Source organism: Struthio camelus, chromosome 11 (genome assembly GCF_040807025.1).
Source record: "Struthio camelus isolate bStrCam1 chromosome 11, bStrCam1.hap1, whole genome shotgun sequence".
In the NCBI taxonomy this organism is placed as follows: Eukaryota; Metazoa; Chordata; class Aves; order Struthioniformes; family Struthionidae; genus Struthio; species Struthio camelus.
Window position 1 is genome coordinate 21,852,938 of NC_090952.1, and position 115,647 is coordinate 21,968,584.

At 52.0% G+C, this 115,647-nt stretch overlaps 1 protein-coding gene across 1 annotated transcript; it reads right to left on the reverse strand.

Moving 5' to 3' along the window:
* Positions 1-15,776: 15,776 nt before the first annotated feature.
* On the reverse strand, positions 15,777-91,030 carry PCDH19 (protocadherin 19). The gene is made up of 5 exons (XM_068957149.1): positions 88,882-91,030; positions 85,331-85,658; positions 53,308-53,366; positions 49,345-49,514; positions 15,777-20,774 (listed from the first exon to the last, which is right to left on the reverse strand). Exons 1-5 carry the CDS (start codon positions 91,020-91,022, stop codon positions 20,185-20,187), a joined length of 3,288 nt encoding a protein of 1,095 aa, XP_068813250.1. The 5' UTR covers positions 91,023-91,030; the 3' UTR covers positions 15,777-20,184.
* Positions 91,031-115,647: the final 24,617 nt, after the last annotated feature.

Below are 115,647 nucleotides of genomic sequence, written 5' to 3' on the forward strand. Positions count from 1 at the left end.
GGCAGAGAGACCTTCTGGCTCAGGGTAGGCTCCCGGCAGACGCTCTGGTTTGTGCACCCAACCTGCACTCATGCTGCTGAGAGACAGGCAACTCCCTGTGGGACAAATGTGAGAACTTAGGGTGCTGACCACCTTCACCCTCGCCCCATGGCACCCCGCCCTGTCTCCAACTCCAGCACTGACGCTGGTCTGGCATCTGGGCCAAGCAGCTGCGCCAGCAGAAAAGCTGACCCTGCAGAATACCAAAGTGGTTCGTTGCCCCTGGCTTGACCCCCCCGAGCTGCCCCAGCACAGAGTTAAGCGAGTGCTGGCACGCAGGCAAGGAGGAAAAGCCATCCTTTCCCAGGAACTGGCTCCCCATCGCTGCCGAGGAAGCAGCCCTTCTGTAATTCGAAATAAGGCAAAGCATGTTCAGTCTTTAAGACTTTAACAAAGACCAAATCAGTAGCCTGGAAAAATACCACTTATCACTGTGGGAGTGCACACAGCAAAGGGGACACCCCAAGGGAGCGTGGGGGAGGATTTAACCCTTTCGGCTCCTGAAGCCTGAGTACTTGCCTCCGCAACCTGATCCTTCTTTTAATACTGTTCCTCTTGCTTGGTTTTGTGCACCTGAGCACACAGCTGTGTGCAGCAGTCAGAAGTAGTGGTGGGGGAGGAGGTAGCTGAAAGACCCCAGTGCTGGTGACAGCGTGTGCAGAGAGGTTATAGCTGGCTGGAGGCAGCCAGCCTGGTCCCTGCCCCAGCCAGCGCCGGGGGCTCAGGGCCACGCTGGGATCAGGGCTCTCTGGAGCCACTGCAGGATGGGGGACTGCAAGCCCCTGACCTCACCCCCAGCTCCAGTAAGCCATTTAATAGCGTATCTTCACATTAGGGACACAGCAGATATTGAACTGACAAAAGCAGTCACTAGAGCCAGCCAAAAGGCTGGGAAGTGATAGAGCAGACTGTTGTCCACACTGTTAATAGCATGAGGACCCCTTAAAAATCATCATCCACCCCTGCCAGGATTTAACTCCTAAAGGCAGATGCTTGCTTCTCTCCAGGATTGAGCCCAGGAGCAGAAGGACATGTCTGCTGTGTCGCGTGGTATGCAGGGGAGCCCAGGAGAAAAACAAGTGAGCTGAACTGGTGCTGTAGATGCTTCCCAAGCCAGGAAGTGCTGCCTGTGCAGCAAAAGCGGTGATGGTAAAGGGAAACGAGGGACAACCCTCTCATACCAGGGTGAGGAGGGAGTGACTGCCGGAGACCCTTCTGGATGAGGCCATCCCTCGAGAAAGGTTGGAGAAGAGCATCTGCAGATGTGACAAAGCACTGAATGCTGTCTTTGATGCACAGGGCGGAAGCTACCAAATGAGCTGATGTAAAGCTTTGCTTCGCTTGCCCTTTCTTAACACTTCCATTTCTGAGCACAGGACTTTTGCTGCTCATTAATTAACCCATTCTGAAGAAAAAGCTTTTGCTGTGATATATCATGAAAAATGAGATGTGTGCAGAGGGTGGGAAGGCATGGGAGACAACGGGAGCAACTACTCTCACAAGGTTTTCTCAGCAGAAGCGAGGGAACGTACGGAGCATTGGGGATTTCACGGGAAACATTAGCACTGTCAAAGGTCACCCATCTCTGCGAGAGCGCCACAATTCAAACAAACAGCCCTTGCAAGCCAATTAGCAGCAAATGTGACAGATCTGGATTTTATTTATGTAGCATCTAGCAAACAAACCCAGATTTCAGCACCATCTAACATGGACGCATAGGCTGGCAAGGCCACGCACCAGGTTCATCTTGTGGCTGCTCCGTGTTTTTAATCCCCATGGAGGTGTCAGGTCTTTTGCAGCACTGCGCACTGTAGCAGCAAAGGGGCTAAGAACACGCTGCAAATTACCGCCAGTGCCATGATCATAGTCTCAACTGATTCTTGGGCGTATGAAATTATCAGGCAGGAAATTTTAGCTGAAGAAAAGGAATCTCTTTTCTCACACAGAATGCAATTATATGGTACAGTTTATTATCACCAGATGTTGTGGTAGCCAAGAGCACAAGCTGCTTCAAAAGAGGCTAGAAATATGAATGGGGCAGCAGATCCATCTCTGGCTACTGAGCTCAGTGGCCTGGCTGCAATCTCTGGCTCGGGACGTCCCTGTGCCTCTCCCTGCTGGAAGCTGGGAACCTCTGCCATGGGAAAGTTCACGCTGCACATCTCTCATTTCTGAGACCTTTTCCTTAGCATCTGCTGCTGGCCAGTGTTGGAGACAGAGTGGAGAGCGTGAGTTGTGAGCTGCTCCGGCCCGGCACAGCCATGCTCAGGCTTTTCTTACTGGGGAGATGGGGGATGATAAAGAAGAAACCAAGAGTAAACTGCACTCCGGTGGGTGCATTGCAGTGAACTGGCTGTGTGCTGGCAGGCAGACATTGGAGTAAGCGAGGGTTTAGATCCAGGCATCAGTCAAGCTCTCCTGGCTGGGGGTAACTACCTTCAGAGGACTTGGAGTTTTTTTTGAAATCAGCATAATATGCAACAAGTTAGTCCATCCTCATGTCTCAGACCATGGGCTAGAAAGCGTGCATGCTTGTCTGAGGCTCTGTGGCAGACCTTAGGGATGAATTTCACGGCATTGGGCTCTGTGTGCCTCGGCTGGACTCGCATTGCTGAGGCCTGAAACCTGGCACTCCATCCCTCCCAGCAGAGCAGAGCAAGACCCCATCCCTGATGGCCTGGCTAGGGCCTTTCTCCTCTGCACTCCACACAGTAAAGCTTGACCTGGACTGCAAGATGAACCAATGCCCCACATTCAAACTCTTCCACACCTGAGGGCAAGGAAAATTGTTAAATCCTCTTTTTCACAAATTTAAATCTAACGTGCTGCTCCTTTGTCCACATTGCAAGTTGTTCAGAAGAAAAAGCACATGGTGCTGTTGGATTAATCACTGCCACTCACTGGTGCGGTTCACACACATATCAGCCCAGCAGGAAGTAGTACTGAGTTTTGTCAGTGTAGAAGTACTTTTCAAATATACATATAACAAACCTAACATCAAAGATCCTGAAAGAGAAACTTCTTTCAGATGATATCCCAGGCTCAGCCTCTATAGAGCACAAACAGAAGGGATGAATGATGCTGGAAACAACAAAGAGAAGCAAATTGTCTCCTCTGGATGAACTCAAGCTTAAAATCTAAAAAAGGAACTTGTCTTGCTTTTGTCTCTGCTGAAAATCCACCTCCTGCTTGGGCAATACGCTGTTGTTCAGGAGGCAAGAGGCAGCCAGAGAGCTGCACTGAAGCATGGTCAAGCTCTACTTACAACCCCCCCCCCCAAATCTCCAGAGAAACAATAGAAAGTGAACATTTGCTTTGATCAGCCTATCCAAAACTCCATCATATTAATGTAATATGCTAACTAATAGTAATAGTAATATTTTACATTTCTGAGGTGCTTTTTATCCAACAATCTCCAGACAACTCTACCAACACTCCTTCACAGATTCCTCCCTGAGACGCAAGGTAAGTAAGGGTCTCATCTCTTCCTTCTAGACGATTAAATGGAGGAAGAGGTGATATGAGCCCCGAACTGCACCAGAGATTGTACGGAGTCTGTCAGGAGCCTCACAGCGGAAAGAGAAAGGTGCAGACACCTTTGCAGGAAGGTTCTCAGACACCACAGTGCACACGGGAAGAGACAGGCGGTGGGCGAGCTGAGGGTCCTTGTGAAGGCGGGCAGCGGCGGAGGTGTGCCCCACGCAAACCCCAGCAGGTACTTGCCTCCCAGGGAGCCCTCCAGCAGTTCAAATAGAGAAATGTGTCAGGTAACCCTCTTGTCCTATCAGAGCTAGCCAAAGTAGCTCAGATTTCAAATACTCGCTGCAAACCAGTTATGTGCCATTTATGGTGTGGCTGATGTGGCACAGCCTCACTCTGATAGAGGCTCTCCAATAGGGACCACGTCTCCTTTTCTCTCAGAGCACCTGCACCTCCACCAGTACCGCAGGAGTACAGGCAACATCCCCCTTTACAAGGCAGCTGCGAGCCTGGGCCTTGAAACATGGAGCAACACCCAGCAACGATATGTCACTTAAGGAGAGGCATCCCCAGCCATTATATAAATTGCTGATTCTTCATTTAACAAGTTAGCATTAATATTTATTGCAGTATGTTCACAATTGTAAAGATCTTCATTTAAAATGTTTTGTGCCTCACACCCTGTCAGCAGGGAAAGCACTATGAGGCAGAAAACAGGCTTGCCGGCTCTAATGCAAAGTGATGGCTCTGACTTCAGTAGGGAAGCCTATTTCCAGCAGGAACATCTGCTCTCAGTGTGGTAACTGGGTACCTAATCGAGAAGGCTGGTAGCAGATGGAACGGGAAAGTTTCTCCTTCTCTTGCTGCAGAGCTGCAGAGACCAAGGTTCACCACCTTACCAGATTGCTTGCTGGGTGGTGCAGTCATCCCTGTTTGGATCTCTGTGCTTTCTTATCTTCTTATTCCAAAGCAAGCAGGGGGGGAAAGTGCTTTAATTGTTCTAACCAGCAAGAGCAACCCAAATTTAGATCTGGTGCCAGAAGACATGCTGCTGGTGGTGACGCAGTTTTCAATCTCTTGTATGCCTGTGGAATCACAGCTCGTCTGCTGTGAAGAGGTTTGCGTGGTCTGAATCACAGACATCAGATAGCAGAAAAGGTGATAACTGTCTACAAGTCGGGAGAAGGAAGGAGGAGAGGGGACTGGTTGAGAGGAACCAGGCAAGGGAAAGGTGAGAGTACAGTGAAGCAAAATAAAGATTAAGGTGGAAAAGTGAGAACAACTTAATGCTAAGATCTGTTAAACCTTCCTCTTGCAAAGCCTTATGCAGGTGCTTAACTTTGCAGACTGTGAGTAATCCAATTAAAGTTGCTAAATCCTGCAGAGACTTAAATTCGGGGGAATTAATGATAGCGCGCAAAGTTAAGCACACGCTTACTGGGTGAAATAGTGTAAAATAGTCTCCTTTGGAGAGGAAACTTCGTGACTCGGAACTTTTAGATGTGGAAAAAACACCATCAAATGTATCAAGAAATAATCTTACACTGGGTTGGAAGAAGTGTTTGATGTGACCTAAAAGTCTCTTCCATCTCTGACTTTTATTAGTCTGTGACAAGACTTAAAAGGTCATCTAGTCCACCCCTTTGCTAACGCAGGATTATTCCCAACAGCACAGAGCCTGTTACTTTGTCTAGTCCAGTTTTAAATGAAAAACCCTGCAAAATTTCCTCTTACCAAGGACCGTTATCCTTCCAATTCTAATGTGTTTCTTTTTGTCAATAGTTCTGTCAGTATAATGAAATCCTTACTGTGCTAAATTGCTAAAAAAGATCTAAAAGTTGAATCTCCTTCTAATATGACATGAAAGTGCTGGTATAAAAATAGGATTGTATTAGCGATTCTCCACTGTATTGTATTAACATCCTATTTCACTTAAGAGAGGCAGGACTGAATTATCTGCGGATTCTTCCAGCCACTACTTTTACAAAGCTGTGTATTTGGGGTTCAGGGCTGCATGACTTCCCATTAAAGCAATATCATAAAATCCTATGAGGCATGCAAAATGCTGAGGTAGGAGTTTAGGGCATGTGCCAAGCACCGAGCCTGACACCGCTCTTCCTTGCACCCAAGCAGACTCAGCGAGGCTGCCAGGGGAGCTCAGGCCAAGACGTGCGAGGGGCAACTGCATTTGGGAGGTCTATGCCCCTTGGTGATGGACAGACCTCAGTGATGGATAGCATGACACGGGGCAGAGTCTGTGCCCAGGGGATTTAAGAAGGAGAGAGGTTAAATCATTAGTCTGGGAGGTGGCAGGTCTTGCCTCTGCCACCGACTGTGTTTGCAATCCTGGCAGAGCTACTCCCCACTTTATCCCTCACGCTTTCCATCAGAAAAGAAGAGGATAATAGTCCTTTGTTCGTCACAGGGTTTGTCCTTCCTGTCTGTTAAAGCTGTAACTTCATTGCAGATGGACTGTCCCTTTGTAGCACCTATACACAAAGGCAAGCACAGCTGGCTCCTTTGCTGATGTCAGGGCCCCAAAGCGTTACTGTAACAGAAACAAGCAGAGTTGAAATCACGCCTTTCCCTTGTACCCTTTGTGCACTATCGGCAACAGCATTCCTCCTCTTGAATGCTACCCAGCACTGCTCCTGGCCCCTGGCAGCAGAGTGGCCAGGGAGAGGAGCCGGAAGGCAGACGGGCAAGATTAGAGGCCCCAAGGGTAGAGGAAAGTACAGCCAAACCTCTTCTTGATCAAGTGGTTCACCTCCTCATTTCTGGCCAGCCAGAGAAGGTAGACCACAAGGGAAAGATGAAAAGCATGTGCTAAGGAAAAGCAAGACTTAAATGTCCGGCGTGGAACTGAGGAATGGAGATGGGGCAGGGAAGGGGGTTCCTGGTCCTCCCTTTGCCAGAAGAGAGCCCTGGGCCGACACAAGGGCAGGACAGTGGCTGGAAAGAGCTGGCAGCAGAGACTGAACGACCAGAATAAAGTAGAAATGGCCATCTCTAGGCAATTTTGAGGGCGCTTCTACAAATTCAACTCCCAAGAGAAGGACTGAAGCTCAAAGCACACTTACAGGAACAAAGCTCCTGGGAACTTCAGATCAGCCAAGGGCACAAAGAAATGGTCAACGGGTTTGGGACTGGCACCCAAGAAAGTGCCTCAGCAGGGAGCTCAGTCCAGCTCAGTCCAGGACAAGTAGAGCCCGAGTAAGCAGAAAACAGGCCTTGTTCTGAGCTGTCCCGGCTGCCGTCAGTACCACAGCTCATGACAGTTACTGCAAAGCGTTTGCCTGCTGCTAGATGGCAAGTACAAGCCCTTCCTAATTGCAAACAAGTATTTAAATAAGAAACTTTACACAGCCCACCCCATCAGAATTTACCCGAGATTAATACATTTTTGACAATAAAATCCCACACTGAATTAACTCCAGTTCTGCTAAAAAATAAGTGTGGATTCTTTGAAGGTCCCTGAGCTTCAGCGAAGCTGTCCTTAGCATCACATTTACCAGGAAGCTGGAAAACCAGTTTCATCTTGTTTTAGCTCTGTTCTAGTCACCATTCCCAGCATGTTCTGCGGGCATGCCCTCCCCGGAATTTACAGGGGCTTATTGTTCCAGCACATGCTCCGCTCCCTCTTACTATTCTTTTTTTTTTTTTTTTTTACTATTTTACTGCATACATAGCAGAAAACTATTGAGTAGAAAGCCAGTGGGAAGCCATAGCTATTGTATCTCTGGTTTAGTTCCTTATCTGCCGAGGGGTCCTTTTGTGATTCTATTGAGGAAGGACATGCAGACAGTGCCTTTTATCACCAGCACGGCATCTACTGAATGAAAAGAGAGGCGGCAGGAATGCAGATGTGACGTTAAAGTATAAAAATCCACCATATGGTAAAGATTACTTCAGCTACAGTCTGGTCAAGATGTTGACACTTTGGTTATGAAAAGCAATATGTATCTCCCTCTTGGTGGTTTCTGTTCAAATTAAATGTTTTGTATCAGGCAGAGAACTAATAACGAGCCAGGTTTTCCCTTGACAGAAGAGTAGTAACAAATATGGAGTAATGTGAAAGCGGACTTGAAAATTACTATTCCCCAAGATGCAATAAATGTAGAGATAAGATTTGCTTAGAGGCCTTGAATGAAATAAATGCTGAAGGTGCTGCTGGTGGGAAGACAGTCCAAGGGGAACAGGCAAAAGCAAAAAAAGTAGCATTTAAAAAACACAGTCTGACCTGTCTACTTTTTTGTTAACATAGAACACCTCATGGATGCCACGTACTGCTTCAATCTTCAACACAACGGCACTCCCTCCGTCACCTAATTGTAAGGAAAGAAATAAAGAGGAGGGTGTCCAGGTGCAAATGCTTGTACTTTCAAGCCAAAATAGCAAGATATGCCTTTTTTAATAGCTTTGATAGGGATGAGACACCTCAGCACACGCAGATATACACCATACATGTGTACCCACACCCTCCAACACTGTCATTTCGTGGTCTCTGAAAGGTGAAACTCAGGAGCTGGGGGGAGCGGAGCAAGGGGCTTGAACAGAGATGCTAACGGCCACGGCTGTGGTGCATGTGAAAAACCCGAGCTTCGCTGTTGTGTTTCTGCCCCCACAAGGTTGCAGCCAGGCAGGTAAAGCCCCTGGTCTCCAGCCCAGGAGCAGCCAGCACAGAGCCCTCGTTTACCACCGGCAGGTAACGAGAGGGTCAGGCTAGCAACACCTCCCTCCCACTCCGGAGAAGGCTCGCAGGAAGGCTCCAGTAGACACCTCTTGCCCCCAGGCATGCCTTGCCCTCCCAGCAGGAAGGGTGGTAGCTCCACCAGCATGCAAACCCCCAGGGCTCCCCACTCTTGCAGCCGGGCAGAAATGGACATGCCAGTGGTTTGAGGTGACACAGGAACGCAATCGCAACACCACCAAGTGAAATGCGAGAGCGCTCATACCCGTGAACAGTGCAGGAGAGAGTGCCCCAGGGCAGCAGATGCTGCCAGGAAGGAGTAGCAGGTCCCACGCGCTGCCTGGCACAGCCTCACGCAGCGGCCCCGCTCCGCGAGCCCCTTCCTGCTGCCGGCCAGGCCCACGCTCGCTCCAGGCAGAGCAGAGAGCAGAGGCTAGCAGGAGCCACGCCACGCAGCGACCTGGCACTCTGAATGTGAGGTAATCGCTTGTTCCCTTGATCCACATTAAGACTCCTGAGTTATCTCTAAAATGCACATGTGACACATCACTGTTGTAAAACCCAAACTGCTTATTTCATTGGGCTGCCTAGCACGATGCCCGTTATATTTGAAAAGATGTTTGGGCCTGTGCTACCTTTATGTAAAACCAGTAAATGCAGATTGGCCTGAATCTTAAACTGCCTTTGGTGGCTTCCCCTGTCACCTTGATCTATTGTTATAATGTTGCTCAGTTAGCACAGCGATGGCTTTGCCTCACAAAAACAGCCTAGTTTGTTCTTCTAACCAATTATATTCTGGAGGCACAGCAATACCAGTCTGGCTCAGACTAAAATAAACTTTGCACATCAAATATTTAATACCCCAAAGTCTCTTCCTGAGGCTACACCCAGAAGCAGAATACCCTACTTGCCGTAACGCATCCCAGTGTAGATATATTCCCGTCCTGATGCGCAGAGATGTGCGCACCTCTCTCCCTGCATATCAAGGCGTCTTTCAGCGGTTAATGTAAGTTAACAGCAGTTGCAATGACTTATTTAAGACAAGATCAAGAAATATCTCAACTCTCTTTGGAGACTTCAAAAGCAACTGAATGTTACTGGTATCCTTCAATAAAGATACAGCTTATGATGTACCTGTTACCCCAGGGGAACTCCACCCAGCCACCTCCAGGCAGGAAGCAAGAGGCACAAGCCTATCAGAGCCTCATAAGGGTGCAGGAGGAAGCATCAACACCACTGCAAGCAACAAGAACTCATTCTACTGAAGAAGTAGTCCTCATACATAAATGCAGACTTACGGAAACTGGTGTGATCCACTTCCACTGCATGGAGCAATCCCTACAGCCCAGAGAGCTGCCCGTAGAGGCAGACAGCACAGCTACGTGAAGGCAGGCAACCCATTTACTCTGCAAAGTGTGAACAGAAGTCCATCCAACAGGTAAACACTATAAAACATCTCAATTACTAGCAAATGCATGGCATGCAAGAACAAGGGGAGCACAACAGGTCTTTGCTGCGTGGCAGCAGGTACGGACATGGGGGGCCAGGAAGCCTGACCCAGGCAACTCGAGTTCCGATGAGCTTGGAAAAGGGGTATCTGCTGCCTTGGGGTCAGGCGCCAGCACTGGCACGAGGGAGAGGATGTGCAACCCACAACGACTGATATATCCACAAGGACTGCCATAGAGCAGGGTGTCCCCAATGCAGTGCACGGCTTGGCTGGTAGTGCCATGTGCCTGGGGCCCCCAACCAGAGGGTGCTCCCCACGTGCTGCATCTCGAAGGGGCTCGGTGGAGGCAGGAGCAGGCACCCAGACACAAGCCAGGCTTCCCCATCTGGCACCTGCAAACCACTGCCTGGAGCTCTGGACACCCAGGTGGAGAAAGGCCTCCAGCCCGAGCCCCCGGCCGTCTGCTCTCGGCTGCCCACAGAGGAGGCTGGATGCGGTTGCTATGGCAATGGGAAACAAAAAAAAAAAAAAAAAGCAGATTTTCCCACTCCAGGGGAGCGCGGCTCTGGATCCTTCGTTGCAAGGGCTGAATTATCAACAAGTCCCACGTGACGCCGCGGAGCAGGAGAGGCTGTGGGGACTCATTCGCAAGCAGAGGTGCCCCAGAGGGAGTGTCAGTAACTGTATATTATTAATTGTTATTATTATTGCTGGGATAGCTGAAGGGAAAGGGAAATTCCCTCACTGCCACCGAATCTGAGCGCAGAGAAAAGGAGGCTACGTAGGAACTGGCAGAAATTCCGAATTAGAAACCCTCCAGCTGTGCCCACGCATTTCGAAGCGTTTATTTCCTCCCTGAGGAGAAAGCGTCAGCAAAACTGCCCAGTACTCTGGCCTTTCTTTTCCTTTCCCTTTTTATTTGCTTAGCAGGTGAGGCATACAGCGCAGAGGGTACAAGGGGATCCCGCTCGGCTGGCTGACAGGACAGAGGGGCACCGTGCGAGGCACCGGCCTTTGCAAAGAGCCAGAGCGGTGGCCGGGAGGATGGGGCAGAAGCCACAGTGGGGGCACGAAGGCCTCAGGAGCCATGCTGGAGGGCCTGGGGCACCGCGCGGGCTGCGTTCCCTGGCTGCCTTTCAGCCGCAGGATGCTCACGAGTAGCTGTTGCACGCTGCCATGAGTCTTTTTTATACGGCCCTACGGATGGACGGAGCGTTACCCAGCAGATGAAGTGCACTGAGCAGCCCGGAGCCTGTAGGCTGCGCTGTACAGGTTGTATTCCCCGTGGATTATTTTTGGGTTGCTGCGGCATTACTATCCCTGTCCTTGGGAGCATGGGCCAGTTTGTACTCATGATTTGCCCAGCAGATCCTCCTCCTGGAGAGCTCCCTCCAAGAAAGCATCAGGAGACTCCTCCAGGGGCAAACTTGCCTCCTGCCAGAGCAAGCCCTCTCTGTGCTCCGAGCTGCTGTTAGCCCGCTGCCACCTCAGCGGGAGGGCTTTGGCCACCTTCTCTTAAGTCACAGGACAGGGCAGGGTGTGTGAAGAGCATTTAGGACCTGACAGCCCTCACACAACGCTGCTGTGTCACAGATTCATCCTCGGGGCCATCCTGCCCTGCTAGCTGTCACACAAGTCCTCAGCTTCAGAGGAAAGGTGGGATGAGTAGATGCCCAAACCCCATCTTTGAGCCACAGCACGCATGCTATTGCTGTTTGTTCCTGTGGGCATGAAACCCTGGGTGAGCCCAACAGGATCACCATGCACAAGGGCATCTTGCGGCACACCCAGTGACGCCAGCACCGCTGCCCACCTGATGGAGTTTTGGTGCGTTAATCAGGTCCAGCCATGCCTCCATCTGCACCCCATCCCTGTCCCCGCACAAGGACAGACATAGTCTCTCAGCCTTCGCACATGCTTCCCTTGGGAAACGAACCCAGCGAGCTCAGTCACATCTCACCTCGTGGGAGGCTCAGGTGAGATGGGCTGGAGATGCAAGAGAAGTGGAGCAGTGCCAAGTTTTGAAGGTCAGGACCAAAGATGGAAGAGTGAAGCCACAGATGGCAGGGAGAGACTGCCAGAGCTCCTTCTTTGCTGGGGTACCTGGCACCAAGCAGAACTACTTCATAGCCCAGCCACGCTGCCCGCTGTACACCTGAGTGCTGCATCTTCGTGATTGTAAGCAGCGTCTTCACAACAGAGACAGCTCATGGTGGAGATTAGATTTGGGGAGGTAATTCACAGATGCACTGGAGGGTTTCAACTGAAATTTAGAGCAGGACACTTGAGATCGTGCATCATTTACTAACACATACAGGTGGGACTGGTGCAGGAGGACAGCAGATGCAAAGTGTTTTAACAAAGACCTTGGGAACTGCTTCTGTTCCAAGAATGAAAAAGTCTTCCATCAACAGATGACATTTCTTTGAGAACTGGGGGAACCAAATCTCCATGGTTAAAATCTCCACCCCCAGGCTGATGTTGATAGGAGATTTGATATTGATTCACTGGGGCCAGGATTTCATCCTGTGATTTAAGCTTAACTCCTCCAAAGAGAATAAGATCAATTTTACAGAGAATCAAATAGATAAAGAACAGCCTTTGAGTCTGTGCGCAGACGAGGCTGGGGCGGAGGGAAAAAGGTTCTTTCCTTATCTGGAAAGAAAAAAGGCCAGAAAGGAACCTGGAGAATGTTATTTGCTCGTTTTTCCCTCTTCCAGTCAAAACAGCTCCACCTCTGTCTGGCCTCTCTCCGGGCACCAAGGCAGCAGAACCACGGTGGGTTTCTGATAGCTGCTGCCCAGGAGCGGCCTGCGGAGCAGGGCTGGGAGAAGCTAGGAAGGGCTGGGCTCCTCGCTGCCACCGCTCGCGTCTCCGGAGCGGCGTGCCCCCAGCCCTCCGCCGGGTGGCCGTCCTGCCCCTGCGCAGCCCCGTTAGCGGCCGCGCCGGCTCCTCGGGGGCTGCCGGCATCAGCCCTGCGTCACACGTCGCATCTGCTGAACGGGGCTCATTCGGCGGCGGCTCACGCTCACAAAAACCGTCCCGAGCGAAAAAAAGATTGTGAGATACACTCGGCAGTACAGTGCCCGTCTGGATGGGCAGAAGAGCCCCTGGCAGGACAGGGCCGGAGAAGGGGAGCTAGGGTGAGCCGTGGAGCAGCCGTGGCTGTGGGAGGACAGCGATTTGGGGCAGGAGAGGGGAAACCAGCTCTGCTCAACCACAGCAGTGCAGACGAGGGCCCAACCCAAGATGGGGGAGCCGCGAGGAGGGAAGGGCTGGGCAAAGGCGGGGTGGGGGGGGGTCATCCGCACGGAGGGGCAGGGAGGAGACCTGGTGCCACCGCGGCGAGGAGGACGGCAGAGAGACACGGGCGGAGGAACGGCGCGGGAGCGAGGGCGGCGCGGGGGCTGGCCGTGCGTCGCAGGACGCGGCCCCGCAGGCGGCCGCCGTGGAGCCCTGGGCCCGGAGGCGGGGGCAGAGAGCCGCTCCCCGAGCTCGCGCCGCGTTTCGGCTTCGCGCGGGCGGACGGACGGACGGACGGACGGCGGCGGGGCCGCGGCGGCAGGGCTCCTACGGTGTGGTGTTGCCAGGCAACCCCCATCCCTCCTGCCCCGGCAGCTGCAAACCCTGGTGCTGCGCTTCTTTCTCAGGGGTGTTATTGCCACAGTTCCCGTTTATTTTGGTCCTGGAAGACAATTCGTCACCTTCAGGCAGCACCTTCAGCAGACCGGCCCCTGCCGAGGTTTTGATCCCGTTACTCCCGGCTTCCCCGAGAGTGCCGGACCACGTTTGAAATTCTTCTGCGGACGGCTGAAGCTTTGCGAGGAGCTGGTCCAGCGTCCGTCTTTGACCTTGTCCTACCCCAGCCCCAGCTCAGCCCGGAGCAGGGGGCAGGCAGGAGGGCCGGCGCCCTTGGCCCGGGGACGCCGGAGCCGGTCCTCTTGGCGGCCGGCGCTCTGCCTCGTGCGACGAGGCCCCGCCAGCCCTAGGAGAGCGGAGCTCACTCCGCGAGCGCTTAGCAGCAATCTTCAGACATTTTCCTAGGGGAAAGCTTTTAAGCTTGATCAGTGATGGGGGTTAATATTGTTTGCCACGTGTCTCAATTTTTTATCTGTATTAATGGAAAGTGCCATGGCAGGATTTTCAAGAATAGTGCCTCAATTCATTTTATTTTATTTTTTTTTTTAAACTGATAGGTTGGAATGACTGATCATCCTGCAGCAGCGTAGCTACCAAACGTGCTGCAGAAGCAGCCCCGGAGCCCACCAAACATCCCCATAGATACCCTGGATCGCGGCATTCGTCCCCCAAGAGCCACCCTTCCTCCTTCAGCCCGCTTCTGGTGGCTGCGGGCAGCGAGGGAGGGAGCCGCGCGCGGCCCGACGCGCGGCAGCCGAGGTGAGCTCTGTAATTGTGCACCTGCTTGTGTTTGCTTCCCCGATGGCTCTTTGGGGACTTCTGGTTACATCACTTTCAGAAGAAAGACAACAAAAACAAAACAAAAACCAGATGCGAGTTGAACAAGTGGAAGTCCCACCGGGGCTGCTGGTAAAGTTTGACTCTCGTTTCAGCCCAGGGCAAGCGACGGCACACGGAGCGACGCGACAGGCAGCCGGGCCGGTGCCTGTCCTCTGCCGCTGCCGCCGCACGGGAGCCGAGGCAGGATTCAGCCCCGGGAGCCTCTCCAGCCCGGACCGCGAGGGGTTGGACACTTAGCACGTCTGCACAGGGCGGGGGGTCCCGTGCTGCCCACCGCCCGCATCCCACGTGCCACCTGGGGTGCCACCGGCGCGGAGGGGCAGGCGGAGGGGACGCGTCGCCTGGGGACCCATCGCCCCGGGGCGGGCTCCCAGCACGTCGCTCTCCTGGCGGGCGGCCGGAGCGAGGAGATGTCCCTGTGCACCCGGACAGCTCGCCTGCCCCGCCACCTTGGCTCCGGCAGCGTGCTGGCCTGCAGCGCCACTGCAAAATAAAACCCAGAACAACTCCCCCACCCACCCAAAATAAAAACAAAAAGCTAGACACACTGCCCGGCGGGGCCCACGCCGGGCACCTTGCTGGCCCAGCACACCAGAAGACCTGCAGAAGAGCCAGCAGCCTCTTCCGTGGGGAGCACCGCGGACGCAGGACTGGGGCCTTTGTCCCCTCCTTTCCCTTCCGGGAATACGCTCTGCATTTGTAATGCCACATTTCAAACAGATCTACACATACATATGTGTGTATTATAATAATTTTTTTTTGCACTATGCTCTCAGGCCTTTGATCCCTCCTGTTTACTTGCTCTTGTCTTTGTGGACTTAATAGTCAAAGTATATGATAATTCATTGCTTGTTAATCCAATTTGGCTGTATTTAGCTATTCCAGTTTAACATCAAATATAATATAGAATAATGTCTAGAAGAAACAGAAATGAGATCTGTGTCTCTGCGCCAGCTCTGAACCTTGGCCGGGCGGCTGCTTCGTGTGTTAATGCGTTCCTCTCTCCGGCTTCACGGAGCCGGTGCTCGCGGCTGGAGCGGCGGCGAGGCTGGCGGGCAGCCCCTCGCCCAGGGTCACGTGCGGCACCAGGACACCCAGCCTGCAGCCCGACCACTGCCGCCGCTGCAGGGCCGTCAGTCTTCTACCCGCTGGTGACGCAGCGCCGCGGCCAGGCCCGGCAGGGCTGCTCCTCACCTTGCGCTGCTCGCCCCGGTCCCGCCAGCTCCGCCAAGCGAGCGGAGCCATCGGGGCAGGGCGCTGGCCCCCGCGTCCACGCAGCTCTGGAGGTACGAGCGGGCCGTTAACAGCCTGTCCATCCAACCGTCTCCCCAGAGCCGCCAAGCGCCTTCCGGGGAGGTCTCTCCTCTCCCGCCCCAGCACCAAGGAGGCTGCTGGTGGTGTGTCCTCCTGGGTTCATCCCTGTCCATCTCGTGAATGTTCTCCAGTGTTCTCCAGCCAACGTGACGGAGGGGCCAGGGGCCGGAGGACCAGCACCTTCCCGCGCCTCCGCAGGACGCAGTGGTTGGCACCCTCAGCAGTGCCAAGGCCCATCAGCCACAGGTCTCCATCTGCTCTGGTCTTAGCAGGACCAGCACCATGAGCCCATCAAAGCAGACCCACTTAGCCATATTTAACCAAACACTTACTTTCCATTTTATTCAATAATTGCCTTTAATACTAAAATGCATTAGATGCTCAAAGCAGAGAAAAGAAAATCACATTGAGGTGGAAAACAAAGTTCTCATTAGGTGAAAAAAAAACAACGTGGCAGGTACACCATTTTGAAACAGAATCGTAATAATTTAATAAAGCTGCTTTATCATCTTCATAAAATAGACAGAATGGTGATTCTTTTTTTTTTTCCATTTTGTTGTTTACAATGATTCAATCACTGTGAAAATGTACATAACATACATATCAGCATATACAACAATTTATTCTTCATATAATCAGCAACGGAGACACCATGATGAAACGTACCGCACTTAAGTCCCACTGAAACCCTGCCTTGTTTTGGCAGGTAGACTGTAATGGTGTCATCAGGCTAGTTTTCCTGCTACGGGAGCTCGTAGTTGTAAGGTGTGACGCCTTCTGCAACTAATACCTTTAGCATTGGAATAGTGCAAGGAGGTATTTGTTGCTGAAAACTGGTTTGCATTAGGTCAGCTCTTGGAGTTTAAAGATTACATCCCAGCTTAGATCAGCTGAACATCGGCTGGTGCCAATAACGAATCTCACCAGGGCTTGCAGTGGACTTGGCTGGGTTTTTCCCCGAAGGAACTGCAACGCACAAGTTGGATAAAAGATTACCTATAGCTGCAAAGGCAGCTGTAGCAACAAGGTCATCAATTTTCCCCAATGACGGACAAACGTGTTTCCATTCATAATCAGAAATTTTTTTTCCCCAAGAATAATTTCAACACAGTAGTCAGACAGTGTGTTCTTCACAAAACACACAACTTGTTTCCTATTTAAAAAAAAAAAAGGAAAGTAACTCACTTCTGCACAATGTGTGATCCACAGGCCACCTCCAGCTTCACAGTAAAACAGGGAACTGCAACCACCTCATCAGGACAACGCGCCAAGCACTCGGGGATTATTTTTTCCAACTGCCAGTCTCCCCTCCCTCACCCCTCCTGCACCCCCGCTGCGTTAGATCAGTGCAAAATCGAAACCCCGGCCGTCACGGACTTGGGCAGGCAGAAAAGGGAGACCCCAGGAGCAAAAGGACTCTCTCCGCTTGTTCCTCGGAGCAGGGAAGCGCGTCACCCACTCGCTCCCGGCCCCGCGGGGCTCCGGCGCCGGGGCGCAGGGCAGCGCTGGCGGCCGCAGCAGCCAGGACGTCTCAAAATCGGGTCCTCGTCATACTCGGTACAGACATACTACGCAGTTGCTGCTCCTCTGGATAAATAGGGGAGCAGAGCAAGCTTGCCCGAAGGAAACCAACGGACACAACTGATTTTCCTAAACCAAATCTGAGGACAGGTTTGAATTATTAATGATCCCGCTAATTATATCTTAAACCATTAAAAGTGCCTACACCCTGCAGCCTTTACATTTTTGCATGGCCAGTTTTGATGCAACTATTAGAAAAAAAAAAAAAGAAAAAGGAAAGAGAGACTGCGATTCGCCCAGGAGCGCTGAACTCCTCTCGGATGACAGAGAGGGACAGTGACAGAAAGAGCAAAACATTCGGAAGAGGGAAGGGAGTCGAGGGCCCTTTCCCGGCTCTGCTCTCGGCCCTTCGCTCTGCAACGCGCAGCAGCGACGTGTCAGGGACGCGCCGCCCAGTCGTTCAGCATCCCTGGCTGCGGCGCAGGTCAGGCCAGGCAAAACTGTTGTTTAAACGATTTTCTTGGAGGCATAAGGGTTTACTGACCTCTTTAATGCCCCCTTTTAATACGGAATTATTTCACATTCTTTCTCGGCTGTGTTTTTATTCAGAGTGGCAAGGAACGTTTCCTCTGGGTAAATTAGAGAAATGTTTCTTTCTTTTTTTTTTTCCTCCCTTCCTTTTCAGTTAGCATCTATTTTTCATCCCAAACACCAGGCTGGTGGCGGCAGCGCCATAGGCAGAGGACAACGCTGGGGCGGAACTAAGGGCTGGCGCTCTCCAGGTGCCGGAGACGACGGGGGAGCCCGCGGCGGCGGCGGAGGGGACCCGTGCCCATCGCCCATCCCGTGAAGCCCCGCGCCGGCGCGCCGCGGCCAAGGGACGGCTGCTCAAAACTGAGGGACAGCGGGGGGAGCCTGGACCACTGCGGGTGCCCGGCCGCTTCTGCAAACTGCTGCCCGCCCCCGGGGCTGAGCTGCCGAGGGTGTCCAGCAAGCGCCTTTCGCCCAGCAAACGCATGTGTTAAGCTCTCCTGAATAAAGCCAACTCAAGTGGACAAAAACGGGCAGCATCAGAATAAACCCAGCCTACCAGTTGCAGAAAATGCAGTTACTTTAAGAACGCCGAGCCCGCCTCTTCCTTCTGTTGCTCGTGGTATAATAATACATCTGTCCGAAAAAAAGAATTAAAAAAAAGAAGAAGAAGAATCGCAGCCGTACAGCACCCAGGCAGGAAACCCTGCTAGAACAGAGAGAACATGAAAACGGACTCCGAACTTCAGCGTGAAGGAGACTCCCTGGGTTACTTTTAGGAGGGATAGCTTGATGTCACATTATTTTACGGGATTCAGCCTGAATGAGGTAGTAATCAACAGCGGAGAGGGAAGCAGCACTAATTGCATTAGAAGAGCTTTCCTTGCAGGTTCTTTTCAAACTCACGGTGCTATCAAGCGACACCGACAATACACTGACTGAGGACCTGTCTCGGAACAGCTACCCATTCAGACGCTATCAATTTGCCCTAAGGAAACAAATTATTTGAGCTTATTTGATTTTGAGGATAATAATGACTGGAGCTAGTTTTCTTGTTGACATTTTTAATTTAAATAAATCAAAGTAAAAAATATTTTATCATGATATATAGACCTAGAAAGACTATTTCTCTAGAAACTGCTAATTTCAACTTGCTGGTACAGCAAACATTGGCAAGAGCTATATATTTTCCCTTCTGTAGTCAATTTTAAATTCTATGAAACATTATTTCGGGTAGGAAAATCTGTCAAGTGAAGGGTTAATCATAATAATACACTAACCGAAATCCTCCTACCTTACTCTTACCTCACTGAGGAATTATCGCTGCAAGAGAACAGAGAGCTCTGAGACCTCTTCTCCCTCCCCCTTCTACAAATGGCTATTAAAGTAGCTCAATTTTTAAAATCAATTTTATATGAGTAAATTTGTACCCACACAAAAAAGTCCTTAATTATGAGGAAAAAATAATGAATTGCTTTAATTTTTTCTCCATTAAGAAGGCACATTAATTGAATTAGTAGTGTTGTTACACATCACCTGTCTGCCCCTAAATTAACATCGCTATTGCTCGTTCCGTATTTATTCATGATGCAGGGATAAAAAGAAATCAGATCACTAAAATCCATGCCATGATAACATACATACACGCACATACTTAGCATAATCATGACTGAGAAATGCTGACTTGGAAGTGTGTGTCTAATTGAGAAGGTAATTTAGATCTCTTAAATAATTCCATCACTTTGACTTTGAAATGACTAGAGATAGGGAATATCTAAATCCGGATGCTAAAAAAAAAACTTCTGGAATAACTTTCCATGCATTGCCTTGAAAGCAGGCAATAGAAATGGGTTTTGGAAGAGTTCAGCACAGTGCATCTGACAATTCAGGCAGAATTTCCCCCAAAATGACTTCCCGTAATGCCCTGTCACTACCCTGCAAGAACAGGTGAAGGCTGCAGGGGATGGTGGGGACTGGAAAAAGCACTTGCTCCACTGGGTCTGAAAACTGCAGGTTCCCCAAGGTTTTAAATAAGATGATTGTGATTTTTTAAAAAACTTGAAAGCCTTTTGCCATCACTAGACATACAGTAATTTGCAATATCAAATACAATAATAGTACAGATAAGCATGTGACAGCAAAAGGATTCATAAATGCAGGGGTGTCCATAGCAAAGTAGCAACATTGTAAAATACAAACAACCTTGTGTTGGGCAAATATTAAAACTCACTGAACTGTAATTTTAAACAGTCATACACAAGAAATGGCCCTTATTTTGTCTAGACTACAAAAAGGCCAGGGTGATTAGCAAAGATGTCCGAATAAGGAATTTGCAATTCGATTCATTACAAGAATGGAAATTTATATTAATTTTGAGATATAAAAATATATAAATTCAAAATACATAATACGTAGCACTTCTGACAACTGAACAGGTCTCACCTCTGCCCCCTGCCATCTACCACCTCATGATGAACAAAAAACCAAGCTAATTTGCTCCAGCTGAACACCCCTGCTGCCTGTTGAAACAAGTGGGATTGTCACATTAACAATAGCTTCATTTATAAACAATACATTTAGGGAAAGCTTTTAAATACAGCAATCTGTGAACCATTGGTAAGCAATAAAAACAATATGCGCTCGGAGTAGCGTGGTTTCTCCTTGCTTTACAGGGTGCTGTTTAGAGGACTATGTCTTTTAGTCTCTTCACTCCTGGCGAGTCTTTTTCTCTACATTCTTGCAGAAGTGGGTTAATCTCATGCATGATATTTTCGCTGTCCGCCCCCCTGGGCTCTGCCTCCGTGGGCCGGGAAGGGCCAGTGTTCACAAACGGCTCCAGGTCACGACTTCCCGGGCAGTGCATGATGTTGTATGATGCTGAGGGTTTGCTAGACAAGGGGCTCTTCAGATGCAAGGGCGAAGTGACGGGGCTCACGGCTTCGCAGCCGTTCCCGGCCTCGCGGACCGCGCCGTTCACCTTGGGGCTGCAGACGGGCAGATCCACTGTTCTTTTGCCTTTCGGGTTGCCGGCCCGCTCGTCGGCGAGGGGCTCGCTCCCTTCTTTGCCAAACGTTGCAAAAGTCCTTTTTGTGCTACAGTCTTCGTAAGGCTCTGTGTCCACAGTGGTCGCCTCTATGGAGAGGGCGATGACGTTCCTCCCGTGCTCGGGGGACTTGGCACGGCTGGGGACGGAGTTTCGGGGCATCCAGCACCTGTCCGAGTGACCCAGGATGCGGCACTCTTCCCTGCAATGAAATCCTTCGCTCTGATCTGCGTGAAGAAAACACAAGGGCTCGTGAAACGGGTGACCCTGTCTTTCCGGAAGCCGTCCCTGCAGAAAGCGGCCCCGAAGCCGCGGTGCCGGGCTGGGCGCCAAGGACGGGCGCGCCGGCCGTCCTCGCGCCGCGGTGCACGCGCGCGGCCTCCCCAGGAGGAGAAACGGTTTGTAGAGCCAGGCTTTACCCGTTATTCCTACCTAAACATTAGTGATTTTACAGCAAACAGCAATCATTTTTAAAGCGACACTTGGAAGAGGGATTTTTACTGCCATTTTTCTGCTATTCCAGAGACTGGAGTTCAATTTCCAACAGGTTGTGTGTCATCTGCTTTTTGCTGCTGCTGACAGACCGAAAACCTAGGGGAAAACAAGTTACGATTGGAAATAAATTAAAACAAGGTTTGTCCCACGTGTCAAGCTGCTTAGAGTCAGCAGTTTTTGATTTTGGTAACCAACGTGAAAAGCCAGCACGTTTTAAACTTGGTTTGACGTGACATTTAAGCTTGGGTTTTCGGAGGGGGGAGGAAGGGAGCAGAGGGAGGACAGTGTTTCTTTTCTGTTGGTCTGTTTTTACTTTTTGCTTAATCCCCACAGGCCTCCCACACAACAGCGGCTTTATAAATCTCCAAGACGGCCTGCTCCACTGAAGATTAAATGTGTCATTCCCAGCACTAGATCTTTATTCACCCGAGAGTTATAAAGATCCCTTCTCTGCCATCTGACTCCGAACTTGGGGCTGTCCCAAGACCACTCTCCGGCGCTGAAATATGGAAGAGTAGTTTACCCTTTCCAGGGACCTTTCGTCCCCAGGTCTCACGGCTCTCGAGCGGCACGGCGCTGGCCCAGGCAGGGCTGACAGCGGGGACGAGCGCAGGGGCTGCTCCTCCGGCCAGTGGCTCAGCTGAAAGCGCTCCTCCGCTCCAGGAGCCCAAATCCTCCGAGCAGCCCTCCTCCGCGGGGACGCAGCCCTGAGCGCTCCCAGGGCACCTGCACCCAATTCCGATGGCCAACTGTCCTTCATTGACTGCACCGCTCTCTCGTGGGCTTGAGAAACGTTATCCCCCTCGTCACGGATGGACGAGCTGGGGCCCAGGGAAGCGGACAGGCTAGACCAAGGGCAAAGCTGGAAATCAAATCCAGAAGTCTCAGCTCTCCCAGCCTTTGCGGAGCACCAGACCATGCCTTCCCACTGAACCATCACACCCCCCGGCTCCTTTTCAATCCCAGCTTATGCCTTCAGCTTTTCCTCCATTTGATAAGAATTTGTAATTGCAGATAGCCCAGTAAACCCTCATAAAGCACAAGCTTTTCATACACAAAGGTGTAACTCATTCCTACCGTAACTTATACACCAGCACAGCAGCGTTAAGAATTAATGCTAATAACAATAAAAGAATGCATTTGGTCCTTGTCGGTTTGATAGATTGAACCTCGCAAAGGTGCAGACTCAGCCTTGGTTCCCTTCCTGTCCATTTGAAAACAGTTCATTTTGATGCTTTGTACATCTGTGTATATAACCTGAGCTTTTCAGATACATTGGTATTTCCACCACATTCTAGCACTAGGGCGGCTGATAAAAATTCTCAGCACATAACACAATGCACCAAAATATGAGCAGCTTAACACTTACAGAGAATAAACGAGTAAAAGGCAGACCTCAAAAAAAAAAAAAAAGGATTTTTTTTAAAGGAGAAGCAGCCAATTAATTGAAAACCTATGGGTAAAACATAAGCTATTTCTCTACATCAGAGCAGCCACCTGGTTGTGTGAAGCACAATGCTGGGTGGCTGTGTAGGAGGTCTGGGTTTCAGTAGTCTACAGCAGTTTTAGAGAGTGATGCTCTGAGCCTTACATGCAGAACAACCTGCACCAAGATCTAAAAGCCAATGCTCTTATACTTTGATTCTGCTACTTTCAAGCACTTCGACAAAATTAAAAAAAAAAAAAAGAAAAATTGCCCAGAAAGTGTTGCTGTCTGCCTATTTATCCACAGCTTAACTTCAGAAGGGTGCTATAAGCATACAAAGTCGTGCAGTCTCGCTGTGATAGCAAAGGACTTGGTAATGGCCAGAGGGGGTACAGAAATATCTTGGGTTCTAATCCCAGATGAGACACTGATTTATTGTGCTGTGTGACCTTGGGCTCCTTGCTGGAACACACATCACTTCAATCTGTTAGCAAATATAAAACACTGGATCTCAACACACCCTGGGCTGTCTAGTGCAACATGTAAGTGCATGGAGGAAACTGCTGTTCCTTCCCAATCCAGGCAATCCTGCTAGCAGTGGCCAACTCCACATACCCCCATCCACACAGTCCTCGCAGCGAGCACTGACAGCCAAGGCAAACCATACTCCGTTCTGGCAGAGCACCTGTGGTTTTGTTTTGCCTCGACCTATCTATTCCAAGCTGGCACACTTCACGGTTAAAAACGGATCAAGGACTTCACTGATTATTGCGGTTCCTGTGGACATTCCTCAGACCCAAAGGGATCCTTGCTCCGAGCGCAGCTTCCGTAAGCTTTTTTGGCCAGGTGTTTGGGAGATGAACCTCTGTGGGCACCAAGATGCTTGTCTACAAATCACAGAGGAAATATAGGCCAGCGAAGAGATGGAAAGCGTTACGTTAAATTCTACCACTGTAATGTTTTGTTTCATAAAAGGAATGCAGCAACTATGAAAGACACTGGGCTGGCAGGCAGAGGGACAGAAGTCACCACTCATTGCTTAAAAAAGCAAACAGCTCCGCAGTGCATTTTGCCTCCCTGCTCCCGTCCCCATCATGCACTTCGGCTCTGTGCTGCAGAGACATGTCCTGCTCTCCGGGACACGTCCCTGGGCTCCCTGGACAGGCCACTGGTGACAGGACCCGACCAGGTAGCAGCCTCCAGGGACTGACGCAGGTGCTCAACAGCAGCAGCTTCTGCTTGTCAGAATGGAGATCTTCGACTACCTACCCCACCACCCTGTTAACCTCGTATTCACGTAAAATGCTATTTTTATGCCATAAGCATGCCTTGTTGATGCACATACGCACCCCACCACATCTCTGCTATCACAGATCCTAAAAAGGTATACTTTTGAATTCTCCAGCAGGCCGGACGACACAGCACTCCAGACCCTCACGTCCTATCTCGCATCCTCCTCGGCCAGCACGGGACGAGCACCAGAGCACCGGAGCAGCTGCAGCCCCAAAGTACGCGCCGGCTCCTGCACTGCACAGGCACAAAGCCGCCAGGCACTGCTCCTCACGCTGCCCTTTGCAGCTAGGTCTGGCTCATCCAGCCGTAACGGCACCCGAGACAGTCATTCACATTCACGGATTCTTTATTGCACCATTCTTTATATTTTTTTAACAATCGGAAATAGGACGACAGGAAATTCTTTTACAGCTCTAGACCTGCCCTGGTCAATACAACTGTTACTGTCTGCACTAAAAAAACGTTCTCAATGCAAGGAGCAAAGCCCAGGTAATAACAATCACATCATGCACTACATGACAAATGGCAGGCAGCCAAAACAGGCTACTTCCCACATCCGCGCTGGACCCACGGATGGAGGAGGGTTGAGCAAGGTGGCGTGAAGCAATTACCAGCCAGCGCCTGGCAGGAAGGTAAAGGGAGGAGAAAACAATGGAAGCATTAAGGGTTCAGGGCACTTCTCGCTGCAGTGGGGAGAAGCAGCACTGGCAACTTTGGCTCTGCTAGGCAGGAGGTCCCGAGTCATGGAGCAAACACCTTCCAGAGACTCCAGTTCAGGGTAAGAAAGACCTTGATTTCTCTTCTCTAATGCACTGGCCTAGCAAGTACTGAGCAGGATGGCATGCCGAGGTTCATCTGGCAAGGGCATTTTGGGGGAAGGGGAAATAGCCCTGTCCTGGGCTTTACAAGTCTTACCGAACAGGGGCCAGATTTTCTAAAGAGCTTAGTGCATCACGTGCACCCTGGGAGGAGATTCCTCTTGCAGAGCAGGCTGTCATGGACAGTCTGTAGGGGAGAAACGCTGACTGACAGCTCACCCACGCAGACATTTGGGAGCAGATGCCAGCTCACGGGTGATGGTGGTGCAGTCTTGCATGCAAGATGTGCAAGTAGGCAGGTCCTGCATGAGGTCACAGCAGCAGGACAGGGCAACGTCTGTTTTTCAGCAGGTCTCTTCACGCAGCACACACCCAGAAGCTCAATTCAGGGCACCTTGGGGCAGGGTGGCTTTTAAAATGATTCCCATAAATTTCCCCCAACAGCTACCCTGCCACCAGAGCTTGGGCCGGTGGGATGTCCTTTCTCTCTTTGCCCTGGTTTGGGGAAGACGGACCTGTTCTGGCTGCCAGGTAAGGCAGTGCTGCCACGAAGGGCTGTATGGCACAACCGCTGCCTCCTGAAGCTCACACCCTTACCTACAGCAGGGCAGAGAGCTGCACCAGTGCAACGCATGATCCCAAGGAAAGATTTCCCTGGCAGGATCCACACAAGGACTCCAGAGCAAGGTCCTGGCAGAAGCCTTGCCACAAGGAGGAGGTGAGCAGTTATTCTGGAGCCAGACTGCCCGAGAAATATATCATTGTTAAGTGCAAGCAAAAAAACCAAAGGGCCACTGCTGGAATAAATACGCTTCTCAACAAGTACAGCAATATCCACACTGAGCTGCAGATTTCCAGTCTTCTTCACTTGCCCCTCAGGGGGCAAGTTGTCTCGAAGACAACTAATCACCAGCCCCAACCACCCTCGCACGGTGCCTGCCGGACCCCTGCAAGGGCCTGAGCTAGGCAGCAGGCGGCCAAGGAGTGAAACGGCTTCAGAAAGACCCAGTGGAAGAGACCCAGACCCCCAGCTCATCGGCACGTGGATACAGAGCCCGCTCGGCAGCCCGTGGGAGTGGAAGCCAGGGAGCGCAGAGATGCGGAAAAGCGGAGAGCTCGACCTGAAATGCCGGCGCTGCCCCAATTCCCAGGGACGAGTGCGGTATAGCACCGACCCGGGGCACGAGCAGCGCTGCGGAGAGAGCGGTGTCAGAGCAGCGTCAGCCCCACGGCACCTGCGGGCAGGGCTGCCTCACAGCCCGCCCAGCCAAGGCCCTCCATGCTTACAAAACCCTACCATAAAAACACTGCTAGCTTCATGCATGAGTCACGGCAAGGCGGGGAAGAAGTCCCTCACTGCTAGCAAAACACTGCACGAGCTTGGCTGTGATTTTATCCCAAGTTGCAATGCCCATCAATTACCCAAAGAGAGTCCAGCCCCCGGGGCTGATCAGAGCCCGCTCATGCCAGCCAAAAGGGTCCCCGTGGTCTCCGCGAGCTTTCAGGCAGGCTCCAATGAGCTGAAAAATGCAAGGCCCCAGAAGACCACACCAGTAAAATAGCACCTGACAGGGGGAAGGACAGATAAGTCTTGGGAGGGAAGTGCGGGAGGAGGGAGGCGATCTGCACCTCCGACGGCTGCAAGGAAGGAGTGTCTCAAGCAGGGGAAAAGGGGATGTACAAGCAAGGCAAACATAGGTGCCGTACCCCCTGCGTACAGGGTCTTTGCAATGACGAGGCTGTGGCTGGACCAGCATGCCCTTCTGTTTTGCCTCCATAACTTTGCCATACGCTCCCCAAATTTGCTGGTCAAGAAGCTCGTCGTGACCCCTGTCCTGGGACAGGGCAGAGAAGGACCAAGAACGGGCTGGAGAAGGGCTGGGAGCATGGGAAAACAGCACCTTTACCTGTCCTGAGCCAAATGCCACCCCCAAAGGGGGCACTCGGGGCGCCCCACTCCTCCTGCAGCACAGCCAGGAGCCACTGGATCCTCCGGGCCTTCGGCAGTTAAAAGGAAGGGTTAATCAAGGCTCTGGACGCACAAATGCTTCTACTCTCCTATTCGAAGTCTCCGTACCTGAATTCGTGCCACAGCAACACGAAACCCGTTTGAAGAGACAGCCCATTCAGCTCTCACAGCAATTGAATTATCTTCAGAGGAATCTCAGCGTCGGCCAAAGAGACAAAGTTAAATCGTACCAAGGTGCAAGTGCCTGGGAATGTAATATTCCTGATAAATGGCCAGATGACATGTGCCGTTACACAATCTAAGGTGCAATTTGGGCAATGACAATAGTCCCTGGAGTTTCCATTTTCAAACAGCCGCTCGGTTCAATCCAATCCATGTCAGAGAAGGTTTGCCGAGGTGAGTAAGTAGAGCTCATTTGTGCTATTACATGGGGAGCAAGGAAAAGGAGCAGAGAAATCACTTGAAAATGAAAAATAAGAAAGAAAGAGGACTAGAAGAATCAGAGCCCAGCTGGGCCGCCGCGTTTGCATTTTGCCTTGCGTGAAGCGGGAAGCTCGTGACAAAGCACTGGACTTGGCCAAGAGGCTTTCATCCCTCCCAGACCACGGGGGTGTCTACGCCGAGACAACCACGCGTAGGTACGGGCTGGGAACGGCTCCTGACGGCACCAGGAGCAGCTAGAAACTACCACTGGCCGCAACACTGGAAACCCAGGGCAAGCCAAGGGGTGGCAGTGTCCACCCCGATCCCATTTTTATATTTGTGAAGGGATCTGGACTGACACCCTGCACAGGGCGATATTTGTCAGCATACCTAGATTTCTCCATCCGTTACTATAAGTGCACTCATATGAAAGTATAGCATTATCTCCATATTTCAGTGTTTCTTCAGCAACCGTATGATTATACTGTAATCACGATGACACTGCTTCTGGGTACAGCAAACAGCACGATCATTAAAAAATTCATTTCAAAATCTTCCTGGAAGCTAATAAATTTTACAGCAGTTTCAATCCTTTCTCATTGCAACAAAGAAAAGCTTAGTTCCAGACAAATTAAAAGTAAATTGATTGCCTTAGGGGAATCTATTCAAATATCACTTTTCCATGTTAGAAATCTTTTCCTGAAACAAGAAGAGAGGAGCCAGGGAGAATGAGCAAGAGAACTATGTGGAAAGGCAAATCATTAAATCTCTGTTCACAAAACTGGGGTGGGGGTGGGGGGAAATCAAACTTAAAATAAAATGCAAATGTCTCGCCGAGGTGCAGGCCTAACGTTTCTGATGGAATTTATGAATAATAAATGTGAATAAATAGTAAACATGAAGGGATCAAACACTGCTGTTGATGTTTGCTCTTGGTTAGCTATCTTTCACGGACAATGCACAACTGCATTATTTAACGCTTTTCTTACAATTACTTTGGGGGTTGCTTTTCAACTTCAGCACCTTCACTTTCTTTGAAGCATCGGCCACCAAAAGCCAGGCGCTGGCCGGACTCTGTCAGGAGCCGCAGCCCCTGCCCTGGACCCAGCACAAAGATGCCAGCCCTGCACGCTCCAGCGGCGCTAAACTCATCTACATTCACCCCGGCCGGCTCCCGCCACGGCCCCAGGAGCCGGGAGCTGCTGGTACCGGTTAGCGAACTGCGATCCACTGCACTCAGCTCCAGATAAAATAATAAGCTCCAGCAAAATACAAACAGTCCCCAGCCATGGTTCATCTTTTGCTTGTAAATTAAGACTCTGCACCTCTCCCTTATCTTCGCTAATAGCATAACAAGAAGAGAGAGGTGGGGAATAGTACATTATATTTTTGACCTATGAGCTTTTACAGAGCCTTCTTTGCCTTTCCTAATAAGAAACCTCCAGTCTATGCAGAAATGTAATCGTGTCGTGGCTTCCCTCGTACAATTCTCGGAGGATACTAATAACCGAGGACAGTGACAAATGCTCTTCACTGCAATGAGGGGTCTTTCTTTTTCTGCCCTTCCCCATTGTTTGGGGTTTATGCAAGCTAAAAAAATGCTACATCTTTAATCCTGGATTGTCTCTCCCGATACAAGAGGTCAGCAGCGCTTGGACAAATCAAAAGCCGGTGAGGAATTACTTTAATGAAACAAGGGCTATGAATTAGATCCATTTATTATGCAACTGCTGATAAGGACCTGTGTCTGAACACAGCTCACGGAAAGCATTTCTGTAACGGTCAACAGACCAGACGTACCGGGGCTCACTCCTGGCTACTGCAAACGGCCCCAGCACCCGGGAAGCATGGTGGAGGCACGCTGGTTTACAACAGCTCAAGGGCTGGCCCCTTCTCCTCTTTCCCCTGCTCCACATTACCATTAATAACGTCCTTTCTCCTGGTAAGCTGTACCTGTATAATGAATGAAGATTGACGCACACTGACACATCTAAGGTATCTTTCTAACTCTGTACTAGGTGGCTAAGAATAGCCTTGATGATAAAGATTTTTTTGCAGGATAACCAGCTTTCAGGCACTCTGAAGCCTCCTGGATAAGTATAATGCTACAGGAAGGAGGGAGATCACCCAAAGCAAGAGCAGCTGATTTTTGAGCATGCCATGCAATACAAGTGAGCCAGGCCCTTGAGGGATGGGCTAGGACGCAGTTTAAGGTTGGCCGTCCCCCTCTATCCAGGACTCTGGGGCAATCCCCGCCTTATTTGCACAGTGAAATTAATTCCTGTTCAGAGGGCCGACAGAATGCACCATTTAAACGCCAATTAATGCTTTTCTGGGAACTTAAGTGGTCTGTAGAGCTTGTGCTGGCCCCTGTGTGGCAGGGATTTCACCTCTGAAACTCTAGTATTTACGTATCAACAGGGGTATTAGATACAGGCTCATTAACATACTAACTGAGCCAACAGACTGCTTACAAGAATCGAGAGAGCAGGATTTGGTCCTCAGAGAGGAAAGCACTCCAGGATCTGATAGACCTTTTCCATCTCGAACCACTATGGCTCTGTAATTCATAGGCACAGCTCCCATTAATGCTAATGGAAGTTACTGTACTGCGCTCACCAAGTGAAGAATACAACCCTTTGACTTCATTACTGGAATTCAATTTCATTAACACTGGATACAGAGGGATTGTCCTAAATACACTCTTTCTTATATTTTTTTCATGTTAATGTAACCATTTGAGTATATTATACCCTGCAGAGATGGAAACATTTCTAGTCTGTTTAAACACATTTCCCACAATTGGGAGCAAAACTTTGTCTCCATTTATGCCTTTGACACCAGCTGCCTTCCATTTAATGGGACTTTAGTTGCGAAAGCAAATTAATCCAAAGGTTACTTTTCTCTCCCATTGTCAATTCTGAAACAGACAAATTCAAATATTCTGTCTTGGGGTAATGCAGTATGAACCACGCATCCCAATTTGAACAGCAACAATGAATCAAATTATTACCGTGTCCCATGCAAAATTAGGTGTCGTTCAGAAAATAGCTACTTGATGATTCTGATAAAAATCCAACAAAACAGAAATTACAGTTCGGGGAGATAAGAAGCAATTCCAAGCCGATTCTATCTGATGGAGAGCAGGCCAGCTCCTGGGCCAACGTAAATCAAAGCAGCTTCACTGACTTCAGGGCAGCCATACCAATTTACACCAGTCGGGATGCTCACAGAGAATATTTTATCCTCGTCTAATCTGGCACCTATCTGAGCCAGAAAGAAACAAACCAATACATCCTAATGCTCTCCTTGCAGGAGAGTAGCTGAGATGAGGCACCCATCATTAATTTATGAAAGTGCTGGATGAGCTGATAAAACCAAATCCTTAAGATCAAGTGTGATGCCCACAGATCAGTGGCTTTTCTTGCTACGGAGCAATATTCAAAGTCTAGGTTATGCCAGTCTGCTTCCCAAAACCACCGTGCAGAGTGTCAGCTTGGCGCACTGCTCACTCTTAGCATCTTTTGGCGCTGAACGCTGTGGACCATTAAACACCTACAGCCGCTCCACCACGGAGGCGGCTCCATCTAACCAAGGTAGAGCTGTTCTTGCACACTGCATATTTGTAGACGGGCTTCAAATTCCTTCGAACAGCATCTGCAATAGGTATGTGAGGCCAGCACATCCCAAACTTCACCATTTCGAGAGCAGGCGGACAGAGTCGGAAGCTGCAGCTGCCCTTGCCTGACATTCCTGGAAAGCCTGTCGCACGCCAGCCCCTCTGCCCCAGGAGAGGCTCGGCCATGGCAGTGGAGGCAGGCACGCTCCTGTTATCACCAGAGCTGCAGAAGGATGATTTTGCAGCCCTGAGGGCTTGCTAACTATCTCTGGCTAGCATAGAAAGGCCGGGTTTGTGAAAACACAGGAGCCATGCTCATGCTGCATGGGGAAGGAAGCCGTAAGGAATTGATTGATTCACAGGTTTTCTACCTAGATTGAAGGAAAAAGCATATACACGGTGGAGAACCCTGGAGAGCAAACAATGATCTCTCCTTGGGACTGGCCAGCCCATTCCACAATGGAGCGGCTCTCTCTCAGTCATTACTGCTACCAATTTTCAAACTTGTTCTTTGACCTCACTGATGCAGAAGCAGCCTCCAGCACATGGACCTGCTAGAAACAGCAGGAGAACGTCTTCCCGAGCCTGCCGACTGCCTGAAATGGCACTGCTAAGCATGAACTTCTCTATGGAGTGGACATCGCTCTGGGAAGTACAGTGACTACGTGAATATCTATCTATATTACTGACCACCAATGGACTCACAGGAGCATCCTGGCATCACTGCTTGGTACGAGGGAGCACTGGCACCAGCTGGGCTCAGGGAAGAAAGCACCAAATTTGCCGGTGTGGATCTAAGAGCTTCAGAGAAGATTAAAGACAAAGCCAGCACCTAACGGAGCCATATGTCTCACTTTGTAAGCTCTCTAGGATGCAAAGCAAGAATCAGGCCTTCCTCTTCTTCCGGTCCACCCAGCCCAAAGAGTCTCTGATTTTCTCTGGAAATTTCTGGTGGTTCTACAGAACGAGTGAAGAAATAAAGAAGCTGAGGTTACAAACGCTGATATATAATTTACTCCTATTATCAAGATTAAACACATCTTTGCATGCTTAGCATAAAACAATTGTCATTCCCCAGATTTCTCAAGGACATGAATAAACTTCATTATTATCTAAATAATCAAGAGTATTCAATAGAATATTTAACTGTCTGCCTACTGGAAACTCACAGCCTTAATCTTAACACTGATCCTCTGTTGTCCTTCATGTAAATATTGTTGGGATGTCAGCCAAAGCCTAGGGAAGCGAGCTTCATCTTAGAGGATGGGAATCTCTCGTGTCAGATACAGTCAGTCTGACTAATGAGACCTACAGCTTGCCAAAACCTACAGCCTTGCTGTCTGTTCCAGCCATTGAATGTGCTTAGAAACCCAGTGGCACCAGCCCAGCAGTCTACAGATCCCAATCAACTATCAATAGCTTAAGTGCAAGTGATTGTGTATGAAGTGTGAGCCAAATGTGTTTCCTTTCTCAGTTTTAGGACCTCCAGTATTGTTATTGCACCAGTAATGCTTGCATGGAATTAATCATATACGTACCCACAAGGCAAAACATTATGAGAAGCTCTTTGTACTTCTAAAAAGTATGCAGCTCTGAAGAGTGGAGGGAGCTGGAAAGCTTCCCAGCACGGTGGGGCGTTCCCCAGAGTTGAGTGATAGTTAGGGAATTCTTCACCAAAATTGTTGGTCCCTGGCCATTTCTCATCATGATACTGACCTCTCACTCTTCCACCGTTTCATTCCCTCCCTGGTATTTTGCTTTAACTCTTTGGTTTTTCTGCCTAACACGTTTATTTTTCATGCTAGTGAATCCCTTCCTCTGAAGCATACAGATACGCCACGAAAAGATGCTGGCCTAGATCCGCAGGTACCTCAGAAAATCTCAAAGGCAACAAAAGGGAACTGGAATAACATAGCCACAGGGACAGTTCTGCAAATGCTGCTCTAGATTATTCAGTATCCAAAGGTGTCCGAGGTCTGATCCAGCACTGTGAATCACTACAACACAAGGACACTCCTGTTCCTCTTTGCCCAGGTCATGGATCTACCAGAGGGCTCAAACAAGTGTGCTCCAGCTCCACAGCTGTAAGGGAAAACATGAGGCCTGGGTAACACTAGCTGGTTGGGTTAACTGACCCTACGGCCACCTTGTGCCTCCAGAAGAGACCAAGGCATTGTCAAAGCCTGGGAATCTGGGCCATTTAATTCAGCAGAAAATTAGTTCTGGCAATTAAGTTCAACCTCATAAATTAAGAGAGTGCTATCATAGTGTATAAATATACATACAAAATTACTATAAGGTCAATAGTCAAATCTAAAACCTTATTATAAGCCTAGGGCAATTACTGGAGAGTTATGGAACGAGCTCAACTTCCAATAACGCAGGTGGAGCTCCTGTCTGATCGGTCATACATCCACACAGGCTAAATTATCCTTCTAGTTTGTCTCGTGCTCTAAACTAAAAAGCCATGGGGAGATGGCGGAACAAAGGGAATGGCAAATTACCATATTTTTGTAATTTGTGCAAGTATTCCAAGGAAAATAGTTGGCTCCACGGTGGGTTTGGTAGCTGCCTAACATGCAGATGGTGACGGTTTCCCTGAGGACTCTCATGCAATGGCACCATTCAGATGTTGGGAATGTGCGGCACCATCCGGCTGAGATCAGATACGAAGCCACGCTCCCTCCTTTGCATCCATGCAGCACGGAAACCTCTCTGTGCTGGAAAGGAGGGCTCCTGATCACTGTTGCGTGCTAGGGAAGAGCTGCATCAGGCAGCAAGGTGGACTTCTGGCTCAGTCTCTCTCTGTGCAGCCACAAACCCTTTCTGATTTGTCAAGTTCTTTCTCCTCTTAGACACGTTTCCGTAGCACTGCTAGAAGGTCAAGATGGATTCTGCTCACTCTTGGTCCTGGTTCACAGGGCTGTCAGCTAAATTCCACTACAGCATCCTTATTCCCAGTGATGGTGTGACAGACATACAGAGCCCAGCTGGATGTTCAAAACTCAAGCAGTTTGCAACACAGACAGGACTGGGGGGGGGAAAACCACACACACACACACGCACACCACCGAAACCCCATCCTCTTACTCTGAGTAGGTTTTATCTGGAAATATTAAGACCTCACAAAGTTTTTCCTTCCAAACCACTTTTCTGACCAAACCTTCTGACTGTCACAGGGATATAAAGAGCGATAGGTACAAGCCTAACCATCGCTACCTGATTAGTCTAGTCACCACCATATCCTTAATGCAGCATTTCTTTAAAGGAATAAAGCAGCACTGAAATGATTGATATAATTTGGCACTTTCAGACAGAGTTAGTGAAAGAAGAAGAGTCCAGTTCATTATATTCGAATTCACCACAGGGCTCTAGCAGCCTTTAAAACGCACTCTGTGTCGGGGCAGAGCTGCCGGCCAAACGCTGGCTTCTGCGGGTAGAGGCGACGACCCTGCAGCTGGCAGCGGCAGGAGCACAACGCACACCGAGGAGCGCGGTGTTATTGCGAGCGAATGTGTTTAATTTGTACGAGTTCCCCTGGGGTGGAAAGCGGCCTGAATTTCCCTTTAAGCCCAGCAACAGGGATGCTACTCCCAGGCAGGCAAACACGGTCCTGCAGTCATTCTGCTCGAGACTCTCTGTAGGGATCCACCCTCGTGTTTCCTCGCTGTCTGCAGCGCACAGATGTAATGCTGTCTCTTTGCCACTGCATGTTCTCCTCATTTCTAAAACACTTACACATGCAGCATGCATTAGAATTAAAAAACCATTAAACCTCGGAAAGGAAAAACTTTGACAGGATGCGTAATATACTAAGTATAATTAATTAAATTGGATGAGGCACAGGGGGACGAGAGAAGAGTGGATGGAGACTGTTCTTGGAAAAGGGATGGTAAAATGCACTAATGTTCAGTGTGTGCCATTAAGTAAGAAACAGCCTTGGAAGACGCATGCATGGACGACGGGAGCTTCGAGAGATGGCACCAGCCAGTTGGGCACCTCAGATGCATAAAAAAAGAAGGTGATACCAAGAAATGCAGCCAATTAAACTCTAAAAATGAAAACAAAGGCAGAAAAGCACAGGAAAGACAGAAGAGCAAAAAAGGCACCAAGTGCACTGAATAGCGATAGGCAGGGGTACAATGGCCTGAGCCACAACGGGATGGTGACAAGGTCACTAGCGTGGAGGAGCCTCCCCCGGGGAGCTCAGCCTCCTTCTCCATCGGGGCTCAGGGCCTGAACCTCGCCACCCACCTCCACCCCTCCTGCCCCAAACCCACGCTCCCACTGCTGGGGCTGCCACGGGCATTGGTGCAGGAGTGAGAAGCTTCACCCTGGGAAAGCATCTGGCCCTTTTGGGGCTTATTTTTCAATTATTTTTATTTTAGGGAACAGTTCCCTAATTCAGGGCAGCGTGCCGCTCCATACCCTCCTCTCCTGGTGTCGGAAGGAGCAGCCAAAGCCGGGGACGGGGAGGGAGCATCAAAGCCGGCCCCAGGCAACATAGCAGGTACGACACGCGGAGAGAGACGCAGTCTGTCTGTTCAGCAGGACAAAGTTTTAACAGGCTTAACAACAGCATCAGCACTGATCGTTAGGCAATTAGAACTGCTGAAAGTTGACAAAGCACCAGGTCCAAATGAATTATATCCCCAAATCCCGCGGGCAGGAGCATGGAAAAGAGAAAAGTCGTTGTCAACAGTCTCTGATAGCACACCAAGTGCAGAAGCAGAAACTAAAATCTAAAGGGTTGCTCATTTACTTGCTGTTTGGAGAGATAAAAGGGAAGGTCCGGGAAATGAGGTCTGTAAAAACACTCTCATCATTTAGGGAGTGATGGGAGGGAAGGTCCTGGAAACACTGATACAGCCAGGATTGCTCAACCCGGAGAAACATTTGCTGCAGTGAGAAAGAGACTGTGTGTGCTCAGAAAGGCAAGGCAGATTTTAGCTGGGGGAGTTCACTCCTGGATCATCTCCAGTGTGGTTACTTGCTCAATTCTGCACATTCCCGTGTGGCAGTTGGTGCTGGCCAAGGGGACGGTTTTGCTCCATGAGCTGTTCTCCTACACGACATGCCAAAACCCACTCCTCAGTGGATCTGCAGAATTTAATCCACGTGGGACCACTCTGGCTCTGTGCTCTGCTCCCTTGCAAAACACAGGATACACGGCTTTGTCACCCAGTGTTTCTCAAGTACAGCCCTTCACTTTGAGTGACTAGGCATGCTTTTAGAGTCTTTAAATCACATTTGCATGTTTTCCCTAAGTGATACAGAATATATCACATCCCTTGGGAACCCGTTCCAGAGGGTAATTATTCTAATTCCTAAAATCATGTGTCTCATTTGCAGCTAGAATTTTCTGAGGTAAACCTCCATCCTCTAGCAGTGGTTACACCTTGGCTGCTAAATTCAAGAGCTGTTTAGCAATAAACACCTTCTCCCCGGGCACACTTACGAATGTGGGCTGAGATGACCAGCATCTCAAACAAATTCTAGAGCTCGAGCATTTCCCCTGAGGATGACACCTCTCTTGGACTCCTATCTCAAATCTAGGATCACTACCCAGAACAACCTGGAGAACATCACCAGAGAGACAATGAAGGAGAGGACAAATGCAATAATAGTCTTGGGGGCCTTAATTCAAGCCCAGCAATATCACTCCTGCTGGATTTAACGGGCTAGGAGTCAGGTCCTAAATCTCCAGGTAAAGTAGGAACAAAACACACCTTTGTAGACTGAAAGACAACATTTTGAACTACACCCAGAAGTTCTGCAGCCAGCTCTGGACACAGAGCAGTCTCCACAACGCAACAGGACATTTTCGTGTGAAGTTCCTCACCGACGGAGCCTCTCACTCCCAAGTGACTGCCAGAGCTTGGCTGTCTTTGTAAGGCAGATCTGGTCAGCATATGAATATGTCCAGTTCATATGAATTTTCTACGAATAAGTGGAAATATCTATCAAATAACGAAGGAGGAGGACTGAAGCAGCACAGGTCAGTTGATTAGGGAATTGTAGGTGGAATTGTTCATTTTAATTACATGTCTTCATTAATATGAGATTCCTAGACCCTACAGTGATGACTACTGGGTTTAAATATTTGCATGAGTGCATATGCTTCCACAGAAGAAAACATGGCTAGAAGGTGAAACAGATGCAGAATTCTGTCCGACTTTACAAGGGCATTTCCAGCACATAATGAGGCTACTCCCCAGAGCCAAGCAGCATACCAGAGGTGAGCAACTGCAGATGAAAGATAAACACCTTTACAAGGCATGAAACAGTGTCCAGAAAAAGACTGGCTCAAGTTGGAAATCAGTGATGAATGAGGCAAAACACGGGTTATACTTGAGCTGTTTGTGTTTCCCTGGCACTTGAATGAGTTTGATACAAGCATCACAGTTACCTGTTCTACTGACAGCACTGAAAGGAAACAAAAGTTTGGAACAAGCCAAACACATTCAATTCCCCTGAATAATTTAGGCTGCTGAGTTATCATGTGCTTCATGGACCGTCATCAAGAAAAGCTGTATTGCAAACTAAAGGTCTGTAAATCAATGCATCTGAGGGACCAAAACTAATCAGAAAGCGGCTGCAAAAGCAGTGCATGTCAGAACAAAAGCGCAACATGAAAATCAACCCAGAGAGCGTTGCAAGGCAGACTGCAGTCCTGCCTTTCCTAGGGATGGCTTCTGAGGAACTTGGTTTTAGAAATCCAGCAAGGATAGGCAGATGGAAGCATCAAGAAGACAAAGGCTGATTCGGCTGAAACGTGCTGGTGAGCAGCACTGTCAATGACACAAATAACTCAGCAGGCAAACTCAAATAATGAAAAACAGGAAACAAATGAAGGTCCAGTAAATATAGCACCCCATGCTACAGACCCACCTGGGTGTACCAACTGCTCCTCAAAGCCATTTATATGCTCTAGTCATGTACCCACTGCTTCCAGTGAGGCTTCTGGCTCTCTGACCTTTTCTGATTTACTGCTATTTAAGACTTCAGCTTCAGATTTCTAGCCGAATTCCTCTTCCCAAACCAGAGAGACTCCTTTTACAGCTCCTTGCTGAGCTGCGTCCAATGATCCAGAATCATATTACTTGAACTGAGAAAGCCATTTCTCTTTCAGTATAAATCAGGAGGCTCCTTGCCTGGATCAGGACTGGTTCACTTATTAAAACAGCTAATTGGAGAAAGTGGCCGAGCAGATGAGAAAGCACCTCTTGCTATACTCGCTCTAACTATGGTCCTTCCTTGTACCCATTCAAATTAAATGCAGTGCAACCAGAGCAGATCATTAAAATCAGAGGACAAGACTACATTTTTAAGGCATCAGCTGGCAGACACCTTAATACATGCAGTACAGTCCTTTCATATGCTGCAGTCAACAGGTACAGTTTGCAGTAGGATTCATGAATCTTTTCAGAAGTCTGCATTAATTAGGCTGACATTTCCAAAGAAAGCAGTCAGAGGAAATCAAGTGCCCAACCCATGAGAGCTTTCAAGTGACTTGGACACCCACCTACCTTCCTCAGGCTTCTCTGAAAAAATCCAACCAGCATTCATCACTGTCTTTTGTTTTTCACATAGGGAAGTGCAAAATCTGCTCTGGCCAGCATACATTCAGCAGAGGAAACCATCGTCCACCTAGGAACAGTCTGATCTGGCAAGAAGCAACTTGACCTTACCTCCCATCATCTGCCAGCTGAAAGTACTCAGCACCTGGCAGAACCACCTGTCTCTCCTCCCCACTGCCCTGCAGCCCAGCCCCCAGGCTCTTTCCAGCAGGCTCTAGCAGTATTGAAGGGACATCTCCTACGACTATCTCCACGCTTTCGCTCGAGCAGCAGAGAAGCTTTAAGGCTTACTGTTCTCAAGTGCTAAGATGCATGGTAGCATCTGGGGGAAAATCTCACAAAATGATCCAAGATCCGTTTTCTCCAGCTGGGACTGATTGAATTCAGCCTGGGCACAGGATGATGTGGGAAATCATTTGTAGCTGAGCACAAATTGCATGCATAGAGGTAATTACTGCAGCACAAGGTTGGTAGCACTGCTACCCACATGACAGTGTATCTCAGCAATTTTCATTTCCTATTGCTTCAATTCAAAGGGATTTTTTTTTTCATCTCTTTTTTTGGTCAATTTTCTCCTTTTTCATCAGGGACTCACTTTAACCCAGGATTTCTTCAGGAAAAAGCCCCACTTTCACAAAAGCTAATCCCTCCACATATTCACATTTTGTTCTATATACTGCACCCAGACCTAGGGCCCAATTTGTCTCAACCTCACTCCGTTTCCATGCCCCGAGTACAACTGTCACTGCCCGAACGTGAAGTGACACAGTGGTGACTGCAGTCACCCGCTGTTATGTGCTGTCACTTGGAGCCTTCTGTGGATATCAGTAATGAAACACAACATGTAAGTAGCTAATGAAGCTGGTTACAAAGCAAGTCATTCTGCATGCTCAGAAAAGGGTGAAAATATGGTAAGGAAAACAGAACAAAAAGGATTTGTGCCTAAAAATAAAAACAGTAACAGAAATCATGCTGATAGCGGGCAAAATTTATCATTACTATTAGAGATACCCAGCAAAAATGGGGCCACGTTACACTCACCGTGACTATATACCTTGTGGCGAGCATCTATCTGTAATATATATGCTCTTAAGAACTCACATTCTAAATAGAGTAGTTAAATGCAGAGATACAGAAAAGGGAAATCACTGAACAAACGTAACACAAAAAAAATCAGTTTGAGTGTGGAGAGGCCCTAGGTCTCCCGGTTCCCAGCACACTCAGCTGCATACCTGTATGATTACAGTGAAGAAAAGCTGCAAAACTTTTTAATAATTCTGTGACCTATTTAAAAATTTCTACTCTCTTATATTCATATATGTTGTATGAGAAATAAAATATAGCACTCAGTTTTGAGTGGCAGCACGTCCCTTAAGACAGATAAAAGTGGCAAGTTCTCTTTGCTGTTTGGTGTCAATTATTACAGAGTTTTGACTTATATATTATTACATAGATCATTCAGTAAAACAACCTACATACTACCCCTGTGGTATGTCTCCCTTTAGTAGTAATCTGCTGGAACTGGAGCATTTTAGACACTCCCCTCCACATACCTTTTTTCAGAAAACCATGGGCTCCCTCCTCTCCACCCAGGAGAAGATACATCGGCCTTCCCTAAACCATTTTTCACTATGAAAATGTAATTTAGAGTGCTCTGAATGAGGCACAGGCTGTAACTTTTCTTTACCACGCTTACAGGTTGTTTGCACCAATTTTGTCAGTAGTAGGGGGGAAAAAAGCCGCCTCGAGGCTGGCGAGGTGGCAGCGCCACGTGCAGGAGGGATGGAGAGGCTGTTCCCGGACGCGGAGACGCCCCAGCACTGAGCATCACGCCGCTGGGGCTGCGGCTGTTTATCGTCCCCCGGCCAAGGCGTGGGTCACCGGCTCTGCGCGGGCGGCGGATCAAGTTGTTCCTGGAAAAGCCGAGCATCTCTGGCTCAGCAGGAGAACAGAGCGGACACATCCCAGCCTATCGTGAGTCCCAAAGGGTCTTTGACCCAAGGACCAGCAGCCTGCTTTCCTCCCGGAGCGGGGAGGTGTGCGGTACGCCGGCTCTCTCGTCCGTAGACGCCCGTCCAATGCTTTCGCTGAATTACTCCCTGAATGGATTGGGTGCATGTTGTGATAAACCAGAAAGTTATTTAATTCGATAGCAACTGCTTGTGCCCAGAACTCTGCTCTTTAACTGGCCACGCTAACGCGATGCCGCGTACCGAAAGCCTGCGGAGGCTGAGGGTCAGCTCACTGTTTGCTGTCATTATTCCTTTAATAAAGGGCCCTGTATTTTACAGTGGCAGCAAAATTGATGCAGGTTGCCATGGTAAGCACACACTTTCCTATTTAGCGGAATAATAGACAGCTTTGTATAATTCACTGATTTCAGATGATTTCTCACCCAAAAAGCAAGTCGCTCGAGTTATGTAAGTCACCTGTTGTTTAGTCAATCTGGCAATTTTAATTAGAATAAATTTTTATGATTCCTCTATGCAACACTTAGAGCTGCTCCACCATCAGAATGTGAAGATGCCTGTAAATTATACAGGCTCCAATCACATCTTTTTCGCTCTTTTAATTACAGTAACATTACAGCATTAATCACCTAAGCCTCTGTTAAACAAGCAACAGCCATCCTCCATCATAATTAAAAAGAAAGGCCAAGCAAACAGGAGTTTGGAGTTTACCATATTTCCTCTGAAAATTGTGTTTTAACTTGAGAGTTTCACAACCACTAGTTTTATTTGGCTCTAATTAGTGCTGTGAGGGAAACACCAAAAGGTTAATAAGAGATGGTTAGTTTGTAATGCAAGTTTCCTGGTGCCAGCCCCAGCAGTTCAGTCTGTTTCCAGTCATTAACGATGCAGATCGATTACGGTAGGAGATCAGGAAGTGCTCACTTGCTGTGTTAGCAGAGGTTAGTTTTTATTCATATACCTTCCCTACTGTTACATATGATGTGAATTACCTTGACCATGGCTAGTCTTCACTGCTGTGAAATAGAAAGGGTTAATGGTTTCCTTAGAGGTTGCTGGCAAAAGAAAGAAAGTCCACATATGCCTTTTTTGGCTTGTTTATAAGGGAAAAGGAAGCTGCAACCCTCACAGAACTATTTATTTATCTTAGAAATATTTGAAAATCAAAGTATTGTGTGGTGTTTTTGGAAAAGGATGCCTTGGGAGAGCCAGGGAAGAGGGTTAGAGCCGCCTCGTCCTTCGGCTGAACTTTAACAAAGAGATCTTCTCTTCCAACTGTTTGCCTGGGATTTGAGTTAAGGAGCTATTAACAAAACCAAGCACAAAGAGAAGTTTGAACTCTCTAATTAGAAACATCACTTCCTTCATCTCTCCCATACATTGTTCTCCAGTCGCAGAGCAAACCAGTGGCTAGAAATATCAGCACTGGACAAAAACTCACTAAAAAAAAAACAATTAAAAAGCTAGCAAAAAAGCCCTCCGACTCTGGGGGTTGATCATTCATCCATTACAAGCCTACACAACACAGCATGGATCCAAATTTTAATTTTCCTCTCTACGTTGCCAAAATGTTCACATCTGGTGAGTAGTTTTTGTACTTAACAGGGAACAGACCTGAGGATATACAGGTTGTAACTTCTGTGACCCTGGCACCAAGTAACTTCAGGGACACAGACATTGCAAGCATTATCTGTATTGAAATGAACCTGAAAACTGAGGAAAACATTCCAGAAATGTGGGATATATGATAACGTTTGTCGCGCAAACAAAGGAGGTTACACATCTGTTTGCTATTTAGTTCCGTTGCTTTACAAAAGGGATTGGCTTTCATTCATTTCTATGGCTATGACTTCAGTATCACCTCTGCCCCACCATTCATTTCCAGTGAAGACTTTTCTAAGCTCTGCACAAGCAAACTCAGCTGCTGAAGAGACCACGACCCCAAGGAAGACGCAACATGAGGGACTCCTCCGTGTCAGCCAGCAGCTTTCTAGTCTCTGAGATGCTCTAGGACCTGGAAACCCTAGTGATAAGGGAAGCTGAATCCCTCAACAGGGCAGCTGGACCCAGTGCCCAACACTGCGTTTTCAGATTGCCTTGCAAAGATGGATCGGAGCACCACGTACCTGGCACCTCTAAGGGCAGAACTGAAGAGAGACTTGCCCCTCTGAGAGCTGGACAGCTTTTCTTCCTGTCTAGCAGAAGACACGACATCTCCCTGCAAGCCTTGCTTGGGTAACATTAGCAAGAGCTGGCACTCAGGGAAAATGCAGAGACCGCATACAAAGGGATCAGTAAGCATCAAGCCAGTCCAGCACGAGAAGCCTCAGCTCCTCACCCGGCTTCTGCAAGGCTTTTGCCAAAACAGATTTACATGCTCAATAGGTAATCATTTAAAAGTGTAGGAATAAGAAGACAATCAACACCCCCTTCTTATCCCAAAGCTCAGCTTACCCACTTTTCATACAAATCCTTCTCTGGGGTTTCAAACTATCCTGCAAAGCTAACTGCTCCCTCCATGCTGGCCACTGTAGGAGCACCACTGAGCTTACTTAGGCTGTTTTACTGGAAGATCTGTCCAATAACACAGAAATCAGAAAAGCTATTATAATTGACATTGCCCTGTAAAGAAAGCTTACAGCTTTTATCCATCTTAAGGGATGTGCTGTCACTCACTTACGAGTGTTATACTTTATGTTCTATGCTGCATATATGAATACAAGAAAGTAAGTATTTTTATTAATTTTCATAAGCTTCCAGAGAAATGCAGCTGTATTTCCAACTTCCAAAGCCCTAGAATATATCACTTAGGTCTTCATACACCTACAACTCTAGGTATAGTGTTTCTGCAGAATAAAAAGGAGTTGCAGGTATATAAAATGACTGCTGGAAATCAGGTCCAAAATCAACACTTTATAATAACTGTGTTTGCCTCCAGTTAATACCACTACTCATGTTCTCAGTTCATGACTGAAATGCATCCAGACATGACGGAGATGAGCACGGCATGAGAACCAGTTGGAATATTCTACATAAAACCTGATCCAGTAAATAATGATGTATCTGAAAAATCTGGGATGCAAGTAGCAAGAAAAGTTTCAGTTTCAATGAATATAATGTGCCCAGTTGTCCTTTACGTTCAAGCCTATTTATACACTATGTGATAGTATAAAGGAGACTTAACATGAGCATTTAAATATAACCCATTTCCATTCAAAGGCCCTTCATCTTGCTGGAGTTTATGAGACTCAGACACAAATCAACTACCGATGAGAGCAAAGTTACTCAATTGTGTAAATGTATGCAGGATCAGGTCTTCACAAATGACATTTCACGCCAACCTTTACTGCTGATCTGGCACCAGAAAAATGAAAGTGATGCTTTTAGAAGCAATTCTCTGAAGAGACACATTACTGACATAGAGCATTGCTTAAAACCCCACAAACTTTGATTTTAAAGCTTTTCACTATTTTATGGCTGTGGTGGTTATTTCTAACACTAGATTTTTATGATTAGTGTGTATTTATTATTTTCATACTTTCCTTCTGATTCTATTTTTATCTTAAACAATGAATCACTGCTTCTTTGGGCCAACGATTTTCCTTCTACAACTGTTGCTAAAAATACTGGCCACCACTGGGAATTAAAATAACTTTGGGATCTGTTGCTTATAACATTAGAAACATATATTCGAAATAGTTACTTGTTGGTTTCTACACCGGCAAGAGCTCCTATGATTTATAGAATACAAGCATGGTTCTGGCTAAAGACAAGGTGAAAAAGGTAACAGAAAAGATTTAAACAGATCTATGTGTCTGCACGCATCCACGCAAACTAAACAAGTCAAGCTTGCACAAATGATGTTTGGAAGAAAGCAATGGCAAAAAAAAAAAAAAAAAAAGGAAAAAAGTCCCAGCATGAGCAAAACCAAGGGAGGAATAACTACCTGAATCACAAAACAGAATATCTAGCCTCAAAGATGCTAATTCAGGTCCTGAGGGATCTAATCAACCTCTTTGTTGAAGTAAAGATAAAACTTTTTGACAGCAAATGCTTTCTGATAAAATGGAATTTTCAATTACTGTACGAAACATCTGGTCCGTGCTACCATTTACGGAGAAAAGCACCCCAACGCTTCACAGTGTTGGAAAATATTTCACGCTGCGAATTCCCCACTTTGCTGGGAGGAACAGGCGTCAGGAGCTTCAAACCCGACAGCAAATCTGCTGCCACCGGCGGTGTTTCCTGTCGTCACCCCGCGGAGGCGTTGCCTATGCCAGGTAACTACGCAGCACTTCACACCCTCCGAGGACACCTTGCTGGAAACCACAGTTTCCTCCGGTGCTGGACTTTGATTCAAGATTACATCATGACTTTGAGAAAATTCACTAAATATTGCGGCGAATCAGGGCCAAGATGTAAACGGAGATCCCAGCATTTTCCGCAATCCTCCAATAAACTTTTCCAGCCAACCTGAAACGTCGGAAAGATCTAATAGACACTTCAAAATCGCACTTTCTCTATCAAATCTGTTTGAAAGTTCAGCCGAGGACAATACGAGGAGAGAAGCGCGTATAAACTTCTAGCAGCGCTTAACACCTCCAGAAATAAACAGACAATTAAAGCCGCGCGGCAAGGCAATCTCGAAAGGTGAAGCCATGTCTGCGCCGGCATTCCTGCTCCTTCCATTTGGTATCAATTAGCAGGGGAAGGAAAACAATTCTGCGTGATAATGAACTCCAAATTGGGTACATATTAGAGCAATTAGAGCCATCTTTTCAACTGATGAATTTATAATCAATAATTAAGATCCTGAGGTAAAGAGGGCCTGGGCAGGAGGCCTGCTCCCGAAATAGGCTGAGAGGCTGAGCTCCAGGAGGTATTTCTGATGACCTGCTGCTGCCCACTAAAGCTAGTCACCCTTCACAGTACAATTTGCCGCTTTCTAGGGAATCTAGGTCATTTCCAAAGAAAGAAGAAGGGCTGCTGCCATGATGGAGCGGCAGCTGGTGCCCCTCCAAGCAGCAGGTGGGAGGAGGTGGAGAAGGCAGGGCAGAGCCACCACCGCAGCAAGGGGACGCGGCTGGGCACGTGCCACTGCGTCGGGACCCACGGGTGGCCGGCAGGGAACGCCAGTGACCCCACAACCCACAGCTCGCCACCAGCACGTGGCTTGGTCCCCCGGGGAAGGAGCAGCCGTCTCCACCCCAACCGCCCCGTCCTCGTGAGAAAGGGTGTCGGAGTGCCCGTCTGCCTGGAGGCTGCTTGTGCCTGAATAACACTGTTTTGCAATAAAATAATTTATTAAACAACGCCTTTACTTTTCTCCCCTACCAAAGTCCAAGAGAGTCTGATATTGTCGTGAAAGACCAGGCTCCAAATCCACAGACCTAGAGATTTATTTTAACAACGCTAAAGAAGTTTGGATGCATTTATGCCCACCTCTTTCTGCAGGAAATCTGACATCTCAGGAAGTGCACATTGGCTGGACAGGCCCATGCTAATCCCCCACAGCCAGCGAGGAGGAATTGTCCCATACCCCACTCCTGATTAACACGCTTTATATCAAGATGTCACAGAGCTGTAAGGATTTGTGCCAACCGGTGTCTTGCCTCGGCAGATCCAGGATTACCCACAGAGCAGATAAAAAGACTCTGAAATTATCTGGACGAAAATCTGCAAATTCGACATTCATGAATCACTTGTAATATTATAACTAGAGGTCCAAGCTCAGCGGACCCGGTGGCTCGAGCCGTGCAGCAGGGGCGCCTTGCGGAGCTCACAGGCAGGAGATCATTATAAGCGCGACTGCAAACTCCAGAGCCGCTCATGATGCATCTCTCCTGGACTGTGAGAGATGCAGTTTAGACAGGGATGGTGATCTAAAGAAAGGAACAGGGACATTAGCTTCCCAAACTCACATCAGGCAGCGAGCTGGAGTCGCGCTGCGCACTCGGGAAGGCTATTAGCTAGCTGGTGTAAGCATCCTTGGCCACTCGGTCTGGAATATTGTTTTGTTTCCTCCTTCCCTCTGCAACTCTGACCTGAAATTGGGTAAAATTTACAATGCCAAAACCGTAGCTTTATCATGTGGGAACTATGGTTATCACTGCAGTCTGAGGACCTTGATTTTCCTGATTATTTTCTACCATCCCTGCTCAACAAATCAGCTTAGAAAATATTCGTCTCTTTAACCTTTTTCTCAGCTTCTCTGACAATAGCTGCTAACTTTCAAGCCTGCACTCTTCTTGTCGTTATTCTCTAAACATACTGACAACCATGCAGGCAGGTTCCTACCTATTTCTCTCAAAAAAACCAACTTTCGGTTCGGCAGCCTGCCTTTGCAGCCATCCCTGTCCTAGGGCAGTGCCGGAGACTCCCCAAAGTCCCTTCACCCTGAGGACAGCATTCCCAGCCACCTTCTGTTTGGTTTCTCCCTTAACGCTTACACAGGCCGTTAGAGCCCTGTTCCCTGCCTGATTAAAGGGCATCGCTTGTATAGAGCGACAACCTGTAAGAGGGAGATGGGCCACTTACCATTTGAGGAAAAACTTAGCTTTTCCGCTAGGACTTCAGCCCAGACCTGTTTCCAGGTTCAGAGCAGCACGTGCCCACGGGGAGCAGCAGCACGGCCCCCACAGCCGCCTCGTCTGCGGGAGCCGTGAAAGCCGAGGGAGAGGGGACGGGAGCCGCAAGGGACCCGCACCGCGGACGACGTCCTCCGCACCATCCCGAATACAGCGGTTTGCGTAAAGCAGCCTCGCCAACCGCGCGGGCGAAGATCTAGGGCCCAGCTCAGCGCTGGTGTGAGCGGCGACTGCTGATACCTCGCCTGCGCCTCACCAGGTCTGGATGTGTCCCTCTGGGTCCGCTGTCTAAATACGCGTGCAGGGACCGCAGTGGAAAATATCCATGGAAGCAGCTCCCCAGACACCCGCGGGGAGAGGCTCGGCAGGAGCAGGTTGCATAAGGAAACTTCTGTCACGCAGCATTAGGGACAAGCACTTGACGTGAGCTTTCCCCATGTAAACGGATGTGGTTTAGACTGCATAGCTAAGTTTGCCTCTGCTCTAGTTTTGAATCCAAAAAACAGGTTTTCCTACCTCGCGTCTAAAAACCCCTGTCCATGTGAGTGTTCAGCCAAATCCAGCTAGATGGCAATGCAGAGCCAAAGTTTTGGGACTGCAGACAGCCCAGCCAGGAGCACCCTTAAGCAGGTGCTTAACTCCGGAGGACGTGTTTCCACTGCAGTCCGGTGAACCGCTACCCGGCTGGCGCCGAGCCTCTGCCTAGCTGCTTGGGTGCCCATAGATCAGGGCCACAACGAACCGTCCCACACAGCGCAAAGGGATGGCACGAGTGACCAGCATCAACGAACAGGAGCCCTCGACATTTAACTGATTTCCTTCAAAAAATACACCAGAAACAAGAGTGCTAAACCCACTGACTATCATGGGACTTGCAAGGCAGACATGCAGCTTGTCTTTGGAAGTTCCCTTTAGAGCTACTTCTCATTTTCTGTGGGTATTTTACTTGCAATAAGCAGCTTTCATGACAATGGATTGGACCAAATTTATTTCTGGGATAACTCCTCCGACAAGCTCTGCCTCCAACTCATTCTCTTGAACTTATTTGCATTGTTATCTTATGCACAACAGAGACAGCATGTGCACTTATCAGAAATGTAATCTCTGTAAAAGCCTATCTGCAGTCCATTGAGGTTGTTTTTTGCTAAAGAAATGTGACAAAAAATTAACAGATGTTGTTCAGACCATTCAACGGGATGGGAATCAATTATGAATGTTTGTGCTCCTGCACCCATCCCTTACTGCAAGAACCATCTTAGGAAACCCTCTCCTGATCAAAATGAAAAAGCATTTCTTTGTAATAGAAGAATAATAAATGATAGCTATCAGCCTGCATTCTCTGACACAGCGCTGGTCCTCAGAGAATTAAACTGCCACTGTACAGTTCTATAAATGTTTAATTTTTTTCATCTTTGGCCACAGTAGAGTTGTCTGGAAATGCATTATCACGGGGGATGCCATCCCTCTCCAATTAGTGCAGCTGGCAGCGTGGAATGGGTAGGTGACCTCTGCGTTCCCCTACTTACAGAGTCTTACAGGGTTAACTATGGCCATTTAACAGACTCTATCGAGAATTAATACAGCGATCAGCTTCCCTACAGAAAAAAAAAAAAACCATTCGGTGGCGCAGATGGCAAGAACTCTCTCTCCCCCATTTGACTCTTTTATGACAGCAAAACAAAGGCTTTTAATGATGTTTACCATGAATTGAATTAAACAGCTGAAGACCAGTTCATAATCACAGCATTTTGTTTTCATATCCTTAAGTCTTTTAGCAGTGGGGCTTCCATTCGAGCCTCAGCTACAGCTTATCTCAAGATATAGCCAAGCGCCCCGAGGCTTCCCTGTGCTGGAGCACCAAACCGCATTCATACTTCTTAATTGAAAAAGACAGGATGTTTGCATAGGACGTTTGCATCAGTAAGACACGTTCATGCCCAAGTACAAATGACGGCTTGGGCTCAGCTGAACTCCTCTGACTCTTTTCCTCTAGCTAATACTAGTTGGGTTTTAGATTAGGACTTCATTTTCCAACTGCGCACATGGGGGTGTGTAACAGATGAGACCGTGCAGCACGTTCAGGGGAAAAGACACAAATACCTCGCCCGCCGGACTGAGCTAATCTCTTCTGGGAAGTGTGACTAACTGCGTACGAGCTCAGCTGACCTTTAGCAAAAGTTGTCTGCATGACGTCGGCTTGCGAGCTCCTAAGGGCGCCGAGCAGGCACGGCCCACAGCGAAGCCAAGCAAGCGCGCGCGAGAAGGGTGCGTGATCTGTGATGAGAGCAGGCGAGCCTGAAGGAACAAGTGCCAGACTTGCAGCTGGTAATTCCTGCTCTAATCCCAACTCCGCCACCAACTCGCTGTCACACAGATGCTCAGGGTCTCGGGTTTGCCGTCTGTGAAAGAGAGGATAATCCTAACCGCTTACTTACCTGACAGGCGTGGCGTGAAGATTAATTTCTATCTATACAGCACTCTGCAGATGTAAAGCATTACACCCTGCAAGCGCTAAGTACCCTTATCGCACACCTACGCGAGAGAGCATGAGAGCCGTCTGGATCCGGCGAGTACCTGTTACCACGGGCGGGAAGCGCGGCCGCTCGGCACGGCTTACCTGGCTCGGGCACCTGGGAGCCCATGGAGGGGACGCTGGTGTTGAGCACGTCGTTGACGGCCGTGTCGCAGTAGAGGCCCCGCTGCACGTCGTGCTCGCTGTCAGTCTGGTCGCTCTCCTCGTGGCCGCTATCCTTCAGACTGTTCCCCTCCAAGTCCTTGAACGTGGAGCTGCTGGGTTAAAGACAGAGCAATGACTTACTGTCATGTCAGCACGGATCAGATAACGTTTCCCTTGGCCCGGGTGGCTGTCACAACCCCGGAGCAAGACCTGCGCTGGCTGTGCTGCGCTGGACGGAGAGTCTCCTTAATAGGTAGTCACAGCCCCATGCCGCAAAGGGCCATCTCCACCACGAAGCAACAGCCTTAACACATGTTTCAGCCAGCAACTGCAAGGAGCCGCTCTCACGCGCTCCCTGCGGGCGCGAAACGGGGCTCCTCGCAACAGAGTAGGCCAGCAAGACGACAAGCAGAAGTAGCGCAAAGCTGCAGCCGACTAGAGGCACGACCGGGGACCAAGGCTGCCTTCCACCCGAGGAACGTAACGGGAAGAGACACACTACGACAACAGCTCAACCTCTGCGACTCCGCGCATCAGGAGCCGCTCGAGCCCGGGAGCAGGGGAGTCTCCCGCGGCGGCGAGCGCCCCTGCCCAGCACGCCCGGGCCAGCTGCAGATGCTTCCCGCCGCGCGGCTGCCGAGGGGGAGTCCGTGGGAAACGCAGGGAGGACCAGCGGCCAGGGGCTCACGCCGGCTATATCACCTACAATGGAAAATAAAAAGAGATCTAAACCCTAACTTATCTGGTTATAGACCAAACTCTAACAGCTTAAAGTTTGAAAATAAAGCGCCTCCAAGAGAAGGGAGTTTCTTTTCATGATGATGACATCACTCTTATTTTTAAAAATAACCCGCTGGTTCTGGGTCCAAGTTCATATATTTTTACAGAGATCTGGTATTGCAATCAAGTTCCCCGGACTTCCTCTGAAATCACGGCTACCGGCCCCTGCTAAAGTCCGCACTGGGGTGGGGGGACGTCGGGGCTGGTCTGGTCCGTAAGTTCCCATGTCCTCGTGTTGGCGGCGTGCCCGCGGGGAAGGGAAACCCAGCGGCAGCACATTCCTGCGAACTTGCTGTTATCAAAACAAAGGAAAAACTGCATCCTGGGTCGGATGAGGCAGCAGACGAGCGACCAGCACGTCCAGACAGACAGGAAACAGAAGAGTCTGCTTCTGCTACCTGCAGATATCTCTGCAGATATCCACAGGGCCCCGACAGCCGCAGGCACCTGGAAGAAAACAGCTCTACCACTAACCCAGAAAGGCAGAGAGAGGCAGTCGGAAAGCAGGAATAGGGAGGGATACTTCTTGGTGTCCATGTGTTTTACAAAGCCTCAGCCTACCCACGGAGAGAATGGGCATCCGTCTCCTGGAGTCACCCAGCTCCTGGCAGCAGCCGAGGGAGGACGGAGGGCAAGAAGATTTTCATTTTTGGCCCAAAGACACCAGACTAAAATGAGACACAAAAACATCTCGAAATGTGCCCACTGCTCATGCGAGGGGCACTGAGGACAACCACTGTGACCACAAGCACAGGGAATGAGCTGGTTACTGCCTGGACTGGAAGTAGAAAATCAGAAGGCACAGGCAGACCGCGAGAGAGAAGGAAACCCTTTGGGAAAGGAGGGCGGCCAGAAAAAGCACCCGAGAAGGCCTGGGAGAGAGCCAACGCTCACCCGTGACAGGCGGGTGAGCCTGCCCTCCAGCGCCTGCTGCAAGGAGGCAGAATCCTTCGGCTGCACCCGCTTCGGGCATCGGTTTGCACCAGCACCAAAACAGCATCAAACTTTCTCACTGGCTGATGTGGTTTGAAATCGCTCAGGATAAGAAACGGCCTGTGCTTCAAAGCACCAAAGAGCTGCAGATTTTCATTGCTTTGTACAGCCCTTTTACGTCTCCACGGAAACCAAGCCGACCACCTACCATTTGATGCTCTGCAAAAGCACACGAGGGGGGAACTCTGAAATACATATAAATTGGTAAACCTTCAAACATTACCTTTTAAATAAAGATGTCCCTGTTGAAGCCACTGACTGATTCCAGGCAACATCAAAGAATTTTAAGTTAAGAAAGCACTACAAATCTACAATTCATTTGTGTGCGCGTATATAGGCAAGAGAGGCAGGCAGACAACACAGGAAAAGTACAAATAGATTAATTAAAGTGCTGCATTTGAGGAGATTCACTCACCAAAGATAGAGGCACTACAACATCTTCATAAAGGCAAAGGATGAAAACGATGCCACAGTATGCTACAGAAAATATTTTTGTTCTCCGGTGTCTGCACAGCGTCCCTGGCATCCGCTGCACTTAAGATACAAGACAAAGGTAGAAGGCGAGGGGAAATTCTGTCCTACACGGCGCCGCTGTTCATAACGCGCAGGCAATCTGCGTTACAACGCGTTTCTCTTCCCCGCAGTGAACCAGACCCTGATGCAGCAGCCACACACCATGTTTCCGCGGCTGACACTTCTCTAAAGGACGGGCAGGCCTCCGAGAACCGGCAGTCGCAGCATTTCCCAGACAGTACAGCGGCGGAGTAAACCCTGCTGTGGCAGGCGGGCGCGCTGCTTGCCTTTATGTCAGGTGTGAATGAGGAAAGATATTAATAAATTTGGGTTTTTTTCAGGATGCCTCATGAGGAGTGATACGGCGCAGGCAGCCCATCTCGCTCGCAATCACATTAGCATCATTAAACATCATGAGCAACGCAGACAAATATACCTGCCCTCCACTCGCTCAGCTGAAGCTGCTCAAACCCTGCACTTGCGGCTCCCTTATATTTTTAAGATGCAAACAAATGGGATCTTAGCCAGCAAGATAATTGGATTTTTTTTTTACTGCTCAAATCAGATCTAAACAGTTCAGGGCCCACTTCTGCTCTCCGTTACATCTCTGCCGCCACGCTGACTTCTGCAGACTGCACGGAAAAAACTCCGCAATGCATTCGGTTTTTGCTTTAAACGCTGGACCTTGGAGAAAGCGCAGCGCATGGAGGAGAGGTGGAGGAAAAGCGAAGGGAGATGGTGGAAATAGCTGCTGGCCACCTCCTGTGGCCTGTCTAACCTCATCCTGCAAAGGAGGATTAGCAAACCCCGCAGCGCGCAGCTCCAGGGCGCGCGGGGAGACAGACCTCCAGCCTTACGCTGTGGCCTCCTGATTAGTATCGATCCTGCTGTGTCAGTGTCTTTTACAGCCTTGGAAAGAGAAAGCGAGGGAGAGGACAGATTGGAGACCTTCCCCTACAGGGGGATATTCACCACTTGTTTATTTTAATGAGTCAACGGGGTTAAGTTGGAATAACCAAGACGTTAAGGTACTGGAGTCACTTCTTTGCCCCTGGAAAATTCTGAGGACACTGAGAAAAGTAGAATTTTACCCAGAGGGTTAAATTCACCCAAGGCTAATTGCGAGGTTGCAACTGAGCTGATGATTTACTCTTTACCAAGGGGGAAAAAAAAAACCCAGTAAAACGCTATTTTGCCTTGGTATTCAAACTAAAACAGCGAGCAAATATCAAACTAGCTCCCCCCAAATAAGATTTTTTTCCCTCCACCTTATGTGGCAGAGAGATCTCACCATCCCAATCTATCATTTGATTCTTGTCCATTCAGACAGAATAAACTCTATCTGTTTTAAAGTTGTCCGGGTTACAGCACTCTGCCTAACTCACCGCAACTTCCCAGTGTGAAAGAGCCAAACACAAGAAAAAAGACTTTCCTTTACTGAAAACCAAGAGCAATTGGACTTAGTAGGAAGTAAATACTGTTTTTAAAACCAGATGATTATTCTCGAAACGTTTTGCATGTTAAAAAAGCAAGTAGTATATAACGCAGCAAGAAAAAACATTAAATAATCAGGATTTGGCTAGGCAAACCAAAGCACTTTCAAGCAAACCTACGTACCTTTTTATTAAATGAGCTCTGCTGTTCACATAGTTGGAATCAAAGGAGTAGTTTTCAGTCTGAAAGGAGGAAAAGAAAAGGGAGACAGTTACAAGTCTGATTCATCTAAGAATGGGAGCAGTCGGGTTTGCAAGGCAAAGCAACCAGCAAATCCTGCACCTGAAAAAGGACCCGTTTGGGGGCGGCAGTCACCTTTTTCCCAGGGAAACTGCTGGTCGGGGGCAGGAGCTGGCGCTGAGGAGCGCGGCAGGGCCTGGCCCTGGCCCGGACGCCTGGGCTCTCGCCCCGGCAGCCCGTCCTGTCCCGCAGCAGCCGCCGGTGCCACGAGGGCGAGCTCGCGTACGCGTCCACCAAAGCTACTGCTGCCCTCCTTAGAGGCAGAGACGCCTCTGATGCAAAATAAATACTGTATTTTTAAGGCAGCTGGAGACGCCAGGCCCTGTCAGTCTTTATACAAGCGCTCGGCAAAAAGAAGGCTCACGGGTGACCACAGAACAATTTGCAGAGAAGAAACAATGTGACTACGCTCTGTTACCAAACTAATTGCTTTTAATTCCCTGACGGACTCAGTTCTGTGTGTGTCAATTTGACTGAAAGTTCAAAAGGTATTTTTTTATTAGTGTATAATTAACATGTTAAAATATTTATACCATAGATATGTAAATGCCACCAAGGTAATCCCCTGCCGCAGAATTTAATGTGGGCACTTTTCTTTGTCTTAAATCATTTCATTAGCCAAGACATTGGGCTCTGTTATTAATACAAAAGCAAACAATGGGTGACAATAGTTAAAAGTTGGAGGGGAGCGGAAGAGAGGGAGAAAAGTCAATGGATTTGTCATTTGCAAGGAAAACCCACTAACACAGTCTGCACTTAAAACACCCTCTGTCAGCCTCAGAGTACAAAGCCTGACTTTCCCGGTTTCCATAAGGGCAGGCATGGAACGAGCAGAACGTGTTCAAAAAAGGCAGTCGGAAAGCAGGGAAGGGAGCACGGTGCTACTGCACCATGCGAGGCCACGGAGAGACTGCTCCGGGATGGGGTGAGAGCCACGCGGCCGGGACGCGGTAGGAGCCCCGTGGCCGGGATGGGGTGGGAGCCACGTGGCCGGGACGCGGTAGGAGCCGCGGGGCTGGGATGGGGTGGGAGCCGCGGGGCTGGGATGGGGTGGGAGCCACATGGCCGGGATGCGGTAGGAGCCGCGGGGCTGGGATGGGGTGGGAGCCGCATGGCCGGGACGCGGTAGGAGCCGCGGGGCTGGGATGGGGTGGGAGCCGCGGGGCTGGGATGGGGTGGGAGCCACATGGCCGGGATGCGGTAGGAGCCGCGGGGCTGGGATGGGGTGGGAGCCACATGGCCGGGATGCGGTAGGAGCCGCGGGGCTGGGATGGGGTGGGAGCCACGTGGCCAGGACGCAGTAGGAGCCGTGGGGCTGGGATGGGGTGGGAGCCACGCGGCCGGGACGCGGTAGGAGCCGCGGGGCTGGGATGGGGTGGGAGCCACGTGGCCAGGATGCGGTAGGAGCCGCAGGGGTTGGAATGGGGTGGGAGCCGCGGGGCTGGGATGGGGTGGGAGCCGCATGGCCGGGACGCGGTAGGAGCCGCGGGGCTGGGATGGGGTGGGAGCCGCATGGCCGGGACGCGGTAGGAGCTGCGGGGCTGGGATGGGGTGGGAGCCGCATGGCCGGGACGCGGTAGGAGCTGCGGGGCTGGGATGGGGTGGGAGCCGCATGGCCGGGACGCGGTAGGAGCTGCGGGGCTGGGATGGGGTGGGAGCCACGCGGCCGGGACGCGGTAGGAGCCGCGGGGCTGGGATGCGGTAGGAGCCGCATGGCCGGGACGCGGTAGGAGCCGCGGGGCTGGGATGGGGTGGGAGCCGCATGGCCGGGACGCGGTAGGAGCCGCGGGGCTGGGATGGGGTGGGAGCCGCATGGCCGGGACGCGGTAGGAGCTGCGGGGCTGGGATGGGGTGGGAGCCGCATGGCCGGGACGCGGTAGGAGCCGTGGGGCTGGGATGGGGTGGGAGCCGCATGGCCGGGACGCGGTAGGAGCCGCGGGGCTGGGATGGGGTGGGAGCCACGCGGCCGGGACGCGGTAGGAGCCGCGGGGCTGGGATGGGGTGGGAGCCATGCGGCCGGGACGCGGTAGGAGCCGCGGGGCTGGGATGGGGTGGGAGCCACGTGGCCGGGATGCAGTAGGAGCCGCGGGGCTGGGATGGGGTGGGAGCCGCGTGGCCGGGACGCGGTAGGAGCCGCGGGGCTGGGATGGGGTGGGAGCCACGTGGCCGGGACGTGGTAGGAGCTGCGGGGCTGGGATGGGGTGGGAGCCGCGTGGCCGGGATGCGGTAGGAGCCGCGGGGCTGGGATGGGGTGGGAGCTGTGTGGCCGGGACGTGGTAGGAGCCGCGGGGCTGGGATGGGGTGGGAGCCGCGTGGCCGGGACGCGGTAGGAGCCGCGGGGCTGGGATGGGGTGGGAGCCACGTGGCCAGGACGCAGTAGGAGCCGTGGGGCTGGGATGGGGTGGGAGCCACGCGGCCGGGACGCGGTAGGAGCCGCGGGGCTGGGATGGGGTGGGAGCCACGTGGCCGGGACGCGGTAGGAGCTGCGGGGCTGGGATGGGGTGGGAGCCACGTGGCCAGGATGCGGTAGGAGCCGCAGGGGTTGGAATGGGGTGGGAGCCGCGGGGCTGGGATGGGGTGGGAGCCGCATGGCCGGGACGCGGTAGGAGCCGCGGGGCTGGGATGGGGTGGGAGCCGCGTGGCCGGGACGCGGTAGGAGCTGCGGGGCTGGGATGGGGTGGGAGCCGCATGGCCGGGACGCGGTAGGAGCTGCGGGGCTGGGATGGGGTGGGAGCCGCATGGCCGGGACGCGGTAGGAGCTGCGGGGCTGGGATGGGGTGGGAGCCACGCGGCCGGGACGCGGTAGGAGCCGCGGGGCTGGGATGGGGTGGGAGCCGCATGGCCGGGACGCGGTAGGAGCCGCGGGGCTGGGATGGGGTGGGAGCCGCATGGCCGGGACGCGGTAGGAGCCGCGGGGCTGGGATGGGGTGGGAGCCGCATGGCCGGGACGCGGTAGGAGCTGCGGGGCTGGGATGGGGTGGGAGCCGCATGGCCGGGACGCGGTAGGAGCCGCGGGGCTGGGATGGGGTGGGAGCCACGTGGCCGGGATGCAGTAGGAGCCGCGGGGCTGGGATGGGGTGGGAGCCGCGTGGCCGGGACGCGGTAGGAGCCGCGGGGCTGGGATGGGGTGGGAGCCACGTGGCCGGGACGTGGTAGGAGCTGCGGGGCTGGGATGGGGTGGGAGCCGCGTGGCCGGGATGCGGTAGGAGCCGCGGGGCTGGGATGGGGTGGGAGCTGTGTGGCCGGGACGTGGTAGGAGCCGCGGGGCTGGGATGGGGTGGGAGCCGCGTGGCCGGGACGCGGTAGGAGCCGCGGGGCTGGGATGGGGTGGGAGCCACGTGGCCGGGACGTGGTAGGAGCTGCGGGGCTGGGATGGGGTGGGAGCCACGTGGCCGGGACGTGGTAGGAGCTGCGGGGCTGGGATGGGGTGGGAGCCGCGTGGCCGGGATGGGGTGGGAGCCGCGTGGCTGGGATGGGGTGGGAGCTGCGGGGCTGGGATGGGGTGGGAGCCGCGTGGCCGGGATGCGGTAGGAGCCGCGTGGCTGGGATGCGGTAGGAGCCGCGGGGCTGGGATGGGGTGGGAGCCGCGTGGCCGGGATGGGGTGGGAGCTGCGGGGCTGGGATGGGGTGGGAGCCACATGGCCAGGATGCGGTAGGAGCCGCATGGCTGGGACGCGGTAGGAGCTGCGGGGCTGGGATGGGGTGGGAGCCGCGGGGCTGGGATGGGGTGGGAGCCGTGTGGCCAGGATGGGGTGGGGGCCACGTGGCTGGGACAGAGTGGGAGCTGTGTGGCTGGGATGGGGTGGGAGCACTTGGATAGGACAGGGTGGGAACCGTGTGGCTTGGGGCAGACCTAGGCGAAGCCCCAGAGCTCGCAGCAGGCAGCAGCGAGGAGCAGCTGGGGCAGAGCACGGCTGCACCCTGTGCGAGCATCTTTACTTCAGTCACTAATGAGCTACTAGCCAATTTGGAGGATCTGTCTGCTGAAATGCACCGCTTTGGGACAGTGGCACGGCCCCTGCGCAGCGTGGCCCTGGTGCACCGAAGGGCAGCCCGGATGGAGCAGCGGGAGACGCTGCACCCGGGCCCCAGGGCGCTCGAGCGGCACCGGAGTCGGCAAGGCTTTGCTGCAGCTCCTCCTTTCCCCCAGCCTCTTCCTCTCCCTCCCTCCCAAAGAGCCACTTTGGAATACTATGGCCTGTTTTTATGGCAATTATGAACATGGTAAAAATAAATGCATGCATCTTTAATGTCTCAATAAATAAAGGAAAGCAGAGTCTGCTGCTAGCGTAATCACAACGGCAGGATGCAGAGAGCGGGGCAGCTGCAGCCGAGCCGAATGCGAAATCCAATCGTACCCCAGCAGAGGTTATACTGCTGTACCAAGATAATAAAGCAAAGGCGGCGTTGGTTAAGTGTGACCTTTTCTGAAATACAGCACAATATCTAATTTACCAAACAGGCGCCTCCCAGAGAGAAACATGCAAGGCTCTGCGAGCTGGGGGAGTTGGCCTAGCACTCAGCACAGCTCAGTTATTACTTTCACATAGTAATTACTGCTGTACAGTCACGCAGGAGATTTACTGCACAAACTACTAGTCCCTGCAGTTCTTGCATCCTTGTTCCTGCAGCATGACTTTGATTGTTAAAGTGCTCGGTGTCTCTGTAGGAAACGTGCACATGTATTTTTAAAATACACAATGCCAAAGATTTAAACGCTGCAGAAATGTTCTGATCCTGTGTTTACCCATCAATCCCGACGCTGCCATCTCCGAGGGAGGGATACCACCATGCCCGGAGAGATTCCCACTGTATTTCCTTCCTACGAGCCCGCTTTGAGGCAGGTGGGAAATCAGAGCGCGGCACGGCACAAGGAGAGAAGCGCTTTGTAAACAGGCTACGACAGCGGCTGAGCGATGGAGGACAGGAAGAATCAGAGACAGCTTTAAAGCAATCACTGTTCAGAGGGGAGCGCACTCCATCATCCTAGCCTGCCAGATGTGGAAGCGGCTCCAGCAAATCCGGGGCCTCAGCTGGCTCCTTGCAGGGGCTCGAGCCCCGCTGCTGTGCCCGTCGGCGGCTCTCCACCTCCCACTGCCGCCTGTCCCTCTGCCGGCTGCGCCGCTCGGCGTCGCCTCCTCGGCCCTGGGAAAACCGGGCGAGAGGATGGCGGGGCGGCGCAGGGAGCGCGTCCCGGGCTGCTCTGGAAACGACCGAGCAAACAGCTGCGCCAGGAGCACGCGCCCGCGTACGCGCCGAGCGCTCCCAGGCTCTGGAAGACCCTGGAGATACCACGCTCCACGAGGGACCGCCACACCTGACCACGGCCATCACGTTAAACAACGGCTGCTGTCGCGTGGCCCGTTCTGACCCGAGGCTCCAGCCAGCGCTCGGCCAGCGAGCCCCAGCCTGCCGAGAGCCGGCGCACCTCCAGCAAGGCGGCCGGGCGACCTCGCAGGCGGCCAAGGCGGCCACCAATGCGGTGCTGGCGCAAGAGCAGCTCCTGCAAAAGCAGGACGTTCCCGGCAGCAGAACGTGCCCCTGCGGAAAAGCTGCCGCAGCCTCGGGGTTGGGGGTGCTCGCCTCCGGGAGAGCCGCATCCTCCACCAGGAGCCGCAGACCCCATCCCACCGCCACCTCTCCAGCAGAGCGGGGGGCGGCGGGACCGCTCCCCCCCACCTCTCCCCCCTTCTGCAGGCAGGGACCACTCAGGCTACACAGCCTTTGCAAGCAGAGGGGACATTTCAATAGATACGGGCACCTCCCACAGCTTTATAAAGTGCTAGGAGCAGCGAAGCCACAACAGCGCAAGCTTCAGGCATCCAAGGGAGCACCCAGCATCACCTGCAGGCGACGGTCAACCCCGCGCCACCCTAACAACGCCGCTCCCCGTCCTAATCGGGCCCGGGGGAAACGCTGCGCGCGCTGCAGACATGCCTTCCTCTGCAGCCCACGCAGCCCTTGCGCTAAATCCTGGTCTCGCCCATGTCACCGGGAGCTTTGTTATTGATTGGTGCCAGGAGGAAAAAAAAAAAAAAAAAAAAGACCAAATCTTGGACCAAGAGAAATCATTCGCTGATGAGCAAATTCCCCACGATTTCAGTTCGATTGGCTGCAGTAACGATGTTTCTGGTACGCACGCTCGGTCCCCGCTCTGGGCACCCGGCATCACGGCACTCGCAAAGACGCGACGCGGCAACTCTACACGCGACGGGCTCAGCTCCTGTGGGGGCTTTAGCTGTATGCACGCTCCCTTCCCAGGCTTCGAATCCAGTGTGCCACCGAGAAAAACATCACTAATGCAAATTACTTCCAGATTTCAGACAAGACAAGGGACGACACGGCAGCAAAGAAGGGAAATCTGCTTCCGCTCGCTGCTGGTTTGCCCCCCTCCGCGAGGGCTGGCTGCGCTTCCCCAACTGGCATGCTCCAGGTGGTTTACGAGGCAGCCTAGCAGTTTATGAGGCTGCTCCTCAGCTGTGGGATTATCTGTCAAGGTTATCTCCATAGAAGCTATGGGATCAAAACAGAAAAATAAAAAAGAAATGAGATTTTTCATGGAGAAGGGCTGCTTTATAGTTTGCATTATTCAATCGAAGTTCAGTTGATTTAATTCTAGTTCACCCTGCAAAGTGCAATCACTTACAAACAGGGGCGAAATGACTGGGAAGGAGAACGTCTCCAACACGTCAACATTTTAATTGGAAAAGGATATGCTCCCTGTCTTAATGAGCCCCGAAGAACAAAGTCGGAGCACAAAAAAGAGGGAAAAGGTAAGGCTTGTTTCTGCCGTGAAACAGCGCGCTCTCTCATAAAGCGCATCATGGAGTCCAGCCCCCTCTTCTTCATCATTCTGGCAAAAGCAAACAAACCTATTACTTTCTTAATGATCAGACCTGCTCCCCTAACAATCAAAGCGAAGAGAGGCGAGCCTTTCTCACGCAGCCGTTTCCCTCCCCTGCTCAGAGCCAGGTACGTCGGGAACCTCCCGAACGGGGCTGCCAAGCCTCAGCTCCCACTCATCTGAACAAGCATAAGGGGTGCTCAGCGGTTGTCAGGATCAGACCCTTAGCGGGCAGGCTATGAATAAACAGTATATGCGAGATACCGGGAAGCACCGAGTATCATCTAGCCTGGGTTCTGCGGTCTCGGTTAAGGCTGCAGACCGCCGCGCTCTCGCAGCAGGCAGTAAGAACGACGCCGTCGCCCAGACGCGGGATTTGCTCTCCGCGTGCAGGCGTGTTCGTGTCAGTGCCGTCAGCGAGAAAGCCCTGGCTCTGCACGCAGCTTACCAGTGTCTAATTTGAAAAATGCTTTTAACTGCTGCCTTAGCAACACAAATATAAATATAACAACAGACACACTCAGAACCAAGCAATCAGCAGGGAAATTTTAAACATTTTCTTTTTCCCCCAGTCGTTGCTTTCTGTTGAGAGCTATCATTTCCATTAAATTAAAAAAAGATGCATAAACGTCAGTAAAACTCTTCCTGAACTGGACATCAGGAGGGTGACTTCCCTATTAGCGAATGACCTATTAGAAACGAGATACTAATCTAACGGCTACTTACGCTCTGCCTTAAAACAACAGAAATAAAAGCCAAAGGATCCAGAGGCCGTTTAACGTTAAAGCTTAACGGAAGTGAAGCGGGGCCAGCGAAAAGGTCAGCGGGCTGCGGCGGCCGCCTGCACGCACGCCCCTGCTAAGCGCCGGGGCCGCCGACCAGGGGGAGAAGAGGAGCGTGTTCTCTGCCCCAAAGAGTTTACAGCCACGGCCAAGCAACGGTTTAAGCCGCGGGACTCGGTTCGTTAGGACTCGGTTAAGCTGTTGTAACTCTTCACCTCAATAATTCAGGGGCCTGGAGTTTCTGGGTTTTATTTGCAACGCCGAAAACATACAAATGAGCATCTCCAAAAACGCCTGCGTGTGCAGGGAGGGCAGAGGACGGCAAGGCAGGCGGCGCCGGCTCGGGGGCTCCCGCGCCGATCCGGGGCTGCGCCCCGCGGGTCCTCCCCCCGGCAGCCCCCTCGGCCTCGGCAGAGGCTCCCCGTTTGGCTCTTTTCTCATCCTTCCCTCTTTTCAGCTATTTTGCCTGGTGGGTTTTTGTTGCTGTTTTTGTTGGGGTGGTTTTTTTTTTTCAAACTACACTTTGCAAAGGTTAAAATCCAGATTTTAATGCTATGTTTGGATCTGGAACCTTAATGCCAGACCCAGGGTCTGGCTTATCAAGAGCACAGAGGTCCCCTGCTTGCATTTCAACCCCCCCCGGCAAAGCGGCCAGGGCTGCTCAAAGCTGGACCTGTCTCTTCCCTAAACCAACTGACAGGTATCTACCCTTTGAAAATCTCTGACTCGGAATATAAATCCAAAACATATCAAAATGAGCTTTTTGCTCTTCTTCTCACTTCAGGGTGAAAACATTTCTATCTTTCTACAAATTGTTGTAAACCTGCTGCAACCTCCTGCCAAAGCATGTAGGGACCCTTCACAAAATCGGCTTCATAAAAATGACACATTTAGCACCACTTTTTCAGAGTTATCCCTTGAGCCTTTTTTTTTTTCCTACATGCCTTGTTAATAAAGCTTGCATGTCACCCTTTATTACTAGAAAACAAAGTGGACCTTTCTCCAAGGCTGCAACGTGCATCTCTTGTTCTGGGTTTCACAAAATCCTCCCAAATTACACAACAGCTCGTCCACCCCAGCCCCTCATTCTCTGCATTAAGATGCCTGTATTCACCAGGAGAGCAGGTCTTCTGACTTTATATCGGGGCTGTAGGCATATTCAGGGACCACAGAAATGTCAAATCATTCACAAAAATACATGCAGCCTCCCTGGTGGGAAAAGCAGGGCTCGTAAAACTGCTTCTCCCATTCTCATTTACTCCTCAGTCTTGTTCTCACGGGACAATCAATCAAAAACTCCAGAATCTGAAATAAATCTGTTGCTTCCTGTTAGGAAATCTTGCCAACACTTAATTCTTACGGTTTGAACTATATTATGTGCCATATAGAATAATGTAAATTAAATAAAAACACTCGAGCCACCCTTGTGAAACACGAAAAATTTCAGAATAGGGATCGGATCAAATGAAGCCTACATCAGCAATGACTACAAGTCATTATCATTTAGCAAGCTGCTTATTACCCCATGGGAAATAAATAAGTGGTCTGAGACTCATTCCCAATGGGAACAGGCTCCGTACAAAACACAACATAATCACTGCCATCAGTCAGCCCGCCTGAGGACCAAGGGCCCCGCAGGCTGCCTCCCTTCTCAGGTGCCTGGGGTCGTCCTTGTGATGCTACCATCAACACCCACCTGAGCTTTTAACCACTGCAAGGTGGAAACTCAAGAGGTTTTTTCTTCTTTCACCCTGCTCTGCACTGTCCTTTAAAGACAGGGAGAAAAAAAAGAGAGACAGAGAAGGAAAAAAGAGTTCTTTAAAAACAACACACATCAGCCTGGGCGCTGGTGACAGAGTGACATGCCTTTTTTCTGCTCCAAACACACTTTTGGCAAAAGATAACAACATACAAAGCCCAGAGGAGGCAAAAGTGCTCCCGCTGCCATCTGGCTCACAGATCTAGGGCGAACTTTCAAAGGGTCATGCCAGATTTTAGTGGCATTGTTTCCGCGGGCAGATACCGAGTTAATTCCCAGATGCCCGGCACTCGAAGTATTCGGGACTCCACGCGGCCTGGATGGCAAGGGGAGTTGGGCTGCTGCCCCAGCAAAGCCCTACCACCCTCCCCTGCTGCCAAACCGCTGGAGGTTTAGGGGCCCTTGAAATCTCAGCCTTTCTTCGGAGCAACGACCTGTCACTGCCACCTGACGGCTTGGTGCACCTCCAGCCTCCTCCTTGCTCATACAAGGGCGCTCTTCAGCCCCCTACGACTCAACGGGGACCTCAGGGCTACTATTACCTCGTGCACCACTTGGAAACGTCTGCCTCGGTGGTCCATTCTCCAGAGAGCCCTGCAGCTTCTCCAGGACCTGGAGAAGCCTTCTAGGAGACCTGGCTTCTCAGGCATGTCCTAACTCATGGGAAGCATCTGCTTTCAACTCAGCTTCGGTTCATCACAGGTTGTGCATTACGGGTAAGAGCCGCAGGAGGAACCTCCTGTCTCACAAGACTCAGGCGGTGTGAGCGAGTGCATGTGTGCAAGGGCTCGACGCGTGCGCAGCCGCTCCTGCACAAACCACGTGGACAAGTACGGGGAGGTAGGTGCAGGATGGCCGCCCAGAGCACAGTGGCCACCTCCCAGGGCTGCAGAGCGACTCCAGGCTGACTGTTGCAGACAGGACTGTAAGCACTGCCAGACAGCTCCACAAACACCCTGACCAGCAGAAGTCCTGGGGGAAGAGCTGCCCCCTAATCTGAGGACAGGATTTGAGGATTCATCATCAGGCCTGGTGGTATCTCAACAAGTGCGCCCAGAGAACAAAGGCGTTTTAATACAAAGCACCCTTACTCCAACTCCAAAGCCCACTCTGGACACAATTACTTCATAACACAAGATGACAACTTACAGCCCAGCAGAGCCATTAGACCACGCAGAAGGTGACGTCCTAACCCAAGCAGACGACTCCGACACCTCTCGCACAACTGTACGCATGGAGACAGGCTCTTCGTTAGCGATGACGAGGGTGTGGGGACCCTGATAGACACGCGTTGCAGGCAGTGAAGACAGCCAAGGCTGATTTTATGACCAGCAACATGACTGGTTTCTCTACACACTAAGATAAGAATAATCGAATCTTGCGCTCCAGGCTGTAAACTGATCACAAAAGACGTCAGGAAAGATTTTCCCCCTTGGTGTATGACATCACGTAATTGGCCAGGGTACTACAGGCTGCTGACGAGAACGGCTTTGCCTCGAAGCATCAGTCAAAGGCCACAACCAGAGGCTGGTGATCAGGCTTGTATGAACAATGGGCTGACCCACTTCCAAAAACGCTGCTTCTCCTCTCAGGTGCACTTGCCACTACTTCTGCTCAGAACACATGACGGTATCTATAATGTCAGGGACCTACAACACTTCAATCCCTGGTTTTGAGGCTCCTGAAGAGCCGAATGCCAGAAGTTGGGAAGATGCAGCAGAAAACAGATCACTCTATACTTGTCCAACTTACACTCTGAGTACCCAGCGTAGGCACCTGCAGCCATGGCAGATATCGGAGGAGATTTCAAAGCAGCACCAGCCTAAGGCTTTGGTTAAACAGCCGGTGTAAACTCCAGCCCAAATGACTAATAGTGCTTTCACCTGGGGAGCCAGCAGCTGCTGCACTTTGGCCTCTGCAGAGCTAGGGGCCTTCAGAAACGGCTCATTTGGCTGCTCCCCAGCCACTGCCTCCGCTCAGCACGACACCTCACGACCACTCCTTGAGCTCACTTCTGTGCGTGGCGCATGCTGGGCAAAGGTGCCCAACTGACGGTCATGGGCAAGGAAGACCTCTAACTACCAGTAGCAGCGACGGTAGCTTCCCTGCCTGCCTCTGCCCCAAACGGCGGGACCAAGGGCCATGCGGCCGCCGTGGTCCTTGGCCTTGCTGCCGGGGCTGCCAGCCAGGGAGGCAATTAGTGCCAGTCAAGGAGCACCTGCCGACGAGCGCCCACGTGCCGGGGACCCACTCGAGACCTTTGCTGGACTTCACGCAGGCACAGGCACCAGCCATCAGGTGCGTGATCGTCAACCAGCCAGCTCCAAACCCGGCCGAGATGAAACCCAGAGGTGAACAGCACCTCGGCTGCAAAGCCTATGCCTTTTTTACGGGGAAGAAGGAGGGAAGTAGCACGTACTTGCGTTGTGCCAACAACCCTGAACAAGGCCGAAGAGAAATGTGAAGCAATTCAGTTATTATTAAGGAGCATTTAAGAGTCAGTCACCTGGAGAAGTTCAATAAAGGTTAAAAGGATCTGACCTCTGGCTTCTCCCTTTGAGGCCATTTTCCTATATCCTAGCTTATTGCTAAAGCCTATAATACATGAGATTGCAAGCTGTAAACTAGCGATATAGTGTCTCTGAAACAGTAAGTGCATTTAGCGTCTGATATTGATGTTTTATAATTAGATGTAATACAGCAGCTCATTTTCCTGCTCTTGATCAATGAAACCAGGGTTGGTTTTGGGGCTAGGCTTTTCTGCAGACATTCTGATTGCTGCCTAACCCCGTTCAGCAGGAACGAGCCGAGACGAGGATGTGCAAACACAGCATCCATTTAGATTTACTACCCCCGAAATATAAACAGAATATTTATTTCTGACCTTTTAAGTAGTAATTCCAAATTTAATGAGGCACAATGAACATTCCTCAGAGCCAGACTCCATGGCTGCTTAACACTAGCAACCCTCTAATTATTACTGCAGCTTAAATAAAGGGCATTTGCTTCTGATGGACACTATTAAACACTGAAGGAACTGCCTCTAGCCTCCATTTTCTCTTGATAAACTAAAAAGCATTGCAGAAAAATCACCGGGAGAGTTCATCCTTTCGCATCACACTGTTCATCGGAATGAGGAAAAGTATCAAAACCAATTTTATTATGGCACAGACATACCCCCTAATCTGCTCTGAACTCCTGCCCCCTCCCCAAATAAATACAGGCTTCCTCATTTTTTTGTCTGAAAATGGATCAGAGGCAGGAGGAAAGGAGCTGCTGTGATGTGATTTGGAAAAAGGGTATAGGATTAGAAATCCAGATTCAATTCTGAGAGTGGCGACACACAATGAAGCCATAATTACACTCCCGAAAGCCGCAAATAATATCACCCCTTTGAATTTGTCAACATATCCGAAATCTGCAGTATCGTTATGAAGTGCAAAAACGCAATAATAAGAAAACTACCTTCCATTCATCGGGCCCCTCTAATCCAAAAGCTCTTTGCAGGCCGTGATGCAGCAGGATCCCTTCAGCAGCCGCTGCCAGGGCGGTCAGGGGGGCAGCCGCTCGGCACCGGCACCACAAAACCAAAGGAAAAGTCAAAATATCGACCCAGGAAGGGGGCATTCGCTGTAGGGGAGAGCTAAGGAAAAATCCCTGCAGGCATATAATAGCCAATAAACCTAATAACATTTTTTTCCCATCACCTATGCCTGAGACCTTCGGATGTGTAATCGATATATGAATGCAGCTTCTGGTGCGGACTGTACCCCTCTCTAAGAAACAATCTGAAGCTAATCAGCAGGCCTAGGGTAATGGGGCATGACTTACAGATTTGTTAAAAAACCCTTAAGAACTGTCCTTTCCCTGCCTCCTTCCACTAGGAATGAAAACAAAGATAACAGAGGAAACCCTTCTTTTTTTTTTTTTTTTCATGTTGCCATCACTAGGGCTAAATACAACTCCTTGTCATTCACGTTCTGGAGTGGCAGGTCAGAATGATGTGTTTTGTAGGGAACAGAAGAAATCACAGATGTGTTACTGCAAAAAAAAGGGGAAAAAAAGGATAAAAAGGTGCTTTCATGCCCTGCTTTGCGCACAGAGGACCAGGGTGGCTGCCGCCTCCCAGGCACCCGCAGGTGGCTCACGGCGTGGCAGCCGGAGGATCTTCCTGTCTCTTTTCGCTTGTCGGTGAGAAAACTGGAGCGGGCACGCAGAGACCGGGCAGGAACGGCCCGAGGTCCGGCCACGGCCACGGCCCCTCTCCCCAGCCCCTGCGCAGCGCCGCAACGCAAGCCCCATTTATTGTGACTTTCCAGCAAGGAGCGAGGGAGACCGGCCATCAAGTGCGGCTTTACGCACCAGCTATGCAACCGCCAGGAACGTCCCGCCAGCACGTCGCCGGAGGCGGCGCGAGCTGGTCCCGCGAGCGCGCCCGAGGCCGCGCGCGCACCCACGCTCCCTTCTGCAAGGGAAATCTTCGTTCCAGCAGCGTCAGTTACAATTCCCCAACAATGGAGGATAATAAAACTCAGTCGAACACTGCCCCGTGTGCTCATCTTGTTATCATTTAAATTGTTTATCGGTAATTGCTAGGGAAGACTTGCAATCCGAATAGCCTCTTGCCAGCTCCCACTCTGCGCCTCAAGGGGATTTTGCTCACAATGAAATTATTTATCAAAACCAGTTTTCCCCACTTTTTTCCTGCGCGGGTAGGAAAACGCAGCTCTCCAGCCTGCAGAAAAAAACCCTGAAGTCATGGGCAAGGCTGCACTGAAAAACGGAAAGGGACCGATCTTCCCTGCCAGCGCGCAGCGCCCGGGAGCGCCGCGGAGAGGGGAGAGACCCTCCTCCCGCCGGCGGGCGGGCGAAACCGCTGCGGATCTGGAAGGAGCGATCAAACCCGAGCTTTCACCGGGAATCAGCTGCCGAAGGAAGTTCAGCCCGCGTTTAGCTCGCGGCGCGTTAGGCGCCTCGTCCGCCCGGGGCAGCAGGGCTGGGGCGGCCCCGGGTTCGACGCCCAGGGAATAGGCTGCGGGGGAAAAGAGCAGAGCGATGAGCGGCTCTGCTCCGCAGCGGGGCTCTGCTACGACCCCAGTTGCGTGGCCCGCTCCCCCGAACTCCGGCTCGCGCCCCTCGCGCTCCCACCTGCCCGAGGAAGAGAGGGGCGAAACGCCCTCCGCGGTATTAGCAATCCGGTAAACACAGTCCGCTAGTTATTACAAAGATGCCAAAACCTTACTACTTCTTGCTCCTTCCAGTTAATGTACCATAGCAGAGGATGAATTGCTATTACAAGGAACTAAAAATAAAAATGTTTCAGAGTCCGTAATTGGCTTGTCTTGTTGGGCTTTTTAAGGAGCCAAAGTACCAGTTCCAGGCTATTAGCCCTAAGGTTGTAGGAGAATGGTGTAAAATATTTCTTCATTAAAACCCTACCTTCTCCATCGAGGTGTTTTTCTTTGAATATTTTCCCCCTTCCTTCTTCCTCCTTCATTTTTCTTATTCTTTTCTTTTTAAAAGATGTGTGTTATCAAATAAGCTTTAGTTAAAAGAGGGCTTCGAAAGCCCAGAAGTGATAAAAATAGACAAGGCTTTTTGCAGCCGAAGAGCCAGTCAGAGGCTTCACTCGTGGATTCAGGTCATTTTTCTAGAAAACTTACGTAATATTCCTGAGTCACACCTCTAATCTTGGGCCATTTTTAATAATCGGCAGCAGATCCTCCAGCCCTCGGCAAGACCATCCCGGGAAGCGCTGAGCCTGGCGGCGTTAGATGGGGGCCGCCGGCCACACGCAAGGACAGCGAGAGGCGAGCGGCAGCCCCAACGCCACGGGAGATGGCCACCACCCTGTCTGCGCACCCGTAGTGTTTCCCAGCAGCTGCATTTGCAGATGTAGGAACTGGTAGCATGCTTCACTACAACAACAGCGGTATGATTTTGTGAAACGATCCAAATGTACTTTCTTCAATGCTAAATACTCCCTCCCTCTGCCTCCGACCACCAGCGCCGGACTGCAGTGGGAGATCAGATGTTGCGGAGTCTTTCCAAAACGCTTCGCGCCCCTACGGTTAAAAAGGCCGAAGAACCTCGTAGGAGGCAGCCGGCGGTGTCAGGAGCGCAATTTACTCACTGCCTGCTCACTGGCGTGGCAACTATCTTTTCCTTTCGTTGCTTTTGAGGCTCTTTGGTGCTACGTCACTATTAGCAGCATCAGTTGCTACCATTACTCAATATTAGCAACAACAACAACAACAAAACCAAAATCATTTATTCAGCAAAATACTTCCTTTGAAAGAAACAGATGCTCTGCCTGAGTGAGGACTTGGAGATTTGGCACCAGACAGTCATCCCGATGAGGCTTAAACGATGCACAAGCAAAATAACAATAATTTACGGTCCTGACTTTAAAATTGGCTTTAAGTTCTGGTAGTGGTAGAGTTCGATCTCATTTGCACTGAGCTCAAAGGACCTTGGCATTGCCTTCACCACCAGAGAAGCCGTTTGTCCGTAGGGCGCCTGGCACAACAGACACCCGGTCTACAGCTAAGGCTCAGAGCAGCACAGCATTAAAGTAAATAATAATAATACTATTAATGACAATGACAAATCTCTGAAGCAGTGCACAGCAGTGAAAGCTCAGCAGCAAGATCAGAATGCCCGCTTTTCCTCACCGGTTTTGTGCAAGGAAAAGTATGACAGGTTTATTTGTGAAGTGACAACCCAACAGGCATTTACTACTTTGATTTTGCGATTTGAAGGTTACTGCTTGAAAAAGAATGTATCTGCTAGGTACAATTTCTATTTTTTGATACCGTGTAGGCAATACCTTGTTAAAAAGGGCAAAACAACAGTTATTAATTACCCTAATTAACCCAATTCATAAGACACATTTGTGTGGCTGTCATGACAACTGCTTTGACTAACTTGCCAAGAATAGCTTAGCTGTCCGTTCAAATAAATCCCTGATAATTACTAGTCTAGTTTACTGGGCTTCTGTGATAATAATAATTAGTGCTACTGTACAAAAGGTCACACTAAACAATTTATGAATGATGCGTTTTGCATGGTGATTATATGAGTCACACGGCGTCTAGCAAACATACACAATCATGTTTTTAACGTGGTGAGATATGATTCCACTGGAGCCGGCCAGAGAAACCTATGGTTCCTGCGCCTGCAAAAAGGCCAGCAGGGTTCGAGGGAAAAAGTCATTAATATTAGATGAGAAATAAAGTGGACCAATTAAAAGTTGGGTGAATGACAAGTGACCACAACTCTAAATCATTTAATTATATGGCATGACTCAGAAAGGGATCCTGCACCGCACCGGAGGGAACGGGAAATGGAGGAGGGATATCCACTGGTTTGCGATGCTGGAGATGGTTACCAAAGTGAAAGGCAAAGCTGGGCCCAGCCAGCGCCACCGCGGAGGCTGCGGGTTTGCCGGCTCGGCCGCCGCGCACTGGGTCGCGCCGCCCCCGGGGCCGCGCTGGGCAACACCAGTCGCACTGGTAACACGCAGTTTGGGGCAAGGCTTTTGGGCCAAACATCACCGACCGGCGTCCCCCCGATGAAGAAGCAATTGCAATCCATATTTTACTGCTTAGCTGAAATTACATCTGGAGTCACAGGGCACCTGACTATCAAAACATCCACTGAAAAGGGTTATAAAATTCTTCTCTTCGTTTTTCTGTGACAGCAAATCTCCTTTACCGTGCAATGAGATTAGGCTGTGCTGGCAGTTAGCAACGGCTCCTCGCGCGCGGTCCCGTCCTGCTCCTGCTGGGAACGGCAGAAGCCACAGCAGACTCCTTCTAGCATCGCAGCCAACTGCCAGAACCAGGAAAAATCACCCCAAAACAGACCCAGTGACTTCTCTTCTCCCAGCACAGCTTAGAGAAAGACTAATATCTAACATCTGGGACATGCCACTGTTGTTGAAGTGATGTTAAGAAAAAATCAAAGGCACAGACCATAACCATAAGCCACAAGATTATATTCTGTTTCTAACGAAGACAGGGGCAGACACAGAAAAATTTCCAAGACTGATCAGCCGTATGTGTTGATATCTCACCACTCCGTCTCATTTCGCTCGCTGTCAATGACAGACACAGCAATGGTTCATCTCTCTGTTTTGGGAGTGCTCCTCCATTATTAGGCTTCAGGATTAGCACTGAAGGGGGGCCAGGTCAAACCTCTCCCAAAGCCATCAAGCCTGTGCCGACCACTTAACAAAGTCAACGAGAGCTGCAGGTGGGCAGTGCCAGCCCTCTCCTTCTCCATCTCTCTGAGAAGAAAATGCCTCAACAGCTTCCTCCAGGTCTGCCTTCCCCCCCAGTTAGATGCAGCCACACCACAGCACTTAGATCCTGGACATCCCCACAGACACCATGCCAACTTCCCTGCAAAGCTGCTACCACAGATAGATAGGTCTTGGACATGTTACTTGCTGTTACGCTGCCACACATTAACGCCAAAATTAACATGCAATGAAATGTTCCTCATGGCCCGTGATTTTAAGCAACGGGAGCCACATGCACTGAGCCTGCTCCTACCCTCTCCTGTGAGCATGAAGACATTCCCTCTGAGAAGGCTCGCAAACCCCACCAGGTGCACAGCAAATGTGCCGAACATCTTCCCTTTGCTTTGCGGCACAGCGTGCACGGCGGCATTAAATAACGCTTCTGGAAAGGGCCTGCAAATTCAGCGCGTTGCCCTGCAGACAGTCCCGAGCCGACCCAGCCCAGCACTCTCCTGGTGGCCGGGGAAGCCACGTGAGCACGTGGGGCTCTGCCTTTCGCTTCCAATTCTTAAATGGCATGAAGTGCGGGGCACCCTCCGCGGCGGGGGACATGGGGTCCCGGGAGCGTGCACCTGCCTTGGTAAGCAAAGCGGGCCCTGGAAGTCATTTCAACTCCAGAAGAAGAGCTGGAAGCGCCTTTGTTGCATGCCAGGAGAAAGTCGCCCGAGCCATAACTACCCCTTCATCAAGCGGCTTCCATCGGCCTGATCGCTATTGTGCCTGGCTGCCTCAGAAGATTAAGGGAGGCTGGATCTGGCCCACAGACACCGACAAAGAGCCGAATTACCAAGGGGAAAGTTCAGAACTGACACCGACTGAACACAGACTTCAAAGCCTCATTAATTTGCAACATCCAAACACAAAGTGAAAAAGGGCTCTGAAAGAAACCACAAAGATGCAGAGAGGAGAGGGGGATAAGTGAGGCTTTCAGCGGTGCGAACGTGCCGCCGCTTGCACGGCCCGCCACTTCACAGGGACGTGCTGGGTGGAGAACGTTTCATGCACCCCGGCATTCGTGCTTCTGAGGCTATTATCAGCACAAGAAGAAAGGGATACCTCCCCTTGTGTCTTCCTCAACTTTTTATGTGGTTCTGCTTTCATTCACCATCACAACATTAAAACCGGGCCTGTCAAATACCATTTTTTGCTTTGCTAAGATTTGTAGGTGAAAACTGATACATGCAATTCCCTCCGGTTGCACCAGGACGGTTTCCCTACCCACACCCTGAGGGGAGGAAATCAGCTTGCAATTCCCCCATCGCCATTCAGCCAACCTGCAAAATAACTGAGGACAGCTGTCAACTCCACGGAAATCCATGAAATTGCCACATTTAGAATAAATTCTGGTTAAATACCACATACGGTCTTTATTGTCCATCCCTTGTTACCTATCACGAGAGACATCTGCACGTAAACAGGGTCTTAATCTCTAAATATCTGTCTGCTCCAGCACTCTCCTCCCTCATCCCCACCCGAACTTGTAATTATTCTTATTGATTGACTTTAAGGGAGCACCACGCACATGCCTCAAGCTGCCACCCGAGAGAGCAAACAAGGGAGCAGCGCTGCGCTCTGCTATAATCACTGCCGCGGCGAGCAATTGCCGTGTCACACATGGCAGGTTACGACTTCAGACTGGAGGCAGCAAGGCCAGATGAACGCTTAAAACGTCGTTATGGTGTGAAAAGTAAATATGCAGAAATGACACCTCCTTTCTCAACAAATCTGTTACTGGAGTGTCTCCCAACTCTACGGACAAACACAGGTTTTCATCGTATTAACCCTGACGAGCCAGTGCACCCAGGGGAGGACTCAAGTCTTCTTCACACGCTAAATTTAAGCTCTATCAGACCATCTTTGTTCTGGGGGAAGACAAACAGTACAGCTTGACTTTAGGTCCTGAGAAGGATTTCAGTGTGAAGTCGGAGAAAGTCTCCTCCTGGAGCGAGTTGGAGGCGGCCATCCCCAGGAGTGCCGCAGGCTCGTGGTGCTCGTCAGTCACAGCCCTGGCCAAGAGCACAGGCTAGAAAACACGATGCTGTTCTCAGACCAACAAGGAGAAATTACAGGAATTTAATGAACAGCAGAAGCTTTCTAGAGTTTTCCCATGTGAAGTTTGCAGCTTGGTTCAGTATGTTAGTGCCTAATGAAGGTTTCCCCCATACACTCTACAGGGTATAATCATTCTCCTCCTAATGAGCATGTGTTAATGGCATATTAATGCTGACAACAACTAAGTGTGGAGAACAAGAGATGAACATACTCCAAAATTCGTCTGTTTTTTAACAAAGGAATTCATCTTCCTGCTAAGCAAGCACCAGACAAGCAGGAGCCTGTAGCTCCTGCTTCCAGGGAGCGGTGCTGCAAGGCTTGGTGCTTCCGGTTGCCTCGGCAGGGCCTGGAGCAGCCCCTAACCCCAAGGACCTCAGCTGGAAAGCCTGGAGGATGGGCCACGGGGAAGGCACCGGTGCCACTGCTCTGGTCTCTCTCATTAACCTCACTCCTGCTACAAGCCCATATGTGGAGAAAGATCTTGGCCAAAATACCGTGTTCCTCCCAGGAATGGGACACAACCCCAGTGTTGGGGGGTAAGGAAGAAATAGAAAAGGCCAGAAACTGTTTGCAAATTTTTGGAAAGGTATTTTCCTGGGCAGGCAGGTTTGGATTTTGTTTTTAAATCAACAGCCATGTAAATTTGATTACTAAATGTCAATGAAGCTGGGTCCATGCCAAAACATCCAGATGCGAATCTGAATATGAAAAGTTCAGGACTGAGCAGGTGAGTGGAGCTCCAGAGGACGAGCACCAAACCCGGCGCAGGGTTGGAGCATCCCAGCCTATCCGGGTGCGGCGTTTGCCCTTGGTCTATGTCAAAAGATAGGCAGAAGTGCAATTTTCATCTGTATTCATGGGTGTTGAAAATAGGTCTCAGTAAAGCTGAAACATCAGCCTGGTTATTTTCCACCAGACTGTCCAGCATACCAGGATATACACGCGTTGCCTATACCACCTAGGCATGCCGGCACGGGGCCTAATCCATCACGGTGCAAAAAAGGGCCGGCTCCCCAAAGACAACATTAATCCGCTCCACTGGTGTGCTGCCCACCAGCGAGTGCTGCAGTGAGACGCAAAAGTCTCATTCTGTAATTGTTAAATTCCTGTATACTCACACCAGCACATCCATTTACATTTCCAGATCAATAATCAATGCCAGAATCAATAACAGGGAATTTAGCTACATTATAAAAACTGTAAAATCAGCCAATATTGAGAAATGACTATCGAGTCCTGTGTTTTCAGTACTCATTTAGTCTAATAATGGTGAATGATATCTTCCGAGTACATTATTCAGCAATAAAAAAGCAGAAATATTTGATCTCTTTCTAACCTTTATGATTCTAAGCAATCTTTTTGACCCAGATTGAATGAGGCAACATCTGCAGAGCCTTTCACAAAATTGTACTCAGCATGCACTACTGTAGATCCACTGCCAAAGATAAATGTTATTATTTTAAAACCATCATCCTACTAATAGATGAGCAAACGTACTGCATTAGCATAGCCTGCAGATTTCGAGCATTGGTGAGAAAATGCCAGAGGGTTTTAGCTTAATGGAATTTTACATACCTGACTTAGTATGGGTTAATGCAATCCACCAACACAGGAATTTTAAAACCTGCCCTGTGGCATACACCTGCCATTACAAAAGATGGTATAATCCGACAAGCTCAAGATCCCCATGAGAACGATGAAGGATTCATGTCCAGATCTCTTGTGGCCAACAGGACGTTGAGACAAAGACCTTGTCTGTGCAGCTCCGACATACAGAAACCAGCCACCATCTCCATACAGTATTTATTGGATTTAATGAGGAAGAGTAGTTGGGGGGTTTTTACTTGCAGTGTACTGAGCTTTTCCATCAGAGGATATGTGATAAGCCATCAAGGATACGGAGTATAATAAATGTAATGCACATTTTTCCACTGCAGCATTAGCACTCACTGCACTAACAACCTTCGCTAACCTAACGAGGGGACAAGAACTAACTGTAATTCTGTGTTAAACAGGGAGTCACTTCAAGGCTAAGTAATAATCACTTGTCTGGCTGACATAAGCCATTACTTTGTTCCAAATTTAGACTAGAAACTAGACTGAGATACTGAAGTAATGATACTGCAGTCTTTCCTCTAGCAAATCTTCCAACCAGCGTCACTGGCAAGCTTTACCCACGCAGGAACTGCGAAATTAGGCCCCCTAATTGGCCCTGGAGCCATCAAAGGCCTCCATCTCTCTTCGCTGAACCCTGAAGTCGCTCCTGAGGGCAACGGGAATTTAGGCTAGGAGGGACCCCAGGCTGAAGCCGTGCTCACTAGCTGCTACCACTACCAGGCCTACAGAGGCAGTGCTTTTTGCGGAGCACCCCATTCATTGTAAATTCAGAGCACTCTCTAATTTAAATTATAATTACACTTATAAGTACACAGATTACAACTATTTATGCTACAAATAAGACCATCCTGTATTTTAATTAACAAAAAATGATTGGAACTCAACTATAGCCTCTACTGGGAACAATATCTAATCACTTATTTAAGCAAAGGCCACGCACAGCCCCATATGCAACCTGGCTGGGAAGCAGACACATGCACAGCTCCAGGATTTTACCCGGCAAGCGCTCACGTGCCAGGAGAGAGCGGCCGCGCACGGGCAGCCAAGGAGATGGGTGCACGCGGGGCAGCCTGGAGGAGAAATGTCTCAGAGAAGAAGGGAGGGAGGAAGAGAGAGAGGAAGGGAAAAGCACTTCCGCAGCCAAGATACCCCTATTTTATTCAAGGCACCTCTACCCCAAAATGACCCTGATAAACTGGAGCTTTTCAGGCCCTGGGATGAGTTGGGCTGCAACCTTTTATACCGGAGCAAGGGGCAAAGTGAATCACAAACCATTAAAAATAACAAGGCTTTATCATTTGCCTCCCAGTGAAGTCAGCGAGGTCTCAGCTAGGTTAGCCTAAAAGGGCAAAGTGAGGAGCGGTGGAGTCAATTCCCAAACAGAAAAATCTAGGCTGAACGTCAAGAAATATCAGAGGGACAAAAATCACTGCAAACCATCGCCTGTGCAATTGCGAAATAATTTCCGAGAAGAGGTGGAGGCCTCTTCGCTGGAGAGACTTAAAATTGTCTTCCAGAAAACTCCTGAAGGCTGAGTCTGGAGGAAAAAAAAAAGCTCTGCAGAGGCAGGAAGGCGGGTGGGAGGAGGAACGGTCCTACCAAGTCTCTGCTATTTCCAGCGGGTGGAAATCTAGGCGCGACGCAGCGTTGCCTCGCTAACGGCAGGAGCTGCTAAGCGCAGGAGAGCTGCCAACCTTGCAGGCTCTGAGGCACCGGCCACGGCGGGGAGCGGAGCGGCGACGTGCTGCCCGCTGCGGCGCTCGCCGGGGTCCCGAAAAGGGGCCGGGAAGGAGGAGCATCCTCGGACAGGTCCCAGCCCCGAAGCTGCCGCCCGGAGGGGTTTTGGGTACCAGCGGCCGCGGGGTGCTCCCAGCCCTCCTGCCCCTTCCCGCCTGCCGGGAGCCCCGCTCCCACGTGCCAAAAAAAATGCACGTTGGAGTGCACAGTCCCCTTTCTGCGAATCTCACAAATCACAGCCTCCAGCAGACTCAGCAACAGGAGAGAAAGGGAAATAAAAGCCCTGAAGGGTAACTCTTCGGAGAAGAGACTCACTTTGTGTTTCATTTTCAGCCCATCAAACCCAGGGCCAAAGTCAGGAGAGGAGCCTGCAAGGGCACCTGGCAGAGGATTTTCTCTGACTCAAGCCCTCAGGAAAGACTTCAGGAGATGGCAGCTAGAAAATATGACTCTTCCAAGAACCCGAGCAGATGTGCATAAGGTTATTCAAAGGAGAGGTGCACTTGGCCTTAAATATTCCTGGGCGTGCAGTGTGTGCTGTATGCAAAAGAAATCACATAAACAAACCACAGAGTTCATATCGCTTGGTACGGCAAGAGCTAATTCGGAAATTACTGTACAAAGGGCTACATACTGTGGGTTAAGCCCATCCTTTGGATGATATTTTCTAAAAAATTACCTAAAACCTTTCCCAATTGAAGTGAAACTGCCATTTATAGGTTCACTTACAGTAGTGAACCTTATCGATTCAACGAGTAAGAGTTGGGATATAGGCACCAGAAATTCAAAATTACCAAAAGCAAAACCAAACAAGCCTGTGTACGTTCAGTAAAACTGAACCATAAAACACAAAAAAATAGTGTAAGAGCAAGTGAGAAGTGATATAGTAATATAATAATATATAGTTATATGTGATATGGGAATTATATATCTATATAACTATATATACATATGATGTACGCTATGCTATATAAATACTTATCATATAAGTAAATAATACAATGCATAATATATAATGATACGATCATTTCTGTGCTGAGCATCCAAGGCGCTGACACCAAGGAAAAGGGAGAGGCGCCCAGCCCGCCCCGCTTGGGCACGGGACACGAGGTCCGGCGGCGGGCAGCGGTCCTGGCTCGGGGGCCGCGGTGGGAAGAGGAGCCGTGCCTGCAAACGCTTTGAACCTTTTCACAACCCAAGGGCCAGAGAGACGCCGGGATGGGATCACAGCCCCGTATTATCAATACAAAAGCTGGGCAGCGTTGAACCGAACGCCTGTCTAAGACACAGCGCAGCGAGCGCGGCAGTGAGGGAGAGACATTGTTAAACATGAATGGGAGCCGGGGTATTTATCTCTGTTGCAAGGTATTCAAATGAATTTTTCAAAACTGAGAGCTCGAAGCGATTACATTAGAAGATGTATAATTTGGCTGGACTGACCTCGGAATGGAATAAAAAGCTGCTTATTTCCATAATGTTGGCCTCCAACGTTTGCAAAGGTCGGAGAACGAACAGCGATACACAAAACAGTTCGGGAATAGTTAAGCTGAGGGAGACCCTGTGACTTGCAATTATGCATCCATTTGCATATGCAGATATTTTGAGGGAGGAAGAATAGTTCTTGAAAGGTTTTGGGCTTTCCACACCGGAGCCTCCTGGCACTGGCGAGCGAGGGGGAGCAGGCAGTGGGCTGGCGCCCGTCCCAAAAACCAGCCGGGTCTTTGCAAGGATTTTGGAAAAGGCAAAGCCTTTTTTCCTTGTTTTGCGGTTAAACCCAGTTATCTCTTCGTTATTTTTAAAACCACAGAGGGGAAAAAAGAAAAAGAGTCATTATCTAATCCTGAAAACATCACTTGTCTTTGCTGGGCTCTCAGAGAAGAAAGGCTGCCATTAGCTGCAAGACAGAGATGCGCCCTCGCAGAAAGGAAGACGCGCTAATTAGAGACGTGACCTGTGCTTACACATCGCCGTGCAAATCTGAGACAAAAAAAGTGCTGAGTTACAGTGACCTCCCAAGGAGAAAACAAGACTGGCAACGTTTTCGGTGAAGCCAATCTTCCGACTAGTTGCACATCATTGCTGATAATGCTTTAATTATTATCTCCACTTAAAATACGCCTTATTCCTACAGTCTGACGTGTCTCAGCGCCGCAAAACTTTCTCCGGGTTGGAAATTATCTATTTTTTTAGTTCTATACACAGTATTACTCATAAGCAAGCCAAATCCTTCCCAATTATATATCATGATGTTTCCCTAGTGTTGCTCTAAAGCGAGGCCCTTCACTTAAAAACGGCATGGTTTATAACAAATTGTCTGTTATACCAGACAGAAAGTGATTTCCTCAAACCGAGCATATTAAAGTGAGTACATTCATTCTGGTTGTAACACACAAAATGTGATTATAACAGACACTTTGGGGCTTTTTAAGGCTAGCCGAGAAGAGGAGGATAAGCTGGAGGGAAAGAAAGAATTGACAAGTAGAGAAATGACAGGGAAAGAGGAACAGCCACGCTGATTTCATTCCTCACAAAACAAAAATCGCGGTATGTTGTAGAAATGTGCTTTAGTTAACACCGCAAGATAGCCAGAGCAAAAGCTGCCTGAAACGAAAATTGCTCTATTGTGCTTAGAAAACCATTTCCTAGGGTGAGGAGGACACTTTCCAGGTAGTGAAAAGCACATCACAAGCCACCGGGGCCTTATCCTGCAACTGTTGCTCACTCGAATAATCCCCATCGCTATGAGAAGCCCCAACGAAATCAGTGTGAGCAAGGATTATTCAAGAGTGCACCGCGGCCGGGGGATTAGACCCGGATTATCACTAAACCCCGTAATTCCTAATCCCATTGCCGGCGGCCGCAATCCCGGCACAGGGCGAGACCCCGGACAGCGCAGCCCCCCAGCACTGCCCGGCGCGGCGCGGGGCTGCACCACCGCGGGGATTTCGGGACCTGCACGCAGCCCCGCGGGAGGCCACGCTGGTGCCCTGCTCCCACCCGGAAGCTCGGTCCCAAACACTGCCCGGCGGCCCTGACGTCCTCCATGTCCAACCTTCTCCCTCGAGCCGATTGTAAACCAGGACGAAAGCAAGGCTGTAACTCGTTTACAACTCTAAAACGCCCAGTTTGCCAGCGTAATGGCAATGCTGCTGCGTCTCCTACCTTGTGCTGTCACAACAGGGTTGGAGCCGTCCGGTACCGCCTCGAGTAAGACCACAGAAAGCCGGTCGTGAACATCAGTTTTCATTCCACGTTGGACTATCCGACGTCTCAAACGTCTGCTGGCCGCTGCGACCCTCCCGGCAGGGTGCACCACGCTCCGGCACCGCTTCCCGGAGCAGGGCACGCCAGGAGAGAAATCCGAGGTGAAACTATCCTCAGAAACACGGCCGCAGCCGTGGCGCACCCGTCGTTTTCTTCTAAAAACGCAAAGTCGAAATCTAGGCGTGCAACGGTTACACGCGGTGGCGACTCTGCCTGCACACGGCATCCCCCGGATCCTAAAACCTTCCCCGAGCGGACTGGTTTCCACGCCACGCCAAGGCAACGGGCATTTTTAGCCAGGAACTGCTTAATGGCTCCTATTAATTTCGGTCTTTAATCTCCCAGTAGGACTTCCAGGAATCTACATGCAAAACCTGACAACGAGCTCTTCTGGTTTCAAAGCTGACTTCTCCTCTGGCTCAGCAGGAGGAAAAACAACCACTCAGCAGCAGCAAAAAGATCTGCCCAGCAATGCCCTTCCAGCGCTAACGTGTCCCACTCGCCCTCCTGCAGAACAAGTCGAAAATACTCAACGGGGCCGAACCCCGCGCTGTCAGCCGCGCTCAGCAGAGGCGCTCGCAAACGCTTCATGCCATCGCTGCCCGCAGCCAAAAACGTCCTACAGCGCCAGGACCGGCAGCCCCGCGCGGCCCTGCCGCCGAACCGCCCAAAATGAGGCAGCCTCCGAAATCATGCCGCAAAAGTCCCCCCTCCTCGCCTCCCCAAACGCTCTCGTGGCCCCGCTCGCTGGCAGGAGCGCCGCCGGCAGCAAGAGCCGGGCCCGCGCGCGGAAGGAGAAGCTTCCCGAGGATCGTCTCTCCACCTTCTCTGCATCTTCCCAATCAAACTCAGATCCCCGCCAACGCTGCTGCTTCATCCTGCCTGGATCGGCGGCGAAAGGCGGGGAGCGAGCGCGGATCCAGTTGCACCCGGCACGGCCCCGCGCCGCCGGCGCGGAGACCCGCCACCGCTCGTGAGGCTGCCGCGGCGCGCGCGGAGATGTCTCCTGAAGAGCCGCTCTCTCCACAAACAACTCCTCCTCGGGGACTTTTATTTCAAGGTTCCTGACTGGTAAAGTAAATGAGCCTCACGTTAAAGACCAGCTACATATCAAGCCAAGGCAAACGCCCCGTCCGCGAGGACAGCGCTTTCAGAGGTTTTCAGAGGCAATCACTTACTTCCAGGCACAAACATCGTATGCTAACTGACACCCAAAGCTCCATGTTTACCTCCGTATTTTATCCTTTATCCACCGACGCTTTGCCTTCCCATCAGTGCAATAAGGAAAAGTCACTTTGAGGAGGAGCATTAGCAATATCTCCCTGACGCTGACATCCATCAGATTTAAGTCTCCTCAGGGAAACGATGGAGGCCTCATCACTCGAGATCCATCAAACTAGCCCAGACCAGGTCCCAGCGAACGCACTGCAGGGAACAATTCTGCGCTGCATGGGAAAGGTAATCGCTTTTCCCCTTTCTGGCGACTCTGAAAGCTCTGTGGTTGGGTAGGAATTATGTTTATTAAATCACCTTCACCTGGAGGTGTATCAATAACATACTCGATAAACACACGATTACCGGGAAGTCACTACTAATGAAGCGCCGCACCGCCATGGAGAGGCAGCGACGACGTTCCCCAGCAGAAGCACGACGGCGCTGGCAACGGGATTTGCGGGAAGCTCCTCGGAGGCGCAGGCCGATCCCAGGGAGGAGCGCCAGGCGGGAGCGCGGGCAGGAGGACACGCGCCCTCCCACGCACGTGCCCACTCGGAGCAGCCGGCAACAGCTGGCGACTCGGGGCCAGAAAGCCGGGATCTGAGATGGTGGCTACGTGGGAGCAAGCCTGATCCGTGTTTCTGGTGGACAGTCTTCGTGTCACCGGCTCTGCCAGGCCGGGGTGTTACCCCGACCGCGAGGGGCTGCCGAGGCTCCCCGTGCTGACGGGGGCACCAGGAAGCCTGCCTGATCCTTGAGGGCCACCTGGATTTGTAAGTTTTTCCTGAAACCAGTCGAATCCCAAACACCAGCCTGATAACTTCCCTTTTAACGCTTGGAAAAAGAATAAAAAAAAAAAAACAAAACAACAAAAAAAAAACCCTTCCCCAAAACAAACTTCCAAGCCGCTTCCCTTTGGGATTTCTCCTCTCCTTGCCCTGACGCTGCCCTTTTGTACAAAAACATCTCCAGGGACTAAGCAAACCAGCCCAGCTAAACCATACGCAGGACCCCCCCGTCACAGCAAGAGCGCGGCAATCGGAGGGGCCGCGTCTCCAGCCGGGATGCTCCCGCCCGGAGCGCCGTCCCTGCCCCGGGCTCCGCGGCTCCGTCCGCGCCCTGCCCCGGCCTTCGCTCCGGTCCCCCCCAGCAGCGGGACAGACGGGACTTGGCTGCTGCGGGGACTGCTGGTAGGATTTTCCACCCCTGCGGGCACCGGGCTCTGACTGCTCGCTGGCTGAACACACCTCGCTCCAAACTTCGTCCCTAAATGTGCAGAGGCGGCGACGCTGCCAGCACTGCAGCTGCAAGCATCTCCTTGGAGGGGACAAATTAGCAAACAAACAAAAGAGACGGCCCTGGCAGAGAGGTATCCTTGGGGCTGGAGTCCTGCCGCGCGCGCAGGAACGGCTCCAAAACCCAATGATGTCAGTGGAAAATCTCCCAGCTATCTAATGGGTTTTGGATGGGGCCCTCTGAGACCACCCACTATCTGGAGAGCTGCTGGTCCTCTTAGCAGAACGGGAAAGCTTTTAACTGCCCCTCCCGCGCGCTCGCTGCGCTGCTGAGAGAGCGGATTTTAAGCTGACGCTCCAGGGAGGCAAAACATGGCACTTGCTACCACAGGCAAGTTTCTCTCACCAGGCCATGGCTCAGGGCCTTACCTCACATCCTAGCTGCAAGAAGCGGCAAGGAGAAGGGGCAAACTGGAGGCACAGGGAAAGGCGACGCCATTCGCCTCTGCGCATGTCCTGGCCCCCGGGCAGAGAAAGATACACCAAGCAGTGGGGTTGTATTTGGAGACTGACGCCCAGCCAGAGCCCCCGGCTTCACTGCTGCACCAGGGAGAACCGTGCACCGAAATGCATTCTGCCTGCAACTGTCTGTTAACTTTATCAGATGAGCTATGATGTTTCCGATGATCTTTCCTTCTTCCCCAGAACCGCAGACCTCCAGCTGCCTGTGCACACTTCTAGTTAATGCCAACGTGTGATGGATTTTATGACTGAATTTTGTCTGTAGCACTGTAGCACTGAGGCTGACAGTGGTGCTCCATGGTGTGGTGCTTGGAGACAGCAATGGCAGTGCCCTTAAAAAGGCATCAGCCAAAACCCCTCCTGAGACCCCCTCTCCAAACAGTACAGTTCTCCAGGCCATAAAGGCAGGAATTACTCACAGACCACTGCCCCCGGCATACTAAAAGCTTTCACTCACACACAACCTTGAGATGTGTGATCCGAGGAGTAGGACGCCCTGAACCCCACAGGTCACTCAGTAAAGTGCACCGGCAACTCTGAGCATCGGTGGGAATGCCCCAATAAATGAATGATGGATGGTGTTTCCACCTCCAGCCTGCCTGGGGTGGGAGCGCGAGGAACAAATGGCTTTGTTCGTCGTTCTTCTGCCATAGTTGACGAGAGACAGCCTTGACCCAACCTGTCCAGATCCAGATGCCGATGCAGAATCCCTGCCTCTCCGCATCTTAATGGCACTTGGGATCACGAGGAGATCCTACTCAGGTCTAGGGCTGGATTCATTTGAGTAGACTATACAAGTTCTTACATCCAGGTCAACTCCATTCAGTTATTGCTAAGAAACTCTATTACAGTTTCTCTACCAACACCAGAAGTTAAATCGAGCTTTAATTCTCTGGACCAGTGCTCTATTACTTCGGCTGTACCCTCCTAAATGCATGGAGGCTCTCACCCCCCACAGCTACAGGCAGCTACATTTGGTGTTGGCTCTGTGCTTGTGCACTGATGCAGAAGTTGCCTCCGCACAGCACCTAAGTGGGTAACCTTGAAAATGCAAAGCCGTAAGATGACAAGTCTGGAAGTGCCAGGGCAGGAGAGACTTGAGACGCAGCCTGTGCAGAGGAAGAAAAAGTGCCCACGCTCTGTCACGAAGATCCAGACAACCACCTCCTGATCATCTGGTACTTAAAAGGTGCACCTCTAAACTACCAACATGTTTTACCTGGGAGCCCTTCAAAACTGAAGTGTCCTAGCCGTATGCAGACACCATTAAGTGACCTCTCAGGAGCTAATTCTCTAGTCTCAGGGAAGCCTAAAATATTATAGTTCAATGAGTGCTTTGCCTGTACAAATACTGCAGGATCAGGCCCACCAGCATCAGCTGTTTCCAACAGCCCTGCAGACATTCGCAGAGGGCTGGGCTCCGCTCTCCATAGCGTAAGTACAAATCTGAAGCAGCTCCATTCTCTTCAATGGCATCGTTTTGCATTTACACCAGTACACTGAACACAAAACAGAGCACACCATAAATATTTTAGCTGCTTTTTCAGCTTTGTTATTCTGTTCAAAGCAGGAAACATGACAAACCTTTGATTGTTTTGCTTAATACCAAACAATAATTCAAAGAGAGACAAACAAGCAACATTAAATGATGCCTGTGATATTCAGGAAGAGCTGATGAATTAGAAGAACCTGATGAGAACAGCATGGATCAGAGCTGCACCTTCCCCTCCCGCCTGCGGATGCCGCACATCCCCTCCGCGCTGGTCAGCAGCACTCATCGCGCTGCAAGGCAAGGAGCAACCCTGGCCAGGCTGGATGCGTGGTCAGTCGTGCTAGGGCATCTTATATTTTCTATATTCGCAGCGTGACCTGCTGCCTCCAGAGCGGCAGCCACCAAAGTTAAAAATATTTTTAAAAAACTCCTGTGAATGTAACGATTGTCCAGGCTGCTCTTCCCTTGAGAGTCACCACACTCAAAAGCCACTTACAAAGCAAACAAGTCCAGTCTCCTAGGAGCAGAGACGCAGCCTGGCCTGGCATCGCTCGCCTGGGCACTTCTGCTGATTTCTGCAGTGTCTGGTGGGTAAAACTGCCACCCACAAGCAAGTGTCAGGACTGCCCCGGAATTTGAAAGAAATGATTAATTTCTGTGCCCATTTCTGCCACCAGAAAGCTGGACGTGGACATACGTGCACCCACGCCTCTGGCTTTGCAGCCCTTCCTCTCCGCACATAATCCATCACACTCTCAGCACGGGGTATCTGAGCCCCTTACAGGCGACGCACCGACAACATCCTGCTTGGGCGTTCAACAAGTTATTTGTGCAGCGCTTAAAGCCTGGATGAAACGACGACACCGCCAAACACGTACGCTACGGTTCTGTGCAAACACGAGGCTGCACGGCGCGTGCATTCATTATTGATGCCCCATGTAAGCAGATGCTGCAAGGCCTGGAGGCTGCAGCCTCAGCCCCGGCCCCAGCCCGGCCGCCCTCCCGCACGCGGTTGCGCACGACTCCCCCGGGCGAGCGTGGAGGGCCTGGCGTGCCCCGGGGCTGCCTCCGTCCGCACTCACCTCCGGCAGCGGCATCCCGTTGATGATGAGGTCGGGCTGCTGGGGGCTCTGCCCCGTGAAGGTGTGGTGGTAGATGTGGTTGGAGCCAGCGTTCCTGCTGTTCTGGTTCTCCACGTTGAGGAAGGTGCTCTCCGACCGACGGCAGCCCAGCGGCAGCGTCTGCTGATGATAGTCAAAGTAGTTGAGGGATGACGTGAGAGAGGAGCAGCTCACAACGTTCATTTTATCCGTCTCTTCCACGTCCCGCGGTACCAGGCGGATATCGTTCTTGCTGATTTTTTTCTTCTTGCTTGATTTCTTTTGATGCCCATAGGAGTACTCTGCAATTCTGGGGGACAGAAGCAAAATGAATAGCTAAAATCATCCCAAACTCTGCCTTGCTAAATAAACACTAAGAAACCCAGAGGGCTTGGGCCCATCTCCATGTAGGCTTCTTAGTCATGCACATTACGTCATGTATTGGGTCTTGTGGCACTATATGGTCTTCACCTTATTATCACATGTATAATGTTTTTAGGTTAGATATGTAAAATAAAGGGAAGGGAAAACGCCTCTGTGTTTTGCTAGCGTTTTTAACTGCTTATATGTAGTTACTAGGAATAAAGTCCAGCCTGCAGAAGAGAAAAATGGAGATGTTAAAATCCATGAACTGAAAAGGGTACCTGAATTCATTTCCATATGTAATAAGGATTTTAAAAGTGATTTAATTTGGTTCCCGTAATGAAAATTCAAAATGAATAGCAGATTTTTTCCCAGTTCATTTTCCATAGCAGTAAATAAAGCAAACCCAGAAGCAGTCCTAGCTGGCAAGCTCTGTTCTATCACACTCCAAAGGCTGCTTGTTTATTAATGTTTTATCCAAATTGCTAGTATTTTGACTATCTCCTGATAACACCTGATAACTTGAAATCTTTTCTCTAACCATTTCCTGTTCCTCACTCCCCCACTACACACACACATCCTTCTGCTGGGAAATGCTTTTGCCTTCTACAGAACAACTGTGTTTTGCAAAGAGAAATGATCCTTTTTGACCCTTTTTTTACTGCAAGCTTATTTTTCTCTGCCTTTCTTTCCCTCTTTGCTTCCCACCTGCCAAAAGAATCAACTGATTAAGTGCCTTGTTTGCCTTCTACAAAACACTGGAGGAAGAAAGTTACCATAAAACACTACCCCAGAAAATAATAAAAAATACGACTGCACCTTGCATTAACTCTGTATGCTCTGCTCAAAGTGACTGTGGCTCATTTTTCCACAGGGGCCAACAGAACCATAACGAAGGCCCCACAGATGAATATGTGCATGCACAGCGCGAGGCATCCCAGCATTTCCCAGGGAAACACATTAAATTGTACCACAGTCAGAAATATACATGCGAAAGTCGCGAGTCTGTTCCTCTTCTTATTATGATAGCAGCATTTAAAAAGGGGAAAAATCCAATAACTGCAACAGAAATAATAGGATGAATAAATAATACAGTTTATCTCGAAAAGCAAATATTGGACAAATATTCTTGTTCCAAAAAGCTAATTGCCTGAGCATGAAAATGCCACCCAGTTGAACAGCTCTCTCATATAACCTTATGTGCCTCATAAATTAACACATTTTATGAAGACTCTCCAGCAGATGTTGTTAAGAACCTTTAAAATAAAGAAATGGCAAGTCTAAATGCACACACACAACGCAGGGAGGGGGTGCCCGATGATCACAAACACCGCTCAGCCTCTCTATTACTTCTTTACCTCTGCAGCTGACTTCTGCTGATCAGATTCACGCTGATAACAGACCGTGCATTCCCCTGAGTGTGTAAATAAATCAGAGGAACGCAGGGATTTCTGTTGTGCCAACAATCTTTATGCTGCTGACTGGTCTAACAATGCTTGATGAAGCTTTAATTGTTTTGTTTACCTAAATGTTTAAGTTTGGCAATGCGAGATCCCAATTATTTCCTGCAGGCATTCATTTTGCTGTCCTTTCTCTATTGACCAATTATTTAATTAAACTGCACTTCATTAATCCCTAAGCCATCACACTAAACCTAGCGCTTATACATATGTGTGAAGCTGTTAGGGGCATCACCACGATTTGATTTTTATACATTCAGATCCTATTCTCGTTTAATGGGCCGAGCTGGCAAGAAATCCAGTATATTAGCTTTCACTTAAAGCTAGACATCCCATAATACAGCACATAGCAGGCTTTATTTGCAGATGATTTTTCCCCATCAAGCAAAAAGGCTTATAAACGCACTTTATGTTGTGAAAATGGGGTGTAAAGACTGAACTCTCCGTCATTATTTCTGTGTAAATAAAACTTTAAAGACTGCACATCCTCCCGCACTACAGATTTGCCACAGGCGATCATACGTTTCAAAGGTAGAGCAAAATTAATTTCCATTCCTCCCATCTGAAATGACTCAGTGCTGAAGGAATGGAGAAGTCATGGCTATTTCACTAGTAACAGGATTAAACCATTTATGAGGCATTGCAGCTGCTCTTTTATGGCATCTGATTGATATTCATGTGTGGTTAGCGTTTGTCTACTAACTTGTGTAACACAGAGAATAGTAAAAGAGAGACAATAATCGCAGGGCTGTTACATATTCAGGGGACTCCGTTTCACATATTAGCCTTTCATAGCCGCTCGGGCTTCAGACGCAGCAGTGACCTACCTACCCTCCCGCATTTCGGACCCGGCATCGCACCTTCATCTAGGGCAGCAGAACGCCGCGCTGTAAAAACAACCGCTAAAACCACCGCCAAGAGCCAGCCCGGCCGTAACGATCGCAGGAGCGCTGGACACACGGGGGAAAAGGGAATTTTTTTTTTTTTTCCCTTCACTCTTCACTCGGGCCCCCTTGTCATTTGTCACCGGGGGCCGCATCCGCGCCGCCGGGGCACAATAGGTCTTTTGAGAGGAGAGAAAAGGCTGAGGGACACGGCGGCGCTCGGCGACTCCTCGCCGAGCCCTGGCTGCCGGCGCGGCGCGTCCTCCCACGGCCCCGCCGGCGCCCGGGGCAGCCCCACGCGGGAGCGCGCCGGCCCCTGCGCGCAGGCAGCGCCCGCTCCGCGCCCCGCGCCCCGCGCCCGCCCGCCCGGCGGCTCTCACCTGCCGCCCCGGGCAGCACGGCTGGGCCCCCCCCCACCCCCCTTTCCCAGAGAGATGATCCGCGCGGGTGAATCTGGGGAATTATTTCTGTAAATACTTTCCCGAGTAAGGGGAAAGGCAAGCAGCCATGCCGGCATAAAAACCTGTTCGCACTGCTCCTGCCACCGAGCAGATAAAAATAACGTATGCTGCAACAGATTGTCGAATCCCAGAATGAAGCTTATTTATTATTCAAGGTTTTTTTTTTCTTCTTCATCTTCTTCTCCTAGATAACAATTTTTTAAAGCTTCTAAGGAAATTTGCCGTGACCCTCACTTTTGTTCCTAAAGCAAATTTAACGCCCCTTCTCCCCCCACCCCGGTACATGACAGCAAATGGAAAAGTAACTGGGATTGCAAAAATCAAAGCACACACTGCCGAGTATATAGAAATAAGGATGTCTTTACCTGCAGTTATAGGTCCTGATTTCCTTGTTATCCCTTTTGCACTTTACTGCCACGAAGATCATGGTGACAAAAAGAATGGCCGCAATAGACCCCAGGGCGATAATGAAAATCAGAGACAAGTTAACAGATCCTATGGATTCCTGGGCATCCAAAGCTGGAGAGAGGTATATCAAAATCAAGGCAGAAGCTGAGAGAGATGTTTTTCCATGGTCATGAGCCACCACAATCAGCTCATACGCTGTCTTTGCATTCTCCCCAAAGGCTCTGGTGGTCCTTATCTCTCCATTGACCTGGTCTATCTCAAAAAATCCTCTGTCTCCTTCGACCATTTCATAGGAAAGTCTGCCATTTTCACCCTCGTCGTAGTCATCCGCCTTGACCACTGTCACTAAGTAGCCGACCCCCGCATTCCTGGGGATGTACACTTCAGCAGTCCCGTTGACCAGCGGAGGGGCTGTGATCACAGGAGTGTTGTCATTGACATCCAGGACGATCACCCTGACGGTGGCATTGCTCTGCAGCGAGGGGTTACCCCCATCCTTTGCCAAGACCTTGAACTCAAAGGCCTTCGTCTGTTCATGATTGAAGGACCTCAAAGCATAGATATCCCCAGAATTGGGGTTGATGGAGACATAGGTGAAGACGGGCATGTCCCTGACTTGGGAGGGCACGATCTGATAGGAGACACTGCCGTTGAGACCCAGGTCGGGGTCCCTCGCTGAGACAGAGAGGAGGTAGGCCCCTGGGGTGTTGTTCTCCTGCACAATGACCTGGTAATAGGGCTTGGAGAAGTGGGGATGGTTGTCATTCTCATCAGTGATCTTGACAGTGAAGGACTTGGTGGCCTGCAGGGAGGGGACGCCATTGTCCCTGGCCTGGATGGTGAGATTGTACTGGTCCCTCTGCTCCCGGTCCAGACGCCCATCCACAAGGATGGTGGAGAAGCTCTCGTACTCCTGCAGCCGGAAAGGCACGTTACCCAGGAGCTTGCACTGCACCCGGCCGTTGGCCCCGGAGTCGCGGTCTGAGACACGCACCAGGGCAATGACGTACCCCGGTGGGGCATTCTCGCTCACCTCCACCAGCTCGCTGTTGACGGAGAGCAGGTTAATGAGAGGAGGGTTGTCGTTGGCATCCTGGATGCTGACAGTCACTTTGCAATGGGCAGGGATGGAGTTAGGCCCCAAGTCCTTGGCCTGCACGTCCAGCTCATAGACGTGACCTTCCTCATAGTCGATGGCACCACTAACTGTGATGAGGCCACTCTGGGGGTCAATCTGGAAAAGCTCCCGGGCCCTCTCAGAGACGTAGCTGTGGAAGGAGTAGAGCACCTGCCCATTGGTGCCCTCATCCGGGTCAGAGGCATTGAGGCGGATAACAGGCGTGCCTGGTGGGGAATTTTCAGGCACGCTGACAGTGTAGGCCGGCTCCTCGAAGAGCGGGTTGTTGTCGTTGGAGTCAATCACACGGATGCTGAGCTCCACCGTACCAAAGTTGGGTGGGTCGCCGCCGTCCAGTGCTGTGATCACGTAGCTGTAGTGGGACTGGGTCTCACGATCCAGGCTCTTCTCCACCACTAGCTCGGCGAAGCGGGATCCATCACCCCGTGTCTTGGTCTCCAGCCCAAAGAGGTCGTTGGGCGTGATCTCATAGCTCTGCACGCCAAAGCTGCCTGAGTCCGGATCGTAGGCGCTCTCCAGTGGCACCCGGGTGCCAGGGCTGGCCGTCTCCGAGATCTCCAGCTCGATCTGGTCGGTGGGGAAGCTGGGCGCGTTGTCATTGAGGTCCTTGATCTCTAGCTTGATCACGCAGATCTCCATGGAGCTGGACATCACCTCCAGCGAGATGACGCACTTGGGGCTCTGCCGGCACAGCAGGTCCCGGTCGATCTTCTGCTTGGTCACCAGCAGCCCCGAGCCGGGGCTGATGTCCACCAGGTGAGGGGCCGAGTTGGAGACCACCCGGAAGGCGGTGGGCTGCCGGGAGTCTAGCACGAAGCCCGCGTCCCGGGCATCCTTGGCGACGTTAGCGATCACGGTGCCGGCCCGCTGCTCCTCCTCCACCGAGTACTTGAGGTTGATGAGGGCCCCGGCGCCGGCCCACAGCAAGGCGGCCCCCAGCAGCGCCGGGAGAGCCCCCATCGCCGCGCCCGCCCCCTCCAACCGCCGCGCCGCGCCCCGACGGCCGCGCCGCCTCCGCCAAGGGGGCGGCCGCCGCCGGCTCAGGGCCCCGCCGCCCTCATGCCGGGCAGCGCCCGCCGAACTTCCCGGGGACGGCGGGCATGTGCGGCCCCGCGGCCGCTCTTCCCCCTCGCCGCCGCCGCCCGCTCAGGCGCTGCGAACCGGCGGCGCCGCGGATGTGCCGGGCATGGTGTGCGGGAGCTGGCCGCCGAGCCGAGCCGAGCCGAGCCGAGCCGAGCCGAGCCGAGCCGAGCCGAGCCGCACCGCGCCGCGCCGCGCTGCCGAGCCGAGCCGCGCCGCGCTGCCGACCCCGCTCCCGCCGGCGCTCGCTGCGGCGGCCGCACGCCACTGCCCGCAGTCCGGAGCGCCGGCGGGCGGCGCGGGGGCGGGCGGCTGCGCGCCGCCGCCAATGGGAGCGCGGGGGCGGGGCCGGCCCGCCGCGCCACCGCCAATGGGCGGCGCTGCCGGGCGGGGGGGCGGAGCCAGGGCGGGCCCCGCGGAGCGGCTCGGCGCGGCCGGCAGCGGAGCCGCGGCGGCGGCGCGGCGCGGCGCGGTGCGGTGCGGAGCGGGGGCGGGCGCCGGGAAGGGGTCTCCGCGCGGCGCTCCGTCCACCCCGGCTCCCCGCCGCCGCTCCGGGCACCGGGAGGCACCGGGAGCTTTTTTTGTAGCGCCGCTGCGGAGAGCCCAACGCTGCCCGAGCTCCGGCGGGGCGGCCCGTGGGCACCGGCACTGGGCACCGGCACAGTGTCCGCGGCCACGCCGCCGCCGCCGCCGGCGGAGGCACCGCGGGCGCCGCCGTCCCCTGTGTCCGGAGCCGCGCATCGCCCGCTTGCCCCGGGGAGCGGGCGGAGCAGCACCGCCGGCAGCGCCGCGGCGGCCCCGCGGGCTGGGCTCCCCGCGCCGGGCAGCGCCGCGCGGCCGCACGTCCCGCCGAGCAGCCGCGGGCAGCGCGGCCCCCGGGGCCCGCCGTCACCTCCGAGCCCGGCGCGCACCGGGGAGGTGTGGAGGGCTTGCAGCGTAGGAAGCGAAAAATGCAAACATCTTCCTGGCGACTGTAAAAATTGGCAGCGTTTTATGTTCACTGTTAATTAGCTTTTAATTCGCTCTGAGATGCGGAGTTCTGCAGCTGGGAAAGGCAACATGGTACCGTCTTATCTCTTAAAAATAAAACTTCCATTTTACTTCTCCTGGTTACTTACCTTGGATCTCCGTGTGTGGCACGGAAGTGCATTTAGTTATAATTAAAAAGGCCTAAAAGGGGCTCCAAGAAGACTTTCTGCCTCGAACACAGGATGCTATTTGTGCATTTGGCAGCTTTCTGAAATACTGCCCGGAGTATTTCGGCAGCACAATTAGCGGGGCACGCAGAGGCTCGCAGGGCTGAGCTGAGAAGCTCTTAGCTGCAAACTCTCAGACAAGCTATTCCCGGCCCGAGTTTAAGGAGAGGGGCCGCGCCGCTGCGCCCTTGCGGCAAGCCTGGCCGGGCAGCCGCGCATCGATAGCGGCCAGCCGGCGCCTCGGCCAGGGCACCGCGCCGGGGAAGGCGGCCCGGCCGGCAGCCGCGGCGTGAGCGCGACCGGGGCCGCAGCCCCGTGGGGGCGGCTGCGCAGGGGGGGCCGCCGCCGCCTTGGCCCCGCCGGAGCCCCGCGGGAGCAGCCCGCCCCGGGGCGGCGGCGGCGGCAGCGGTTCGCCCCCTCCGCCCCGGCCCGGCCGCGCCGTCGGGCCCGGCCGCACCTTCCCAGGCACAACGGCGCCATCTAGCGGCCGCCGCGGGCGGCGCGGGGCGGGAGGGGGCCTCCCTCGGCGGCACCGGGCGGCGCGACCTGCTGCCGCCACACGCCCCGCCGGGACCCTGGCGGGGTCACGCCCCGAGTGGGGCTCCCACATCCCGGGGCCCGACACCACCAGGGACACCGCTCCATCCCCAGACACCTTTCCGTCCCAGGATGCCACCCCCCTCCCAGGACACCACCCCGTCCCCGGACACCACCCCATCTCTGGACACCACCACGTCCCGAGACACCACTCCATCCCAGGACACCACTCTGTCCCAGGACACCATCCCATCCCTGGACACCCCTCCATGCCCAGGACAGCATCCCCCTGAGCACACAGGACACCAGCTGATCGAGCATCCCTACAAAGTGCACAGAGGCCACCAGGCCCATGCCACTGAAGGGTCACCAACCCGCCACCTCTGCATGGTCCCTGCCATTTGTCACACTGTCTTCGCTTCCCTACAGCCCCCAGCACTGCACAGCCCCAAGCCCTCCTCGTAGGTTGGCCCCAGTCTCCCCTCCTGCCTCCCCACCACCCTGGTGTCATCTTCCAGGCCTATGGAGCCTGGGCCAAACATCTCCCCAGGCCCTGGGAGGCATTTGGGGTTTGCAGAGCGCAAGCAAGAGGAGAAAGCCGTCTGTTACGTGCTCCTTGCCTTCCTCGGGCGGCAGCGCCGTGAGTTGCTGTGGCCAGAGAGCAGGGGACGAAAAGTCAGAGAGGCAGCAGGTAGGGACGGCGCAAGTGGGTGAAACCTCAGCAGCTGTGCTCGCAAAGTCTTCCTTGGAAAAATTAATTCTGATGACTTGAACTGTGCCATGCGGATTGAAAAACTGGCTGAAGGATCATAAACAAAGGGTAATTAGAAACAGGGGGAGGTGTTTATGGGGTACTGCAGGGATCTAGGTTAGGTCTGCTCTCATTTAATACTCTCATTAATGACCTGGAAAGAGGGAGTAAACTGCACATTAATGAATTTGGCAGATGATGCTATACTGGGAGGTGCTGTGAGCTCCGGCAAGCATAGAAAATTAACACAAAGGGGCCTAGTGAGATTAGAAACATGGGCAGGAAAAAGCAAAATGCAATGTGCCTTGGACAAATGCAAGTGAGTACATCTGGGAAGCGAGTGCAAGGGCCAGCTGACAGCTGAAAGGGGCGCACTGGAAAGCAAGAGGGCCGAGCAAGGCAGGCAGCACCTCTGCTGCCCCGGCAAGGCTGAAGGGACCCTGGAAAGAGGAAGCGTTTGGGGTTCGGTGCCTTGGGCCCAGGAAGAGGAGAGGGAAGAGCCGCTGGGGTGCGGAGCTGCACGTCAGAAGGCAGAGAGATGGCGCGGGGAGGCCCAGGCGCGGCCGGGCCGGGAGCGCGGGGCTCCCTTTGCATAGACAAATTGCCGGCAGTTCAGGGGGAAGCAACGCAAGTGATCAAAGACTTGGAGAGACTGATTTCTGAAGGAAGATTAAAAGGCTTAAATACATATATTGCTTGGCTAAGAGCTGTCCACAGGGAGAGAAAATAGGAGCCTTACAGATCTGGTTGGTGTAAACACAGAGGGAGGGAAAGAATTATTTAATACAGTACAAGGGGCATCACCAGAAGGGATGAAGGAAATGAAGAAATGGAACATTTAGGTTGAATGTCACAGGGGAAAAAAACCCCTCTGCTGACACTGAAAATTATGAGGCTGCGGCGTGATTCCCTGGAGGGAAAAAGTTCTGTGGCTGGAGATATTTAAAACCAGACAGGATCAGTCTGAATATAAAGGCACTCGGGATCAGTCACTGACAGGGGAAGTGTGCAGGAGCACAAGCTAGGCAGGCACACACCTAATTGGCCAGCTTTTTCTCTGCTGAAAGATTTCCTTACGAAATCACATATTAAAGGACTGCAATTTTTATTTATTGCATATACGCATTTCTGTTACCACCGCAAAGGAGATAACTGACATGAGGAACACTGAGCCGGGCACTCGGGGACACCTTACAGCCGCTCAGGGAGGAGCCCCTGAAATCTGAGAAACGACCTCAATATAGTTAGAGAGGAGAGGGTAAGAGCTGGGTTAAGTGACTGGCCCAAGGCTACCGAGCGGGTGGGTGGCAGACCCCACCCCACCGGTGTTTGGTGTCCCTGTCCCGTGTGACAAGCCCTGGACCAGGGTCTCTTGCAGCTTTTGCTTCTGCAGAGCGGTTCGTATCCCAGCGAATTTCTCCAGGACGCCTCAGCACTGTGTGTGAGCAAAGACCTGCAATGCAACCTCTGGCCAGCTGCACGGCACCAGTAACCTTGGCCCATACTTCATACTTTCGCCCTCGGTTAATTCTCAGTATTTAGTTTGCCAGAGATGGTGACTGGCTCCCGCAGGAGAAAAGCAAGGATCGATTCCAGCCCCACCCCTGCCCCGCTCCCGCCTCGCTGGAGGTCTGGGAGTCCTGTCAACAAAATGGATTAATAGTCCTATTATCAGTTCAGATAGATAGCCGGGGTGAGGAGAAAACATCGCGTCCCAGGGAGCTCGAGTAGGCACATTAATAAAGATGCCACACGTCGGCTCTGAAATCTGAAAGCTTCGCTCCGCTCCTTGCAACACAATTAGTTTACGCGGAGCCCGACGCTCTCATCACGATGCGCCCGACGTTGTCCCAGCAGCGGGCCGGGCCGGAGTGGGGACAGCGCGGCGCCGCCTGCCCGGGCGGCAGATGCCAAGCGCCAGCAGCCCGGCTCCGGCGGCAGCATCCGGTTCCCTAGCAACCTGGGCAGGCAGCGGGGCCGCATCCTGCCGCGGGGCCTGGCCTGCGGCGAGCTGGCCTCGGCCTCCCCAGCGCCAGCTCACTTGCAGGAATAAATAAATAAATTAAATAAATAAACAAATAAATAAATAAGCAACCCCTGCCTCCAGCAAATCTGGAAAACGCAGGTCAGGGAGCGGCGTCCGCGGCCAGCTGAAGGACGCCGGGCGCCTGCAGCTGCGGGAGGTGCCCACGCTCACCCGGCACCCGCACCGGCGGCAGGGCGGCACATCCCGCACCCCAGGGAGCCGAGCCGGAGCCCGGCCGGCAGCCGGCAGGACAAGGAGGCATCGCGGCCCGTCATTCAGCCGGCTCAGCAGCGGATGCAGGCAGCGCATAACAAAGATATCGGTTCTGGTTCTGCCCACACTGTAAAATAATGAAAGCTTTTAATTAAAGGAAAGTGGTGCAGCCTGCAGCCTTTTGTTTGAGCTCTGATGGGAATAGCTTTCCTTTCCAGCCCAGCGTTTAGAGCTGTCTCTCTCGTACCTGTCAAAAAACTAAATCTCAGGATCTAAAACATGTATATTTAAAGCTGTGGTATCAGGGCACTGTCAAGGCTGGGATTTCTTATTAAACAGGGGGAAAGGACAAACGCTGGGTGAGGCTGTGGCCAAAATAGCAGAGCGAGCCGGCAAGGCAGCCAGCAACCCCCCAGCACCCGGCCATAACGCCGCCGGAGCGCGTTATAACGCCGCTGCGTCATAACGCAGCCTGAATCTCTGAAATTTGTTTTAACGCTGAAGCGGAACTGGTGTCTTGTTAATTTTTCAAAACCTTTCTTTTAATTTCACGTTTAACATTTCTGAAGTTTTGTTTTTCCCCTTTCCCGCACCTTTCCCTTCTATCTGCTAAGCAAAGTAAAATAAATGATGTAGGTTTTTTTTTTTTCCTTTCTTTGCTTACCCAGTTCTGCAGAACTTGAAAGCTTTTCAAAGCATCTGGGTATTGAGCGTTACAGTTTAGGTTTGTGCTGTTCTTTCCCTCAGCAATGTTTCTAATATCAGAGCAAACTAGAAAAATTGCTGCATAGAAAAAGGAAATGAGAAATAGTAAAACCGGGGGCAAAATCCCCAGACCACTCACTAGGCATCAGCCACGGGTGGAAAAAGGCAAGACCTAAAAAAGGAGGAAAATACAATATTTCGTATTTTGGAGTTTGATGGGGGTTTTTTCGGGGGGGGGAATCTGACAAAATATGCAGCTTGCAATTAGGCACAAAAACGTTCTCCCATCCTACGGGAATTTAGTACAAGCCCGCTCTCGGGAGGTCCCCGCAAGAGCCAGACCTCAGCGGGCGCTGGGACGCCTCGGCGCCCTGCGGACGGTCTGTGCAAGGCTGCTCGCCGTTTGCACACCATGCAGATAAAGGACGGCTGCTGTAAAATGTTGAGTCTTTAGACTATAAAAAAACTGTCTTTCTAAGCTGAAATCCAACTTTATTTGTACTCCTGCAATTCCATTGAAGTCAGCAGGGTTTCCTGGCTGCTAGCAAGGGCCGCGCCTGGCGTGCCCTTTCGCAGAGGTTAAAGCGCCAAAGAGAGGACAGCATCGCTCCGAAGGATTCGATAAACTTCTATCACTCAATAGTTTAATTCACTTTTACTGATGCAGCATCTTCTATCAAAGATTACATGATGCTGAATAATCATGAAGCACATAATGCAGAGCCAGACAGGCAGTTATAATCAAATTTAAAGCCTGCATTAAAAAAGTGGCAGGTGCGGGGCTAATTCTCTGCTCTTGCACGGCCGTCAGTCCAGAGGCAGCACGCCGGGACTGCTCCCAGCTCACGCGGCCTGCCTGGCAGCACAATTCAGTGGCACGAAGGGGGTCGGAGGGGCGTCTGTGCCCCGGGACGTCCAGCTCCGGCAAGCGCTGCACTGCGCGGAGAGCTCGTGCGGCGGGAGGGCTGAAATCACCGCATTGTCTTCTCCCGAGCCAGCTCGGGCCGAGGCGCTGGGTACGAGCGCAGGCAGCGCAGGGAGGCCAGCGCCGGCCTGACGCGGCTCAGCCGCAGCCGTCCGAGGAGCTGCCGGTGAGGAGCTCGGCACACGCTGCTCCGACCGAGAGCACAGGAGATGGCATCAGTGCAAGCGGGAGCGAGGGCGATGAACCACTGTCCTTGCAATATGCTCCGTTAAGGCACGGCGTCTGGAGGGCTGCGCGTTTCAGGGCAGCAGTAACACGCTGCCCAGCCTTTCACCTCTGCCTTGCTGGCTTGCGGCCAGCCTGGGCTGGGGGTGGTTATTATCCGACCACGACTTGATGGCCTGGGCAAAACGAGCGCGTTAGTTCTCAGGCCAGCTCCCAGCGGGCACGTCACGAAAAGCTACCGCTATAATTGGCACCCGCGTTGGCTGTCTCAGCAAAGAGGCCGAGAGCGAGCGGGGCGTGCGGGCTGAGCGTGCCTGGAGGCGACCGCCGTGCAGGGCCGGGCGCGCTGGGTGCCGGCCCGGCGCCCCGTGCCCGCAGCACCGGCAGGCAGCGCCCGCCGCGGTGCTCCCGCTGCAGCTGCCGTCCGCTGCAAACGCCCTGCGGAGCGCTCGACGGCACGGAGCGGTCGCTGTGCGTGCCCGGCCTCGGCTCAGCAGCAGCGCGAGGTGAGGGAAGGGAGCGGAGGCAAAGCTGTCGTGTTTCCCCGGAAGCACCAGCCAGGAGAGGTGGACGGGAGCCCTCGGTCGGCGTAACTCTCCCGCCGCCGAGAATCCAGCTAGCATCCGCAAAGGCAGCTTAGAGCCACCCTGCAGCGCGGGCCGGCGTGTCTGCACAGCACCTCGCAAAGCAGATCGCCCCTCGGGAGCCTGGCACGAGGCGCCGGGAGCGGCGGGCGCTGGGCAGAGCTCGGCCCCTGCGCGGGCTGTGGCACGAAGCACCATGTCCAAGGAGCTCCCGCTAAGAGGAAACGGTGCCAAAATTAAGGATGGCAAAAGGAAAATGCATTTAGCCTTGCTCACACTGCAGAGCCCACCGCAGGCTCCAGGCAAAGGGGCAAAGCAGAGCCACCAGCCTCGCGTGAGCGTCGGGGCCACTGGTCGCCCGCGGGGAAGCTCCCTGGCCCCGCCGGGGTCAGGGCAGAGCGGGGAACGAACCGCACCTGCAACCCGCAGCCCGAGGGAAAACACGTATTTCAGCCATGCTGTCTAAATATTTCCCGAGCAATCAATTCCAGTGCATAAAACCATCAAACAGGATAACCTCGTGATCAAATGGCCAACAGAGAAAAGTGCTTAATATTATCCACTCCAGATAATGAGCTGCATTTCCAGCACAGGCCCCAAACACACATCATCATGCACTAAATGCCGTGCAATTGCCTGCACAACAAGTTAAGCAAAGATTAAAAGCGAGGAGGAGAGAAGCGGGAGGATGGGAAAGTGAGCACAACGAAACTGCAGTCTGTGCCACGAGTCCGGGCAGCAGCGCAGCCGGCGGAGCGCTGCAGTGCAGTTCAGCGCACAATTGCGTGGTGGACCTTCAGGATCGCGCCTTGGATGCCTGCCTGGATTTACAAACCGTGCACGCTGTTATGAACACAGGTGAAGAGCAGACGGCCTTAGGGTTTACAAGACAGCAATGTCACGGATGAATTAAGAGGAAACCAAGCCTCTCTCTGCAGGAGATCCACCTGCTGGCACAGGTTAACCTAGGTGATGGGAGAATCGCTGCACTTTCTACCCTGCTTGCAAATAGCATGTCTTCTGTGCTCTCCATGTCCTTGTATGGAAAAACAGATTGCAAAGGTCGAGGAACAGAGACCGTGATGGACTCACACTCATGATGGGGAAACCTGGGGAAGGACAGAGCTTTATGCGGTGGTTTCGAGAAATAGCCCTGGGCAATATCTCCAGCCTGAACGGCTCCATGACTAACGCGCAGAGGTTAGCAAACTCTGGGCACCGGCTCCAACAACATCCGTTCTGCCTTTCAAAATGGTTGCAGATACAACCAAGCTACTTACTCTTCTTTTTCCTTTCCTCCTCTCTCCCCTCCTTATTCCAGCACGCTTTGCAGTCGACCCCGTGGGAGGGGAAAGGGACTGCCATACTACCTTCTTCCAGCGGAAGTCAGACATTGGCATTGGCAAAAAGCCGACAGCTCCAAAACGTTCCCTTACTTTTAACCAGAGACAGTCCTGAGCCACAAGACCTGCCCAGCACACCAAGAGGCGGGAAGGATCGTCTCTGGGAAGTTACACCCTGCTCTCGCAGCACCGAGAGCCAGCTGTGAGTTTTAGGCAGAGCTCCTCAGCTGGAGCAATTTGTCACAGCTCCGGTGAAACTGGTGGGGACATGTAAAACCAGCTGAGGATCAGCCGCGGTCGCCGCTCTGGTCCAGGCTCTGACTCCATCCCACCAAGATGCCCGTATTTGGGAATTTGGCTCGGGTTCCTCGCTGGTATTGACTTAGCAGTGTCCTGCGGTTCGGTATTTCAAACACTGCCCGCATGTATCCTGGAACCGGCAATTAGCGGAGCGGGCACGGGTCCCAGAGCATTTACCTCTCCCCCTCACGCTCCCCTGCTACTTCTGCAATTGCAGATGCATGAAAATCACAGAACGCACACGTCCAAAATCCAGCTTTCCCCCAGTGTCTCTGTGTGGATCATTTTCACCCACGAAACTGAGATTCGCACGTTATGGCACCCCTCCTGTGCTGTCTGCGGCGAGCCTGATGTTCCCGTGCAGGAACACAGCCCGGCTATTGGTCGTGTTTAGGCAGAGCGCGCAGAGATGTGAATGTCAGGGAAAGTGATTTGTCACATAACATTACCTACAAGAGAAAGGAGAAAAGGCTAGAAAAATGCCTAACAGTTGCTGTAATTGTGGCCTCTGCAAATGGCTGCAGGATGTCAGACACCAAGTGGGGGAAAGGGCTGGCAGAGCTTATGATGACCGAACCTGAGGTGGACGTTGTTCCAAGCCAGTGATTAATAGTCTGCTAGGATTTATTTTGGCATCAAGAAAAAACGAACGCAGTATCTCTGAAAGATGCCAGATGGGCAGCACAGAGGACGAGCTCCTCCGGTTATGCGCAGGAGCGGTTCGGAGCAGGGACTGGCAGCGGGCAGCACCAGGGCTGGCTGGACCGCGCAGGCGGAGCAGGCGGCCACCTCGGGCCAGGCAACGCTCGCTCCATGTCTGTGGGGTAGCTGCATCCCGGCAGAGACAAGCTGTGTCCTCTTTCTGAGGCCCCAGGACTCCTGGAGCTGTTAGGGGTATAAGTGACCACTCAGCACCTTGCAAAACCCACATAAAAGCGAGGTGGGTGCAGCGCTGCCGGCTCCCATCCTGCGACCCGCAAGCAGAGCCTGCTGAGCAGCAGGAGCAGCAAAGGCAGCCTTGGCCCCATCCTTATTTCAGGTGCGTCTTCTTGCCACATCCTTAGGCTTGGACCTCATTTCTGCCAGGAGCACCAGGGACAAAGCCTTCCTCCCACAGCCCGAGCTGGTCCTCCTCCTGGGGTCTTCACCCCCCAGGCAGCCAAAATGGCTATGGCAGCTCCAGCGGTTGCTCTCTCCAGAGAAAGAGAGTAGGAAAACTTGGTCCCTGGAGAGCCCGTGGCTTGTCCCCCACCGTTGTGCTGGGCGGGCGTCCAAGGCCTTCAGCCTCTCCAGCCACAGTAATAACAAATGCTGATGGTGGCCTTCAGAGAAGGACACTGAGCGGGGAGGTGACAACGGTACCTGAGTCCTTCCAACTACTTGTGTCGCTTGTCTCCTTGCAAAATGAGAGGATGATCTTGGCTCGCCGTGTGATCAGCTACAACCATCTCGCTGCCTGCTGATGCCAACATACCCTCCAATGTGAGGCTAAGGATAAAAGTGAGTCCAGCTGGGCCACAAGATATATTGTTTGGATCAGATGGAGAATTACTTATGCAGTGTTTTATTAACCATAATTGATAGCTGTGCCTGGTAAAATGAGTAATAATCCTGTTGAAAGGGTTGCTTCTGAATCACACAGTGTTATTGCCAATGCTGCAAACTTTCCTCACTGGTCAGCAGGCCACATCCTTCCCTGGAGCACGTGATGCTCAGAAACAAAGAGTACAAACAGGACAGGAACAGTTTTGGGGAAAACATGACAGGTAGGGCCCTCCAGCCCACAGTACCTCTGATTTTTGCACTTTGTCTCATCTCAGCCCACCAGGAACACTATCTCACCCGGCATTTATTTATCCTGCAGCTCCACATCGAGCCAGGACATCTCCCAGGGACAGAGCTCTGCCTGGGGTAAATGGTTGTTGGCTGAGGGAAGAAAATAGAGAAACAGCAATTTACAGGTAGGCATCTACTCTGTACACTGTTTCGTGACCTCCTAGAATTGCAGTCTATTCTCAGCAAGAGATGCATGTGTTCTCTGGGTTCGTCTTGTCTGTAGGTGATCCGATCCCCAAGGACCGGTTTCGCCACGGTAGCGGCCGCGGGGAACTGCTCTCCTATTCGAGGGCATTTCTGGCAGCTCCGCGCGGCGGCGGCGACTGCGCGGGGCGCGAGAGGGGAAGGCGCGTGGGGAGGGCCGGCGGGGCGCGAGACCTGCCGGCAGCGCTGCACCCGGGAGCGGCGGAGCACGCTGCCCCGCGGCCGCCCCGCGCCTTCCCCACCGCGGCACGTCCCCGCCGGCTCGCCAGGCCGCTCGCGGGCTGTTTTCCGTGAGACCCCTAGGTTTTCCCCTCTGCAAGTGCTGTTTGATGGGGAATTATTTCAGCTGTCCTCCTCCACCCGTTTCTCTGCCTCCTTCATTTCCCAGACGCTGCCTTCTGCTTTTCTGAATGAGGCTCTAGATTTACCACTGGTTTCTCTGGATGGGGAATACAGGGATATCCTAGGAAAAATGGTCTCCCTAGCTGAACACATATTTCTGAAACATCCCCTGCCAGCCGTCGGCCTTTCTGGCTCTCCACCATTAGCCTACGGCCCTCGCGCGGCCGACCTGCAGATTATGATTCAGGCCAGCGAGTTCTTCCGCAGCCAAGTAATAAATAATCATTAAAGTTAAGGCAAATACTATGTTCAAAGGGAGAAGCAGCAATTACAGACTAGCCCACGTGGCAGAGTTATGTGATGCACTACATAAAAGACACTCTTCGTGGTAGAGATTTAAAATATACCCCAACCCTATCATCATAATTTAGTTTAATTAGCAATCTAATCAGCAGAGCAGGCAAATCTGACTGCGCAGCGGAGCCAGGGCTGCCCCTGGGCCACCACTGAGGAGCTCGGTGGGGAAAACCACTGGCCAGAGCCCGGCGGCTGCGTACGGCCCCCGGCGTCGGGAACGGAGGGTGCTTTCCCCTCCTGCACCCCTACAAGTGCTTCCCTAAATCCCTCCCTGAAGTCCCTGCTCGAGGGGTGCAAGCCGGGGGCTCGGGAGCGGCCCAAGCGGCGATGCCGGAGAGCGCGCCTGGAGCTGCCACCGCTCTCCTCCCGCCGCCCCGGGAGCGGCGTCTGCCGCCCAGCCCTGCCCTTCGACAGCAGGTTTCAAGCCTGGGGTACTGGAAATGGAGCTGCTTGAAATTCTGCCTGCCTTCACGGACACGGCCGTCGGCCGGCTTCAGTCTCCGTCTCGCGGCCACCGCCGGGAAAGCCGGGAACCGGGCGGCGGGCATCCCCCCGGCGCGGCCGGGCACGGCCACGGAGCAGCAGCGCTGCTGGCTGCCCGCCGCGGCTTCACCTCGCGGCTCGCCCTCGGCTCCCGCTTCGCCCCCGGCCAGCCCGTCGCAGCTCAGCCTCCTGCAAACAACAAACAAAAGGAAATAAATAATAAATAGGGATCTTGCAATAAAAGGAAATAAATAATAAATAGGGATCTTGCAATGCGCACGAATGCCACCGGGACTGTCCTCTTTAAAGTGTGCTGCTTCGCCCCGGGGATCAACCCTCAGACAGGCCTCCTTTAAACTCCGCTTTCTTCCACATCTGGAGCCGTGTCTTTACTTTCCCTGCCTTGCCGCTGTCAAGGCCAGCAACGCACGTCTGCTGCCCCCATGCCGTTGCCCACCCCTCCAGGGATGCTCCTGTGCAAGGAAATGCAACAAACTCACTGGAGTTTTGAACAGCTGTCACCTCTCTCCAGACACTGCAGCTGCCAACAGCAGTTCTGGCCAACAGGACCTGGCTATAGCTGTTATTAATACACTGAGATTTCGTGGCTTAAGGCACTTTCAGAAACCTGAACTTGAAAAGCCAGAGCTATTTTAGGTATTCTGCATATTCGCAGCAAACAGTTTATTGGAAACATTTAGCCTTCTTTCTGTTCATTAACGAAGTTCAAACATACTTTGATTTTTTTCATATTTGCTCATTATTTGAAATTGCACAGGGATGCTTTAATGGGGATATTTCAGTGCAGGGACTGCCTGCTCTTCAAAGGTAGGCAGATCGGCAGTCACTTGGACCGGAGATGAGGCACGTCCCTGCTCCAGCCCGGGCGCCTCCCGCACAGGCGCTTTTCGGGATGGAAACCGGGCAAGAACTCAGACCCCGACCGCCATGCCCAAGACCTCCCCTTTTACAGACTTTCCTGCGAGCAAAACTCCAGACGTAGAAGTGCTTGCTGAGAGCAATTTAAAAGCGTTTGCAAACACCAGCATGGTTCTTATTGAAACAAATATTCGCCAGGCTGCGCCGTACCCCGAGAGCGCAAGAGCCGGGTGAGATCACAACCCGGCACAGAGCAGAAAAGCGGTGCGGCTGCTGCTCCCCGAGCCCTGCCGCGGCGCACCGCCTCGTCCTCGGCCGCCCTAGCTGCTGTGATAAGACACGTGTGGCGAAGCACAAACCCCTTGTCCATCCCGGTCACCCGCGGAGGAGACCTGCTGCCACGTCTGCAGATCCGCAGAAGAAATTCTGCCCCGCAGCACCGAGGGGCCGAAACCCGCCGGACACGTGGCCGGGCACGGCAGCAGCACCCTCCCGCCGGCCACCGCAGGGGTATCTGACCGAGGAGCGGACACAGACTCCCCGCAGGCTGTTGCATGGATGCTGCCAACCACTGCCAAAACTTCTGCGGATTAAATATTCCAGACCTGGTATCACATTTGGTTATTGCACATATATTGCCCAAGCCCCGTTTATTTCGGGAATTATGTGGTGATGGATAGACAGACACAAGGAAAGGCCATTACGCGCTATAAAAAGCTGCAGTCTCCCCGCTTGCTCTGCGCTCTGTGACAAACCATCTGCTTCGCCTGCACCTCCCTTTGTTTATCCTGCTCAGCTCAGCCGAAATTAAAATTGACAAAAGCAATTTCTCCCGATCAAGTTGGAAAGATAAGGAGAGCGGCTGCTGCACGCACTGCCATAGAAACCCGGGCTGCTCCAGCGTTTGCAGCCTCCTCGTGCCGCAGCTAAGCCTGTGAAGCGGAGTGCCCAGCTGCAGCGGGAAGATCCTCCTGCTAACGCCGAAGAAGGAACACAGATGGGTTTAGCCACGGGAGAGCCATCTCGCGAACGCAGCGCCGAGAAGGGGTTGGGCTTTATTTGCGCTCAGATTTTTTTTCCTCCTCAGACTCTAAAATACGAAGCGGCCCGTTTGATTAGAAAAGCACATTTGGATGAATTTGGGATAATTTCCCATGCAAGGGAAAGGAGGGGGAAAACAGCCCATGAGAACGTTTCTGGAGTGTTTGAGAACCTTCTGGGTTATATTTACACTGCGAATGCACTTTTTCGCTCAAAATGCTCTGCAAAATCTGGATGCAGGCTGCAGACACAGCGGTAACCCCAGGCGGGCCTGGAGCCTGCAGGGTCAGGTCTCCAGGGGCGCACATCGCCCGGCACGGCCCTCTGACAGCATACCTGCAGGTAGCCTTAAAAACTCATTCGTAACTTGGAGGGCCCTCCCCAACCTCGTTTCAAGCCCGTTAGGGGCACCGAGGGATGCCCGGGCTCAAAGCTCAGCCCCATCACTGCAACGCACCGAAGCGGAGCCGAGCGCCGGGCTCGCGCCCGTGTCCGCATCCCGCGGCGCTGCGCGTCCGCGCGCCCCGAGCCAGAGCCACCGAGCGCCGCTCTTTAAAGACTAGAGTCCTTCATATTTCTACATCCAATTTCTTTTGACATATTAATAGCACGAGGCCTCTTTTCTCCGAGATGCAGGAGTAGCTGCTCGCGTCTTCACTGAATTAAGCTAAGGGCAAGTTTTACGTTTTTAAAGAGAGATGTTGGGGGTTTGGTATTTTTTTTTTAACCTGAGAGCAAAGAAGGACATCAGAAAAACATCAAGCTGCGAGACATGCCATTTTCCCTGTGCTGTTATTACTCAGAAATAGCTGAATAAAACTGCAGTACATGTTCCTGACAAATTCCCCAGTGGGCTGAGTAAAGGCTGGAGAAATTCCACCCCAGAAAGTAATTGCTTTTTTTTTTCTTCCTCTCTTTTCTTAAGATATTAGTGTTGCAGGCCAGGCCCCAGAGCAGAAGCCCTCCTGGCTGGCTCATGCCGTTAGCAGACCTACCTCCCATTAACACCCATAACCGCGTTTCACTGCTACCACCTAACCCCCCAGAGATATTAATGAATGTCCTCTATCACCTCTCCAGGGTGGCCAGGAAGGGACCCCCACTCCGCCATCCCCACAGCAAGGGTGGGAGCAGGCAGCAGGTGATCCAGCAGAACAGCGGCAAACAGCAGGATAAGGAGACCATCAGCCGTCACGGCCCTTGTCCTCGCCGACGTCGTGACTAAGAAGACCTCCAGGGCTGCAGACGAGGCCGAGGAGAGCTTCAGATGGGAGCAGGAACCACGTTCACACAAACTGCATCCATAGCTTCATCACCACCTTGGACAACGCTGAACGACTTGCACAACTTCGGTGAAACATGAACTGACAGTGCATTGATTCCCAGTCAGAAATTAATCTCCTCCTCTTATTATACCAGTGTTACGTGCAAAAATCCCACTGCTCCACAGGCAGACCAGGGCACTGCAATCTCAGAGAAGGAGATGCCAGGCACTAACTAGCCCGAATTAATCAAGATGACCAGATCAATTGCGTTACACATCAAGGGGCAGATAACGCAGATAAATCCCTCTGCAGCAATGAGAGACTGGAGCGATGACGCAGGGAAATCAATAGAGCTACTCTGGATTTGCACAGGATATGTTACGTTAGAATCTGGATCTGCTCCTGGGTTTGTCCAGGATAAGCAAGATTAGGATCTGGATCAATTCTGGGCTTACCAGGGCTAAGCGAGATTAGAACATGGATCAGCCTCCGTATCGATCGTATAATTTGTCACTACTATGTTCAGGAGAAAAAAAGTCTCCATGACGCCAACGGAGGCTGCGCTAGCACAGCTGAGGGAAGGTGCCAGCTCTTCTCTTCTCGGTGTGTTCATTAGACATGTCATTCACACGGCACATTTATTGTCTTCTATAATAATACACTTAAAATGCAGCAGCTCACTCTGCCTACCTTCAAATAAAAACAGAGATTTACCCCTGGACATATATTATGCATTAAAACGGTATTTTAGGAGTCGGAGTAAGAATTCACCTGACTCTTCATTTGTCTGCAGCTAATGAGGCTCCTCAAATCATCAGAGCAAAGCAGAGGCCTTTCCCGCTATCCAGACGAACGCTCCCATACGGGGCAGAGCCAGAGGGGCAACGACGCAGTTCACAACCTTCAAACTGCACCAGCTCGACCGGGGAGGTTCGGATGGTGGGAAGGGCGAGAACAGCATGCGGTCTGTTTAGTCAGTCGGGGGAGAAGAAAGCGGAGCATCTGAGGAGCCGGCGCGCACAAAGAGAATTGGAAATGATGCGCAATGCCACTCGCTTGACAACTTCCACGAGAGTCGGCCAATGCGATGTGACATTTTGGTGTCTGGTATGGGGACGCGACTTCTTCATCTAGACCTTGTGAAATTTCCCTGGGATTTTGAAGGGCTTGATGATAATAATAACTGGTTGTTTTTGCACGAGCTGCTTTTTATGCATTCCTGACTGCAAGAGTTAGAAAGAATCAAAGACTTTGCAAACCTTCTGGCAGCTTGCGGGATCGCAGCCTGCTGTAAGCGAGAGGCATAGGGAAGAGCTCTCGTGGCGTCTGAAGTTCGCTCCTCCTCAGGGAACTGTGAAAAGTTATTTCTGCAATATTGCAACTGCATCAGCAAAGTAGGAGATGACATGAGATTAATGAGATAATCGTGCTCTGCAGGGTGAGCGGGGAGCAGGGCAGGATATTGCCCTGCCAATATTCTTGGCAGGTAGCGGAGCGTGACATGGGCAAAACCGTGGGCGTCTGCCTTCCACCTCCCACTTCCTTTGCCTCCCGTGGCAAGGATTTCTTCCGTTTCAATCTCTCCTGTCTCTTTTTCCCCTCTTAGGCACAGGAGTTGAGTTTTTAGGGGCAGAGACAATGCGTGACTCAGTTACGTTGGTGCAGAAGCGCTGAACCATGGCTTTGTTTGCACGTGACAGTTATTACAGTGCTCAATAATAATTTTTGCAAATAAAAACACTTCAAAATTCCTCTGCAAATCTTCCCCAGGTGCCTGCATCCCTCTCTTGTTGACTGTAATATTGAGAACGTTATCTACTAAAGACGAGCCGCATCCGCGCTGGGTACCGCCGACAGATCACGAGCTTCACCTGCCGCCGGAAAGCCCTGCAAGCAGAGACGAGAGACGCCGCCGCCACGGCCGCGGGCTCCTCCGGCAGGAGCTGCAGGAGCAGAGGGGATCCCACCGGCGCCCGGGAACGGCTGAGCTGTCCCCCCAGAGCCGCCTTTCTGCCCCAGCCTCTGTGCAAGACCCGCGCTCCCGCTCGCGTTTCCCTGCCCACCGCTATTGCCAGCCCGGCAAGGGGCTCAGCCACCTCCTTGCCGGCACCGCTCTCCTCGAACAGTTTTCCCCCGCTTAGCCCACTAAATATGTTTCAGTTCATCCAGTTTGCTCTCGCATCGAGTAGCGTCAAACACAGCAGCTGCCCACCAAATATTAAACGTACAAAAAAAAAGCAGCTCGGCCCCTGGGAGGCCGCCTGCGAGGGGCAGGCGCCCGCCCCGGCCAGCACCCGCGCCTCGCCGAGGGCCCGCAGCTCCCTCAGCCCCACCAGGCGCGGACGGGGTGGCCTCGCCAGTGAGAGCGAACGACATCCGGGCAAGGGATTAAATCGCCTTGGCACGACCTCCTCCCCCGTGTCTCCCTGCATTATTTAAGAGAAAACGTGTTCGCTTTTCCTCTTCGCTTCTTTGCCTCTCGCACTTGCTTCCTGCCGGGAAGCGAGCTAACTCAAACCCTGCCAGCTGGAACTCCAGCGCTGCTTGAAACCTGGCTGCGGACCTCACCCAGCCTTGGAGGGGTTGCTCAAGTCCAGCAGGCCTGGACCCGGCAGAGCCGGCAGCCGTCCCGTACCGCACGAAGGCCCGGAGCCGAACACAAACGCGGTCTCTGCTCGGACCGCGCGTCCGCCTGGCGGGACTGCACGACGGCGGGCACGGAGGGAGCTGGCGCCGAGCGAGGAGCACGTCCGCGGGGCGACGGCTGCGTGCCCAGAGCAGGGCTTCGGGTCTCCCCTGCCCGTCTGTGGGCTGGAGCGGGGTCGGCCGGGACCGCCGGGGGCCTCCGAGCCGACCCGGAGCAGCAGGTGCCAGAGAGACGCTCCGCGCTTTGGAAGGAGCGTAGCGGGGAGGGTTTCTCCTCTCCGTCATTAACCTGACATAATGTCTTTCCTGCTGGCAGCTTTCAGGCTCAGCAGGTTTGTTATAAAATTCATTATCAGATATTGCAATCACAGTCACCTTTATTGGGCTCTGCGTTTACAATAATTAGACCAATAAACACTGATTTATAAAAATGACAAACAGCAATTCCCAGTAAGCAAGAAAAACGTTCCTTCTTTAGCGAGCAGTTTCTGACAGGACAAAAAAGTGTAAAAAGGCAGACACCAGTCGTGCTGTAGTTGATGGTAAAATTAAGTAGGTTCTCCTGGGAATTTCTGCTTGCCCGTCAAGGCCTCACCGGGGACAAACCTGGCCTGCAAGCCCAGGAGCAGCCACCCCGGCTTTTGGCAGGGCAGCGACTGCAGTCGCTCCGGGACCTGTCTCCCTTCCCAACGCTCCCCAGCGCGGCGCTGCAGCCTCCTCCCGCTGCGCGCCGAGCCCAAGCGCCCGGGAGCAAGGGCTGCGCTGGGGGAATGGCTTGGGTGGGAAGGAGAAGACCGTGGCAGGCAGCACGGAGAGGGCAAGAGCAAGGAGGGGGTGGGAGAAACCGGGAGGAGAACATGGGAGCAAAGCAAAGGACAGAAAAATCCAATGGAAGGGAAGCACAGAGAGGAGGAAAAGCAAATGAAAAATCAGTGCCAGGTATAGCAGAAGGGGAGCAACAGAGCAACAGGAAAGGAAGAGCGAGATGCAGTTTCAAGCTGTAATGTTTGGAAAAACAGAAGTCTGGGTGGACCAGAAAGAGTCGGGGGGAGGAAAGGAGGCGAAAGGGTTGTCTCATATAGCAGAGGAGGTAACGCACAGGACGGCAGGAGCGAGGAGCAAGCGTGCAGCCGGCGCCGGCCGGCCCGGGACCTCCCCGGTGCGGCACCGCTAGATGGTAGCATCCGAAGAGAAACGGGCCCAGCGGTGGGGAATGAATAAAACATCGCCTGCTCGTGCAGCACCTTTTATCTGCAGATCTGGGGGCCCAGCGGGGCCGCTACGCGCTGCCTTGGGAGCGAGCCAGGCAGGAGGGGTCCCCGCTCGCCCCCGCGTCCCCCTGGGGCCGGGCCCATCGCTGCCCGCTGGGCAGCTCCAGGGAGGGGGCCTCCCAGGTGTGCCCGGAGGGGCAAACGTGCCCTCTGAGAGGCACAGGAGAGGGCGGGCAGCGAGGCGGCCAGCGCAGAGCCCGCTGCAGGCCATCGCTGCCAGTATGTTTGTGGTGCCCGCTCCGTGCCCCGCGTGCAGCCCGTCCGGGATCGCACAGGGAGCCGCGGGAGAGGGAGCCCAGGTCCTTCTGTGCACCGGCGCGCGGCCGGCACCCAGCCCGAGTGCACGCGCCACGCTGCAACGTCCCCCGGCAAAACAGCAGCCCCGGGGCCCCCATCTGACCCGCCAGCACCGGCACCTGCTCCCCGCTCCGTTTCCCACCTCGTCTCCGATTTTGTTCCGGCTTTCTGCTGCCCGTCCTCAGCGTTTCGCGTCCTGCCCTCCTGGAGTGGCTCTGGGTCCTCCTGCCCCCGCAGATGGAGAGCTGCACTTACAAACCAGTGCAAAACTTCCAGGAGAGAAGGAAGGAGCAGAGAAACAAGCATCCAGGGAACAAAGCGGCTCAGAATAGTGGTGCTGGTACCAAGCCGCCACCCTGCTCCCTCCTGGTCCCAAGGGACCATCCTCCCTTCAGCGGGCCGCTGCAGCTTGCCGAACACGGGTGGTCTCAGAGGACGAGGGAAGAAGGATGCTCGCGCTGTCGCAGCACCGTTCGTTGCACAGGCCGTCAATGCAGGTTTTAATGACAATCAAAGAAAAAAGAACTGTGTCAAAATTCTTCAGTTTAGCAGATTCCTTCTTGATTAGCTACATTCAGGGGTAATCGCAACTCTGTCTGTATTTGCTTTAGTGAGTAAACAACATTTCTATCTATATTGGATGGCAGTGTAAAGTAAAGCGAGAGGCCTATGTAATCCTAAACTGAGTCGGTTCAAGTTGAAATGTTCAACAACTTAATGTGAAGTATGTTAAGTGTACTAAGCGGTGCTAGTCAAGTGGCTATGCTTTTCACACAGCCTCAACGAGACACAGCAGTTCCCACCCAAAGTTATCTCCTCACGCCAGATTTCCCGCGGGGGAGCTCGCGACCGGAGGAAAACCCCGGTCCTGCCGGGGGCCCGGCACAGCGCCGGGGTCCCAGCCTTTCCCGGCGGTTTGCCTCGCTCCCTCATTTCTAAGCGCCGCTGGACAAACGCAGAGCATCCGTCCGTCGGCGCGCACATCTGTAACACATCCGTGCTCCCACCAGCAGCCAGGCGAGCCCGATGCGCCCTCCTCCGCAGCACCCCTCCAAAGCAGGGATCACAAAATTACCCGTTGCTAACGAAGCGGGTGGACAATTAACAGCTGACGGAGCACCGCCTGCATTACCCTGCGCGTCCGTTTAGCGCCGTAAACACGAAGCCCGACACGAGCACCCGTGCGGCAGCTCCGCGTGATGCGCGAGCTGCCTGGGAACAAGGTGCTTTTTGGCACCGGAGGCGCGCTCAGGTTGAATGAGCGCTGCGGCAATTGCAGGGGGGCAGGCTGGGAAGCAGCAAAAAAGAGGGAGACGTCAGCTGCTCATTTCCAAAGCTACGGTTTCCTTTGTTTCCTTTTATGCACATCTGAGAGGAGCTCTGGAATATTACTTTAGATCTTAATAACCCATTCAGCCTTAAACTGTTTCTAATAAAATGGTTTTCTGTGTGACACCAATACACACACACAGCTTTCAATTACATTTTAGCACTCCCCATAGGAAGTAGCTCCTTTTGGGGAGAAGTGACTTGTGATAGCACAGGATTATGGGTTTGGTCTTTGCATTACAGATATTCAAAGCCTGGTGGAAAAAACAAATGCTCGGCACGTCTGCTATAGCTGAAGTGAGCCTTGTGCATGGGGAAGCATTTCTGAAGAAGTTAAGTATTTGAAATAAAACCGTGTAGTCATCTAGTAGAACAGAGACATGAAATTGTTATTTATCAAGATGAAACCAGCGTTTGGATAAAATTCTCTGGCTCTGTTAATAACGTCTGTTGACAAGGGAGTCACAGCAGCAGGAAGGAGGCAGACGTCCCCCTAAGCCGGCGGCAGTGGCGGCACGGCTCTAAGAAGGAGGATTTTTCATGGGCTGTGAGCAGGGAGAAGAAGCATGTGTCTTTGCTAACAAGTTTCTGAACGGCTCCTTCGGAACGCCCACCGTGAATTTATCTTGTAATACGCTTTCCTAAAGGTTTGTCAGCTTTGAATAATCTGCTGCGGCTACAGATTTCCGGAGGGCCACGTGACCGCGTGCGTCTTGTTCGTGAAGTCCAAAACCCTCAGCAGTTTTCTCAAAATGATTAAGTTTCTTAACCTAAATCAAGCATATCTCTGGAGTTTTCTATGAGCACATGAACTTAAGATAAACAGTGAATGATGAATAGGCCAATTACTGAAACCTCTCTTCGGCAGAGGCTGTATGCGGCTCCTTGATAAGAGGAGATACGCGGTCTCTCACCTGGCAAAAGTTTCAGAAAACAGGGTACTCTGAAGCAGAAAGCGCCCTGCGTAATCAGCCCAGTGGCTAGCAAGCGATTTCCTTTTATACGCGATTTTTTTTCCCTTTTGTCCCTTTGCTGCCCCAGCTGCTGGACATGGGAGGGGAGGGAACGGCTGGCCCGGCAGGCGTGCCGCAACCACCCCGCTTTGGGGTAGAGCCCCCCAGAGACCTGAAACACAGCAGCGTCGCTGCCGGCTCGTGCGACGGAGATAAGCCTCCCCTCTCGCCGGGCGAGCGGACGGGCGCCGCTTTGCCCGCCCGGCAGTAAAAGCCGCGAGCCGCCGCGTCCCACAGCAAACGGTATGATTTACTTACTACCTATGGAATTGCCCAATTAATTCACTATCCACATTAATATTATGGCTCATTTTTAACTTTACTGCCTCCGTCGTTCCAATTTAGTGCTGCTCAGAGATGCTGCCGCTGACCTTAATGGGTTTTTCATTATTATAAAGAGCGCCGTATTAATCACGGTTCGTTTTCTGCTGGAGGTTGCTGTCCGAGCCCCACTGCTTTGGGGAGCTGCTTTTTGGCGTAGCCGGGGCGGCTTCGTTTCTCGCCGCAGCTGACGCTGTGCACGGACTGGAGCGCTGCCCAGGAGGAATTTCGTGGTATCACGTTTCCAGACACACGGATGTTACGCGGCAGTCAAACTACATTATGGACACGATAAAGTTTTCAGGGCAAACGGGAGCGAGGAGCCCCAAAAACCTACAGGACGCAGCACTCAAAGCCAACGAGCCTCTTATTGTCCTGTATAAAAATCAAACGCCTTTTAATCGTTTGAAATGTTCTTCTGGGTATCAATTAGTCACACGTTCTATCAGGATCGCTCTTCTTCCTCTGTTCGCATCAGATTAAATTCTCCCCCGTCGTACAGACTCGCGCTCATTAGCTTCTAGGAGCATTAGCGGCTCTTCCCCGTCGTCGGCGCTGATGGAGCGAACCTCGGAACGAGGCTTTTTTTTGGACCAAAACCCTGATCGCCCTCCTAAGGCGATCCCATTTCCCCCTCCCAAACTGTCGCCTTTCCGTTCCCTGGGGCGAGCGGGGCGCCGGCCGGGGCTGCCTCTCCGCGGGCCCCCGCGCAGGGAGCCAGCCCTCCGCCAGCCCGCTTCCCCAGGCCTCGGAGCAGCGCCTCGCGTTTCCTAAACCTGCTTTATTGCTTTTCGGCCGAATTTTATCGCTGTTTCTGTTTTAACCCCAAAGTCTTTTTTTTTCCCACGGACCCTCTGGTGGAGAAGGGAAAGAGTTACTCCTTCCTGCTGGCCGGCCCGGCCGAACTTGGCAGCCCGCGGTGGCGCGAGGCCGCCCGGCCGCTACCCTCGCTGTTCTCCCGAACACTGCCCCGCTGCTCGCGCGTGGTGCCGTCCTCCCAGACACCTCGCCAAGGACTCGTGATATTTATTGAGTTTTATTAACTTCCAACCCGGGGAGTTTCTCACCTCCAAGAGCTAATTCAGACGCCTGGCTCCTGCCGGAGTTACAGTGATTGCCATTAAGAAGCTTGACATTTACCTTACAACAGTAATAAAATAATAATGCCTAATTTGGTGTACGAGTGGCATTTGCAGCGTTTGCTGTCCGTAGGATGGGGGATACTGCGAATATCGCTGCAACGTTGATCACTTACGGCTGCTTAACAGCGCTGCTGTAATTCTTCCCTGTAATCATAAAAGTCGAGCTTCCAGTAGAGCTGCTTCAAAGTTTTCCTTTGAAACGGCAGGAAAAGAAAATGTTTTCAGTCCAAAACAGACATTCCAGTTCCCAGTGAATAACAAAAGCTTTGGAGGTGAAAGTTTGCGGTGAAAAGAAAAACGTGGCATAGAGACGCAGCGCCTGCCTGCTTTGCCGCGTTTAGGTTGCCAAAGGGCTGCAGACCTGCTCCAGGGCCCATGACTGCCTTCCTTAAAAACGGACTTTTCTCCTCCAAATAACCTGCCGCCACTGACTCGTGGCTACGATTGCCCTCCGTTGGTGGCTTCGCACAGACTGAGAACCAGTATGTGTCACCTTCTCAGGTGGCTGCTGCTGAATGAAAAGAAGAGACAGTCTCTCCGGAGCCGCCACGTGAGCAGCATGGGAGGAGCGGCAGCGGGCACAGCCCGGCTCCCTGCTGGTGCGCCGAGGGAAAAGGGGCCTGGCCTTGTCACCGATGCCCGGCTCAGCCACCCGGCTCGGCCACCTACCTTGGTCACCCAGCTCAGCCACCCAGCTCAGCCACCCAGCTTGGCCACCCAGCTCAGCCACCCAGCTCAGCCACCCAGCTCAACCACCCAGCTCAGCCACCCAGCTTGGCCACCCGGCTTGGCCACCCAGCTCAGCCACCCAGCTCAGCCACCCAGCTCAACCACCCAGCTCAGCCACCCAGCTCGGCCACCCAGCTCGGCCACCCAGCTCAACCACCCAGCTCGGCCACCCAGCTCGGCCACCCAGCTCAACCACCCAGCTCAGCCACCCAGCTCGGCCACCCAGCTCAGCCACCCAGCTCAACCACCCAGCTCGGCCACCCAGCTCAACCACCCAGCTCAGCCACCCAGCTCAACCACCCGGCTCAGCCACCCAGCTCAGCCACCCAGCTCAACCACCCAGCTCGGCCACCCAGCTCAGCCACCCAGCTCAGCCACCCAGCTCAACCACCCGGCTCAGCCACCCAGCTCAGCCACCCAGCTCAACCACCCAGCTCGGCCACCCAGCTCAGCCACCCAGCTCAACCACCCAGCTCAGCCACCCAGCTCAGCCACCCAGCTCAACCACCCAGCTCAGCCACCCAGCTCAGCCACCCAGCTTGGTC

Excerpts from the sequence above, each read along its gene's own strand:
- PCDH19 (XM_068957149.1), bottom strand. The coding sequence starts at position 91,022 with ATGGGGGCTCTCCCGGCGCTGCTGGGGGCCGCCTTGCTGTGGGCCGGC. Across the intron at positions 53,367-85,330 it reads ACGGGATGCCGCTGCCGGAG|ACTGAAAACTACTCCTTTGA; the intron begins GTGAGTGCGGAC and ends TCCTCCTTTCAG. Across the intron at positions 49,515-53,307 it reads AGAGCTCATTTAATAAAAAG|CTCCACGTTCAAGGACTTGG; the intron begins GTACGTAGGTTT and ends TTAACCCAGCAG.